The sequence below is a fragment of the Oncorhynchus nerka genome, linkage group LG26 (assembly GCF_034236695.1).
Source record: "Oncorhynchus nerka isolate Pitt River linkage group LG26, Oner_Uvic_2.0, whole genome shotgun sequence".
NCBI classification, from domain to species: Eukaryota; Metazoa; Chordata; class Actinopteri; order Salmoniformes; family Salmonidae; genus Oncorhynchus; species Oncorhynchus nerka.
Window position 1 is genome coordinate 7,635,372 of NC_088421.1, and position 144,179 is coordinate 7,779,550.

Genomic DNA, 144,179 nt, shown 5'->3' on the forward strand with positions numbered 1-144,179 from the left:
TCAGGGGTGCGTGCACAGTCCCCTCCTGTACTCCCTGTTTACTCATGACTGCACGGCCAGGCACGACTCCATGATGAGACAGCCTATAGGGAGGAGGTCAGAGACCTGACCGTGTGGTGCAAGGACAACAATCTCTCCCTCAACGTGATCAAGGCAAAGGAGGTGATTGTGGACTACCTGAAAATGAGGACCGAGCACACCCCCATTCTCATCGACAGGGATGTAGTGGAGCAGGTTGAGAGCTTCAAGTTCCTTGGCGTCCACATCACCAACAAACTAAGATGGTCCAAGCACACCAAGACAGTCTTGAAGAGGGCACGACAAAACCGATTACCCCTCAGGAGACTGAAAAGATTTGGCATGGGTCCTCAGATCCTCAAAAGGTTTTACAGCTGCACCATCGAGAGCATCCTGACGGGTTGCATCACTGCCTGGTATGGCAATTGCTCAACCTCTGACCACAAGGCACTACAGAGGGTAATGCGTACGACCCAGTACATCACCGGGGCCAAGCTTTCTGCCATCCAGGACCTCTATACCAGACAGTGTCAGAGGAAGGCTCTAAAAATTGTCAAAGACTCAAGCCACCCTAGTCATAGACTGTTCTCTCTGCTACCGCACGGCAAGCGGTACCGCAGCTCCAAATCTAGGTCCAAGAGGCTCCTAAATAGCTTCTACCCCCAAGCCATAAGACTCCTGAACAGCTAATCAAAAGGCTACCCAGACTATATGCATTGCTCTTTAATCATTTGTTATGCTTATCTCTTGCTTTTTTTAGGTAATTTCTTAAAACTGCATTGTTGGTTAAGTAAGGGCTTGTCAGAAAGCATTTCATTGTATTGTATTCGGTACATTTGACAAATACAATTTGATTTGATTTGTTCCCTCTTCACATCCCTGCTTCTTGTGAAAGCACTGCCGTCTCCAACAGGTCTTCGCAGCTCTATGACAATGTTGTGAATCTGTTCAAAATGGTCAATCAAGTCATGGACAACATTTGAAAGCAAGAAATATCTGAATCATCACTCTGAATCATCACTCTGGCTTTCCAGATTGACCAAAGTGCTTACCATAGCTGTAACAACAATGGGAGCGCTCCCTGCTTCTTCCCAGAAAACAACAAGGCATGTAAACAGTGAACAGCCTGGAAGCTTTCAATGTTTGTACATTTATGAGAGGAGTTCATAGGAAAAAATCACATTAACAGCCAACCAAAATCACATTCTAACAGCCTGGACGCTTCACATAAGTGTGTTTGCAGGAAATCCTTCCTGAGATATATATATGTATATATACATACACACACATATATATATATATATATATATATATATATATATATATATATATATATATATATATATATATATATATATATATATATATATATATATATATATATATATATATATATATATATATATATATATATATATATACATATACACATACACACACACACACTTTTTACCTTTATTTAACCGAGTACACTGTATTGCTCCAGGTAACTTCCATTCTGACGAAACAGAGACTAGAAAAGTAACACATTTCTTGTTACACATTAAAGGTTTATTACTGTTGGAGAAAAAAACACTTTAGTGCAAAATATATGTAATCAACCGATTAACGCAAATAACTGATCAACAATAGTACAATTGTAGAAAATTATTTTCCCCATAGTGTTCACTAACAAAACCTTTCTGTTAATAAGATGACATCACCATTTTAAACAAGGACATGATTGATACACACTAGACCTAAATACAGTCTAAAATCAAAATACAGTACGTTGTCACAAGTACAACATGTTCAATGTCTTACATACTTCAGCTTGAAGAGTATATTTCATCATCATTGCTAGACTAAATAAATTGATCACTTTTCTAACTTTCTAGACTTTGTTTTGTGTTAATAAAAACTAGAATATGATCTTCCTAAACAGGGGATGACACGCCTACCAGGAAATGACTCTAGGGGTGACTGTATTGACCAATAACCCTCTCGTGCCGGAGTCTGGTTCGAGCAGTAACACACATGCCTCCAAGGCGACGAGATCAAGTCGCAACTCGGCCGTTCGTCTAAAGCCCTTCCTCACTGTTTGTTCTATACATTCTTCCGACTTCCTATTGTCCTGTAAGAAAACAAACATATAATAATAAATCAAACAAGGAGATCGGAGCTCCTGGTATATAAAATATGACCTCTCTGCCAAACCACATACAGTACAAATCTCTTGACACCCACCAGGAAATGACTCTAGGAATGACAGTATCAATCAGTAAACAAACACATACAGTATAAATACATAAATACATAAAATAAATAACTGCATACACAAGCAAATGAATTCAAACACACAAACAAATAATATCCCAGTACTTCATAAATATATATATTTTAAGTATAAATAAGTATCTCAAAGACTGTCGGGGACTTGCCACTCTCTGGTAGCTATCGGTGTTGCTTTATCTCAATGAAAGTCTGAGAAAGCAATCAGAGTTGGTGATGAGTGGCAGAACGAGCTAAGAACAAAACCCTCATGGGGAGAAAGAGATGAAGAAAAGCAGGCACTCAGTCCTTGACCAGTTGCTATTGTCCCAATTGATGGGGAACAGATAGAGCAAGGCTTGAACCAGCTACCTGCAGTTATACTATGAGGTACAGACCTTGGCAGATACAGGGACGCTACACAATTGGTTATGGTGCCATCTCAGATAAATAAAGTGCTCCGCTTGCTTCATGTTTTCAAATGTCCCATTTGACCTTGATGGACAGATTAGATAGAAAGACTGAAGCAGGCTGGAACAGAAATGAAACATGTTTCAGCAAGACTACATCACTACGCAGTTGCTTTAGAAGTCCAATAGGCTTCTGGCACGGACGACCCCCCTCCGGTCCCCCATCCATGTCTGCACAGGTTTTGCTGCTGCTGTAGAGTACAGTTCAGCCCCTCTGTCCTGGCCTGGAAGTCAGGTGTTCGACGTTGCGCAGGCTGCGTTTTAGGTTCTGTGTGAAGTCACGGAGCTGCAGCAGGGTAAAGTGAGTTGCAACCTGAACCTCGTAGTCCACTGGGAGGCGTGAGGCCAGTCCCGAGGCCTCGTACTGGGCCACACTGCTCATCTGGCCAGGCTCCTGCATCTGAACAACACAAAAACATACACATCCAGAAGGTTATTAACCTAAAGGAACATCTCAAGTGTGATGATATGATTTATGATTGTAGGACCTCTATGATCTTGTGCCAGTGTGCATGCATGCGTCTACTTCTTATTACTTAGTGAGTTTGTGTGTGTGTGTGTGTCAGTCTCACCTCGTTGACCTGGGCCAGCAGGTCTCTGATGTCAGCCAGGAGTCCTGTCACCTTGTCAGTGGTCACACGCTCCTTCAGCTCACCCAGCACATCCTGATACAGCTGCAGCCCCGCAGACATACTGCTCAGATTAATCTCCTGTAGGCGGAAGCACACAGCTGGTCAGACAACTAACCAGTAGGCTAGGACACAACCCAGTCAAATCAAATCAAAGTTGATTTGTCACGTGCGCCGAATACAACAGGTATTCCTCTTCCCAAGTCGGATGGAAAGCAGTTGGATTTGAAAGAGCAACAGGAGAGAGAGAGATGGAAGAGGATGAAGATTCAGTAGTCCAGCCAAAGAAAAACAGGACTGGCAGTGGAAAGACAACCTGGTCTCAGAACCTTTTGTATTATTCTGTAAGACACTCCATTTACTTTGATATGTTAAGTTTGGTATGATTACATAAGACAGATGTTTACTTAGTAGGGTGGTTGGTCGGGGGTATAATGCAAATGTCTAGCAACCCAAAGGTTGTGAATTCGAATCTCATCATGGACAACCTTAGCATTTTAGCTAATTAGCAACTTTTCAACAATGTACTATTTTGAGCTACTTTGCAACTACTGAGCATTTTAGGTAACCCTTCCCCTTCCCCTAACCTTAACCCTTTTAGCTGACCCTTCACCTAACCCTAACCTTAACCCTTTTAGCTGACCCTTCACCTAACCCTAACCTTAACCCTTTTAGCTGACCCTTCACCTAACCCTAACCTTAACCCTTTTAGCTGACCCTTCACCTAACCCTAACCTTAACCCTTTTAGCTGACCCTTCACCTAACCATAACCTTAACCCTTTTAGCTGACCCTTCACCTAACCCTAACCTTAACCCTTTTAGCTGACCCTTCACCTAACCCTAACCTTAACCCTTTTAGCTGACCCTTCACCTAACCCTAACCTTAACCCTTTTAGCTGACCCTTCACCTAACCCTAACCTTAACCCTTTTAGCTGACCCTTCACCTAACCCTAACCTTAACCCTTTTAGCTGACCCTTCACCTAACCCTAACCTTAACCCTTTTATCTGACCCTTCACCTAACCCTAACCTTAACCCTTTTAGCTGACCCTTCACCTAACCCTAACCTTAACCATTTTAGCTAAACCTTCCCCTAACCCTAATCTTGACCCTTTATCCTACCTCCTAAACTTAACCTTAACCTTACCCCTAACCCCTAGCCTAGCTAACATTAGCAAGCTAGAATTTGTAACATATCATACATTTTGTAAATGTGTAACATACTGTGCAAATTCGTAACATATAACATGAATTGGAATTTCTAACATATCATACGAAATGGGTGATTGACATCCACAAATGTACAGTCGTAGCCAAAATTAATTTTCACAAAGTCTGCTGCCTCAGTTTGTATGATTGCAATTTGCATATACTCCAGAATGTTATGAAGAGTGATCAGATGAATTGCAATTAATTGCAAAGTCCCTCTTTGCCATGCAAATGAACTGAAGCCCCAAAAAACATTTACACTGCATTTCAACCCTGCCACAAAAGGACCAGCTGACATCAATGTCAGTGATGCTCTCGTTAACACAGGTGTGAGTGTTGACGAGGAAAAGGCTGGAGATCACTCTGTCATGCTGATTGAGTTCGAATAACAGACTGGAAGCTTCAAAAGAAGGGTGGTGCTTGGAATCATTGTTCTTCCTCTGTCAATCATGGTTACCTGCAAGGAAGCATGTACAGTCATCATTGCTTTGCACAAAAAGGGCTTCACAGGCAAGGATATTGCTGCCAGTAAGATTGCACCTACATCAACCACTTATCGGACCATCAAGAACTTCAAGGAGATGCCATTCAATTGTTGTGAAGAAGGCTTCAGGGTGCCCAAGAAAGTCCAGCAAGCGCCAGGACCGTCTCCTAAAGTTGATTCAGCTGCGGAATCGGTGCACCACCAGCACAGAGCTTGCTCAGGAATGGCAGCAGGCAGGTGTGAGTGCATCTGCATGCACAGTGAGGCGAAGACTTTTGGAGGATGGCCTGGTGTCAAGAAGGGCCGCAAAGAAGCCACTTCTCTCCAGGATAAACATCAGGGACAGACTGATATTCTGCAAAAGGTACAGGGATTGAACTGCTGAGGACTGGGGTAGTCATTTTCTATGATGAATCCCCTTTCCGATTGTTTGGGGCATCCAGAGATCGGAGACCGGAGACCTTTCCGATTGTAAAGTATCCTGAGACCATTCATGTGTGGGGTTGCTTCTCAACCAAGGGAGTGGGCTCACTCACAATTTTTGCCTAAGAACACAGCCATGAATAAAGAATGGTACCAACACATCCTTCCGAGAGCAACTTCTCCCAACTATCTAGGAACAGTTTGGTGACGAACAAGGCCTTTTCCAGCATGATGGAGCACCTTGCAATAAGGCAAAAGGGATAACTAAGTGGCAAAACATGGATATTTTGGGTCCATGGCCAGGGAACTCCCCAGACCTTAATCCCATTGAGAACTTGTGGTCAATCCGCAAGAGGCGGGTGCACAAACAAAACCCCACAAATTCTGACAAACTCCAAGCATTAATTGTGCAAGAATGGGCTGCCATCAGTCAGGATGTGGCCCAGAAGTTAATTGACAGCACGCCAGGATTGCAGAGGTCTTGAAAAAGAAGGGTCAACACAGCAAATATTGACTTTTTGCATCAACTTCATGTAATTGTCAATAAAAGCCTTTGACACTTACGAAATGCTTGTAATTATACTTCAGTATTCCATAGTAACATCTGACAAAAATATCTAAAGACACTGAAGCAGCAAACTTTGTGAAAATTAATATTTGTGTCATTCTCAAAACCTTTGGCCACGACTGTATTACATACCATACAAAACGTAACATATCATACTAAATGGAGTGTCTTGGATTTACTTACAGAATAATGTGAAATCCTCTGAGATCAGGTTGGGAAAGAAGGTAAGTTAAAATGACAACAAATACTGGTTCCTTCCTACACTGTAATATAATAATATGAATATGAATTCAATCTTAACATTTGAGTTGGCTCATTTACCCTCCTCTAATGCTCCACAATTTCAATAGGACCTATTATATCCAAGTATTTGAATGGATGTTAGTCCTGCATGGATGTCTGTCATAAAGTGAGATTTGTTTTCTTCTAGGCGACAGGAAAGTCAACTGTCAGGAAGCGCTCGGCTGAGTAGCATGGCACAAATAGGCCTACAGAAGCAGGTTAGAGATTCAAGACAGTTTTATATCCCAACTTCAATTGAATTGGGTTGCTAGACATTTGCGTTATACACCCGACCAACCACCCTACTAAGTAACCATCTGTCTTAATGGTTGTACAGTCGTCTCAAATAAAACTGTGAAGGACCTCGGCGTTACTCTGGACCCTGATCTCTCTTTTGAAGAACATATCAAGACCATTTCAAGGACAGCTTTTTTCCATCTACGTAACATTGCAAAAATCAGAAACTTAATCCATGCCTTTGTCACTTCTAGGTTAGACTACTGCAATGCTCTACTTTCCGGCTACCCGGATAAAGCACTAAATAAACTTCAGTTAGTGCTAAATACGGCTGCTAGAATCCTGACTAGAACCAACAAATTTGATCATATTACTCCAGTGCAAGCCTCTCTACACTGGCTTCCTGTCAAAGCAAGGGCTGATTTCAAGGTTTTACTGCTAACCTACAAAGCATTACATGGGCTTACTCCTACCTATCTCTCTGATTTGGTCCTGCCGTACATACCTACACGTACGCTACGGTCACAAGACGCAGGCCTCCTAATTGTCCCTAGAATTTCTAAGCAAACAGCTGGAGGCAGGGCTTTCTCCTATAGAGCTCCATTTTTATGGAACGGTCTGCCTACCCATGTCAGAGACGCAAACTCGGTCTCAACCTTTAAGTCTTTACTGAAGACTCATCTCTTCAGTGGGTCATATGATTGAGTGTAGTCTGGCCCAGGAGTGGGAAGGTGAACGGAAAGGCTCTGGAGCAACGAACCGCCCTTGCTGTCTCTGCCTGGCCGGTTCCCCTCTTTCCACTGGGATTCTCTGCCTCTAACCCTATTACAGGGGCTGAGTCACTGGCTTACTGGGGCTCTCTCATGCCGTCCCTGGAGGGGGTGCGTCACCTGAGTGGATTGATTCACTGTTGTGGTCATCCTGTCTGGGTTGGCGCCCCCCCCTTGGGTTGTGCCGTGGCGGAGATCTTTGTGGGCTATACTCAGCCTTGTCTCAGGATGGTAAGTTGGTGGTTGAAGATATCCCTCTAGTGGTGTGGGGGCTGTGCTTTGGCAAAGTGGGTGGGGTTATATCCTTCCTGTTTGGCCCTGTCCGGGGGTGTCCTCGGATGGGGCCACAGTGTCTCCTGACCCCTCCTGTCTCAGCCTCCAGTATTTATGCTGCAGTAGTTTATGTGTTGGGGGGCTAGGGTCAGTTTGTTATATCTGGAGTACTTCTCCTGTCCTATTCGGTGTCCTGTGTGAATCTAAGTGTGCGTTCTCTAATTCTCTCCTTCTCTCTTTCTTTCTCTCTCTCAGAGGACCTGAGCCCTAGGACCATGCCCCAGGACTACCTGACATGATGACTCCTTCCTGTCCCCAGTCCACCTGACTGTGCTGCTGCTCCAGTTTCAACTGTTCTGCCTTATTATTATTCGACCATGCTGGTCATTTATGAACATTTGAACATCTTGGCCATGTTCTGTTATAATCTCTACCCGGCACAGCCAGAAGAGGACTGGCCACCCCACATAGCCTGGTTCCTCTCTAGGTTTCTTCCTAGGTTTTGGCCTTTCTAGGGAGTTTTTCCTAGCCACTGTGCTTTTACACCTGCATTGCTTGCTGTTTGGGGTTTTAGGCTGGGTTTCTGTACAGCACTTTGAGATATCAACTGATGTACGAAGGGCTATATAAATAAATTTGATTTGATTTTGATTTGATCTGTCTTATGTAACCATACCAAATTTAACACATCATACTGTCAGGATTCACCTTGGGGTCATGACTTGGGGCTGTACAAATGTTTGATGTATTAGAATAATTGATTATGCTTATGTTATATTAATAGAAGGGGAAGGGTTATAAGACCACCCCCTCCTTACATTTATAGGGTCCTAGACTACAGATTAACAATAAATATTCATTAAATAGAATTGTTCCACAGTGTCACACCCTGACCTGAGAATTCTTTGTTTTCTTTATTGATTTGGTTAGGTCAGGGTGTGACATGGGTATGTTGGGTATGACATGGGTATGTGTTTTTTGTACTGTCTAGGGGTTTTGTAGGTTTTTAGGGTTGTTTAATATTGGTTCTCAATTAGAGGCTGGTGTGTATCGTTGTCTCTGATTGGGAACCATATTTAGTTAGCCATCATTTTGGGGTATTTCGTGGGTTATCGTCTATGTTTAGTTGCCTGTGTCTGCACGATCGTTTATAGCTTCACGTTCGGTTTGTTGTTTTGTATAGTTTGTTAAGTGTTCTTCGTTTCATTAAAAGGTATGTATCCATCTCACGCTGCGCCATGGTCTCCTCCATACATCGAACGTGACAGAATAACCCACCTTAAAAGGACCAAGCAGCGTGATTGAGAGGAACAGCGCGTAATGGAGAGATGGACCCGGGAAAAGGACGAATGGGTAACAACCTGGGAGGAGATTGAGAGTTGGTCGATCGATCCAGGGAGAGTGCCAGAGCCTGCATGGGATTCTTTGGAACAGTGCGAGTGTAACAGGGTTATATTGGTGATTCCCCTTGCCACTTTATTGTTAAGCCAATGGGTTTTTGGTTTGAGTTTGTCTTGCCTTCACCTACTCAACATGGCATCTTATTGGCTGGTTTGCGTAGCTTGCTTACGAGGGGGGATGTTCCAGTTAGAATCGTCCCAGTGAACAAGCACCAAACCAGCGGTAAGTTGTTGGTTGCAAAGCACTGTACATCAAAAGTGATTTTTATACTCTCAAGTGATGATTTAAATGTACAATTTATATCAAATTGTTTGTAAATGTTATTCAGCAGTTTTTGGAGAATATTTGTTGTGCATTTTGTTGTAAAGAATTCCCGCCAGCACTAGCTAGCAACTTACTGTGTCTGGTGGGGGGGTTCATATATTTTGTACAGTGCGTGAGTGCAGAGTTTTTATTTATTTTTATTTTTTTATTTTTATTAACAACAAATCAATACATAAAGCACATGAGGGAACACAAGCATACATAGATTACAAACAATGGACAATCGAGCTAGGGGGTACAATATCACATTACAATTACACAAGGACCTTAAGGGACATGCATATACTTACAATTCTACCAGCTTTTTTGTTAGTAGAGCATTTAACTGTCTTAAAATACAGTTCAATTTCTTTTTGTAGGGTACGAAAATGTGGTTTTCTGTTTGTAAATTTACATTTGTGTATATGAAATTTGGCCAAAAGAATAATGAAATTAATTACATAAAAATGATTCCGCTTATTTCTATTGTATGTAAAGAATCCAAACAGTACATCTCTCCACAATAGTGTAAAATCTTCATAAATGTGTTCAATTATAAACCTACTGATGTCTTGCCACAGTTTTCTTACATGCATACAATGCCAAAAAAGATGCACAACTGTTTCTGGGTGGTCGTTACAAAAGGAACAATTTGAGTTGATGTTTTCCTTAAACTTCTTCATATAGTGGTTGGCAGGATAATATTTATGAATAATTTTAAAGGAAACTTCCTTAATTTTGTTAACAAGTAGGTATGTTTGTGGCAACATCCAAACTTTTTTCCAACAGATATTATCAATAAATCCATTCCAATAAGGCATGACATAAGGTATAGATACAACATCCTGCTGAACAAGGATCGTATCGCTCTGTTGTTGAATGGACCAAAAGAGAAACAAATCTTTCCTACTGATGAGTCAACAGGGTCAATAGAAGGTAGGCTCTGAGGGTCAGGTCTTGACATGTTCCTGAATAACATAGCAACACCTGAGGGAATGGCATCTAAAACAATTGCAAAATCTTTAGGTGTTACAGGGACCTTGTAAAGTGATAAGAATTCTTTATAACTGAGTAAAAGACCCTCTGCATTTACCAGTTGGCTCACCAATAGGATATTATTTCTGAACCAATATTCTAAAAACAGAGAGGTATTTTTATACAATATATCCCGATTATTCCATATATAATATCTGCGTGGAGAAAAATTGTGTTTATAAATTAAGGACCATGACAAGAAAACCTGCCGATGAAAAGCAGAAAGTTTCACTGGAACTTTGTCAATATTATAATTGCAAAACAACATGAAGTTAAGGCCACCAAAAGTAGAGAAGACATGATGAGGAATAAAATTCCAGATAGAAGTGGGTCTTCTTAGGAATTGCTTTATCCAATTGATCTTGAAAGTATTATTTAAAGTAGTAAAATCCAGAAAATTCAGTCCACCATTCTCATAAGTGTTCATTACAACAGTTTTCCTAATGTAATGGGTACGGTTTCTCCAAAGAAAGTTGAAAAGCATCTGGTCTATCTCCTTGCTTATTTTACAGTCAAGATATAAAGATAGAGCACCATATGTTAGTCTAGAGATACCTTCAGCCTTGGTTATTAGGACTCTACCTTTTAAAGATAAGTCCCTCTGTAGCCATTGATTTAGTTTCTTCTGGGTTTTTTTAATAAGAGGGTTAACATTTAGTAAGCCTCTAGACTTCTGATCCTTTGTAATGGTTATGCCTAAATATGTAAGTTCTTCTTTTACTGGAATACCATAATATGAAGGTGTCACACAATCTTTGACAGCCATGAGTTCACATTTCTTAATGTTAAGATATAGACCAGACGCTTTGGAAAAGGATTGTATCACATTGATCGATATGGGAATTTGGTTAGCGTCTTTCAGAAAAAGTGTAGTATCGTCAGCCAGCTGGCTTATAATAATTTCTTTACCAGCTATGGAAATACCTTGTACAGGACTATTATTTAAAGAATTTGCAAGAAGTTGGGTGATTAATAAAAACAGGTACGGAGAGATAGGACAACCTTGCCCAATTCCTCTCTTTAACTCAAATCTAGGTGAGGTGCCATATTTCAATTTGATAGAGCTGTTACCATTTGCATAGAGAGTCTTAATAGCCTTACAGAAAAAATCCCCAAAGCCAAGTCTCTCAAGGGAGTGGAAGAGAAACTGATGCTCTACTGTGTCAAATGCTTTATAAAAATCTAAAAATAATATGAAGCTATCCTCAGTTATTAGGTCTGAGTAGTCAAGTACATCTAATACTAGTCTGACATTGTTAGAAATATGTCTGTTCCTCATGAAAGCCAGACTGTGTTTCATCAATGATTGCATCCAAAACTTCTTTAATTCTTTTTGCAAGTAGTGAGGCTAATATCTTATAGTCATTATTAAGAAGACAAATTGGACGCCAGTTATCAATGAGCAGCACTTCTTTTTTAGGCTTAGGTATCAGTGTTATTAACCCCTGACTCATTGTAGGAGGGAGAACATTGTTTTTAATACTCTCTAAAAAGACTTCAAATAGGAAGGGAGCTACTTGTTCAGAAAATAATTTGTAAAATTCTGATGTAATTCCATCAACACCTGGTGATTTATTGTTCTTTAGATGTTTGATAGACTCTATAATCTCTTCAACTTTGATGGGTTCATCACACTGTTTAGATTCTATATCACTGATAGAGTGAACATTATTCAGTGAGTTAAAAAACATATCTGTGGACTCCTGACAGTACGTAGAGCTATACAATTTTCTGTAAAAATTGCTGCAGTATTTAGCGATTAATTTTTGGTCATCTGTAATAACACCATCAATGTTTAACTTATGGATAGTGTTATTTTTAGAGTGAAATTTCTCAAGTCTAAAGAAATAGGATGAATTCTGTTCTCCCTCCTCAATCCATTTTTTCCTAGATCTAATAAAGGCTCCTTCTGCTTTTAATTTATATTTATTATCCAGTTTATTTTGTAACTCAATTAGTTCCATCTTCTCCTCCCCCAAGAGGTCAGCTGGGGACCTCTGAGAAAGGGAAGTTATCTTAATGATCACCTTTTCCTCCTCAGCTCTTCTGGTCTTAGCAAGATTACTACCATATTTTCTAAGATATTTGGACACCTCAAATTTAAAGAGCTCCCAGTTCTTGCAATAAGATTTTTCTTCACAAGCCCTTTCCCAAAAGTGTGAGAGCAGATCTTTAACCTCAAATGTAACTATATCATTATTTAATAATGAGCTATTTAGCTTCCAGTAGGATGCTCTACCAGGGTTCGTATCAGGGGTAAATATTTTGATATCAATGTAAATAGCCTTATGGTCTGTGAGGGGAGTAGTACAAATATTTGTAGTAACACACTCACTATCAATACATTTGGATATAAGCCAAAAATCTATTCTGGATTGTCTGGAGCCTGTTTTGTTACTCCAAGTGAATGATCTTTCGGCCGGAAACCTCTCTCTCCATATCTCAGTAAGATCAAACTTTTCCATAAAAAGTATTAAACCCAAATTCTGATTGGTTGGCCTACCTGGGGGCCATCTATCAGTTGAATTATCTATTGTAATGTTAAAGTCCCCTCCTATCAATAATAACGAATTGGGAAATTTAGATAGCCAATGAAGTATATGTTTCTCTATAGATTCAAGCAACTCATCATTCTCATGTTTGGTGTTGTACCCGTAGAAGTTTACAGTAATGAGTGTAATGTCATTGTAACTGATCACAAGACAAATAAAGTGACCAAAGGGGTCACATTCCGAGTGTAGAATATTACCACCAAAGGTATTTTTCATTGTAGTGACACCAGCAGAGCATTCAGATCCATGGGAAAGCCAAATATCGTTGCCCCACTGTGACCTCCAGAAGTTGGCATCAGCAGAAATTGAGTGAGACTCTTGAAAAAAGCAAAAATCTGTTCGAAATTGTTTAGCAAATAAAAATAAGGCCTTGCGCTTCACACTGTTTCGTAACCCCCTAGCATTAAGAGATAATATAGACAAAGACAAAACAACAAAGATTATATAAAAGTATAAACTGTAGTAGGATGAGTAGGAGCAGTGAACGTAAACGATAAGGAACCGAGATCTGCACCATTTAAGTCAATTTAAAGTGAAAATAGCTTATTCCATAACCTTTGAAATTCAACTCAACTGGAAATTATGTTCAAGACCAAACCAAGGGTTCTTGTGGTAAGAGAGACTAAAAACCCTCTTTAGTGTAATCAGGAACTATTCTGAGAAATAAAACAAATAATAATTAAAATAAAAGGGTACCTACTATTTTAAGTACATATGAAATCTGATCATAAAATAATTGAATAACAAAATGTTTTACATATAAACGTTCCTAAGACCTTCTGTGGAAATAAGTATTAATAACTAAATAGAACAATAACCGTGTAAAGTCAGAGCAGACCTGTATGCCATTTAAAACAGTATCTTAGTTACTGTATATATAAAACATAAATTCAGCTTTCAATCTTCTTCGTAAGTTTATAAACAAAATAGGACTTCTGGTCATACAAGAACAAACTAATGAATTGAAATACCTGAGTATTCCTTTAAAATAGTCACCTGATGCTTGATAGGTAAACCACATAAGGAAAATGAGAATAGCATGGCTGAAACCATCAACCTGTTCCTTCTGGTGAGATTTTAGGGAGGAATATGGATTTCTGAACCGTTGATGAAACCTCGTCCTCCGGCCAAGTAAGCAGCCTTCCCCTCACTTCGTGCTATCTTGATCGTTGGCCACAACTTGTTCCTTCTTTCTATGTCCTCCGGGCTGAGATGCTCGGCGAAACGCATACCATGGCTCTGAAGGAAGGCGTTCTTCCTAGCAGCTTTCCAGACAGCATCCCTGTAGAATCTGGTAGTGAATAGGATGATGATACCCCTGGGTCTTGAATCGCTTTGCTGTTGCTTCTTGCCGAGGCGATGTACAACGTCGATGGTATCACCAACTTTGTTCTTCTCTGCAGGCAAAACTTCTTGGCAGATACGGATAGCCTCTCCTCGCACATCTTCATTCTCCACCTCTGGCAAGCCGTAGAGTCTCAGGTTCCATTTTCTTGTGTATTGTTCCAGATCAGTGAGACGTCTATGGTAGACATTGTTATTCTTTTCCACCCTTTCCACATTTTTTTCAACTTTTGTCACTCTCGTTTTCACATCATTAATTTCACCACATGCAAACTCCACAGTCTTTTTCAAGCCTTCGATAACCATGGTGTTCGCGGCTACCATTTTCTCAATGGCGTCACACCTGGAGTTGATGGGTAAGGAGAGGGTAGCCACGATGTCAGAGTTCATGTTGGGTTTTTTCGGTAAAGAGGGGAATTCGTCATCTTCAGCATTCGAAAGCATGATATTATCCATAGGCCAAGTGTAGTTATGGCAGTTGTCTATAAGCACGTTTCTCTCTTGTTGATTAGCAATAGAACGGCTAACTTTTTCCTTTCTTTTTTTGTCACGACTTTGCATGGACATGCTGAAATAAATGATCCAATTATCATTCCAGTCACAGGAAAGGTCTTATATCTTGAACAAATAAAGATAATGACTAAACTTCTTTTTTTAAAAACAATTTTCACAATCTTTCTGAAGTTTGGTACGGAGCTCGGTAAAAAAGCGTCTGTTCAAGCAGCCATCTTGGCCAATTCCCCGCGTGAGTGCAGAGTTGGATGGTGAGCCGTGCATTGCATGACGTGCAATTTTGTGCAGTTCCTATCAGAATAAATCTACATGACTGGTGCTACATGTTGGAGTTCCGTGTCGATGACTGATTGTACACAACGCAAGAAGAGTACTGTTACACGAGGAGGGATTACAGGAGAATGGAGGAACGGCGAAGATATAAGGGTACACGGCTTGCTAGCCGGAAGCCCGAAAGGCAGCCCCAATAATTTTTTTGGGGGAGGCACAAGAGGAGATTGGCTAAGTCAGGTTGGGAGACCTGAGCCATCTCCTCATGTTTACCGTGGGGAGCTGTAACTGGTCAGGCACCGTGTTATGCAGAGATGCGGCACGGTGTCTCCAGTGCGCATTTCTAGCCCGGTGCGCTATATTGCAGCTCCTCGCATTGGCCGGGCTAGAATGAGCATCCAGCCAGGACGGGTTGTGTCAGCTTTACACTCCAGACCTCCAGTACGCCTCCACAGCCCAGTACGTCCTGTGCCTGCTCCCCGCACTCGCCCTGAGGTGTGTGTCCCCAGCCCGTCAGCCAGCCAGGAGCCGCCAGAGCCGTCAGCCAGCCAGGAGCCGCCAGAGCCGTCAGCCAGCCAGGAGCCGCCAGAGCCGTCAGCCAGCCAGGAGCCTCCAGAGCCGTCAGCCAGCCAGGAGCCTCCAGAGCCGTCAGCCAGCCAGGAGCCTCCAGAGCCGTCAGCCAGCCAGGAGCCGGCAGAGCCGTCAGCCAACCAGGAGCTGGCAGAGCCGTCAGCCAACCAGGAGCTGCCGATGCCGCCTGTCACGCCGGCGATGCTGGAATCTCCCTCCTGTCCGGAGCTGCCAGAGCCGCTCCTCAGTCCAGTGACGTCCTCTAAGATGATCTTCAGTCCGGGGCCCACTGCGAAGGTGGGGGAGGATTGCTGTCACGCCCTGACCTGAGTATTCTTTGTTTTCTTTATTGTTTTGGTTAGGTCAGGGTGTGACATGGGTATGTTGGGTATGACATGGGTATGTGTTTTTGTACTGTCTAGGGGTTTTGTAGGTTGTTAGGGTTGTTTACTATCTAGGTGTTTATATATGTCTATGGTTGCCTAGATTGGTTCTCAATTAGAGGCAGGTGTGTATCGTTGTCTCTGATTGGGAACCATATTTAGTTAGCCATCTTCTTTGGGTATTTTGTGGGTTATTGTCTGTTTAGTTGCCTGTGTCTGCACTATCATTTATAGCTTCACGTTCGGTTTGTTGTTTTGTATAGTTTGTTAAGCCGGCAGAGCCGTCAGCCAACCAGGAGCTGGCAGAGCCTTCGATACTGTGAACCATCAGATCCTCCTCTCCACCCTCTCCGAGTTGGGCATCTCCGGCGCGGCCCACGCTTGGATTGCGTCCTACCTGACAGGTCGCTCCTACCAGGTGGCGTGGCGAGAATCCGTCTCCTCACCACGTGCTCTCACCACTGGTGTCCCCCAGGGCTCTGTTCTAGGCCCTCTCCTATTCTCGCTATACACCAAGTCACTTGGCTCTGTCATAACCTCACATGGTCTCTCCTATCATTGCTATGCAGACGACACACAATTAATCTTCTCCTTTCCCCCTTCTGACGACCAGGTGGCGAATCGCATCTCTGCATGTCTGGCAGACATATCAGTGTGGATGACGGATCATCACCTCAAGCTGAACCTCGGCAAGACGGAGCTGCTCTTCCTCCCGGGGAAGGACTGCCCGTTCCATGATCTCGCCATCACGGTTGACAACTCCATTGTGTCCTCGTCCCAGAGCGCTAAGAACCTTGGCGTGATCCTGGACAACACCCTGTCGTTCTCAAATAACATCAAGGCGGTGGCCCGTTCCTGTAGGTTCATGCTCTACAACATCCGCAGAGTACGACCCTGCCTCACACAGGAAGCGGCGCAGGTCCTAATCCAGGCACTTGTCATCTCCCGTCTGGATTACTGCAACTCGCTGTTGGCTGGGCTCCCTGCCTGTGCCATTAAACCCCTACAACTCATCCAGAACGCCGCAGCCCGTCTGGTGTTCAACCTTCCCAAGTTCTCTCCACGTCACCCCGCTCCTCCGCTCTCTCCACTGGCTTCCAGTTGAAGCTCGCATCCGCTACAAGACCATGGTGCTTGCCTACGGAGCTGTGAGGGGAACGGCACCTCAGTACCTCCAGGCTCTGATCAGGCCCTACACCCAAACAAGGGCACTGCGTTCATCCACCTCTGGCCTGCTCGCCTCCCTACCACTGAGGAAGTACAGTTCCCGCTCAGCCCAGTCAAAACTGTTCGCTGCCCTGGCCCCCCAATGGTGGAACAAACTCCCTCACGACGCCAGGACAGCGGAGTCAATCACCACCTTCCGGAGACACCTGAAACCCCACCTCTTTAAGGAATACCTAGGATAGGATAAAGTAATCCTTCTCACCCCCCCCTTAAAAGACCTAGATGCACTATTGTAAAGTGGCTGTTCCACTGGATGTCATAAGGTGAAAGCACCAATTTGTAAGTCGCTCTGGATAAGAGCGTCTGCTAAATGACTTAAATGTAAAATGTAATGTAAATGTTAAGTGTTTTTTGTTTCATTAAAAAGTACAGTGGGGCAAAAAAGTATTTAGTCAGCCACCAATTGTGCAAGTTCTCCCACTTAAAAAGATGAGAGAGGCCTGTAAAATAATACTTATTTTCCACCATAATTTTCAAATAAATTAATTTAAAATCCTACCAATGTGATTTTCTGGATTTTTTTTTCTAATTTTGTCTGTCATAGTTGAAGTGTACCTATGATGAAATTACAGGCCTATCATCTTTTTAAGTGGGAGAACATGCACAATTGGTGGCTGACTAAATACTTTTTTGCCCCACTGTATGTATTCATCTCACGCTGCGCCTTGGTCTCCTCCATACATCGAACGTGACACACAGTTGTTGCTCTTTTTCTCTTATATGTGACTGAGACAGAACTCTGCAGGGGAGTGTAGGAGAGAAGAGACTACTCAGACATTACACAATAAATCAACTTTGGGGAGGGGGCATTTATTGCCTAGCTTTTAGATAAACACTGAAACTCTATGTTTGTATAGCTACAGATGCAGGGTTTTGGTCTCAGGAGTAAAAGGTTAATGACGTAGTCAGTGACATCACTAAGGCAGGACTTCGGTTTAATAAAACAACTTGAGACCTTTTGTTTGATGCAGAACTTATTCATAAACATGCTTGTCATGTTTCTGTTTGTCAACTTCTGTCTGCAATTGCATTAATAAAGGTTTTTGAATGATTTAATTAAAGATATTGTCATAATGCTAATTTCACCAATGAACTAATGATTGACAAGGTAGGACGTAAAGAACTAACCTAACAATACTAAATGGAGTGTCTTGGTTTTACATTATTTTACAATAATACAAAAGGTTCTGAGACCAGGTTGTCTTTCCACTGCCAGTCCTGTTTTTCTTTGGCTGGACTACTGAATCTTCATCCTCTTCCATCTCTCTCTCTCCTGTTGCTCTTTCAAATCAAACTGCTTTCCATCCGACTTGGGAAGAATGCAAAATTGTTTTTTCTATTTGCTAAAACATGTACAACCAGGACAAACCCGTTTAAACTGCACTCTGAATTTGGGAATTGCAGGTGTCATAAAGTGATAATGATAATGTCATAAATATAGTCCTACTGCACCTGATTGGCTAGGTGCTATTCTATAATGCAACCACTATAGATAGCCTATTAGCAACAGCTACAGCGTCGTGCATAAAGAACAGCCTTTAGCCGTGGTATATTGGCCATACACCACACCCCCCTGTGCCTTATTGCTTAAATAGCTTACCGATTGAGGCTATAGAGGCCTAACAGTCCTTAAAACATTTGAATGATGTTGGTAAACGGTTTGCTCCACCACGATGAGAATATATAGCTAAATATGAATGATTCATGTTTTTTTTAATCAGCTGTCTCACTGTTAAGACACAAGATGATGCCGTAAATTAATCCTGCTCTGCAATGGGCTGAGGAAGCTCGCCCCTGATTGTTTTAGCTACAAAACAGGAATTTGAGAAGAGCACTTATCCAAGTAACAACAATCCAAAGGCTACAAGCCAGTAACCATACCGCTATTGCAATATTTTAGGGCATAACAACTTATTTCCAATGCAGTCAGTCAGATTAATCTTTCATGTAGGCAACTTTTGAAATCCCTGGCCTACGTGTATTTCAAGGACTAAGCCTGTCTTTCTGTCATCCGTAAGTGATCCACTTGAAGTGTCTGTCCTTGTACGTGTCAGCTCCATGGAAGAACAGTAATGACTAATGATGACTGACGAAACGTAACAGACTTTATAACGGTATTACGTCACGCAACCTAATGTTGTGCATGACCTCATCAAGGTAGTTTTGTTCGTGAGGAGTGCGGGGGCTGGGAACAACATAAGAGCAATAATTCAAGGATGTGTTGGCTATGTTCCTTGTTATACCTTTAGGCCAACTATTAGCCTAAAGCTTCTAGAAGACACTGAGGAAATCATTTAAAAGTGAAATAGCCTCTAATCTTTAAGAACCTCTTGACTTTTGTGAACAAATTGAGTGCATAACATTAAAACAGACACTAACATTACTATACCTTTCATTTATGAAAATGATACCCCTTTCAGTGCATACAAAACAAGCCAACGTGACCCTTGAACTCTTGTTCAACACATCTGCATTTATTAACAATGACAGTAAACTATGTGAGACAAACGATGAATTTCAGGACTTTTTCCCCTCTTACTCATTGTGTTTGCAAACCACAAGGCAAGGATAAAAAAAAAAGAATACAAAAAGGAATGTAACCAGTTTCCTTCCACCTCAGAGGGCAATGCTATTACACTTACTAATGGACCATGGTCAATAACGCAAGATCCTCTAGTATGAAGCAGAGATCTAGAATTTAGAATTTCCAACAGCATTTATGCGAAGTAATGACAAAGTGTACAATGGAATGTGAAAAGACGAGACACCATACGATTAATCTGGTCTAGATCACAATATAGAGCTCCTGTTTCATGCCCTCATTGGCGTGTGGTTTATGTGTACATGTGGTTCCCCTTTCCTATTCTGAAGTACAGATATGCATTGCCCAGCATATGTACTGTATTCTAATACTGTCTCGAAGGGGTACTATCAGAACTGGAATCACAAAGATGCTAAATGTCGTGTCAAATTCAAAGATCCACTTCAGTAAACCACATCCCTTTTTCACCCAGCCATTTCATTGGTCAACTATCCCATTTCTGACACGTTTCCCATGGTCGTAACTTTACTGACAGCATACCTAGCCATGGAATGTTCATGGATGAACATATTTCATTTAGTCCCGTTTGTCGTTAAATGATACTTGTCCAGTGTCTGCCCGCCATCTGAGAGGTGAGAGAAGGAGTCCATTTTGTGATGAAGACTTTACAGGCAAGTCCGTTGGTTAGGTCCGTTTGAGAGTCATACATTAACAGACACAGTAGCAGCGTATCTGAATGTGTTCTACGCAGTTCTCTCTCTTTTGGTTAAGTAGAGGTCAACAGTTTTGATTCACAACTGTAGGCAAGGTATTCACTATGAAGATGGATTTTTAAAAAAGTAAACATATACTGCATATAGCCAAGAGGAAAGCGCAAAGTAGCAATAATACCATTGGGGACAGGGGAGAAAAAAGGTCTTGAGATGAGAGAGGCACTGCTTATCTCTAAGTTGGACCATGTGTGTTCCATACTGGCACACTCACTATGTTACCGCCAGCATCCTATACAAGCATACTGTGTGGAGTTAGTAGGCCATACAGGACAAACACAGAAAAGTCATTTTTTTTGGAACGGGTTTCCTTTTGCTTAAAAAAAAGGTCAAATTCCTCCATTTCATCTCAATATGAATTCATTTCTGGGTAACATCTAAGTACCTTACTGTGATTGTTTTCAATTCAAATCATCAAAAAGAAACAAAAATACTTTCTTAGCAAAGAGCAATTTCTCAAGCAATCATTTTTCTAGGACTGCCTGGGAGTGGTCTGAGTGGGCAGATGGAAACTGAAAACTAGCTGTTTGGAATTATATTAGCTAATTAGGGCAGGCCTAAACTCCATCCCACCAAAACAGGCAGAAATTCCCAAGCAGTCTTTTCAAACAACTCTTACACTAAAAGGGCATTATCAGAATTTTCAACATGGAAATATATAATTTTACACAGGAAATCATGTTTTGACTGCACTGGGCCTTTAAAGTTCTGTTCAATGCCACTTCTCAGCATGTGGAAGTTGTTCACACATCGACTCCAATATTACCTAATACTGCAAAATATGGTCATAAAACGTGCCAGCTTATTCCAGAGATGGCAAACCAGGAATTGTTCACGACCTGATGACCTAGTATGCCTTCTCTCAATCAAAACTCACTGAAAGTGTGACACCTCCTGGCTTAGAGCAGTACTGCAACATGACAGAGCTGTACAGTAACATTGGGCCCATGAAAACACTGTCAAATACATCTGTTTTCATAGTTAAAATAATACAAATTTGACATTAAAACAATTCAAATGATACAAGATAAAAATAATAATAGGGCCATTTTTAAGATTAAAAAATGAATACATAGTGGGGGCAAATAAGTCTGACCTGTTTGTGCTACTAGGGGACAGTGAAGTAAGTGATGACAGGAAGTTCCAAATGCCTAGTCTTAGATAAAAAAAAAGACACTGTTGACAAACATGAGCAGCAAAGAGGGAGCAAGGCAGCTGACTGGTATTATTGGAGAATCAAGTGAGAGCATCGCGTCTACAGACAAAGACCTTTTTACTGCACCTCAGTAGTCCACAGTGGCCTCTTCCGGTCTCCTTCATCTGCACTGACCTGAGATACACTGGACAGGTGACAGGAGCACCTCTGGTAGGAATCAGATCAGACACACTGCTTTGCTTTTACCTTCCCTGTGTTTTTCAGATCAGATGAAGTGAAGAAAAAGAGACAAGACAGGAAGCCACTTGAGACTATTGAGGCATGCTGGAGAATTCCCCCCCCCCCCTGCCTCCGTCAATCTCACTCTCTTTCATAAAGCTGCTATGTAACAACATTTCCCCATGGTTCTAGCTACCCCAACATTACACAAAGATTGACATCTAGTCCCCAAATTCGAAGGGCTACACCGTCTGGGGGCTAGATTTAACCCCCTTTGCTAATCTAGCAGTGATTCCAGATGCAAACGTTAGAGCGTGAGTAAGACCTTACTGGTCGGGGCGGGAAAAACCCGGATTCTGAAACTCATATAGAGTGAAGCACAAAGTCAAATAATACTGACCCTCTACATTATCAGAACCCAAGGTGAGACATACGCAAGTAAAACCACTAGTAACACATTGAACTGTTAACCGTACACATATTCACACCCTGTTTGCCATGTTGCTAATAGAAAAGGAAAATGCACCCACTTTGCGTGTCCTATATCCACTTGGAATTAGGACCATCTTCTGTATACCCAGTCTTCTCGATGCTTACGTCGATTCCATTCAACACCCTCCCACCCCCCAACCCAGCCACCAATGCTTAAGCTTTTTAAGCTATTTTAAATATATGTAAAGAATATATACAAAACAAGCATTTCATCACTGTACAAATTAACTCGAACCCAACCTGAGTCTTTCCATCATACAAGGGGAGCAGTCTAGCAAAAAGGGGAAGCGGACAGTTTCCTTTGTTCAGTTAGTAGAAATCAAGAGAGATCATGCCATACAGCAGAAGCACGGTCTATCACCAGTATATTCACCAGTATCGGAGGAGAGTCTCTGTCATCAATGCAGTTTATTCTGTCCGGTTCTGTTCCCCATATCCAGTCAGTCTAGAATAGACTAGAAGCATTAAGTCAGTAGGGGCTGTATTTCCTGGTTAGTTATTTTACAAGTGATTAGACAAAAAGAAGAGCATAGAAGACAAGCAACCTCCTTCACAGATAGATCAGTTGGGTAGTTAACTAGTTGAATGTGGTTCAATGCAACAAGGACTCCAGGTACTGAATAAGGAGCATATTGGGATTGTTGACGCGGCTCGAAGCAAATGACAGACATCAGTAAAAAAAAAAAAAAAAGTATTCAACACCCCCCCCCCCCCCCTCCCCACTTAAAACTGCTGCACCTAAAGTCTTCCTTTCTCCATTATTTTCTTCTTCTTTCGTCATTCTTACAATCCGTCAGGTGCAACGTGGATTGTAAAAGTGAGAAGGCATTGTCCCTCCTTTCCCTCTCTCTGCCAGAGGTTTAGGAGGGATCAGAGGTCTTCAGAGCATCCACCTTGGTCTCCAGGTCTGTGATCTGAGGAGAGTGAGAGAAGGGGCTTTTATTACACACAAAATGTCCAGACAGAATGATCATAACTCAGTAGCATCCTCTTGCTATGCATCTTGATTAACCAAAGCAAAATGTCTTACATAATTTTGAGAATTTCATGAAATGTTTCCATATACAGTAGAACCTAAATATACAACACCTTGTCCTGGAGGTTGTCGGCCTCTTCCTTATGAGTGGCCTCTGTCTCCTCTTGGGCTCTGCGCTGAGCCGTCTCCTTCTTCAGATACTCAATCTCCCTGAGACACAATGCGTGGTTAGTCTGAATCCTGCCCATCCATCCTCCTACAAACGCGACAATCCGATTCCTCTACCTCCTACAAACCCCAGAACCTCCCATTCCTTTTCCTCCTACAAAACCCAGAAACCCCCATTCCTCTCATCCTCCCACTAGTGCTGAGCATTAGTGCTTTTTTGAGGTTGGTTCGGTTTCAGGGGGGGGGGTTCAAACCAAAAGCAGTGAACATTCAATTGCCAAAACATTGAAAACAATTCATTGTCTCTGTCAGGTCCACATTGAGAAGACATCAATATAATTACTATGATATATCAGTTGTGTATATTATTTGGTTTTTATTTTATGACTATTATTTTTCATTCAGTCATCTCATCTCAGGCTATTAGCAGCCAGTCAGCCAAACAAACATCCAACGTTATCTCGGTGCTCCCCATACTGTACTGTCTGACGAACCTAGTGGCTGTAGCTGTCTAATAGCTGGCTAAGTACGCTGTCTGACAAAGAAAATCATTTTACTAGCTCCATTTCCGCCAGTCAACTTCGGTACAACATACAATGGGGGAGTCGCACTCTCGTAACTTCAGTTAAAGGATCTACAATCACGGCTGACAAGGCCAATGAAATGTGCGCCTCGCTGGAAGCCCTGCCTTCCATAGGTGATAAGCGTGAGGGTAGGATTCATTCTTTAAATTATTCCGCTCAGTGTGAACTGCAATGGTTCACGCTACTAAAACAAACCACCTGAAAATGAGACTGTCTTACGTTGCGCAAACTAAACTGTCCCGTAGTTGTCGAGCCGGCATCTTGTCGGGGCGGCACAGGGCGTGCGGGCGCGGCAATGTGGATTTCTACACGCGCGACGTGTCCGGTCTGGACAGAATTTGTTGCTTTATGCGTGATGTATGTTACGCCATGACACGTAACGATGTAACGTACTGAGTCGGAAGGGCCAGTTTTTGTCAAATTTTCTCCAATACTATAGACCCATTACCATGTCAATCAATGCTTGAATAGAAATGTAGTTCACACCCCAAATTTTGATGCCAACACGGTCGATACAGTCCCATTCGTTTTCTTTGCGGCCTCGTTTGAATGTCGCGGTTGCGCACATTTGTACGGAATGGGGTTAGCGTACGTTACACCCTAACGCCTGTGTCTGCCTCGGTCAAGCACGCTTGCCTCTCTTCCCAGACTTGTTGATGGAGAGTCTGGTCCCACCTCTGTTACCCAGTCGCAGAGGTGAGCTAGCTCTTACTAGCTATTCCTGCCACCCCACAGTGGAGTTGCTGGGGTAGCTCTTTTGTTTAGTATATGTAGCGTTACGTCGCTTGGTTATTCTAAAATGGATCATGCTGCGGTCAAAGAGGCTAGCTAGCCTAGCTATGCTAAAAAAAACTCCTGGCTAATGTTGGTTAGCATGCTCAACTTCCTGCGAGTGAAACTTAATATATTTTCCCCCGGCTTTATGGTGACCTCATCCCCATTTCCCTCTGGAGTTGGAGGGAGTGAAGGAAACAGTGCCAAGGCCAAAGCCATGTCAAACGGGGTGATACGTCAGCCATTGCCAGAGCCCCCTATGCCCATAAAGGGTCCGGGCTTCATGTAGGCTATACAGTCTCACGGAAGCACAACTCATGTTGGAAGCGTGTTTAATGCTGCCCCCTCTGTTACACTGCGCTCCATGGGGATCAAGAGGTATATCAATCTCCCCAGGGTAACCGTGACAAGTTGGGTCACCCCTCCCCCATAGGTGGCTCATTACTGGGAATTATTGCGGATTCCTGCTTGTAGCTCACTAGTCCCTATGAGGTGTTTAGTGATACAGGTTATGGGGTCTCTAGGCGATTAATGGGTTGTTGGTAGCAGAGTCAAGGGAACGATCAGGGGTTGACGCGATCATACTATTATCCCACATGCAGTCTCTGGTTCATATGAGCTGTCTGTCTCCAGCTCAACGCTTTTCATTCCTGGGAGTTAGATTTAAATACAAATCGCCCCCATCTGTTACAACAGAAGGGGTCTGTTTTTCAGAGCTGTCTATCCCATTCCCAGCTAGGTTACAAGGCGCTTTGGTCGCCAGACCTATGACTGGTCGGTAGGGTAACCTCTATGATAAAGTTTTCCCTGTCTATTTTTTATGCGTGCGGTCCAGCACTAGATGCCAGCCGGTTACCAGAACACATCTTACCGCCTACACTGACAGACGCTTGTTGTGACAACAGTACCTCCAAGTGTCCCGGCCAATTAACCTTGGCACATAACCGGAGCCTGTGAACCTTGGCACATGAACACCCTTTTTTTCAACCGAGTTCCAGTGTTCACTGGTGTTAAAAGTGTTGTCTCCCATATGCAAGTTCGATGAAAAGCATTCCTTAATGTTCAGACACACGGTTGTCAAGAGTGGTGGAAATGGAAGTACAACCAATCTCTCCAAGTCTACAAGATCTACTTCACGGGAGGTCTCACTGTCTGCTCCAACCAATGGTGCAGTGTCGCCCTGGATCATGCCAACAGTGACGTCAGGTTACAGGCTACAATTTGTTGTGCTACCCCCACGCTTCTGCAGCCTCATCACGTCGACTGTTCCCGAGGCCTCAGTGCTCGTTTTGAGAGAGGAAATATCCTCCCGTCTACCAATCCGAATGATTCCTGTCGAAGATCCGGGACCGCTGGTACAGCTGGTATTCCTGGTTACGAAAAGGGACAAGCGTTTGAGCTCTGGTGCCAAGATAAAGGACTTGTTTCTTTTCAGTACTCTTTGTCTCAGACGGGTCTCTAAACCCATTGCGACTACATGGGACCTGGTGTTGGTTTTGGAGGCACTATGTGCGACCCACTTTGAGCTTCTCAAGTTGGTGGACCTGAAGATCCTTTCCTACAAAACCTCCCTGCTCATGGCTTTGGCCTCAGATAAACATGTTGTGGACCTCCCTTCCTATACTCAGTTCACCCCAGGCGACCCTAAGATGACATTGTGTAAAAATGAGTCATTTCCCCCGAAAGTCATGGCCATGTCCTACAGGTCCTTAGCTTTTGAGACATTTCCCTTTTCACCAACTATTTTTGCATCTGAAGAGCAACAGAGGTTACTCTCCCACTGGATTGTGGATGCTTTCTCCCTGGCATACAGCGGCAAGTGGCAAGGGTTACCTAGCAGTGTATGTGCGCACTCAACCAGGGGTCTGGTGGATGTCACTGTTCCCGGTATAGCACACAGTGTTCTCACGGCGGGGATGGGGGGAATGTCACTAGGCAGTGTGCCATGTGCGCAATACCCAGACTGCCGCATCTGGCGGGGTCAGGGGCCGTTTAATTTAGTATCCGTTGGGGTCGGCTTGGGGTGTGATTATTCTTCCCCATAGTATGTTGTACCGAAGTTGACTGACTGAAAGGGAACGTAGTGTTACGACTATAACTACTGTTCCCTGAAAGAAGGAAACGAGGTACAACACCTGTTTGGCGCAGCACCGCCCGTTCCTGGGCTCGATGAAGAGCGGTATTAAATTGAAGGAATTAATCTGAGCCTCACGTTCATCACCTGTGGAAGGCGGGGCTTCCAGCGAGATACTGATTTCATTGGCCTCGTCAGGCATGATTGTAGATCCTTCAACCAAAGGAATTTAAGTAATTGAACCGATCTAGGTCGTTTTAATAACAAAAACCTGCAATTTCGGTGAATTGCTCAGCACTACCCCCTACAAACCCCAGAATCCTCCATTCCTCTCCCTCCTACAAACCCTCAGAATCCCCCTTATTTATCAGCCTTACTTCTGCTGATATTCCTTGATGAGGCGCTTGGCCTTGCTGTACTTGCGCTCCAGGGTCTGGTACTGGGCCTGTGTCTCCTTCAGGTGTTCGTCCACCGCTTGACACAGACTCTGGGCCTCCATCCAGTAGCCCTCCAGCTTCTCCATGCGCTCCTTGTTCTCCCGAACGCTCTGTTCCAGCTGGGCACGCTCCATGCGCCAGCGCAGCTTGTCCTGCTCTGAATGCGCCAGCTACACAAGGGAAGAAAGTGTCAAGTTTACTCCTGTGTACTTCTAGTTTACTCTTGGACTGTGTGTTTTAGTCGAGGGTTAACGGTTGTCTGTGAAACCAGTCCTATGTTTGTTGGTTAATTGATTTTGGAGCAGGTCTAACCTTTCTCTTCAGCTGTTGAATCTCAGCCTGGGTGACCGCATGCTTTATCTGTAGCTATAGAGGAAGAGCGAGGTAAAAAAAATAATAATGTAACACCGTGGTTCACTCCAGCACAATGTCTCATCTCATACGCTCGCTCAACAAGAAGTTGAATTGAACATAACTTTTTTCCATTTCGAGATGAACATTTGCCTTTGGAATCAAGCTTCCCTGCTCACCTCTTTGAACTTGTGGGCCATTTTCTCAGGGTCCATCTCCATTGGGGAGAGCATGTCCTCATTCTCCGCCAGGTCAAACACCTCTATGGCGTTGGGGAACATGGGGCTCATCTCCTCCTCCTCGTCCGTGGCATACTCACCTGTCTGGAGGACATTCAGAAGATTCAGAGTACATTCACAATATATTCAGGGAGTGCATATAGACAAATTCCTGTCATGTTTCGGTCTTGTTGTGAACCAACAATGTCACACAGTAACCATACCTCCCTATGTAACTACCATGTGAAGTAAATACATGGTTTCACCAATGGGAAACCAACGGTTTTTGGGGGGCCTCGAAGGATAGGCCTCCATTTCTATTTCTCATCGATGTTTTCCCTCTACCCTAAAATGGCCACTAGATGGTAAAGTTGAGCTTAGAGGAAAAAGACATCCAGGAGTAGAATGCTAGTGGGCCAGAATTGACACCCTAGAATTGGGCAACCACCATTTTATGTTTACCAGGGAAGCCTGTCAAAAGGCAAAGCTTGTCAGGGGACTCCGTGGCTGCAGTGACGGGAATCTTTGTTGAGAAATAGTTTATACAAATTTGTCTATAATCGTTCTGTTGATTGGCTCAATAAACCCCACTATACTGTACCATCTATATGGACCTGGTGAGGTCAATAACACAAAAACCACACACACCCCTTCACACACACACACAGAATTCCAACACACTCACTCTTAACACCTCCCAACACACAGACCGACACACAGCCATTCTAAATATTCCTTTAACAACAGCCGCCTGGGACAAGCCCCAACAAAGGCTTGTCATACCAATGAGTCACTCTCTGAGGGAATGCCCCCCCCATCAACACTGGTCTGTCTGCCCGTCTGAACCCTCCCATTTGGACCAAGCATTGAAGGCCTGAATGCGCCTGTCACAACAACACTGTCTGATGTGTCAACTCTCCAAACGTGCTGAAAATGTTTACACTGTTTGAACGTTGCATAGCTAACCAGAGTTGGGGGAGAAACAAAGCACGGAGACTGAGGGATTATAGCCGGAGTCACATAGGACAATGCCATCAAACGATGCCTACCCATAAAAACAAGACCAAATAACAACTACTATTGATTTTGAAACGTATTAGAAAGGACTTGTATGTTAACTGGTAACGCATCTTTAGCAGGAAATGACATTGACGCAGGCTCAGATCTGCTGGGAGGGGGGCATGTTCTGATGGGGAGACACAGTGTGATGGAATACCAGACCTGGGTCGTGGCATCTGGTCCATACTTGTCGGTCTTTCACACCCAAGCCCAGACATCTATTGAACATGATTGAATTTAACAAGGAGACTGATTCAATTATTCAAGCATTTCCGCTCCATGGAAGAGACTGAGGGGAGACAAGGAACTAAGACAATTGCTGGGCTGGGCTTCATGCCACAATGCTTTCCCCGACTGCCTCTGTCCTTATTCAGCCCCTTTCAAAGATCTGAGATGACTGGGCAGGTATAAAGCACTATGTGCACCTAGGTTCCGTCACATTGCTTACACCTATCCGGTCCTGTTAGATCAGTGAAGGGGTGGTGAACAAGGAGTGTTCTTTATAGAATTTCTAGTTGTATTATTCCATTGTGAAGGGAGCCTGATGGAACATCTAAGGCTTTGGGGAGGAAGTGTCAAACGCTTCATTAGCGCCATCTTGTTTTGTCATATTATTGACTGACGGAACGAGCGAATATGTTTTGGATGGACTGAAGTAATCTTTGTCATGGTGTGTGTGTGTGTGTGTGTGTGTGTGTGTGTGTGTGGGCCCTATGGTAACTGGTCAGAAGTAGTGCATCATAGAGGGAATCGGATGCCATTTGGGACACAGAACATTGTGAGCCCCTCACCTCCTCGTCCTCCTCCATGTACTGGCTGTAACGCTGCTCCATCATCTCTTTCTGCCAGCGTTCCTGCTCCAGGGTCTGCTGGATCAGCTGGGCCACCTCGCTCTGCTCACCTGGCTTCTCTCGGCCAATCATGAACCTGCATGGGCAACAACGACCAACGGGGTGAGTAAGGAAGGCATGTCGGTCAAGGAGCAGCCAATGGGAAAGGGTAGGGTTTAAGTGGGTAGTAAGGTAAAACTAGGGTAGGGTGGTTAAGTGTAGGTCTAGTGGTTGCAACTTCAGAAGATACACAGTAGAATGTAGATAAATATGATATAATCATAGAAGGACCAGACTGTAGAGTTCAAATAACTCATCAGTTACATTTTCCAAGAAAATAGCCCCCACAGAATACAAACAAGTGCAAGCCAGGGCAGCAACATTTGGTGGGGAATGACAATAACAGCTTGTGCCTGGAAGGAACATGACACTCACTGTACATGGATGGATGAGTTGACATTGTAACGAGTAGAAAATGTGACAAGATTATGCAGAGGGAGAAAGACAATTCAGTGAATAAGTGTAGCACGCCATCTGAAGACTGTGTCTGAAATGGAACCATATTCCCTATTTAGTGCACTACTTTTGCCCAGAGCGCTATATAGGGAATAGATTGCCATTTTAGAAACACCCCTTTTCTATGTATCACAGAGAATAACAATGAAATAAACAAAGCATGAGAGGACATGCATGTTTTATAGAATGAGTGACTGAAGCGTCTACAGAGTTATCCTGTTGCAGATGGGACCCTTAAGACCGCGACACCAGCTCTGGCTGTCACATGTTTGTCCAATGGAATGATCAAGCGGAAAGACCAACTTGTTGCAGATGGGACCCTTAAGACCGCGACACCAGCTCTGGCTGTCACATGTTTGTCCAATGGAATGATCGAGCGGAAAGACCTCAACTTGACGGTTGCCTGGGGATCATTTGTCACACCCAAGCCTGTGCGCAAAGCAGCCAGATGCACAGTGACACGTAAGACAAAGGAAACCATGCCGCTGTAGCTAATACCACGTTGTGCCAAAAGGGATCCTTTCAACAGAACATCATATTCCTTGATGTTGGTGCTCTAGACAATATGACGAAAACGACCATTTCTAAATCTATTCGAACGTGATATATTTTTGTACACCTAATATGGTTCACTGCAGAAAAAATGGCACTGATCATTACATCAGAAAAATCCCGTAAGTGAGATTTGAACTAACAACCCTCTGGTCACCAATCTGTATCCCTGCCTGAGACTAGACTACCACACATGCGCAATGACACCCCAGAGAGAAGTAGGTACATCATTCAACACGACTGCCAGCATCACTGTGGCATTCAGTGTGGGCGGGGGTTTGGTGATGAGTGTGTGAGGGTTAAGAACCCACTAGGGTGCCCCTTTCTTGCCTGAGGAGAAATAACTCCGTGGTGGTCAAAAGGGAGGGAAGAAACGGTGACTAGGAATCTAACCACTATGTGGAAAAGCCAAGCTGTGCACGGAGAAAGATGTCAAGCAAATACGACACCTAACCTCTCCAGCATTTTCAAAACAAACCACGCCATCTATTTGCTGCGACTATGCTGAAGCATAATTACCAGAGAGAAGGCGCTTCTAATTTTGGACCAATCAAAACATCACCACCTGTCCGTGAAACCAGTCAGCAGCCTGTGAGGGGGATCGACGGATGTGCTAAATCAATGAATATTCACAAGCTCAGAGACACGCTCCATCCAGGAAGTGGCGAAGTGGAAAACAACCAGGCCTTGTCTGGAACCATCTGTACGTGTGAATCTGCAAGTGTCCCCCTGCCACCATCTGTACAAACCCATCCTACCTTGGATGAGGTCATACATCAGCATTCTCCACAGAGAATTTTGTCTACAGACAAATCAATTTCCTGGATTTTTGATTAAACAGGGCGTACAAAACTGAACAATAGGTGGCAAATTCACTTTGAACAAAGGTGCTTCCACAAGGGGAGACAAGAGTCCGATTGGGCAGGCGATAACATTTCTGGGGCACCCCTCCCTCCCTCTCTTCCTCCCTCACTCCTTTGATTACCGTCCGTACTGTCAGACAGCAACCTGAGCTTGGTCCGAGAATCAGGTTGGACCAGGCTGTTTTATAAATAGCCTCGCCACTCCCTCGCCGACACCGGCCTCTCCGCCATCTCCCTGGGATCCAGGCTCATGTCTTAAAATCAGGCTGTCCAATCTCTGGGTGGCTTTGATGTGAAGACAATGAGAGACGTCTCTGCTCGCCTAGCTACACTACAGTCAAACTGCCCCGCCAATTAACACAAAGACCCCCACAGGTAGTTAATAATGCAGGAGAGAGGAATGAGAGCGTCAGGATGAGGGGATTAGAGGTGGGAATGGGAAGAGAGGGATTCCAATTGTGATCCAGTCTGAAGGGAGGTAGAGTTACGGTACTTGGGAGCAATAGTGTGTTTGGTTCCCCATCACCGGTCTTTATACAGTTCTGTATCTAGACCCCCTTCTCTCCAATCCCATGCTTAATTTCTCATAACAGATTTTGTCAGGGTACTGTGGCACCACATTTGACCAGAGTGCAGTAAATACACTATAGATACTGTACCAATAGCTTGATGTTGAAACAAAGTGTTTATTGACAGCTATTGAGTGAGGGTTCTTACTTGACAGTGCCGGTGGTGTTCCTGAGGACGGAGGCAGCAAAGGCCTGGGTCACGCCCACCAGACTGGTCCCATCCACCTCCACGATCAGGTCATTCACCTGGATCCTGCAGGGGAGGGAGGAAGAGAGTGATAGTGAACAATGGGAAAAGAGGACGAGGAGCAAGCAAAAAAAATCATTTTGGGATACACTGCTGAAACACAGACTGTTCAGAACCTTTCATCTCGGTGTGCAGCTCCTCCGTCAGTGACCGTCTTGACAAAGATGCCCAGTTTCTCCAGACCCATGTCCGCCCCGGCACCCATGCCAATGATGCTGATCCCCAGACCGTCCCCATCTGTGCAGAAGAGGGGATAGGAGATAGGAAATGGGGAAATAACCTCATAAATATGAGTGTCTTACCAAGACAAACTTCCAAAAAGGACTAATTCAAGGTAAGTTGGAGCACTCAACAAAAAAAGAGCAGAGACTGATTTATTTTTGCTCCCTTTAATCCATTGTTGTGTCTCAATGGGCCACTAGCTAGAAATAGGAGCTAAGTGCAGTGGTCACTGAGGAAGACGTTAGCTTGACGTCGAAACGTCATTGACCTGTTTGCAGATTAAAGTCAGCAAAAATAAATCAGTCTCTGCTCTTTTTTTGTTGAGTGCTCCCTTTGGAAGTTTGTCTTGGTAAGCCATTCTCATGATATTTGTCATGGTCGTTAAGCACCCCTCCTTTCCTTTGTTTGCTGCAGCGAGAAGGCCCAACTGAACTCTAACCTCATAAATATGTTCCCTTCCCAATGTAAGGAAATAAATGTAATAAAATGGGGACCTTGACTGGAAGATACAGTAGCTAGCTAAAGCTACTACGCCACTTTGTATAAGCGGGCATTATCCGTATTAGAACCCAATTAGCCACTGCTAATCTAGTGTAATATAAATCCAATAAGGAGATAACGGGCGACTCTGGATTCATTGGTGACCACTAAGGTGTTCGTTCGTCATGCAAATATATGTGGCTAGCAGATTTGTGAGGAAAAAGGTAAAGGTTACTTAAAGACATCAACTAGCTAGTTGAAGCAATTCAAGCTCCCGAGTGGCGCAACGTTCTAAGGCACTGCATCTCAGTGCAAGAGGAGTCACTACGGTCCCTGGTTTGAATCCAGGCTGTGTCACATCTGGCTGTGATTGTGAGTCCCATATATTATTAAAAAAAAAAAAAAAAATGGGGGGGGGTAATGGAAACTACAGACTTCACTGAAAATGTTTAGCTACTAGTTGTAACTTCAATAGTTACAGTTAATTAATTATCTCTGGCTTTCTGGTTTATGCTATTGAACTCCAAAGCGACAGTCGTGTGCATACATTTTACGTATGCAAATCCACGGCCCTTGGTGTTGCAAGCACCATGCTCTACCGACTGAACCATGCAGGACTAACAATATAGTGAGGATCAGTAGGGTTCTGTAATGCTCTAGAAGATTCCACCAGGTTTTTACCTTTCTCCAATTCCACAGGGAAGAGGTCCAGTCTCTCCACCCTCTTCTCCAGCTCGTACTCAGCCGACGCCGCCATGGGATCCACGTCATCATTACGCCGGTCGTAGTCCTCGTTGGAGTACGTGGTGAACACCTGCCGAGAGAAGACAAAAAGGTCATAGGTCAGTTCGACACTCACCAACACGCAAGGTTTACACCACAACAGGCTTCCCATAGAGGAGACATGTCCTCTAGAACAGTAGTGCATCATCAGTTTTCCTCTTGTCATGTTAAGTCATTACATACCTTAGAGAGCTATTTAGAACTTGTCTGAAATGTCCAGATCAACTAGCCCATGTCAGCTAATGTTAGTTTTTTTTGCCCATAGACGTTGTAATTTTTTTGTCACTCAAATATCACATGAACACATAGATGTGGCAAAATGTATAGAATTGCAAGAAAATTTGCTTTAAATCCGCAACATCTTCTTTGCATCCCAAGACAAAATGTGGAGAATTGCAGGAAATAAGCTTCAAACCTGCAAAATTCTCTCCACCCACAAGAGGGGTGGTGAACAGTTTGTCTTGAACAGTGCTTGTGCCCATAGAACTAGACGAGGGGTATGCGCAGGATGTTTCCTGATGCTGGAAGGGGGACCCCCCGGAGTGAAAAACTTTGGGAACCCTTGCAGTAGAAAATGATCTAAGGTCAGTTTAGCATGTTCACCACTAATGGTTGTACAAGACTACGGGAAGTGTAAGCTGATCCTAAATCTGTGCCTACAGGCCTCTACCCAGAGCTAAAAGGAGAGCCAGGCAGGCAAAGCGCTAACGGGGCGGAAGGAGACGCCTCCAACAACCAGACAGACAGGGGTGGTGTTATACGGCTCGCTGATACAAACACACACCCTCATGGCTTCTCGCTGAGCTAATGGCTTCTCATCCAACCTAATAAAGTCTATCTAGTTTCATGTGTGTGAGTGCGAGAGAGAGGAGAGAGAGCGTGTGTGTATTTAAGGCCAAATTCACTCTGGCAGCGAGGACATACTTCTGGGGGGTGATGGGGTGCCATGTTACGCTGGCAACATGTGGGTGTGGAGAGCGGTGGTGAGGGTGCTCCAGTGAGCGGCTAGGTGGGGCGTATTTTACTGGTACTCAGGTGATTTATATTTAACAGGGGGATGTATTTTTCATAACCTCCCGTCCTGCATTAGTGTATTAGAGAGGTGTCCGGGCATGTCAGGACGTTTTTTGGTACGTGTTCTGCTTTCAGTGGGATGAGGTTTAATATTTGAAATGGGGTCATGCACGTGGCTGTGGCCACACACACACACAGGTCATGGAGTTTCACGTGTATTATTCATATCATAAATTGTGAGGAATCCTTTATTCAGTTATTTGTTCTGATCCAGGGTTGCCATGATAACATTATTAATATGCATTTTGAATTCCATTGTCAAAAAACCCCACCAACTAATCAGATGAACAACAACAGCTCTAACAGAGTTATCCACAAGCCTGCTAAGAGGGTCAAGTATAAATAAGGTGGATATCCACTTGCTGAGGTTAAAGGATAAACACAACCCTCAACCTTTACGATTTTGTACTGCTAGAATTCTAACGCCAAATCCCATAGTGGCCTAGTCCAGTTCTATGTTATCTAGGCCCAGTGAGCAAAATTTGCCCAAAGACATCTTTTCAATGTCTTGTGCTCATAGGAGGGGAGTAAAGAAAGGTAGATGGGGGGGCACAGATGTGAGAAATAATTAAAAGTAGGCAACAAGGGAATTGAGTTCATCCGCTGGTCAGGGGAGAATGTAATGAGCCGTGTGGTTTTTATACAGGAACTGGAGGTTTACTGTGTAAAGAGGCAGAAGGGAGAAGAAGCCAAAAGAAAACATGACAAACAAGGTTTTGGAATTCAGCATTGGTCCAAGTCCTCGAATCTCCTCTTCAAGTTCCAGCATTCCAGAGTGACACGAACACAGTCTGCCTCATAAGCTCTTACGAAAAGAAGATTGCAAGCCACCTCCCCAACAATGCAGGATTCAATATCAAAATAGTCAAACTTTTTTCATTCAAAAAAATTAAGTATAGGAGTGTGATGCGTCTTCTTGTCAAGTGAAAGACGTCCCCTTATCAGCCGCTCTATTCGGGGCTGCTAGTAGGTGTTGTCGCGCCCCTCTGCTCCAAAAAAGGCAGAAGCTTCATAGTAACTGTGTGCAAGCCAGATCACTACCCCTAGTAAATACCAATACCTCTTAGCTTTCTTTCACACCAGAGACGGACTACTTATCACAAAGCCACACTGAACCAAGCCCGACCGTAAATCAACATGATTTTAACTGATGAGGGCTCAATTTCATCACATGATTTGCATAACACCTCCCGAATGGAATATAAGCCTAAAAACTATGCCTCTGATTTTACAGCTAATTTCAGCTGGTGAAAGCCCAGCAGCGCCATCCAGATGTTTAAAAAACGGAACCATTTCGTCCTAAGACAGCTGTGGATGAGTTACTTTACACCACACCATAGCATAAGAAAAGGAACAACCAATTCAAAGCATAATATCATATGATTGGCCCTGTGCAGCAGACAGCAAAGATTTTTTTTCTTCTCTCCAGCTATTAGATAACTACAACCAGACAGTCTATGGATGTGTCCCAAACAGTCAGTCTATGGATGTGTCCCAAATAGCAACATTAAAGCAGCCCCCCCGCACCTCTGATTCAGCGGGGTCGGGTTAAAATGCAGAAGACACATTTCGGTTGAACGCATTCAGTTGTGCGACTGACTAGGTATCCCCTTTCTCTTTCAGAAGGTATTCATACTGCTTGAGTTATTACACATTTTGTTGAGTTACAGCCTGAATTCAAAATGGATTAAATGGACATTTTTTTCTTCTTCACCCAATTACACACAATACCCCATAATGACAAAGTGAAAACGTGTGTTTAGAAATGTTTGCTAATTTATTGAATAAGAAATACAGAAATATCTCAAATCTCTGTCTGTTGGAAAGCAGGCTGACCCAGGTTTTCTACGATTTACCCTGTGCTTAGCTCTATGCGCTATTCCGTTTTTTTTTATCCTTAAAAAAACGAGCTAGTCCTTGTTGTTTACAAGCATACTCATGATGCAGCCAACACCATGCTTGAAAATATGAAGAGTGGCACTCAGTGATGTGTTGGATTTGCCCCAAACATTACACTTTGTGTTCAGGACATAAAGTTAATTTCTTTGCCACATTTTTTGCAGTTTTAGTTTTGTTGCCAACAGGGTGCATGTTTTAGAATATTTGTATTTTGTACAAGCTTCCTTCTTTTCACTCTTACATTTAGGTTACTATTGCGAAGTAACTACAAATCCTCAGTTCTCATATCATAGCCATTAATTAAACTATTTTTTTTAAGTCACCATTGGCCTCACAGTGAAGTCACTGAGCGGTTTCCTCCCTCTCCAGCAACTGAGTTAGGAAGGACACCTATAGTATCTTTGTAGTGAATGAGTGTATCGATACACCACTGAAAGTGTACTAATAACTTCACCATGCTCAAAAGGATATTCAATATCTGTTTTAGTTTGTTTTACCCATCTACCCCTAGATGGTGCCCTTCTTTGTGAGGCATTGGAAAACCTCCCTGGTCTTTGTGGTTGAACCTGTGTTTGAAATTCACTGCTCGACTGAGGGACCTTACAGACAATTGTATGTGTGAGGTATAGAGAAGAGGTAGTCATTCTAAAATCATGTTAAATCAATCAAATGTATGTATATAGCCCTTCTACATCAGCTGATATATCAAAGTGCTGTACAGAAACTCAGCCTAAAACCCCAAACAGCAATCAATGCAGATGTAGAAGCAGGTGGCTAGGAAAACCTCCCTAGAAAGGCCAAAACCTAGGAAGAAACCTAGTAACCAGGCTATGAGGGGTGGCCAGTCCTCTTCTGGCTGTGCCGGGTGGAGATTATAACAGAACATAGCCAAGATGTTCAAATGTTCATAAATGACCAGCACGGTCAAATAATAATAATTACAGTAGTTGTCGAGGGTGCAACAAGTCAACACAATTATTGCACAGTCCATGTAACTTATGTGACTTGTTAAGCACATTTTGACAGCATTTAGGCTTGAACATTTAAAGTGAGAGGGATATAGAATGATTGGGTCGGTCAGAGAAAATAAATAAAACAAGCATAAAAATCCTTAAATATCCCATAGGCCCTTTCTTTCGCAACCTTGTTTTTGACCTCTCCCTCCACACACATCGCATCAATCTCACTCTCTCTGCCTAGGGAGCATCAATATTTTATCAAATGCATTGTAATCTTGACTCTGCTTTTCAAGAATATCTCACCTGAGCTCTCTCAACGGCTTCCCCACTCTGTGTGAATACCATCACCGTGGTCACGTGATGCCCGTCGCCATAGCAACCCACAGCTTGGCAAATGTTAGTTTGACACCAGTTTCTCTCTCTTTGTCTCCTTCTCCCCAGGCGGCAGTCAGAAGGTAGTTTTTTCCCCCAGTCTCAGCATCACTTTCGGTCTAGACTTCAGGGAATTCATTTTACACACAAACATTCACCCACTTTTTAAAACGTGCACAGCACACACATTTGAAAAAACCTGTGCGTTTTCAGTGTCTCCACTATCATGGCGTATTGCCCAGTTAAATTGTGAACATCGAATTAAGCTATTTGACATTTGAAAACATAATCTACAATAACTTTGGCCAATAATCGGTCAGAGCATAAAAGATACTGCCCGCGCTCACTCGATATGAAAAAGCTGACCAGCTCAATGATCTCTCTATACTAATCTCCATCTTCCTATAGAGTCAATGATGAAATGTACTAAAACTATAATGGACAAAATCTAAGTAATGGCTTTTAGAGCTGTAATAAGAATGAGGACAGACACAGAGAGGTATGTACTGTAGCTTTTAGTAGAGCATAACGCTTGCAATGCCAGTATAGTGGGTTTGATTCCTGGGACTACTCGTAGGTAAAATGTTTGCAAGCATGACTGTAAGTCGCTTTGGATAGAAGCATCTGCTGACTGGAATATGTTACTGAAGAAAAATATAACCGCAAAGTGTTGGTCCCATGTTTCATAAGCTAAAATAAAAGATCCTATACATTTTCCATACGCACAAAAAGCTACATTTCTCAATTTGTGCACAAATTTGTTTACTTCCCTGTTAGTGAATATTTCTCCTATGCCAAGATAATCCATCCACCTGACAGGTGTGGCATATCAAGAAGCTGATTAAACAGCATGATCATTACACAGGTGCACCTTGTGCTGGGGACAAATAAAGGCCACTAAAATGTGTAGTTTTGTTACACAACGCCACAGATGTTTATCTTTTCAAGTTTTTAGGGGGCAATTGGCATGCTGACTGGAGGAATGTCCACCCGAGCTGTTGCCAGAAAATTTTATGTTAATTTCTCTACCATAAGCCACCTCCAACGTCATTTTAGAGAATTTGTCAATACGTCCAACCGGCCTCACGTGTAACCGTGACAGCCCAGGACCTCCACTTCCCAGCTTCTTCACCTGCGGGATCATCTCAGACCAGCCACTCAGACAATGATGAAACAGAGGAGTATTTCTGTCTGTCATAAAGCCCTTTTGTGGGGAAAAACTCATTCTTATTGGCTGGGCATAAGGGTATGATTTCATTTATTTCAATTGACTGATTTCCTTATATGAACTGTAAGTCAGTGACATTGTTGCATTAGATTTCTGTTCAGTATATTGGTATATAGGCCATATACACTACAAACCCCGAGGTGCCTTATTTCTATTATAAACTGGTTTGTGGTTACCAGCATGAAATACAACATGAGAATGAGGGCGGACTGAGCGAGCAGATTCCAGATGACCTCAGAGATCAGATATGACCAGTGGAAAATGAACGCAGCTGCCCAGCATGATTTCACAGCCATAAAACACCAGCCAAATGCAAACCAGTAAAAAAAAAAATGTTTTAAACTCTACAGCTGAGTGTGAAGTTATTCTAGTGAATAAGGGTGGCTGAGATAGTTACAGTAGTGAACAATTTTCAGATAATGTATCCATGTAGATGTGCAGTTAGCCTATGTGCCTGACTAGCTCTACATTCACCAATGCTATATTGTCATCTCACCAAAGACACACAGCAACATCAGGCTAGCAAGCAGGCTACTGTATAGCACACAGATGTGAATAAATCATGTTGATAGTACAGTACGACACAAAGTCTGAATTTTGGGCCCTGCTCTGGCATCATCCCTAGCTGGCAGCTTGTCATAGTTCCCTGCCTCCCTGCCTGCCCTTCCGTCCCCTGGAGCTGTGGCAGGGAGTGTCCGAATACCCATATTTGCGTTCTAAATAGGAGACATTTAGGGTATGCAAAAATATAACGTTTTATAGTTTGACATTTTAAACATTTAGTATGCTTTAAAAAGCCAGGATGTCATACTCGTTTTGGCTTTTCATCTCGTAGAATTCCACAGCACACTATTGAGGAAGATAATCGTCTTTCGAAAGATCCACTTGTTTGACAACTGATAATCACATAAAGCGACGCGCTGTACCAAAATTAACGAATGGCTGGAATCAACGCAATTGTGCATTAGATTACACATTCCCAGTAGGATGAGCCTAATATGGTGATGTGTGTTGCTTACTGCATTCGTTCTTACTAAACAGTGTGTTCTAAATAGTATGAAGTAGGATTAGCACACCGTATGTAGCTTTAGTAGGGAAGACAGACTTCTTACACTTCCATGGACTAACCCGATTCAGGGGGAGACCGAGAGAAAGAAAGGAAAAAGAGAGCGAGAGGGGCGATAAAACAGATGCTCTGGTTGTTTTCAGTTTGTGGGAGCTGTTCTTAACAACTTATACAGGATCAGCTATTATTCCATCAATCTCCCAAATGGTTGAGATGAAGAATGAGGGTAAATCTCAACCTAGATATGTTAAGGGCAACCCCTACCTTCAGATGGTTACTTAGGGAGATGGGTAGAAGGTTTTCAATCCCAAACGGTCCTATGGGCCCAGTTTAAATGTATAGGGAATAGGGTGCAATTTGGGACGCACACAGAGACAGTGAGGAATGTGGCTGGGCTGACCACTGTGTTTACCCATCTCCTGGTTCCTGCCTCTCAGCCATTCCACAGGATTTAGCTGGCATGTGGCTGGCACTACACTAGCACGTTGCTAATGCTAACAGCATAGCAATAACAACCCTAGCATAGCCTGTTACTTCTCTCTCTGCCCAGCTAGCTGTATGTACACTTCAGTGGGGTGGAGGGGTTATGATGGCTGGCTGGGGTGGGAGTGGTGGAGGGAGAGTGAGACATGAGGTAACATTCAGAAGGCGAACACAATGGACAAATGTATGTAGAAGCTCTGGCACAGTCAGCAGTTTAGACTCCAGTGACGCAGGGCAGAGTTTGTGCGTAGGTTGTATTTCACTAGCAGTTTTTCCTTTAAAAAAAAAATAAGCATATGGTTTCATGCGCCTTGAAAATTGGGCATGCGGGCCCATGTTTGACACTGTTGGCCTGGTTACCATGGAACACACACACACACAGCATAGCTCTCAGCCAGGCCTGTGTACACAGGGAATGTGACTAGAGTATTTTCAGTATCCCTCACAGAGGAACCATATAAATGCAATCAGTTTGGGCAATAGGCTCATGCATGTGATTAAAGCATGAGGCAACCCGCAGAGAGAGAGAGAGAGAATCCCAGAGAAGGCCAGCATCCCGGAGTCGCCTCTTCACTGTTGACGTTGAGACTGGTGTTTTGCGGGTACTATTTAATGAAGCTGCCAGTTGAGGACTTGTGAGGCGTCTGGTTCTCAAATTAGATACTCTAATGCACTTGTCCTCTTGCTCAGTTGTGCACCGGGGCCTCCCACTCCTCTTTCTATTCTGGTTAGAGACAGTTTGTGCTTTTCTGTGAAGGGAGTAGTACACAACATTGTACGAGATCTTCAGTTTCTTGGCAATTTCTCGCATGGAATAGCCTTCATTTCTCAGAACAAGAATAGACTGACGAGTTTCAGAAGAAAGTTATTTGTTTCTGGACAATTTGAGCCTGTAATCAAACCCACAAATGCTGATGCTCCAGATACTCAACTAGTCTAAAGAAGGCCAGTGTTATTGCTTCTTTAATCAGAACAATAGTTTGAGGACGGCGCCCCACATCAAAATGTTTTTCCACCGGCACAGGTTTCATACATTCACAAATAACGATTAAATATTCACTTACTTTTTGAAAATCTTCCTCTGATTTGTCATCCAAAGGGTCCCAGCTATAACATGTAGTGTCGTTTTAGTGTCGTTGATAGATTTAAAAAAAATCTTTGTATGCCAAAAGGTCTGTTTAGTTGGTGCCATTGATTTGAGTAATAATTTCTACAAACTTCAGTGTTTGTGTGTGTTTTCTTTCCAATGGTACCAATTATATGCACATCCTGGCTTCAGGGCCTGAGCTACAGGCAGTTTACTTTGGGCACGTCATTCAGACAGGAAGTGGAGAAAAAAAGGGGCCTAGCCCTAAGTTAACAATCAGCAGCTACAATTTCCAGCTACAATGGTCATTTACAACATTAACAATGTCTACACTATATTTCTGATCAATTTGATGTTATTTTAAATGGACAAAAAAATGTGCGTATCTTTCAAAAACAAGGACATTTATAAGTGACCCCAAACTTTTGAACGGTAGTGTACATTTAGAGTATCTGATTGATTTAGCTTAGCAACCAAATAGTTCCTTTTGGAAACAGTTAAAAAATGATTCATAATTGAGATTCATATTTTTTTTTAAATACATTGCTCAAGGTGAAAACTGCAGCCTTTAATTCAAAGCCCGAATCCCACATTATAACACCAACTTTGTCCCAGCCACTATTTTACATTGCTGCCTTAGGCCTAAAAATGTTAGCATAGCGTGCGAACAGCTACCACAGCAGGGGCAGGAGGATGCAGGGGAGGGTGTTTGCCTAGCTAAATAATCCACTTGGTGATCTGATAATGAACCTAAGGAGACATGCTGGTTTTAACAGTGGAGGGGAAAGGGACCACACTGCTGGGGTTTAGAGAGGGAGGAAGGGAGGGAGGGGGCAGGGAATCATTTGTTGAAGATGTTTTCCTGTCTAGATGTGCAGGTTTAGAGAAAGAGGGGAGAGAGAGAGAGCTAGGTGGTTTTGAGGGTTGGTTGATTTCCTTGTTGACTTGATGTGACGATGTGCTGGGGATGCAGTCTGACAGTGCCCGCACACATGCGCACACCCGCGCACCATTAGTCTCAATCTGTCTGTATGTCTCTAGGGGGTTCATGTGTCACTACATCTGACAGCTAAGGGTGCTGGGTAAAAAAAAATATATATATATTTGTCGCTAAGGAGTTGCTATGGTGTCTGCCACGTTGTGGCGCAATCGCTGTATCATAGGGCTATATTCAGCAGAATACGCTCAAGACCGACTCTGCGACAGTGTCAGACACTACTGGGGAATGACAGGAAGCACAACATGGTGACAGGAAGTGGTAGATACAGATCGAGCTTGTGTTCCACCTCCCCTGTGACAGGCCTGTGTGTGTGTGCGCGTCGGTGTGTGTTTCCACTGTCAGATTTGGGGGGGGGGGGGGGGTATTCTCTTCCTGTGGGTGTGTGTGTGTGTGTGTGTGTTTTTCAAACGTATCTTCAATAGAGCTTTTGGGTGTTTTCCTGAAAATATAAGCCACAAATAAAGCAAAAGCATATAGCCAGTGCCCAGTCGTATGACTCAACCCAAAGAAATCTGCAGGAACCCACCATTTGGGAAACACTGGTCTGAATCACTGTACATTGTAGCCTGTATAGTAGGCCTAAGCCTACAGATAAACAGTGCACTATTCTAGTCAATGAAACCATTCAGAAGCTGCACAGACAACAGTTGGTGTTTGAAACGACCGTTCACAGTTGAAACACAATACATGCTTCGTATGCCCTTCTGCAAATGCCTTGGGTTGTACAGCAGATATGTTATTATGGCATCTTACCATAGCCAGAGGGAGGGACTGGCCAGTCTATTGTGTAAGGATGATGTGCCAGTAATGACATGGAGACTAAATCAAACCATTCACTAGATGCATTCTCAAAAGACGGCTTCAAAAACCATAAGATATACATACTGTATACAGAGATCCCCCTGGAAGTAGAAACACAACCCTGCAGGATACTTTATAGCCTACAGTATACGCCTCTGCATGTCAGTCCGATCTATGCCCATTAAAACGTAGCAACTAGCTATATAGCTAGCCATCACTGAGATGGCACATTACTGTAGCTAGCATGGCTATCCTTGGCTATCAATAGCACTGACACTAGCACAGACTATTCATTAGCGCCGTTACCATCAGATGGCATTGTAAAGTGTTAGATTAGCAGTAGGACATGTAGTCGTGGTAGAACACTGCAGGCACCACAGCAGTTTCCTAAGTAACAGCGGGGATATGTGTCAGAAGATATGCATGAGGCCATAGTGTGTTAAAGCCTGGCAGGGTAGCAGCTACGAGCCATTAAATCGTGTGTTGTTAACACTAGGTCAACGCTCAGCAAGCGAAACCATTCAATAGATCCATTTCTATCGTACAGCATGTCAATTGGTTAGATTAACAGGAAGCGTACGAAATACAACATATTAAAAATATATAATAGCAGTTTTTTTTTTTAAACGACGGAGAGAGACAGCTTTGATCTCCTAAAAGGGATGGAATCCACGTGCAGACGAGAAAGTCTCACGTTCCCTTTCTCCCCGCTCTGCCCACTTCCCTGGCCCCAGGCTCATTAGCATGGATAACCGAGGAAGTAGTGAAGAGAGGGATAGACGCTCCTCTTTCTGTGAATGGAGGAGCAGAGGAGGAGGAAGGGGAGAGGGAGAAGACTAGCTGCAGGGCTTCTGGCTGTCATCGTCATCAACACATTGAGCTAGCCAGGGCAGGGTACCAGGTTTGAGACCAGACCAGGGTTGAAGACGAAATCAGACTTTGGGCAAGATTCAAACCAAAAACAACAACGTGGCTCGTGTGCAGAACGTAAACATCATTTCTTTTCTGAGCTGAAGGAAAACATTCATATAAATAATGTGTTGAGTTAATTACCGTATATGATTTTGGCTGACTTGAATATCGACTCATACCAGGCCTCAAACCAGATAAACGCATGACACATAGTAGCTAAACCGCAGTAGCTAAGGACTCTTTGTCTGAGGCCATCGAGCTGAAGCGACGTTCAATTTCCTGTTCAATTAACCTTCTTTGTTTTTTTTGTTTTACATTACACAAAAGGTCATTTGTCACAGAGTGCTTAGCCCCCCCCAAAAAAAGCCTGGAGGCCTCAAACGACAACAGATCTCCCAATGTTCCAAACACCATTTGAGGTTAAAAGATCAAAGCTTAAATAAATGTTATTGATCCCATGATGTATGGCTGCATTTAGTGGTCGCCAATCAATACAGCAATCACATTTCATTACGGTGTACACCCCAGCTGTAGACAACTCAGTGGCCTTGTGTTTAGAGTGTCCGCCCTGAAAGAGTCATAACAAAGACTGTAAAAATGGGACCCAATTTGCTTGGCACTCAGCATTAAGGAGATAGATTGGGGGCAAAGCCCTGTGATAGACTAGCATCCTGTCTGGGGGGGGTGTACTGGTACATCAAGCTGCCTCACGCTACAGAAACAGGAGATGGGCTCCTGCTCCTACGAGGAATACTTACTTACAACCCAGCTGTATGAGACGGAAGGGGTGGGAGCTATCCCCTCATCACGTCCCTGTAACTTCACTGTGTCCCGGTTGACAGAGAACCACTCTGTTGATGGATAAGGTGATGCAGCCGAATATGAGACTCGGTATCGCGAGTCATGTGGCAACACAATCACAGTCGTGTGAAAATTGTCAAGCCCGTCACAAAACAACTATCACACTAGTCAGCATACCGGCAAGCACAGTCATCTCTGTCACATAATCAATGCATGTCCAATCAACATTCAATATGATACATATCCAATATAACAGTGTTCAATTGTGGATTTGGGGCTTTGCACTGTTAGCACACTGCACTCTCTCATCTCTGCAGGGAGAGACACACTGGAGATTGACAAGCGAATCCTCTGTGTTCTGTCCGTTTAACCCTTCCAGGGCACACAGATGGACAGACGACGACTAGAAATGATTGAACCGATACAAAACGTGCCGAGGGAGGGAGGGAGAGAGGAGGAGAGGAAAGACAGGGGTGGGGGGTGCTGAGGGAGGGAGGGAGGAGGAGAGGAGAGAGAGGAAGAGGAGAGGAAAGACAGGGGTGGGGGTGCTGAGGGAGGGAGGGAGGAGGAGAGGAGAGAGAGGAGGAGGAGAGGAAAGACAGGGGTGGGGGGTGCTGAGGGAGGGAGAGAGAGGAGGAGGAAAGACAGGGGTGGGGGGTGCTGAGGGAGGGAGAGAGAGGAGGAGGAGAGGAAAGACAGGGGTGGGGGTGCTGAGGGGAAAGACAGGGGTGGTGGGTGCTGAGGAAGGGAGAGAGGAGGAGAGGAAAGACAGGGGTGGGGGTGCTGAGGGAGGGAGAGAGGAGGAGAGGAAAGACAGGGGTGGGGGGGAGAGAGCTGAGGGAGGGAGAGAGGAGGAGAGGAAAGACAGGGGTGGGGGTGCTGAGGGAGGGAGAGAGAGGAGGAGGAGAGGAAAGACAGGGGTGGGGGTGCTGAGGGGAAAGACAGGGGTGGTGGGTGCTGAGGAAGGGAGAGAGGAGGAGGAGGAAAGACAGGGGTGGGGGTGCTGAGGAAGGGAGAGAGGAGGAGAGGAAAGACAGGGGTGGGGGTGCTGAGGGAGGGAGAGAGAGGAGAGGGAAAGACAGGGGTGGGGGTGCTGAGGAGGGAGGGAGGAGGAGAGGAAAGACAGGGGTGGGGATGCTGAGGGGAAAGACAGGGGTGGTGGGTGCTGAGGGAGGGAGAGAGGAGGAGAGGAAAGACAGGGGTGGGGGTGCTGAGGGAGGGAGAGAGGAGGAGGAGAGGAAAGACAGGGGTGGGGGTGCTGAGGAAGGGAGAGAGAGGAGGAGGGGAAAGACAGGGGTGGGGGTGCTGAGGAAGGGAGAGAGAGGAGGAGGAGAGGAAAGACAGGGGTGGGGGTGCTGAGGAAGGGAGAGAGAGGAGGAGGAGGAGGGAAAGACAGGGGTGGGGGTGCTGAGGAAGGGAGAGAGAGGAGGAGGGGAAAGACAGGGGTGGGGGGTGCTGAGGAAGGGAGAGAGAGGAGGAGGAGAGGGGAAAGACAGGGGTGGGGGTGCTGAGGAAGGGAGAGAGAGGAGGAGGAGAGGAAAGACAGGGGTGGGGGTGCTGAGGGAAGGGAGAGAGAGGAGGAGGAGGGAAAGACAGGGGGTGGGGGTGCTGAGGAAGGGAGGGAGAGGAGGAGGAGAGGAAAGACAGGGGTGGGGGTGCTGAGGGAGGGAGAGAGAGGAGAGGAAAGACAGGGGTGGGGGGTGCTGAGGGAGGGAGGGAGGAGGAGAGGAAAGACAGGGGTAGGGATGCTGAGGGAGGGAGAGAGGAGGAGAGGAAAGACAGGGGTGGGGGTGCTGAGGGAGGGAGAGAGGAGGAGGAGAGAAAGACAGGGGTGGGGGGTGCTGAGGGAGGGAGAGAGGAGGGAGGAGAGGAAAGACAGGGGTGGGGGGTGCTGAGGGAGGGAGAGAGGAGGAGAGGAAAGACAGGGGTGGGGGTGCTGAGGGAGGGAGAGAGAGGAGGGAGAGGAAAGACAGGGGTGGGGGTGCTGAGGGAGAGGAGGGAGGGAGGGAGGAAAGACAGGGTGGGGATGCTGAGGGAAGGACAAAAGGAGTGAGAGGAAAGACAGGGCTGGGGGGTGCTGAGGAAGGGAGAGAGAGGAGGAGGAGGGAAAGACAGGGGTGGGGTTGCTGAGGAAGGGAGAGAGAGGGGGAGAGGAAAGACAGGGGTGGGGGTGCTGAGGGAGGGAGAGAGGAGGAGAGGAAAGACAGGGGTGGGGGGTGCTGAGGGAGGGAGGGAGGGAGGGAGGGAGGGAGGAAAGACAGGGGTGGGGATGCTGAGGGAAGGACAAAAGGAGTGAGAGGAAAGACAGGGCTGGGGGGGTGCTGAGGAAGGGAGAGAGAGAGAGAGGAGGGGAAAGACAGGGGTGGGGGTGCTGAGGAAGGGAGAGAGAGAGAGAGGAGGAGAGGAGAGGAAAGACAGGGGTGGGGGTGCTGAGGAAGGGAGAGAGAGAGAGGAGGAGGAGGAGAGGAAAGACAGGGGTGGGGGTGCTGAGGAAGGGAGAGAGAGAGAGGAGGAGGAGAGGAAAGACAGGGCTGGGGGTGCTGAGGAAGGGAGAGAGAGGAGGAGGAGGAAAGACAGGGGTGGGGGTGCTGAGGAAGGGAGAGAGAGGGGGAGAGGAAAGACAGGGGTGGGGTGCTGAGGAAGGGAGGGAGAGAGAGGAGGAGGAGGAGGAAAGACAGGGGTGGGGGTGCTGAGGAAGGGAGAGAGAGAGGAGGAGGAGAGGAAAGACAGGGGTGGGGGGTGCTGAGGAAGGAAGAGAGATGAGGAGGGGAAAGACAGGGGTGGGGGTGCTGAGGAAGGGAGAGAGAGGAGGAGAGGAAAGACAGGGGTGGGGGTGCTGAGGAAGGGAGAGAGAGGAAAGACAGGGGTGGGGGTGCTGAGGAAGGGAGAGAGAGAGGAGGAGGGGAAAGACAGGGGTGGGGGTGCTGAGGAAGGGAGGGAGAGAGGGGAAAGACAGGGGTGGTGGGTGCTGAGGAAGGGAGAGAGAGGAGGAGGAGAGGAAAGACAGGGGTGGGGGTGCTGAGGAAGGGAGAGAGAGAGGGAGGGAGGGAGGAGGAGGAGGAAAGACAGGGTGGGGATGCTGAGGGAAGGACAAAAGGAGTGAGAGGAAAGACGGGGTGGGGATGCTGAGGGAGGGAGAGAGAGGAGGAGGGGAAAGACAGGGGTGGGGGTGCTGAGGAAGGAGAGAGAGGAGGAGGGGAAAGACAGGGGTGGGGGTGCTGAGGAAGGGAGAGAGAGGAGGAGGGGGAAAGACAGGGGTGGGGGTGCTGAGGAAGGGAGAGAGAGGAGGAGGGGAAAGACAGGGGTGGGGGGTGCTGAGGAAGGGAGAGAGAGGAGGAGGGGAAAGACAGGGGTGGGGGTGCTGAGGAAGGGAGAGAGGAGGGAGGAGGGAAAGACAGGGGTGGGGGGTGCTGAGGAAGGGAGAGAGAGGAGGAGGGGAAAGACAGGGGTGGGGGTGCTGAGGAAGGGAGAGAGAGGAGGAGGGGAAAGACAGGGGTGGGGGGTGCTGAGGAAGGGAGAGAGAGAGAGGAGGGGAAAGACAGGGGTGGGGGTGCTGAGGAAGGGAGAGAGAGGAGGAGGGAAAGACAGGGGTGGGGGGTGCTGAGGAAGGGAGAGAGAGGAGGAGGGAAAAGACAGGGGTGGGGGTGCTGAGGAAGGGAGAGAGAGGAGGAGGGGAAAGACAGGGGTGGGGGTGCTGAGGAAGGGAGGGAGAGAGAGGGGAAAGACAGGGGTGGGGTGCTGAGGAAGGGAGAGAGTGCAGCATTCCCTCTGTTCTAATAACCCCCCACCTCTCCCCAGAAGGAGTGAGGGAGAAAATGAAGGATCTTCATTTCTGTTAATGGACCTGTACATAATGAGAAACAGAGCGAGCCGTAAGAGAGAGCGAGCGAGCCGTAAGAGAGAGCGAGCGAGCGAGCCGTAAGAGAGAGCGAGCGAGCGAGCCGTAAGAGAGAGCGAGCGAGCCGTAAGAGAGAGCGAGCGGAACATAAGAGAGACAGCGAGCGAGAACTAGAATGTGGATAGGGAGAAAGAGAGCAATACAACGAGAGAGAACTAGGTAGTGGATAGGAAGAAAGAGAGAACTACAACGAGAGAGCATATCTGGCTGTAAACAGCATGGTACTTGAGGTGTTTGTTCCTGGTCCCTCCACCATGATGAATGAGGACAGTACTGCAGGTCAGAGCGATCCACCATCGATTTTACAAATAATAAATGACAAGTCAACACGCAGAGTTGAACACTCTCCCTTTAGAGTTTAAAAAACAATTAAGTGTTTTACTGGCAGGCCCGGTTATCCATCTTTCTAACGGTGTGAGCCTTGCTAACACCTTAACGTTTCCCACATTCTATCTTTGATGGCATCTTTTGAAATGACAAGCCTTGCCCACCAAGAATCCAACGTTGCAGAAGCCACAATAGTCAAATGCCTCCCCAAAATTGCCCCCACGCCTTCTGCACAACCGCCATTGAAAATAGCAGGCCCTCGACGCACTACTACCAGCAGTAGTGTCACTGCAGAGAGAGAGACAGAGACAGAGAGACAGAGAGAGTATATGAATGTCTCCTCTCTTCTCTCCATCTTTCCTCCTCCAACCTGGCAAGAAAAAAAAAACATCCGTCCTTGTATTGGAGGGGTTCTGAATGCTGCAGTGTCCCCTCCCTCCTGCTCCTCCATCACCCCCCCTCTTTCTCTCCTCCCAAACCCCCCCCCCCATTGGGACAGCCCCCGCCACTGGAGCAGCTGGACCAATCACAGCACTGCTACCACAGAGCACACTGGCTGTCAGAGACCGTCCAATCAGCTTAGAGAGAATGGAGGAGGGCTTACACACACGCTCACCAACTACACGCACGCGTGCATAAAGATACGAACACTCTCTCCTACATACCGGCCAGATGGCCACAGATAAACATTAAGAATGCACAAATGGTCTCCCCCTTTCTCTCTCTCACACACACACACACACACACACACAGCTATGTCTGACGAAGAAGCAGGGGCATGTCTCTCTCGCTCTTTTAGAGGTCATGTCCTTCTCAGCCTGCATCCTTTTAATGATGAACACCCAGAAATACCCCTGCTGCTGGTGTACTGTATCGCTGGTAGGGGACTACTACTGCACATTATGTCACAGGGAAACACTAGCTGTAGAACTGTCCACACATTGGGCTACTACAATGTATGTGTGTTTCCATACAGTATACACTTCCATCTCAGCCTGAGCAGCTGTAGAAACCTGATTATGCCCTTTTGATCCTCACAGATCCTTTATTTCTCTCTGGCCACTGGGCCGAGGCCGATAACGGGCGCATTACACTGGCCAAAATGGCTGTCCTTTGGCCACACAAAAGAGGCTCAGTAGGGTGGAGGGAAAAGGGTCAGGGGTCAAAAGGCATGACGCCCAGCCTACCACCCGCCTAGGGCACTGCCTCCGTCTCAGCCCCTCTGTCCCATTGACTGAGACTGGCTACTGCCTCAGAGGTCACGGCTGCTAGTAGCTACTACTGTTGTGTTAACTGTAAACTCTGCACAGTTACAATTATGTTAGTGAGACAACTGCCAGTGCTTCTAGCCTACCGCTACTAGCAACAATACAGCTACTTTAACCGAACTACCAAATGCCAGACGGAGAGAAAGACCCACCCCAAAGCTTCTACCAGTTACAACAAACAAACCAATCATGATATCTCTCCCCAAACCACTGCATCTCTACTTCCCCATCCCTCCTTCCTTCCTCTCTCCCTCCTTCCTCTCCACAACCACCCAGCCGGTTGCTAAATGTGTGGCTCCAGGAATCCCATTTAGAAAACAGCTAACCTAGCACACACAAACAGACAGACAGACAGACAGACACACTTAGTGGCAAAATGATCCCCCCCCCCCCCAAAAAAAAAACAGGACCCACCAGGCACACACAGCGGAGGGACAATAACAAAACAACGCATACATAATGCAGGAGCAGTGAGTAGGCTTTCTGGGCTGGATGAGTTTGACACCCAGAGGCAGGGTGGCAGCTTTTACAATGAGACCATTTCTTTAAATGGCTGCTTTGAGCGGATACGCAGTGAGGTGGATGCAGGAGGGGTGGAGAAAAAGACAGAGAGATCAAGCGAGAGGAGGACAGCGTAAAAGGAGGAGGGTCGAGGGGTGAGAGAGGGGTGACAGAAAGCGAGAGGGGAGACAGTGGCACTAACTGACAAGAGAGCTCGGGAGGTGGACAGAGAGACGGCAGACAGAGAAAGATGGAATGAGAGGAAGAAAAGAGAGAGGCAGTGGGAGAGAGTGGCAGGGAGAGGCACAGATCTCATGAGCAAAAGAGGGAAGGAGACAAGAGAGTGAAAGAGAACAAAGATGGCAGTGTGCTCTCTCTCTCTCGCACACACTCTCTCTCTCTAACCAGTGGAAGACTATCAAAGGGACGTGAACAGAAAAGCGAGAGAGCGAAAGACAGAAAAGCTCTCTCTCTCTCTCTCACATTTTTCTGTCTCTTTCCACTTCAGCCTGACCCGTTGTGGCCCTCTTCACAACCAACCCCCTGTGTTTCCAGCCAAAGACAGGCGCCATTTTTCTCCCAGGCGGAGGAGGAGAAGGAGAGGCAAATAGCCTTTGTGTCAGCAGCCTTAGCACTTCCTCTCCGAGACCAAAACAACCCTCTGGGACCATCCTGCAGTAAAACAAGAACAATAACAAGACAACCAGAAGAACCGCAAAAAGTCTATTCAAAGTCTGCCCGTCACGTGAAGAGATGCACCTCGCGTAAATAATTAGCATAACACAGGGGGAAAAAACTAAAAACGGCAAAGATTGGCTGTCATCGGAGAAGAGATACTTAGTGGAAGTTACGAGTGTGAAAGGTAGGAAAACAACAGGACACTCACACGGTGAAAGCTTGTCTTAAAAAGGTCCTCTTCACCATCCCCTCTCCTCCTCTCGGTCTTTTAGCCACGACACGTGAGAGCAAAAACAGCCCTGGAGGCCACTGAGCCAGAGTGACATTCCTCGCTGACGACAGCCATTTTGGGGCCAAACAATCACAATGTCGTCCAGAAAAGCCGCTGTCTTAAAAAAGTGTTGCACAGAAACTAAATGACAGAGAAATAGGTCTGTCTACCAGTGCTAATGGGGGTCATTGCTATGGAACAGACTTTACATGTCACAATGGAGTGTGTGTGGCGCACACGCACACACACACACACACTATATCTGCTACTCAGTATAATTTATTTTTTTTAAAGACACTGACAGTAATGTCAAAAGAATGAGGCGAAAGTCAGCTATGCCCCCTAACACAATTCACTTTTAGGGTAACACATTTGTAGAACAAAGTAGGCATTACAACTGCCAAACAATTCAGGAAGTAAGAACAAAGCACCAAACATGATTTCAGATCATATCTACATTGTTTGAAGAAGAGACCGTGTTGGGTGACAACAGGGCACTGAGGGCGACAGTATCACTTTCCATACAAACCTCTTCTATAGAATAAACTGTATATACATTTTTTTTTAAATAGACCAGATAGACACATTGGTCTTTTTTTTGTTTGTAATTGTAGATCTATCAGTCAATTTCTACTTGGAAGCAATTACCACACTTTGGTTGCGGTAATACCCGAGCTATTACTTATACATCTATGTTTGGCGCTGCCTGTAGCGAAAGCCGAAACACCTTGGTTTCAGTGCACTTCCTCCTCCTCCCGGGGCCTCTTGTAGCCCAGCTAGCTAAGTGACAGTAAAATCTGTGCGTCACTAGCGCAACATGAACACAGCCCTCTCTCCCTTCAGCTCTAACTGCGGTTTCCTGCCTGCCCTCGGGCTCTCGTAAACAACTTTATATCGCTAAGTCTTTCATGACCTCGGCCCTCACAAGGCGTGATTAGACCTTGAAGTCAGCAGGTTCCTGTTGGATCGCCTTTTGAAATGGCCGTCGTGTTGTCACAATCTGTAACATGGTGATAATGGTAACAAACGGTTCAAGTAACCGCCCAGGGAAAAATCACACTTCTAAAAGTTCATAACAAACACTTCACTGTTTGTTGACAGTTTCCACACTGGCCCATAGGGCTCTGGCCAAAAGTGGTGCACTACACAGGGAATAGGGTGCCATTTTGGGACTTTGACATTGTCACATTATGTACTGTGATTCCAATGGATGTCACATCTAGCGGGCCGTCTTCCAGAGAACATTCTTGTTGGAAATAGTCTTCCTCGTTGCTGTGAAACTGGAAGGAAACTGCGGAACCATAAAAGCAACAGAGATGCCAGGGCAGTGGGAGGACGGATGGGAGGACGCAGCATGTTTTTATAGACATGATTACTTATGCAGGAGCATTTTCTTCACGTCTTAGTTACATTTAGTGCACATAGGCTTTTTTTCCTCCCTTTTTTTTTCTTTGAAACTAGACATGCAGAACTGAGACGTGCAACGATAGGTTTGATATACGGTGATACGGTGGCCATATTCAGTGTTCATCGACAAGGTGATCACTAAGCAGGGACAGCCTGCTATAAGCCATGACGACAGCCATCCATTGTAAGGATCACAAACACACACACACGTGTCACATACTGTATGCCCCCCCCAACCCCAAACAAAATGTCTTACACAAGAGTCCAAATATAAGTACAAGGAAGCTGATTTAATAGGGTTGTCTAAGAACGAGAGCCAGCCACACCAGAGAGCCACACTAGATCGTCAGACATTTGAGATGTTACTGTGAGCTCACGGACCAAACCAACAACTCTCCTCAAGTTTTGTTTGCATACCACCACAGGTGTTGGGAACACTTTAAAGGAAAGTTTCAATTCAAAAATAAAAAGCATAATAATTACTGTTCACTTTAAACTTCAAACACAACAAATGTTTGAGACTTCAACAGAAGCTCTGGCAGCGACAAATACAACCAAGGTTTGTCTGTAGTATACTAAGGCACGTTTCACTGAGGGCACGTCGAATAAGGCAAAAATATGTCAACAACTACAAGAAGAGGGGTGCAACAGGTATGGAATTTACTCTAGTTTAGAAATGAAAGGCCTTGCCTCGAAATACCAGGTTGAGACAGACGTCGAAAACCAAAGAAGTCTACGTTTGCTCCTATTCAAGGGATGCACTGTGGCCCTAAGCGTTGCGGGATTGCATACGCAATAAAGCGAGCATAAACTGACCCAGCAGCGGTACCAGCTGACGCGTAGCTACGGCGTCACGGAGAGAGCAGAGGAGTTGTAGTGACAGGCGGTGGAGACAGCTTGAGGACAAGTGGAGAATATAATAAGCGCTTTCTGAAAAACGGAGGATGTGGGAGTTCCAGGCCGCCACACCACAACCTCACCATCAGAGTCGGTCTATGGAGGGGAAGTGGGCTGAGAGAAGCTGGAAAGGGGAATGGGGGTGAGTGTGGATGTTTCGGGTGGGGGTGGGGTGCACTTCATTAGACTCTGCAGTCTGGGAGGGACATCCTGAATCAACCCCCCTCTCTTTCTCTCCTTTTCCCTCCTTCCATTCCACCAAACTCACCCTGGCACATATCACCTCTATATACAAATCACCTCATATATATATATATATATATATATATAGACCTCCCAACGACTTCTCCTCCTCGCCTTTCCCCCTTTATCACGGCGGGCGCGGTTCACACTCCCCCGTGCCCTCGTAGGCGTCTCTCCCAATCACCAGGAAAACGGGTCGGAGAGAAAACACAATAACACTAACAGCAGACTCTAGCCTAGCTTCTTTGTGTGTCTGAGAAAGTCATTAACTAAGCCTGTATCCAAAAGGGCTAAAAGTCTCCATGTGCCGTCCACAAAAAATACAAACCCCCCACAATGCACTGTAACTGTAACATTGGAGTGTTGACTGCATGGTATCTTTCAGGGCTGGGCTCAATTCCATTTCAATTCAGTCGATTCGTGGCACATTTCTTATTTTTGTGACTTTTGAATTGACTCAAGAGGGAAGAGTAAGAAAGAAAGACACACAGAGAGACAGACAACACGATACAGAAAGAGAGAAAGCAGTCAGTCAGAGCCAGGTAAAGAGCTAGAAAGAGAGGACAAAAAAAAGAAACGGAGCAAAAATAAAGAGAGCTTTAGAGAAAGGAAAAATGAATGAAAGCAGCAGGATTGAGTCATGGCTCAGGAGCATGTTGAGACAGAGACCAGGCTGTGAGTCATAACTAGTGAGAGGGTTGCCAGTTGTTCCCCTACTGTGACCTTCCTTGGACAGCCTCTATAAGAACTAGGCTAAATCAAACCCAAGCGCTTTACAAATGGTGGATTGAAAGGTTCAGTACTGGCAACCCTGCTCCTTGCTTTGAGGAAGGAAGAAAAAAAGAGTGAGACATAAGCAAGTCCTGCTTTAGATGGCATTGGTGTTGACATCTTGGTAAAGAGGCAGCTTAAGCATGGGGGTATTGTGCAGGAATGCATTGACAGACAGGTGAATATGGTGTCAGAGAGAAGGTGTGTGTGTACAGGGGAGAGGAAGAAGATGGCTCCACCGCAGACAGCAATTCTAAATATAAATGTGTGAGTCGGAAAACGGCTGCCACGGTTTAGACTAACAGGCAGAAGCCATTCTCCAGGAGAGAGAGAGAGAGAGAGAGAGAGAGAGAGAGAGAGAGAGAGAGAGCGAGACGAGGACGAGAACAAGACAATTATTCACATTCAGTGTAGAATGTCCTTGAAGTCGATTCATTTGCAGGGGATTGTTCTGCTTGTTAGCTCATAATGGTCATGGCCTTTGGTAGAAATCTGATCCTGAAACAGATGTCAGAGGCTGAAAGTAAGAAGGGCAGCAGCGATTGGAGTTGCCTGGGCAACAATCACATCGACAACCATTAGAAGGTCAACGCCTTCTCTGAGTGCGATGGCTTGAGTCACTGTGTTCACATGATCATCAAACTACAATGGAAACCCATGCTGGTGTAATGCTATGAACCCAGACTTCATGGTTCACAATTAGGTTACTTAAACAGTCGCATTAACGCAGAGGGGAGACAGAAGAGCCACATGCAAACCGAGGTTCCACTGTAACCAACACGCAAATACAGAATGGAAACAATGACTAGCGTTGATCAGGTCACGACAGGGCTAATAGGTTGTTTATTGAAAAGACCACCATAACAACGTTTGGTTACTGATCAGCTACGCTTGAATCAAAGTGCACCATCTTGTTGATCTTGGTTCACAGTGCATTTCTGAATCTCGGATTCCAACATGGCCACCCTTCCCTGTATACACTGGTAAGTGTCGCTGTTATCGAACAGAGACATAGCAGTAATCCTATTATGACGGTTACCATGTGGCTAGCGTCGCGTCGCACCGCACCGGGTTCAGGTTGAATGGGTTACACGAGGGCTAGTCATTAACCAACATACGTAGCTCACTGCAGAGGTGTTCTATAAGGCTAGGTGCTTTCATGGGTCACTTGGAGTGAATGTAAGCCAATCACATTGTCATACTTCCTTGACCAGTTACATTTTACTCAAATGTGAGAAAATTGCTCGATTTTGATGTTTGAGGGCTAGCTATTTTAAGGAGAAAATAAGAAAAAAACTTTACAGGGAATAACTATTTTTCGCTACAATGAGAGACAATAGGCGCTGGGTAGTCTATTAATCATTATTACACAATCGTTTCATTGTAACCTTATGATGACAGGGATGTAAATGGTGACTAACTTACATCCCAGCTCAATTCAGACCCCCGCAACGCACAATATGGCACTCTTAAATCGATGTGGCACAAACAATCCATTCTCACCATTCTCCGTCTCTACATGTCAGACTCCGCTGACTGGGAGAAAACACTGAGAAGAGATCACTGTGGAGGTTACACACAAGATACAACAAGTCATGGCTAAGACACTGCCTATACCTGGGGCTATAAAATAAACACTGCCTTGGATTGAAAGTCCACCGTCATATGGTTAAATGCTGTTCTCATCTCACCCTGACGGCAAGGCACACACACACACACACACACTTTTAAAGCACAGGATCAGCACACCTGGATGGAGAGCATATTAAGAGACTTGCTCAAGGGGCCTAACGGTAGGGGCAATGTCTTTTAGGATGTGTTGAACCCATCAATTCCCACATTTTTGCAGTGCCCAGCCCAGGGTTCAATCCGGCCACCTTTCGGCTACAGGTCCAAGTCCTTAGCAGCTGGGCTACCTACTGCCCATGATACATGTACAACAGCTGTGTGTGCTTTACAATGTTTACCTGTGACCTGGCTTTGTGTCAGGCTTCTGACTGTGACAGCACCTGAAAGTAGATTTGTTTTGTGGGGAACATACTGAGGTAGAAGAGATTGGAGTAGGCCTATGTAGCACTGCAGAACTCCCTGTTTTGGGTTGTGATTTAACCAAGTCAATATGCCAGGTCGCAGTTGTAAATGAGAACTTGTCCTCAACCGGCCTACCTGGTTAAATGAAAAAATATTTCATAACACCATATTCAATAACCGCTGCTTTAAATCAGATGAGTTACTGCACCATTAGAGTCAGCAGCGGAATGAATCCTGGGAGTAGTAGAATGTTAATCTCATTGATGGCTGAAGCACAGCCAAGACCAGTTCATACGGCCGCACACACTGACTGGGGGTACAGTACACGCTATCGCTGAAGTTAACCTCACAAACAATCTATGTCATGTACAGTAAGAATGCCTCTACTTCCATAAATGGGGCATGTCACATCGGCCTACATCACTACCAAGATGGCCGCCTCACGGCCATTCTAAGCATGTTTCAGTTCATGGGCATCTACAGAGGATTAGGCGCTCTCTAACACGAGGGCACAAGACAAAGACGATATAGTAACAATGGACGAGGAGCGTCATAAACTTGTGATTTTCCAGTTGGCAGAAACAAACACTGGGGTCGAATTACATTGGCTTTTACTGGTAATGTTGAAGTCATGCTATATCCTCATTTGTTCCAAAGCTTCAACAGACACACACCCCCCCCCGATTCTGTAATGGGGGATTGCAACAGCAGGCAATTCCGAAGGCATCGGAGGGATGGAATGAGGTTCGGAGATAATTAGGATCATTAGGAGCTTTCGTTCACACAGGCAGAACACTGTTAGCAGACTGGAGAGAGACTCCCAAGGTTAGGCTAATGAACCAGAACAAATACAATAGCATGGTAATGACCCTTGGTAATACAGTAACTGTTCTGTATCAGTAAAATGGTCTAGAAGTGGCATAGAAAGAGTTCAAGACAAACCAGCCTGGATGGTGGAGAAAAAATATTGCAGAGGCAAACCAATTGAAATAAATGGAACATGCGCTCTGTCCGATTCCTGTTCTTAGAGGTTCTACTCGGAACTCCGAAGCAGTCTTCAAAGATTCTGCTAACGAGTCCTGCCCTTTGGATGCAAACCGCCGTCGGAAAAAGAGCAAACATGCCAGATGGCAACACAAAATGTCTGTTGAGGCAAAATCTGGGGAAATGATAATAGGTAATGTGAGGTTGTTTTCAAAACCGAAAAAAAACCACAGTGTGGAATCAAAGACTTAAAAGCTACGTTGAAATTCAGAGGTGTATTGGGTGCGAACTGGCACAATGAGGCTCACGGCATAGCCTATTTCCTGTTGAGGATTTGGGAGAAAGAAAGAAAGGGAGAGACAGGTTTTTTATTAATCCTTCTCTCCAGGGAGAGGGGAATGGCAGACTGAGGCGAGGGAGGGAAAGAGAGGGAGGTCTGCTGTGCTGCTCACGCATAACATTGGTATTGTTCTCCTTCCTCTCTTTAATATGATACACCCAGTTTCTCCAAACTCACGGACACAAAATGCACACAGATCGCCATTCCAACTCCATCACACAGTCCAGCCATAGCCATATAAACAATAGATTTAGACCACAAGTGTCAAACTCAAGGCCCGCGGGCCGGACCTGGCCAGTGACACATTACTATCTGGCCCCCGAATGATTTAGGTTGTCCATTTATTTTTGGCCCGCGTTGCACTGCACTACAAGCACTGTCAACGTGCTGCACACCAAACAGCAGTGCATTGCCACACACACACACACACACACACACACACGAGCCAGCCAGTGCACTGTATTATATCATCACTGACCGAATCTTCTTCCAGACCGAAATGTTTAAAGGTGTTGTGGCTAAATGTCCATGCCAAGTTATGGTTCCAACGGGTCATTGCCATAGCCTACAGAAGATGTAATCTTGGTTGTCAGAAACATATTGATACAACAGTAGCTAAGATGGCGAGAAGTCTGTCCACAATAAAGTGCTGCTCTACCTTCTTAACAGCACTGTCAACAAGGCAGGTCCTACAGGCCCTAGTTTTGTCGCACCTGGGCTACTGCTCAGTCGTGTGGTCAGGAGCCACAATAAAGGTACTTAGGAAAATTGCAATTGGCGCAGAACAGGGCAGCACAGCTGGCACTTGGATGTACACAGAGAGCTAATATTAATAATATGCATTTCAATCTCTCCTGGAACAAAGTGGAGGAGAGATTGACTTCATCACTACTGGTAGTTAGGAGAGGTATTGACATGATGAATGCACCGAGCTGTCGGTTTGAACTACTGGCGCACATCCATGCATACCCCACAATACATGCCATAAGATGGCGCCGAAGAAGAAGGCAGACGTTTTACATGCCCCCAGCCGATTGTGTTTTTTTCTTTGTTTATAACTTATTCTTTTTTAAAACTTTTTTTGTACATAATGTTGCCGCTACCCTTTCTTATGACCGAAAATACCTTCTAGACATCAGGACTGCGATTACTCACCATGGACTAGCAGAATCACTTTTTTCCTATCATGACTCTGATGAGCCCGACGCGAAGGATATACTGCTTCCTTGGGAAAAGGCCCCGATCCCGGTGATCTGTTTGAAGAGGCGGTGGAGAAAAAGGGGCTGAAGGTCAGGGGCTGCCTTCTGAGAATTTGTAGGCGATCGAATAAACCCCCACTTCCCTCCATTCTGCTTGCAAATGTACAATCTTTGGACAATAAAATCGAGGAGTTATGTGGAAGATTAAACTACCAACAGGACATTAAAAACTGTAACATCTTATGCTTCACGGAGTCGTGGCAGAATGACGACAATATCAACATACAGCTGGCTGGTTAAACGATGTACCGGCAGGATAGAACAGCGGTATCTGGTAAGACAAGGGGCAGTGGTCTATGTATTTTTGTAAACAACAGCTGGTGCACGATATCTCAGGAAGTCTCAAGTTATTGCTCGCCTGAGGTATAGTATCTCATGATAAGCTGTAGACCACACTACCTACCGAGGGAGTTTTCATCTGTATTCTTTGTATTCTGTTTACATACCATCACAGTCAGAGGATGGCACTAAGCCAGCATTGAATGAGCTGTATTCCGCCATAAGCAAACAAGAAAACGCTAACCCAGAGGTGGCGGGCCTAGAAGCCGGCTGACATTAATGCAGGGAATCTTAAATCCGTTTTACCAAATTTCTATCAGCATGTTAAAATGTGCAGAAAAATAACTCTGGACCACCTATACACTGAACAACTGGAAAGTGTCTTCACTGACATTTCCAACCTCTCCCTGTCTGGATCTGTAATACCAACATGTTTTAAGCAGACCACCATAGTCCCTGTGCCCAAGAACACTAAGGTAACCTGCCTAAATGACTACCAACCCATAGCACTCATGTCTGTAGCCATAAAGTGCTTGAAAGGGTGGTCGCGGCTCACATCAACACCATCATCCCAGAAACCCTAGACCCACTTCAATTTGCATACCGCCCCAACAGATCCACAGACGATGCAATCTCTATTGCACTCCACACTGCCCTTTCCCACCTGAACAAAATGAGCACCTATGTGAGAATACTATTCATTGACTACAGCTCAGCATTCAACACTTTAGTGCCCTCAAAGCTCATCAATAAGCTAAGGACCCTGGGACTGAACACCTCCCTCTGCAACTAGATCCTGGACTTCCTGGCAGGCGACCCCCAGGTGGCAATGGTAAGTAACAACACATCACCACGCTGATCCTCAACACAGGGACCCATCAGGGGTGCGTGCTCAGTCCCCTCCGGGACTCCCTGTTCACTCATGAATGCACGGTCAGGCACGACTCCAACACCAACATTACATTTGCAGATGACAACAGTGGTCGGACTGATCACCGACAACGACGGGACAGCCTATAGGGAGGTGGTCAAAGACCTGGCCGTGTGGTGCCAGGACAACAACCTTGTTCTCTCAACATGATCAAGCCCCCATACTCATCAACGGGACTGTAGCAGAGCAGGTTGAAAGTTTCAAGTTCCTTGGTGTTCACATCAGTAACATGGTCCAAGTCGGGAAGAGGACATGACAAAACCTATGCCCCCTCAGGAAACTGAAAAGATTTTGCATGGGTCCTCAGATCCTCAAAATGTTCTACATCTGCACCATTGAGAGCATCCTGACTGATTGCATCACTGCCTGGTATGGCAACTGCTCGGTCTCCGACCGCAATGCACTTATAGGGGGTACTGCGAACGGCCCTCCTGCCATCCTGGACCTCTATACCAGGCGGTGTCAGAGGAAGGCTCTAAAAATGGTCAAAGACTCCAGCCCACCTAGTCATAGACTGTTATCTCTGCTACTGCATGGCAAGCGGTACCGGAGCCCCAAGTCTAGGTCCAAGAGGCTTCTAGTCAAATGGCTACCCCCCCCCCCTTACCCCCCTGTATATAGTCTCGCTATTGTTATTTTCCTGCTGCTCTTTAATTACTTGTTACTTTTATCTCTTATTCTTATCTGTATTTTTTTGAAACTGCATTGTTGGTTAGGGGCTCGTAAGTAAACATTTCACTGTAAGATCTACACCTGTTGTATTCGGCTATGTGACTAATAAAATTTGATTTGATTTGAAGAGGTCTCTTCACAGTCCCCAAGTCCAGAACAGACTATGGGAGGCTCACAGTACTACATAGAGCCATGACTATATGGAAAAACTAGATTTAAAAAACATTAAAAACACATTATGGAACAGCGGGGACTGTGAAGTAACACAAACACATGCATACACACTACACACACACACACACAGACATGGATTTTGTACTGTAGATATGTGGTAGTGGTGGAGTATGGGCCTGAGGGCACACAGTGTGTTGTGAAATCTGTGAATGTATTGTAATGCTCTTTTAAATTGTATAAACTGCCTTAATTTTGCTGGACCCCAGCAAGGCAGCAGCTAATGTGGATCCATAATAAATACCAATAAGATAAAGGATTCACACGTGGGTATACATTACTACTAAAGTACAATAGGACACAAGCAAGTATAAATGAGTCATCTACTTTATGAAATAACAGCCTGATGAGGAGCTGGCATCTGTGAATTCAAAGTCAATTGCGTGTCCTGTTTACCTTGCGCACAGTGGAGGGAAAGTGTACAGACACAGTCAGAGCTAGGGTACTAAAATGTTGCAGTCTGGCTTCAGTTTTTAAAGCTTGACAATGAATAATCCCCCCAAAAACACCATGCAAAGGAGAAACATGTAAGCCTATTACAGCAACATATGAGCAGTAGCCTAGGCTGGCTACTTACGGTTGCAAAGGGTCGGAAACTTTCCGGTAAATTTACGGAATGTTTCCAGGTAATTTTCCATGGGAAGTTAAGCCAGGGAGTTTTGCTTAAATTCTTCACAAAAGTTAGCTTATAACAGTGAACCTTTTCTTTGTGGGATACACAAGGCAATTCTAGGTATTGTGGCATATTTTGGTTAAACCAGCCCCAATTCAATGGAATTGCAACCCTCTACATGCACAGTGAATTCTTTCATCACACTCTTCCATCACATGTACAGCTGATTCACAAGATCTTGTACACTAATAAGGTGCTATTGAGCCCACGCTACTACACTGTCTGAGCCAAGGACAACATGCTTTCTGCTAAGTTTTGATTACAATACTGGGTGGGGTGATTATATTTTATAGGACATACATTATTTTTTTGTTAACTAGTAAATAGTAGCCTACAGCAAAGTGTGTTTAAATCCTTTCTAACTGGTTAACAATTTCTGCTAGTTAGTTTTTGCAACCATGTGGGTTTTAGCTTAAAACTTATTGGGGATCGGTGTCCAGTCCACGGGACGGTTGAGCTAACATATGCTAATTGCATTAGCCTGAGGTTGCAAGTAACAAGAAAATTTCCCAGGACATATTGGACATTGGCAGAAAGCTTAAATTCTTGTTAATCTCACTGCATTTCCAATTTACAGTAGCTATTACAGTGAAAGAATACCATGCTATTGTTTGAGGAGAGTGCACAGTTTTGAACATGAAATGTTATTAATAAACAAATTAGGCACATTTGGGCAGTCTTGATACAAAATGTTGAACAGAAATTCAACGGTTCATTGGATCAATATAAAACTTTGCACATACACTGCTGCCATTTAGTGGCCAAAATCTAAATTGCAGCTTGGCTGGAATAATACATTATGGCCTTTCTCTTGCATTTCAAAGATGGTGCAAAAAAATACAAAAGAACGGTCGTTTTTTTCTCTGTATTATCTTTTACCAGATCTATTGTGTTATATAGGTTGGAAATATTATTTCTCTCAAAGTTTGTTTTAATATGTAAAAATGCTAAATACAAGCATCCTGACAGTAGCCTAGGCTATGAGTGGATTTGGAACTTTGAATAGCCACACATGTCACAAACACAGAACTTCAGGTCCTGTCTGGTGAGTGGTTTTATAGGCTACTAACTAGCTTACCCCAAACAATGAGTCATGAGAGTGTCACCCTTTTGACATTCGTATACAAATGACATGATCAGTGTCATTATCAGGTGGTGACGAGGGGACAGGAACTGGAGACGTTAAAACTTCCTGTCTACTGACATTATTGACCTGCCCCCCCCTCCTAAGCCTTAGGCAACATTGTAGCCAAGGCTGCCCGTTTAAGACTATAAAAAAGCACTTTGATAACAATCGAAACGTGAACAGAAAGGCTGCTGACTGCAGAGCAGTCTGTATCGGAAAGATAAGGGCCTCTGCATAACGGGGAGAGAAACAGAAGAAAAGATCCACGGTATGGCGGCGTTACTCTCTCGTCTATGGTACAGTGCGTCTACCTAACCTAAATGGCTTCCAGATCTGCCCCCCCCGCAGCGCCACCCTAGCATTCTGACACAGGGAGATGTCTTTAAATAACCCCGCACGCAGGTACAGAGGCTCTAAGAACCAAGCAGTGGATTATGGGAACGTTCAGAGCAGTAGACTTCTATTTATAACCACTAGGGCATTCCGCTAATCTGTTTCAATACTTAGACTGTGGCACTGTACAAGGCCTGGGCAAGACAATGGACCAGGTTATGGTACTATATACTGCTTATACCCCGATGCTATGGATAGATGTTGTATGAGAAGGTCATTTGTTCAAATAAGTAATTTCCTTTGGAATGCTAGATCTACCCACCGGGGCGACTTAAGATGATGCATCAAAAACAGTACTGTTTACTAACGCAATCACATGGTAGCTGGTGGTTAGTTGGACACATATAATCTACCAGATGCATTGAAGGATGTCAGCTTGTAATACTACGGATGGCAGGCAGTTGTTATTCAATGTGAACAAGGTGAAACTAACCGCTAATGGACAAGACAGTGTCTGCCGGTTCAGATCCCTGGTCAGAGACACAAGCCCAGCTGGCTCTGGTGATGGCAGACTCATCAAGGCGCTACCCCAGAAATGAGCCAGGTGTCCACACACTGAAATGTGATCTCTCTCTCCCAACTTCCTCTTGAAATTGGGCTATATCCTTCTCTGAGACATTCCCCCACCTAGGGCTGTTACGGTGACCGGATTACCACCACACCGGCGGTCACGAGTCATTATGGCAGTCAAATTCCACGTGACCGTTTAGTCACGGTAACTAGGCTTCTCCAAGCTCTGATGCTGCTGAGGGTCATTAGTAGCCTACAAAACTCACTAACTGCCTGGTACTCAGCACTCTATTGTCCCTCTGACATCAATGAAAATGTAATGGAAAATCTAATCAAACACTTCATGAGAGCCCATGAGCCCATGTTGCGCAACATTTCTTCAGGCTATGCAATTGTGTGAGAAAACAGAGTGATGGCCTCTGGTTGTATCACAACTAAAGTGGCCAAATAACTTCATCAAATTAAGTACATTAAATCAGCATTACAATGGGTTTAGAGCCTAACTGGCATACATAAATCAGCATGTTAATCAAATTTGGGGAAGATAATTTTCACCATAAAAACGCACCTTTACAATGAAAGCATTACATGCATAATCACATTTGTGGTCACGTTTGAGAATGCCGTTTTCCCGCCAATGTTAAATTTGCGCCTATAGCCTACTGCCATGTGGGCATTGCTGCGCTTATAATGTGAAGAAATAGCCTAATAGTTTCTCAAAATTGTAAGCTAAACGTTCTGATCTGTTATGTCAGTCTCATTGCTTACAGTTTTTTTGATGCTAGTGGTTGTATTAAATTTGGGATCTATCCAAGACTATGTTTGGAATACTTCTTTCTCGCACAGAATAGGTCAACTTTTGTACTATGAGGGACAGTAGATTGACATAGGCTAGTGCTTTTGCTGTTCATTAGGCCTACTCATCTTGTTGGCTGACAAAAAGTACATGTCGACAGTTCTTCCAATATCCACCTCGGAATTGGATAAGGACACGTGCAGTTGGGTCCCTAATGTGTCGGTCTTCACTTGTAGCCTGTGAGAAATACCTCATCATCATGACGGAGAGCCATGTAAGTGAGGGGTGCTATGGAGCATGCAGCAGGGAATTATAATTATAATTATTATTCAGCCCAAAGGCAAAATGGCCACTGGCCACAAAAGGCCTGGATTTGTTTTAGGGATCATTACGGCCACACTAAGGGGATGCCACCCGGAGATTTGAGGCATTATTAAGTGCTTGTCAAATTGTGAATGATAAGACTGATGAAGTGTGAGCAGCCTGTGCAAAAAACTAAGCAGAGTTCATGCATTTCATGCAACTTTTTAAAAAATCATTAGAGTCGCATCATGCAGCCTTAGAATGTATTAAGGATCAAACCATATATAGCCCAGCGTTTTTTATCACAACTAAAGTTACATAAATAACTCTAAATGAAGCATATAGGAGTACCTGTTTCTTTATTAACTGCTCAACACAGAATAGCTGCTTTGCACTATTTATTCAGCTATGTTCAATTGTATTTTCATACTATGAAATAATATCACGGAATTCCAAGCAAATCTTGTCTGCTGAATGAACTAGTGTAGCCCACAGCCATATGGCACAGCCAGATCAGGGACTAATATAAGGACAACTCAGACTATGCTATTCTGTTCTGTTCTGTTCATCTGAAATAGATTACATTTTCTACATATTATGTTCTAGACCTGTCTACAATAAATCATGGATTTATTGTGAGGGTGTAGGCTACATTACATGGATGTATTAGACTTTTTCAAATGTGATGTTCCAAAGGACTGCATCAGTGGCTTATAGGCTCTGCATGGAACGCAGGAGATGCTAAATGTGTTCATGTTAATTAACCGTCAATTACTGTGAGAGTGGCAATTATTTGCTTGACAATCACTGGCTGATTCAATTTCATGATCACCACAGCTCTAGCCCCACCCAGCCCTACTTCCCCCTAAACTGCCCCCACACCCCCAGCCCTCCTTCCCTCTCTACTGCTTCCTCCCTTTGAGAGGATAAGAGGGGCCGCCCAAGTATGTCTGGGATCAGGAAAAAAACTTAACGGGGTCACAGACCCACTGGCTCCAGGTCATCTACAAGTACATGCTAGGTAAAGCTCAGTCTTATCTCAGTTCACTGGTCACGATGGCAACACCCATCACAGCACGCGCTCCTGCAGGTGTATCTCACTGATCATCCCTAAAGCCAACCCCTCATTTGGCCGCCTTTCCTTCCAGTTCTCTGCTGCCTGTGACTGGAACGAATTACAAAAATCGCTGAAGTTGGAGACTTTCATCTCCCTCACCAACTTTAAACATCTGCTATCTGAGCAGCTATCGCTGCAGCTGTACATAGTCCATCGGTAAATAGCCCACCCAATTTACCTACCTCATCCCCATATTGTTTTTATTTATTTACTTTTCTGCTCTTTTGCACACCAGTATCTCTACCTGCACATGACCATCTGATCATTTATCACTCCAGTGTTAATCTGCTAAATTGTAATTATTCGCCTACCTCCTCATGCCTTTTGCACACAATCTATAGACTCTTTTTTTCATTTTTTCAACTGTGTTATTGACTTGTTTATTGTTTACTCCATGTGTAACTCTGTGTTGTGGTCTGTTCACACTGCTATGCTTTATCTTGGCCAGGTCGCAGTTGTAAATGAGAACTTGTTCTCAACTAGCCTACCTGGTTAAATAAAGGTGAAATAAAATAAATAAATGAAAAACTCTCACAATCACACAAGGATGGACAGATACAAACTCTCATCACATACAAATACTCAACCACACTTGAGTAGGCATACACACAACGAACATGTGTGGGAATATAAACACACAGTTGGGACCATCTCACAGAGCTGTCAGCAAATTATTTTACAAGGTAAGTTGACTGAGAACACATTTTAATTTACAGCAAGACCTGGGGAATAGTTACAGGGGAGAGGGGGGTGAATGAGCCCATTTGAAGCTGGGGATGATTAGGTGGCCCTGATGGTATGATGGTCAGATTGGGAATTTAGCCAGGACACAGGTGTTAACACCCCTACTCTTAGGATAAGTGCCATATGATCTTTAGTGAGCACAGAGTGTCAAGACACCGTTTATAACGTCCCCTTCGAAAGAAGGCACCCTTCACAGGGTGCCAATAACTGCCCTGGGGCCTTGGAATATTTATTTGGCCCTACGGAAAGAGTGCCTCCTACTGGCCCTCCAACAGCAGCATCTGTCTCTCATCCACTGACTGACCAGGACCAACCCTGCTGAGCTTCAGAGGCAAGCCAGCAGTGGGAAGCAGGGTAGTATGACATAGGGGACTGAAGGAATGTGCTACCAGTCAGCTGACACAGACAGACAGAGACAGAGAGAGACAAAGAAAGAAAGAAAGGTGCAGGGTCTAGCTTGCACTAAATGTAGAGAGACGGTGTTTATTCTCAGCTCTCCACCATGGAAAGTAAAACACTTGTCTGATAAGAGTGACAGCATGCCTGCTTAGAAGAAAGAGATGGAGAACATATGACGTTTTCATGTCATATCACTGTGCTTTCACTGTCATTGAGGTATGAATGCCATATTAGTCTGAAGAAATCTAATGAATCAATCACTGAGAAGAAAAAGCAAAGGCAGGGTTGAACAGGTTAATGGCTTTGAGTGTAACAAAGGAAGCACTACAGTTTCCCTTGGAGATTTCAGGGACTGAAAAGCCCATTCCAGTCATTGGAGCACAACAGCAGAGCTGAACTGGTTTGACATGTCCTTCTCTGGAAACCCTAAAGCACTAAGCCTTTGGTCTGCCATATCACCAGCTGATAGTAGCTACCCCTTTTTCACAAGGCTCCTGTCCTTAAACTGTCACATCTTATCCATGTGTCTTCATATAACGATAGAAAAGTACCTTTTCACAGAGGACTTAAAGTAGCAAATCCTGTAATACCTGACCTGAACAAAATATGATTCAGAATAGCAGGTCACTGACATGGAATGTGTAAGTTAGTGTAAAAAAAACGTGAAGGCAGACTCAAGACTCATAACCTATAATCCTTACAAATAGCCCCCAAAATGCCTTATGACCTTCAGCTCGACAACTTCACACTGTATAGCACAAACATGGACTCTTCCACTACATACTACCCTATGGTTTGCACAATGCCACACATATAATTAGAGGCCTATCAGGGCTCCCTCTCTCTCTTTAGACATAAAGGTCCTCCTACACCAGGCATTCATCCACCAGATTCAAATAATCTTGGCCTTACTTGAAGTCATTGCAGCACATCCCTTTCCCTGTTGTACTGTTATTATTATTATAATTATGAAAAGCTGGTGAATTACAGCAGGCCTCCACAATAACTTATATATATGTGCAGGTTTTATATAGATATATATATATTATTGTGTGTGTGTGTGTGTGTGTATATATATAAAACACACACACACAAGTCAAATAGTGATGCTCCAGATACTCAACTAGCCTAAAGGCCAGTTTTTATTGCTTCTTTAAAATCAGTACAACAGTTTTCAGCTGTGCTAACATAATTGCAAAAGGGTTTTCTAATGAACATTTAGCCTTTTAAAATGATAGACTTGGATTAGTTAACACAAAGTGCCATTGGAACACAGGGGTGATGGTTGCTGGTAATGGGCCTCTGTACGCCTATGTAGATATTCCATTAAAAATCAGCCGTTTCCAGCTACAATAGTCATTTAAAATATTAACAATGTCTACACTGCTTTCCTGATCAATTTGATGTCATTTTAAATGGACAAAATGTTTTGCTTTTCTTTCAAAAACAAGGACATTTCTAAGTGACCCCAAACTTTTGAACGGTGGTGTGTGTGATACACACACGGTAAGCACAAATAAAATCACATATCACCCAGAAAACCAGGTACATTCCTCAACAAATAAGTTCCCAATCAATGCCCGAATTGCACCAGAACATCAAGATGAAATGTCATTTTGATGTATTCTATACGTCAACAGCAAAGTTAGGTAAGAAGGAAGTTGATGAATTAGGGCCTTGTAAACGAAAAGGGAGTCATATACAGGTCTTTAGGGAAGTCCAGCCAACCTTTTGATACAGGATGTGGTGACGAGTCTCAAAACTGCCGCCTGTAACATAATGAAGGCCACTATGGTAGATGGCATCCAGAGGTTTAAGAGTAGTGGCAGCTGTACTCTGATAAATACTATCACCATAATCAAGAACAGATAAAAAGGTTGACTGAATATTCAGCTTCCTGCTGCTTAGAGAAAGGCACAATCGGATTCTGTCGAAAAAAATACAACTTTAAGTCTTAGCTCCTTAACCGGCTCATCTATATGTTTTAATTGCTTTAAACGTCAAATCCATTATTAATCCAAACGCGGGAACACGTTCGATTGGAGAACCATCTAATGAGTGAACATGTATTTCATCTGAAACATTTTTTTTACGAGAGTTTAAAAACAACATGTATTTCGTTTTTCCCGTATTAAGCACAGGTTTTAAAAATCAGCAAGGGATTCCTGCATAGCTACAACATCTGACTGTAGTTTTGAAAATGCCAGATGAACAGTCTGGTCAATAGCATACAGAGTAGTATCATCCGCATACAGATGAAGTTACCATTTCATACACCTTCATGTACTTCAAGAAATTCAGACTAAACCCCATCAAATCACGATAGCCTGAGTTCTGTGTCACTAAGATAATCGTCAAACCAGGAACAGGTGTCAGAGCTCAGGCCTATAGAGGACAACTTATTCAATGAAATAGCCTTCTTTAGTCTTCTCACCCCCCCCCCCCCCCCTTAAAAGATTTAGATGCACTATTGTAAAGTGGCTGTTCCACTGGATGTCTTAAGGTGAACGCACCAATTTGTAAGTCGCTCTGGATAAGAGCGTCTGCTAAATGACTGTAAATGTAAATGTAGCCTGATCAACAGGATCAACGTCTTTTGACAGGTCCACAAACAAAGCGGCTCATTTCATTTCAATGTCTAAAGCATTGACAAGATCATTAACAACTCAAATGCTTGCTGTAATAGGGCTGTGCCCAGGCCTAAACCTTGATTGGTATACATTCGCAAATACATTTCTCAGATGAAAAAAAAAAGAAGAGCAAAGCTGTACATTTACCAAGGATTCAATAATCTTAGCTAGATCAGGAAACCTTGAAATGGGGCAATAATGATTAAGATCACTACTATGCCAATCCTTATGGAGTGGCAGCACAAGAACTGATTTACATACTTTTAGAATATTTCCTGATAACAATTTTAAATAAAAAAATGTGGGTTTGAACCAACAATGATGGGTGCTGCACACTTAAGCAGACCAGGATCCAATTGGTCGGCCCCTGTGGATGTCTTGTTGTCCAACGCTAGCAAAGCATCCAGGACTTCATTTTCAGTAAATAACCTAAAAGAAAAGCTTTGAATATGATTTCTCTGATCATTCTGCAAGATTCTCCAATCAGCATCCAGCCCAACACCATTGTGAATAGGCTTGGAATAAGTTCTTTCAAAGAGATACCCTGCTGAAGTCAAATGGCGATTAAATGTATCAATGATGAGATTTGTTTCCGTAATGAGGCCAATGTCTGAATTTAATTTGCTACAATGCACTACTTTTGACCAGGTCCGTGCACTATCTAGGGAATATGGTGCAATTTGGGACGCAACCCTCCTGTGACCCAGGCACTCTGGAGCTGACCGAGTGGACAATGTACCTGCCTGTTCTGTCCTCATCTCTGCAAAGAGGACAACACGGGTGATTCACCAAGTCATCCCCATGGCCTGCTGAATGCCTAACTGACATTTATTCTCTTCACCGAGTGCCATCACCTTGGCTAAGAGAGGGAGTCAGTCAGTCACGGTACGGGAATATGCGTAAGTATCAGGCACTACTGCAGACAAAACAAGACACTCATATACAGCACAGTGGATCAACAATGGAAGCTGACCGCAGAATGAACTCCCAGGTGCAGTGAATGTATCATGGTTAAGCCACACCCTTGGTTGAGTTAAAGCCATGACATTATAACAAGTGTCGATAGGTCAGAAAGGTCAAATAAGACGCTGAACTCATCTCCAGCTCTTGAAAAGGTCAGATCAAGCCAGTGCAACAGCAATGGCTATGCAGAGATAGGTCTAGTAGATTTAACAGCTTCAAACCTTCCACTCTACACCATAATGGACTAGCCTAAATGCTAGCTTCTATCCTCCGCCACTGAGGAATAAAGGGACATTGCTTGCTGTGACAGCAAAGTCCTGGCATGCCACTACACGTGTCACAAGTGGCTGCGCTTAAGGGTGGCCCACTGCGAAGCAGTCAATGCTTTACGAGGATTACAAGGCTATGCAGCAAATCTATTGGGCCCCATCACAATCATGAAATCTCAGACACTCACTGACTGAGAAGAGGTGAGGATATATTGTATAGGCAAAAATTGCTACTGAAAATCCATCTCACATAGTTACAGTGAAAGGGTGGCTGTCCCGTTGGTTAGCATGCTGTGCATGGTGGGGAGACGAAATCCTTGCTGGTGGCATTTAATGGCAAGTCACCAAGGGACAGGAGAGAAAGGCCACTGGCATATTCATCTGACATTTCATAATGACAATATACAGAAGCGTAGAGCTAATATCTACCTACCTACATCATTTCACATTTGATGTAAACTATGTGCTTGTGGTTCAGGCTGAAGCCCCTGAGAACACCTAACCTATACCTGGCTGCAAAATATATATCATTGGAGCAGGAGACAGCATTAGGAATTTAATTCTTCGCCCCAGCTTTTTGAGGTCCCTTGATACAGCATACAGATCTTAGAGGAACTAAGCTGTTGAGGGGGATTTCTATATTGGATTTCACCACAATAATTATTGCTGGTGCAAGCTGAAACGATTAATCTGACTGGCGTCAAGGCAGGTGGAACAAGTATCTTGCTGTCAGGACTACTGAGTAGGCCCTCAGTGTCAAGCAAACGAATGAATGCTGACCACGCCAAAAAGAGATTTCACACGTTGTCAGTCACTTAGTCATACATAGAGCAGCTCACACAGTAGTGCTAAATGTGTTCTGCAGTAAACACACGCTGAAGCTGCTGTGTTGAAACAGCTAAACCAATAAGTGGGCCTGATATCCAGAAGTCAAAACCTAGCTATTAGCTTCTATCTCTGAAGCACTCCGTAGAAGAGTTGGGAAGTATCCAGATTTTCATACCGTTTCTGTACCATACCGGGGTTTATGGTTATACCGGCAGTGCACACAATTGAATGATAAAAAAATATAAAAAAATACCTGGCAAATTCACATAACGAACACTAGCTAAATGCTAACAAGCGCATGAGAACTTCAAACTAATTGCAAGGACAAAGACACCACAGGTCATGAAGTTGTACAATTATCTCAAAAAGGTTGCACACACAAAACAAATACTAGACAGCAGGGATCTTGATCCAGGGGATTGATTGTCTCTGCTGTAACAGAGAAGCTTGATCTCGCAACCTATCTAGAAAGTTAGCAAACCAAATGCATAGCTGGAGCCCTGAGCTGGAGAGAATGTATTTGGCACATCTTAGATAGGTAAACCTACAATTATAAGATACTTACCTGGCAAACACTAGTAGAGAGTTTCAAATGTAACTTGATCACCTCTTAAAAGGTTAATTAAATAGTTAACCAAATAGTTACCCAGACTATCTGCATTAACTATTTAGACTCATCACATACACTGCTGCTACTGTTTATTATATGTTACTTTATTCCTAGTTATATGTACATATCTACCTCAATTACCTCGTACCCCTGCACATCCACTCGGTACTGGTACCCCTTGTATATAGCCAATTTATGGTTGATCATTGTGTATGTATTATTACATGTTTTACTTTTCGATTATTTCTCTATTTTCTTTCTCTCTGCATTGTTGGAAAGGGCCCCTAAGTAACCATTTCACTGTCAGTACACACCTGTTGTTTGCAAAGCATGTGACTAATAACATTTGATTTGAAGGTGGAAGGAAGTCTGTGGATGCTGATCTTTGCACAGGCTTTCACAAGATGTTTTCACCAATACAGGAAATGCAAAGTCATTCAAATGTGTAAAACGTGTAGAGGCGTGGGCCAATGTAAACTGTGTGGCAGCGTCAACAAACTACTATTATAACTTCTACACAAATGAGTCATAGAGCTTCGTCTTCTGAATACTACTGTAAAACAAATAATAAAAAAGAAGTACTATGCCTAAGGGTAAAAATAATAGTCTACCACTAGATAGCTTCTGATCTCCACTTCAGACCAGTCTCTTCCCTTATCTCCTGACAAACTGTTCCTCATTTCTGCCCACCTGAACCAGAGACTCACCTTTATCGGTCCAGTGCTAAAGCAGATCTTCCTGTTCTCCGGCGGTGCTTCCTCCTCAGCAGGCAGTCCCGGGATCTCAGAGCAGCTCGACTCTGGCTCGTAGGGCTCATCTTCCTCCTCCTCATCCAGCTGGCTGCCGCCGGAGTCCTCTCCGATGCCGCTGTATGCGCTGATGTCCACCAGGTCGCCCTCCGAGTAATCATCCTTACGAGACTCCTCCTCCAGGCCATCCTCTTCCTGTCCCTCACATTGGGGCCCCTCCCCTGGCTCCTCCCTGTGGCCCCTCTCTCCCTCCTGCCGCCCTACCATGTCACTGGGGGCCCCAGAGGCCTCTCCATTTTCCAGTGAGGCGTGGATCTCGGCCTGCACCAGCCGGCTTCCTGCCTCGGGTGCGGAGGAGTCCTCTTGGTCCCTGGGTATTGGTTCCCTGCCAGGCTCGCCTCCGGTACTTGAGCCCCTGGCTTCCTTCCCTCTCTCCCTCTCAGGCTTGGCTTCGGTAGAAGCAGAAGAGGTCCTGTCCCCTGTTTGTGGACTTCCTGAGGAGCAGTTGTCGTTTTGGGGAGCTACTCTGTTCCTGGGGCTTCTGGGGGAACCCTCCTGGTCCAAGGGTTGGCTGCTCCCATCCTCCTGACTTCCTGGGGGCAAGACTTGCACCTTCCTGGCGATGATTTTGGAGTTGAGGCATTCCGCTGTTTTCACCGGAGTGGGGCTTTCTTCTCGGGAGGGCAATGGGGACGTGGAGGAGGACCGGTTCAGGTTGTTCCTCAGGTCACCCTTCTCGAAGACAGCGCTTAGCTGGCTAACGGTGGGCGACACTGCCTCACCGGCTCCCCCTACCATATCCAGGCAGTCCAGAGACTCAGTGCTGCCATTGAAGCGCACTACCACATCCAGCCGACTGTCCTGGACAGCGGATGAAACCGGACGCTCCTTCTTGAGCAGGATGCGGTTGGTGGCCGACTGCTTCTCCTGCAGCTGGCGCTGCTCGAAGATCTTCCTCGTCTCCTGCAGCTTGGAGTACCCCGCTGAGGCCCCTCGGGACCCGCCGACTTCGCCGCCCTTGGGGTCGAAGCGGTTGACGCGCTCGGAGACAGTGGCGCCCAGCTTGAGCAGGGCGCTGTGGTTCACGTCCTCATTGAGGCTGCTGGCCCTGGGCAGGGACAGCCGCACCGCCTGGTCATTGGCCTTGGACGGGTCATCCTCATCGCCAGGCGACTGCATCTGCATGAACATGTTCTTGATGCGGTGGACATTGGAGCCGTACTGGCGGCGGCCCCTGCCGGTAGGCCGTGGTGGCTTTCCATCCTTGGCAGCATCGTCCCCATTGGCGGCATTATTCAGGGCGTCGTGGGCCTGCTTCAGAGCCTGGATGCCCGCCTCATAGGCGTTCCTGTGGGGGGACGGGCTCCGGAGGGTGGAGCTGGCACTGCCCGCCGATGGGGGTTCAGTCTTCATCATGGTTAATCAAACTGAGCCACTGAGACTTGGAAGTAACAGCATAGCTCCTCTGTCTTCCTCCCCCTGGATGAGAAAAACAAACAAAACCACTCAATTTCACCTGAGGGAGTCTGCCTGCCACATAAGGTAGACAGACACAAATGCAATAACCGCATTGAGCGATAGTGGGGAAGAGAGAGTGGGTTAGTGAAAATGAAAGGAAGATAGATAAGAGATCTTGCACACAAGAAAGGAAGGGAAGGATGGATAGAAGCTTGAAAAGGAGCAAGTTAGAGAAATCCAAGAGAGAGAAAAAATAGAAAGCTACACACGTGGGTGTGAGGGAAGTTTGTGCTGATGTAAATAGGAGATTTGCAGCGCCCCAGGCTGTAACCTACCTATTCACCTCCACTTAGAAAGGAGAACTGCAGTGAATGATATGAGATAAATATGATAGGATTAGTCTAGGGTTTACAACAATAACACACAGATAGCAAATTGGAGTAGGCCTGGCAGAAGTTCAACTTGTGACGGATTGCTTGTGCTGTATCCCTTAGTCATTATATATCATTTTGATCGCTAGGATTTCTCTCAGCTGCCTCAAGATTTCTGGTCTCACCACCGACAGCAAAAACTGCTGCAAAGTAGAAAGACACCACAGGGTCTTAAAGCTAACTGTATAACAATAATGCTCATTCATGTAATCAGAGCCGTGAGTCTGTTTGAGAGAGGACTACAAATCCAATGTCTTTACGGTCACTCAAATACAGTATATAACCAACAGTATGTAGACACCTGCTCGTCGTTTGCCGATAAAACACTCTTCTGTGAAGGCTTTCCACTAGATGTTGGAACTTTGCTGTGGGCACTTGCTTCCATTCAGCCACAAGAGCATTAGTGAGGTCGGGCACTGACGTTGGGCGATTAGGCTTGTCTCACAGTCGGCGTTCCAATTCATCCCAAATGTGTTATATGGAGTTGAGGTCAGGGCTCTGTGCAGGCCAGTCAAGTTTTTACACAGCGATCCTGACAAACCATTTCTCTACGGATCTCACTTTGTGCACAGGGGCATTGTCATGCTGCAATTGGAAAGGGCCTCTTCCCCAAACTGTTGCCATAAAGTTGGAAACACACAATTGTTTAGAATGTAAATTGTGTGTCGTAGCGTTAAGATTTTTTTGCGTTGCTTCCAGTGGCAGTTTGAAACTCGGTAGTGAGTGTTGCAACAAAGGACAGGCGATTTTTAGACGTTATGCGCTTTAGCACTCTGCAGTCCTGTTCTGTGAGCTTGTGTGGCCTACCACTTTACGGCTGAGCCAATGTTGCTCCTAGACACTTCACAATAACAGGACCTACAGTTGACCGGGGACAGCTCTAGCAGGGCAGAAATTTGACCAACTGACTTGTTGTAAAGGTGGCATCCTATCACAGTGCCATGTTGAAAGTCACTGAGCTCTTCAGTAAGGCCTTTTATCTGCCAATGGCTGTGTGCTCAATTTTATACACATTTCACCAACAGGTGTCGCTGAAATAGCCAAATCCACTCATTTGAAAGGATGTCCAGATACTTTTGTATATATTTGTATTTATTTAGGCAAGTCAGTTAAGAACAAATTCTTATTTTCAATGATGGTCTAGGAACAGTGGGTTAACTGCCTTGTTCAGGGGCAGAACGACAGGTTTTTACCTTGTCAGCTCAGGGATTCAATCTTGCAAACTTTTGGTTACTAGTTCAACGCTCTAACCACTAGTCTACCCTGCCGCACTCAGACCATGTAAGACTAAATATGCCTAAATGCTGTTTAAAATCACATACAACATACCAGGCTGGACCATAATTATGCAAATACCTGGCACAATGCCTTTATTCTTCAAATCAGCAGCACTGTATTGATCCAGTTTCCTGTTATCGTATATTACCATGGCGACCCCTTATCCCATGAACGTTCTAATTGTATTTACAAAGAAAGCACAGTATCCTGCTACCACTACGCATAGGCCTATTGTATGTAAACGGATGTAGTCTACATGTCATGTATGATGTCAGTTGGATTTAAATATCATATACCTAATGCCTTTGATGAGAATCTATCAAACATTGGGCCTAATTGAAATCGGACAGAGAATCCATATATCCGCATTTGATCAGTGCCATTTCAATGAATGGAATAAGCTATTGCAACAGCCTATGCATTGACAGCACAAAGGACATCCTCTACAAAACACGAACACAATCTACCCTAAATTCTTTAGTCATGGAGCACGCTATTCTGTCAGTGACTCATCTTCTCAGCGTATAGACCATTCGGCAATTTTTGACACAAAATAGACATTTTCTCAGCTACAGTCCAACAATCGTACGATACATTGTATCAGGAAACGACACGTTTCAAATAGGTAGTCTGTAAAATGTAGCAAAGTGTGTCTGATGCGCAACGGAGCATCTAAAATAAACACATGTCATGTTATGATAGGTTTTTGTTGTGACTAATAGACTACCAGGCAGACAGTCAGTTAGGATTACGGAGCGCTATAGTTTAGTCTGTTCGCTATAAACGCTAGCACTGCTCAACAAACTATGTATATACAGGACATTTATTGTGGAATACACTTTCATTAAACATCCCCGACAATACCCTATGTGCGTCCGTAAAAACGCCGTGTTGTCAAAAACATTAGGACCCTGCGGAAATTAAGGGCCTCGAACACCTCGCTTGCATGATGGCTGTACATCGCTTCCTGCATCTTCTGCAGTTGGAATAGCAGTTATTTTCTCTACAAGAGCAAGATAAAAGCAAAAACATGTAATGTCGTTACATCTTTACTAGGTTTGGTTACCGTACCTTGCTCACAGTGTTTCGTTCAAGTTACAATCCGTCTATTATAGAATCCATTGTGTCCACGTTCTGTTTTCGCTTCTGATTGATTCCCTTGCGAACGTAGCGAACTGATGCCTTTTCTCTCTCTCTCTCGCGCTCTCCCTCTCCCTCTCTCTCTCTCGCTCTCCAACCTCCCCCTCCTCACCACCAACAGCATATGGCGTCACAGGCAACTTTAACCCTTGATGTAGAGCAAAACAAAATAGACTTGAAGATTCCCCCCTAATTTATCTTGCAAAAGACATGCCTCTCGTAGGGCTATTGGCTACAATACATTCGGGCCAATAATCGAACAGGCCTATAGATTATTTATTATCCCACTGAACCGGGTGCTAGACCTATGGGTTTATAACCGATTAAACGTCAAATAAAATTAAGTTTTTATACAAATTACTCATTTCAGCACCCAAATAATTACAAATGACATTGTATTTGCGTGTATAGCCCCTTATAGCCCAAAACCATTAGACCGACTGGTGACCAAACGCCAAAAGCTGTTACACTTTCATATAGCTCGATCTGAAATAAATTAAGTCAAAGTATAGCCCAATGAAATGTTACTCACACCATTAAAAATGTAATATAATGAACAGTAAAATATATATATCCAAGTGGTAGTGGTTGTTACATTGTTAGGCTGTTCCTTGGAATGGAACAAAAATGTGAGAGTCGGCAGCGACCTCGTGAGTTAAATCTGTGAAGACACAAGAAGAACAATGGTTAATGCTCACGATTCAAAAGCAATCACAACATCTTCCAAAAACACGATTAACTATTTTGACCGGGTGGTATGCTAGGCCTGTTTTACAATTTGTCTGTGTGTACAGTGCACAGCAGTGTAACCACCGCCAGTGTAACCTCCAAATGACACCACTTTCCTTTTGACACTTCATCATAGGATTATCCAAACCCAATGAGGTTTTGTTAGATCGTTTATCGCGATGGTGATAAGTGTGACGAGTTTCTGTTCTTGGTTTGTGGTAAAAATTGAAACAATCCTTTGCAGAATGTCCCACTTCCATGCAAACACCATTTGCCACGGGCAGTTGCTCTTTAAATGCAGGGACAAATAGGATTTCTCTTGAGCCTAATACAGTTATTCATAGATTACAACAACAAAAAATCTCTTTATCGTTTATGGGTTTAGGGGGTTTAAGAAGGCCTAATCTAGATGAGATCCTTGTCGAGTTTATCTGATAGGCTAGAGGCGTTATAGTGCCTTTTCATTACATTAAACAGATGTTGTCTAAAAGTGTTTACATTTCCTTTATCGATGTATACTGAACAAAAATATGAATGCAACATCCAACAATTTCAACGATTTTAATCAGTCAACTGAAATAATTTAATTAAGCCCTAATCTATGGATTTCTCATGACTGGGCAGGAGCGCAGCCATGGGTGGGCCTGGGAAGGCATAGGCCCACCCACTGGGGAGCTAGGCCCAGACAATCAGAATTAGTTTTTTTCCACACAAAAGTGCTTTATTTACAGACAGAAATACTCCTCAGTTTCATCCGCTGTCCGTGTGGCTAGTCTCAGACGATCCCGCATGTAAAGAAGCCAGATATGGAGGTCCTGGGCTGGCTTGGTTACATGTCATCTGCGGTTGTGAGGACGGTTGGACATACTGCCAAATTGTCAATAATTATGTAGTAGGCGGCTTTTGATAGAGAAATGAACCTTAAATTATCTAGCAACAGCTCTGGTGGACATTCAGCATGCCAATTGCACGCTCTCTCAAAACTTGATACATCTGTGGCATTTTGTTGTGTGAAAAAACTGCACATTCTAGAGTGGCCTTTTATTGTCCCCAGCACAAGGTGCACCTGCATAATGATCATACCTGTCAGGTGGATGGATTATCTTGGCAAAGGATAAATGCTCACTAACAGGGACGTAAACAAATTTGTGCACAACATCTTAGAGAAATAAGCTTTTTTGTACAAACAGAAACATTTCTGGGATCTTTTATTTCAGCTCATGAAACATGGAACCAACACTTTACGTGTTGCGTTTATATTTTTGTTCAGTTTGTATTTTTGTTCACTTGTTCGACAAACAAATGACCTCTTGACATAAAGACGTCTTATAGTAGCCTATACCACTGACCACATCAGGGTGCAGGACGTTGTTAATTACCAGCACTTTTTGCTTCAAGGTAGAACTCTTTTGGGTCCCATGTAGAATCCTCTGGGGAAACCCTTTTGGGTTCTAGATAGCGTATTTTATCCAAAGTGTGTAGGCTACTACTAGGCTAGTTGCACATATGGACTGGAAAGCTGAATATACATGGTAGAAATTTATATAAATGAAGGTCTCTCTTGGAAAAAAATAGATGTTTATATCAATGAGACTAACCTGGTAAAAATGAATGACAAATAGGGAATAAACCAAGCCATCTCTTAAAATGCAGGCCTATCCCACTGAACATGACAATAACATGACAATAACATGCAGGATTAGAGGGAAACGTGTATTGTATGAGGGATGCCGTTGTTTTATGTTTTGTAAATTGATAGAGTCATCATTTTTGCACTTAGAAACACTTTGCCACCATTCTCTGGGCACCGCAGGTGGAAAGTGGCATGTTAAAGATATTTTTTTAAGATATTAAATTATAGGCATCTTTTTATAGGCTCATACATATGTGATTTGCTCACTCGCCCTCTATAGAAAGAATACCATAGGCTCTATACTGAATTATAAAGGCATTGCAAAAGTGTAATTATTTTGTATTCCTTTTGTGTTGTTTATTTAAAGAACAAACACCGTCTTCATGTTCAGTCTTTCCCTAGCCTCTTATACGTGTTGCCTTTCTTTCTTTACTGTTAAGGTTAGGTGGTTCCTCCTGTCAGTGTCACCACAATGGTCCTTGGGCATGTAAAACACTCCAATAACAGACCTGATGGGCAAAGAGGACATGGTGAGAAAACCATTTTTACCTTACATTTTATAGTGGGATTCCATCTGTCTTGTCTCCACGGAGAGAAATCATTTCCCTCTACCACCAGGTTCTAATGTGCAGTGGCAGAATGATCATCCTTTGGGGTTAACCATGGGTCAACACAGCAGAGGAAAGTCTCAAATGGCACCCTATTCCCGACATAGCACACTACTTTTGAACATGGCCCATAGGGCTCTGGCAAAAGAAGTGCACTATTTAGGGGATAGTGTGACATTTGGGATGCAGCCCCAGCTGTCTAAACCAATGACTCAACACTGCAGACTTACTGCAGAGAGAAGAGGCGGGATGGTAAGAGATGTTGCCTTGACAGAACCCTATATATCCCTACATATCAGCACATTCACTATATACCATGAACATATTAAAGATGACTTGTATCATTCCTACCTATTGATAATAGGACTAGTGGTAACAGTAAATACAGGTAGTGGAAATATTGTTATCTTCAACCTACTCAAATGTAAAGATGTATTTCTACTGACCATATGTAGCCACCAGATGGCAGAGCAACAAACCACACATCCCTACTCTTCTCCAGCTTGGATAACAAAAGAGAACTGTGTTCCTACAGTGTGAGTCTGTGAGAAAATGCACATTATTATTAATATTGATGGGCTTAAATTATTTATATGTAACATCCTCGAATATCCACATCCACATTGTATAATAAAATGAGTATTAGCTGCAAAGCAAGTTGTTTTATCAAACATATTCTGTATATGTGGCCCCATTCAAGATTCAAAGCCACACCTCTGGTGGTGTTACAAGCAGCATGCTGCAGCCAAGTGCCACCAGAACCAAGTGATGTAGGGTCCAGACCACTGTACCTGCAGCAGGTTGGCTCACAGCAGGCACCAGTTCTCAGGGAGATTAATTGCAGCTGAGGCCTTGAATGTCTCAACTCGAGGGCACACACACACACACACACACACACACACAACTGTGGTGGAGTCTCCATGGCAACGCCTCCCCTGCCTGTGGTCATGTGGCTGCACAGACACACACACCGCAGTAATGACCCACATTTGTGCTGCCTGTTGTCTCTCTCTGTCTGGAGACTCACTGTGGTGAACGACTGGAGCCTCCCCAGGCAACATGTGATGCATGTGACAGACAGCCAAAAGGACTCAATAGTGACTGCGGGCGGTGGTGGTGCACATTTTGTCAGGCATCACGCCAAAATACTGTAATGACCCTGGGTTTATACGCGCAGATATCGACTCTGCCACTTGAGCATGCTTTTTGGGGCACAGTCGATAGCGCGCTGGACTTCGGATTTAGTAGGTCGAGAGTTCGAGGCTCCCTGCCTGTTTCATTTCAATACGTTTAATCTCACGGCTGTGATCCACAAGCAGCGATGCTTTGCCAAGCCACGCTAGCATTGTCCAGCGTGGCTCGTCAAGTGGTGCCCGGTAGTGCTAGGTATCAACAGCCTATCCAGTAGGGTCTGGAAGTTATATTGGTAAATTGCGCTGCGATATCGCAGAGACTTTTGCATGAAGTTAATCTTTCCCCAATTCAAGTCCCTCCCAAGACTAGAAGTCTCCATTCTTTCTATTCCTTTAGCTTTGCTTTCTATTGCCTCTGGGCAGTGGTTCCCAAACTTTTCATAGTCCCATACCCCTTCAAACATTCAACGTCCAGCTACGTAACCCCTCTAGCACCAGGGTCAGCGCACTCTCAAATGTTGTTTTTGCCATCATTGTAAGCCTGCCACTACGATATATTTACATTTACATTACATTTAAGTCATTTAGCAGACGCTCTTATCCAGAGTGACTTACAAATTGGTGCATTCACCTTATGACATCCAGTGGAGCAGCCACTTTACAATAGTGCATCTAAATTTTTTAAGGGGGGGGTGAGAAGGATTACTTTATCCTATCCTAGGTATTCCTTAAAGAGGTGGGGTTTCAGGTGTCTCCGGAAGGTGGTGATTGACTCCGCTGTCCTGGCGTCGTGAGGGAGTTTGTTCCACCATTGGGGGGCCAGAGCAGCGAACAGTTTTGACTGGGCTGAGCGGGAACTGTACTTCCTCAGTGGTAGGGAGGCGAGCAGGCCAGAGGTGGATGAACGCAGTGCCCTTGTTTGGGTGTAGGGCCTGATCAGAGCCTGGAGGTACTGAGGTGCCGTTCCCCTCACAGCTCCATAGGCAAGCACCATGGTCTTGTAGCGGATGCGAGCTTCAACTGGAAGCCAGTGGAGAGAGCGGAGGAGCGGGGTGACGTGAGAGAACTTGGGAAGGTTGAACACCAGACAGGCTGCGGTGTTCTGGATGAGTTGTAGGGGTTTAATGGCACAGGCAGGGAGCCCAGCCAACAGCGAGTTGCAGTAATCCAGACGGGAGATGACAAGTGCCTGGATTAGGACCTGCGCCGCTTCCTGTGTGAGGCAGGGTCGTACTCTGCGGATTTCTTCAACATAAGAATGAGTGTGAGTTTTTGTCACAACCCGGTTTGTGGGAGGTGACAAAGAGCTCTTATAGGACCAGGGCACAAATAATAATATTATAATAATACATTATTTAGCTCTTTATTTAACCATCTTACATATAAAACATGATTTGTTAATTGAAAATTGTGAATAACTCACCACAGGTTAACGAGAAGGGTGTGCTTGAAAGGAAGCACATAACTCAGCAATATTGGGTTGTATTGGAGAGCGTCTCAGTCTTAAGTAATTTTCCACACACAGTCTGTGCCTGTATTTAGTTTTCATGCTAGTGAGGGCCGAGAATCTACTCTCACATAGGTACGTGGTTGCAAAGGGCATCAGTGTCTTAACAGCGCGATTTGACAAGGCAGGATACTCTGCAATTCACAGAACCGGCTTGTTGCAATTTCGATGAGGCTCTCTTGTTCAAATATCGGTAAGTGGACTGGAGGCAGGGCATGAAAGGGAAAACGAATCCAGGTGTTTGTGTCATCCGTTTCAGTGATGTACCTGCTTAATGGTGCACCCAACTCACTCAGGTGCTTCGCTAGATCACATTTGACATTGTCCGTAGGCTTGAGTTCATTTGCACACAAAAAATCATACAATGATGGAAATACCTGTGTGTTCCTTGTTAATGCAGACAGAGAAGAGCTCCAATTTCTTTATCATAGCCTCAATTTTGTCCCGCACATTGAATATAGTTGTGGAGAGTCCCTGTAATCCTAGACTCAGAATCATTCAGTCAAGAAAAAACATCCCCCAGAGGCCAGTCGTATGAGAAACTCGTCATCAAACAAGCGGTCAGACGTGAAAATTATGGTCAGTAATAGTGATGGGCATTCCAGCTCTTTTCACTGAGCCGGCTCGTTCGGCTCAGCTCACCAAAAAGAGCTGGCTCTTTTGGCTCCCAAACAGCTCTTTAAATTTTTTTAGTTTTTGTATTTTTTCAAGTCAAACCGTTTGCTATAGTTTGACTATGATTGGTGTTAAAACAATTCTAATTAAATTATTAAATGAAATCATATTCTCCCTTAACAAACTAATCCATTTTTAAATACATTTGGTTATGAAAAAGAATGCTATTAAACATTTGCATTGAAAGTATAACTTTTTAATGTACCTAAACAAACTGCATATAAATCTAACATTACAAAACGAATACAATCTTTACAACATAATAATAGAATATTGCACCATAGCAAAGAAAAATAAATAACAATGTGCAAAAGTGCAGCATCCCACTTAAAACATTAATCTGTTCCCTATTTTCTCTCCTTTATTGCCTTGTTATAACCAGCAGCACACAGCAATGCTGACCACATTTAGCTTTTATGAGAGATTTGCATTCAGAAATGCAAGCTGCCTCACTTTCGAGGGGCTGATGCGTTTTCTTCTCTCAGTAATTATTTGTCCCGTTTTCGAGAATACCCTTTCAGAGGGAACAGATGTGGCCACTATGCACTATGAGTATCTCTGTCATGACTTTAGTAAGCCGTGGGTAGACAGAGGTCTTGTTCTTCCACAAGCTCAGAGGATCTGCAGATAATGCAGGAGGCATCCATTATGGCATCTGCTGAGAGATTCCTTCGTGCTGCATCCCCAGTTACTCTCTCTTCAAACAGCATCCAAACAGCAGACGTTTGTGGCACTAATGCTGGTGCTTCTGCTCCATCTGATCCCTCTTCTTCCTGTTGCCCTGGTGCCTGAGCCAGCTGACTGCTGGGGCTGTCCCTCCCTACTGCTGAGGTTATTATTTGAAGAGCCTCATCAACCACTCTGGCATCACTGAAGGCTAACTTCTTAAACCTGGGGTCAAGTGCAGCGGTTTCTGATAGCACGTGATTATATTCCATTCTGTGGAACTTTCTGTCCATTGATGAACATAGGGTGTCCATCAACTCTGTCACATGTCCTGTGGTTACATTTGCTTCTCTCTGGCGGCTGGCTGTGATTGGCAGCAGACCCTTACACAGGAGTATCATTTTTGAGGCTGTCACGTAGCTGAAAAGAGAGAACAGTAACTTATTAGTTCAGGTAAATGTTTTGTCTACTGATACTACATTCTCATCTACTGCTCATATACATATATCATGTATATAGCTGCATTGTCGCTAATACAACAGACCACTTTTCCATCTACTTGCTCAAAAGCAGTCCAGAACTCAAAGCAGTCCAGAAGACAGCTAGACATCGAAAAATCTTCAATGAAGTGACATGTAACCGACATGTAAGAAGTGGTTACCCTTGATGTCCAGCAGTCAGTGGTAAGGTAAACTGCAGTAGCTTTTTGGACTCTTTCCCGCGCTGAAGCCTGTGTGCTCTCATACAGTTGTGAAATAAGTGATTTTGAAAGGGTTTTCCTGCTTGGAACTGTGTACATTGGATTTAGACTATTGCTATAATTTCTAAAACCTCTGTCCTCCACGATCGAAAATGGCTGGAAATCAGTGGCAATCATTTAAGCCAATGCAATATCAATTTGGCCTTGTTTTGCTACAGACACGAACTTTGGTATAAACGGGTCTATGCTGTGGGTCGCGGAGTAGGCCTACTTTCTCGAAGCTGCACAGTTCGCATATGCCGGTGTAGGTTGTGCATAGAACCGGCTTCATATGAGATTTTGTTTTGGCAAATTCTACACTGTGCTCTAACATTGTCTACATTGTTAAAATGCATCCAAATGCTACTGTGCTTCCAACTCATTTTACAGCTGTTGTTTTCACAACTGTCCTTCCTCTCTCTCCTCGGCTGCTAAGTGTGTGACTTTGAGTGAGTTGGCTCGGCCCTCCCTCACACATCTTTGGTTCATTGGTTGACACTGCGTGCCTGATTGACAGGAACAACAGGTGAGGCTGTTAGTCTGAGCAGACAGTCAGAACGAATGTGTGTGTGCTTGAGCATTTAGGCCTATATTATTTACATTTACATTTAAGTCATTTAGCAGACGCTCTTATCCAGAGCGACTTACAAATTGGTGCTTTCACCTTATGACATCCAGTGGAACAGTAGTGCATCTATACAATACATTACAATACAATACATTACAATACAATACATTACATTACAATACATTACAATACATTACAATACATTACATTACAATACATTACAATACATTACAATACAATACAATACATTACAATACAATGCATTACAATACATTACAATACAATACAATACATTACAATACAATGCATTACAATACATTACAATACAATACAATACAATACAATACAATACATTACAATACATTACAATACAATACATTACAATACATTTACATTTAAGTCATTTAGCAGACGCTCTTATCCAGAGCGACTTACAAATTGGTGCGTTCACCTTAAGACATCCAGTGGAACAGCCACTTTACAATAGTGCATCTAAATCTTTTAAGGGGGGGTGAGAAGGATTACTTTATCCTATCCTAGGTATTCCTGAAAGAGGTGGGGTTTCAGGTGTCTCCGGAAGGTGGTGATTGACTCCGCTGTCCTGGCGTCGTGAGGGAGTTTGTTCCAGCATTGGGGGGCCAGAGCAGCGAACAGTTTTGACTGGGCTGCGCGGGAACTGTACTTCCTCAGTGGTAGGGAGGCGAGCAGGCCAGAGGTGGATGAACGCAGTGCCCTTGTTTGGGTGTAGGGCCTGATCAGAGCCTGGAGGTACTGAGGTGCCGTTCCCCTCACAGCTCCGTAGGCAAGCACCATGGTCATTAAATTAAATTAATTACATTAAATATATTATTTAATTTCTTTTTTCGTTCTTTGAATTAGTTAATTCTATTCATTTAAATATTTTGATTATTCATATCTTATTTTTTTTTAACATATTTTTATAAATAGATTTGGCTCTTCTGATATGCGAGCCGGGTTCACGAACAACCCAGCACTTCTGTATATTCTAAAGCATCACATGGTCGCTGCCCATATAATTGCACAGTGCAGAAAATACAGGAGAGTTCAGGGGCCTTGCTTTAACAAAGTTAAACCATTTTCACTGTAGTGCCCAAAACGTCTTTCAAGCTGTCAGGCATTCCCTTGGCTGCAAGAGCCTCTCGGTGGATGCTGCAGTGTACCCAAGTGGTGTCAGGAGCAACTGCTTGCACACGTTACCACTCCACTACGTCTCCCTGTCTTTGCTTTTGCGCCATCAGTACAGATACCAACTTTAGCAGCAGCTACAGTTTGTCTACATACGGACCGTTAGTGGAATTCCAACGAGAGAGTAACGGTTCATGTGATTGGATGTTCATTATTTGACTAGGCTACCTGTGTTTGGCATTGTGTTGTTATTTCGCTGAACGCTAGATGGTTTAATTTTTTTTCGGGCAGTGAAACGAGAAACGAGGCTACTCAGGTGAGAGAAGAAAAACCTTGCCCAAGTGTACAGTATAGCCCAATTGGAAAATATAAATGGACTGTTTGAAAATATGAAGATTTGTATTTTTTATTTGTTTTTATGTGAATCACATTTCTATTTAGCACACCCCCGACGGCATCGCGTCGGGGTACGCAACGCCATTCTCAGTTTGGGAATACCTGCCTCAGGGGATATATACATCTACTGTTTTTAGAGTGCCGCGAGGCCTAGTCTATATGACCCGAGCCACCTGGTTCCACATGATGGCAGTATTTCCTCTGTTGACATTATTAAAAAAACTGCGCTCTACAAACAAACGGCACAAAAACAATATGCCCACCGTGAATCAAAGAGTTGGTCACTAACAAAAATGGAAAAAATAGAGCAAATGCAAATTCATGCAATGCAAATAGTTGATCTACTTCATTTCTATGGCCAATATACAGTATCTGGGCCTGGTGCATGACATGTAATGAAAGCAACACCACTAACTAAAACAAGCATGGTTTGTGATAAAACAAGACAGTAATAATCTCATCAATTCCAATGACTGGAATTTTACATACAGAATGTGGCTTTAACGATCTGTGTGTGTGTGTTTGTGCGTGTGCATGTGCGCGTGTGTGTTTTACTATCCTTATGGGGACCAGAAATCCCCAGTCTCCCCATGGAAAAGGCTATTTTAGGCTTACGGGTTAGATTTAGGGTTAGGGTTAGGTGTAGGGTTAGATGTTATAGTTAGGGTTAGGGTTATGGTTAGGTGTAGGGGTTTGGGTTACAGTTAGGGGTTAGAAAAAATAGGATTTTTAAATGGGAATCAATTATTTGGTAGTAAAACAAACGTGTGTGTTGCTATGTGTGTGCTTGTGCCTGCGTACCTGCATTGTTGTCACACTTTTCTTGACATGAAGTCCAGATTGAGACAGGGTATAGATAATATCAACAACATAGGAGAAAAATAACCTAATGATCTTTTATTGAACAATGATTATAACATTGTTATAAAGATCCTTCTAGAGCGAAATTACAAGGGCATTCATTTACGGAATGAATTATCCAATTTCACAATATTCCTTCATGAATCTTCACCCGCTCTCAAAATCTTTACGTACCCCATCCCCAGGCCACCACTCCGTCTACAAAATTGAGTACAAGCAGGAAAACCTAAACAGACTAGCCTACCCAAACTATATTATTTAGTCAAAAAAGCAGTTATTTGTGTTTAGTATTGATGTTGCATATCCGAGAAACGTGAGTCCAAAAGTTGGAATTTACTGACTAAATAAAACCCTTATAGTCCTCCGGAATTTGGGGGTAGCCGCCTACTATGCTGCTGCCTGCTGACACAACAGGGTGGACAATCGGTCCCTTTGTAAGCCAACTCAGGGCTAACTGGTAGAGTAGAGCCCAGATGAATGGTGTGCCTCTGAAAGGCAGAGATGGTTAGACTATGGTGCTGGGTCTCCACAACTGAATGCTCATCAGAGAGAATGTCTTACGGATGGTTATCCTCTTGTATTTAAAAAAATTATATTTCAGATCAACTATGCTTGAATCAAATTGGATTTCAATTGTGACGCGGTTTTTGCTTTTGCCGACGGATGCGTAAACATCAATGCGTAAACTGTGACCACTGCATACAGAGGTGTTGTCTCCAAGGGAGCGCCAATGTGGATGGTTATCACGGGTGGATATACTTGACAGAACAGAATGGAACATCTATTTCAATGAACCCCGTCGAAAGGAGACGAACTGCGTGGGGGACTGAGGTCAAATATCTTGGATATTCATCTTCAAACTGGATTTTGCCCTGAGCGGATTTAAGTTCGAAAAAAGGATTACACCATTTAGCCTAAGTTGTAAAGGTAGAGTATTGAAGTATCCATCTTCTGTGCTGTGTTTGTACTATTGAACCGTCTTTAACACTAACAATGGCCACCACGTGTTTTTACTTTAGCCTAATTGTTGACTTGGACACGGTTCCACCTTAAAATGTTACCTGGTTCTGAGGAGCATATCATTTTCAGAGGGAAACATTTCTGAGATTTTCTTTAATCTTCCTTTCAGTCAAAACAACTGTAACAGGTGCAAGCTGTGCCTCATTCAAGTCCATTGGGCAGTCAGGGAATAGTCAAGATCATGTCTGACAAACATAAGGTAGACCACTTAACATGCTTTATTTCAGCATCCAAAATAATTAAAAACATCTCAAATTTTTATACATATACAAAATAGGTACAGATCCTCTTGTTTTAATCCCCCAACGGTGTGTCTGCTTCGCTCATAATTTGATATTTCCATTTTTTCGGTGTTCAATTTTTTCCAAAACCCTTCGCATAAAATAAGAAAACAAAACAAAAAAACTAAAAACAATGGGGGGTGAAAGAGGGGTACTGCTAGAAGCACTTGGACAACAAAAGGGGGGATTTCAAAACGAAACAAACAACAACCAAAAAGTGTCAAAAGATGTTAAAAACAAAAGACAACAAATCCACCTGCTCATTCTACACTAGACAGGACTGTGTGCATCCTAACTACAGTATACCTCTTGCTATGCCTCTGTTGCAGAGATCTTAGCCAAGACTTGAAACACATCTGTTATGACTGACATCAAGATAATCTGCTAATTTAGCACCTAAGGTCCTGCAAGCAAGAATAACAACATAGTAGCACAATTTTGATCACCCTCCATTGTCAGGACCTCTTGAAGAATAGCACCTTTTGCAGTTGTTGCTTTCAACCATACTTCTGCCGTGTAAAAATCGAACCTGGGCTTCACTAACACTGGGTAACGTGGATTTCTTTTTTGAGGTAGCCATAAGATTAAAAAAGAAGTTGAACCCATGTCTCTAATGCTGCTTTCGTGTGACTTCAGAAGGAACAACTGCTTCTCCAGGTGGGTACAACAACAAGACACTTCACTGTCATTTTTAAGATTTATTTGACATCACCTGAAAGTGGTACAAAGCATTTGGTTTTCTTTTTCATTGTCCTTCCGCAGTGGTCAAAAAAGTCACCTGTATCTGGGATGTTTTTTTTCTGTCAAACTCCAGGGGGGATTTTACACTTTACAAGTATATATTATTTTCTTTTTGCCAGTGAAACCATTGAGTCTTCTAAAGTATCCTCGGTGTTGATGGTGGTGGTAATAGTGGTCTCAAAAAAGCTTGATGACACACAACCACTGTCTTCAGAAGTGCAGTTTTAAAGCAAGTGGACCATTTTTGAACGGCCAAATGAAACTCTAGGTTTTAAAAAAAAAAATGCATAGAATAGGGTTGAGAGGGATGACTGCTAGAAAAAAAACATACACACACACACAAACAATTTCAAGTCCAGATTTCTTTTTTACAAGAAGCAGACTGGGCCAACTTCAATGCCAAATTCCTGATTGGGTGCACCAACGTCCATAGGAGCGATGTCAATAATAGGCAGACGGGATGTTTTCGTTGTCTTGTAGTCGATGACTGTCTTGCCCCATGCACCGGTGTGCGACTGTGATGAGAAAGAAGATGAAAAAGGCACAATCAGAATCCATAGTTGCATTTCCCAATCCATTTAAAATCATTCCCTCCCTTCCCCCTTTCAAAAGACGGCTCCTGGAAAAAAGCCCTTTATACCAAGTAATGGAAGAATATCATCCCAGATCACAAAGCCCCTCACATCAAACCCTCATCTGCTTCCAACCAGTGACCCTTGTCCTACATTAACACCACAATCCCAAAAGCCCTTTCCAAGACGACTGCTGCTCATGCCCACGGTCTTACACCAACTACCTCTTTTAGAGGCGATATTTCTCTCTCCAACCATCCCTGAGAGGAAGGATTATTTTGAGAGAAGTTCCTGAGCGGACACAGCCTAAGATGCAGCAGAGAGTAGGTAACAGGCGGAAGGAGGACTCACCGTGCAGCCGTCCTCGGTGACGCTGTATGTGAAGCGGCTGTTGCCCTCGGCTCTGATCTCGATCTCGTTGGAGCCCTGGAGAAGCAGGGACTTCTTCAGGTTGCCGGACTGCTGGTCCATGTAGGCGATGCTGTTCTTGCAGTGGTATGTGATGTTCTGGCTGGCCTCGGTGGCCATAAGGCGCAGGAAGGTCAGCTGGATGTTAACATCCTTAGCGTTGGAGCCCTCACTGCCATACTCGAACTGTGAGGGAAAGGAGAACGAGATAAGAGTTAGCATCAAGGACTCGTCATCCGAGAGAATGGTGCAATTAGGGTCCTCTTTTCCCAACAGCCCAGGTTGTCATGCCGAGGTTCTCACCTGGAAGCCATCGGTCATTGCCTCGCCGAACCAGACGTGCTTCTTCTCCTTGATGTTCTTGCTGGTGTACCAGCTCTTCTTGGGGATATCAGCCTCGGTGGGGTAGACGCAGGTCTCGCCGGTCTCCATGTTGCAGTAAACCTTGATGGCGTCCTGGGTGCAGCCCTGGTCGGGGTCGATCCAGTACTCGCCTGCATGGAGAAGAGAGTGGATCGCGTCAAGAACTGTGATTGTGGTCGTTTTGAGACTCCACAGACAGCAGGACTCAACAGAAACTAAAAGAGCTTGTGTCTACTGAAGATGTCTTTACACACTACGCCAAAACTTGTCCGAACCAATACAGCTCCATGCTTTCCTCAAAGCCCAAGCAATTTCTTGACTAATGAGAAGCGAGCAACCATAGTCTAGTGAGGGGTTATGACTCTCCAACTCACCGCTCTTCCAGTCGGGGTGGCACATCTTCAGGTCTCTGCAGGTGCGGGCGGGGTTCTTCTTGGTGCCCTCGGGAGAGCGGATGTTCTCAATCTGCTGGCTCAGGCTCTTGAGGGTGGTGTCTACCTCCAGGTCGCGGTCGCGCATCACGTTGGCGTCGTCGGCGCGGAAGTGACGGAAGGGATCGGGGGCCTTCTCCTGAGAGGGCTGAGCAATGAAGCCCATGTCGAATCCACCGCCGGGAGGTCCGGGGGGGCCAGGGGGACCGGGAGGGCCAGGGGGTCCCTATATGTGGAGGAAGCAAAGGCCAACCAAGTTAGGATGTGATGAAGAATAAGAGGAGTACAAGGAGCAAAATATTTTGATTTTGAAGTGGTTGAAGTGACTTACGGAGGGTCCCATCTCTCCAGAGCGACCACGGGGTCCGGGAGGTCCGATGGGGCCGGGCAGACCGCTCATACCATCCTTACCGGCGGCACCAGCTGATCCAGAAGGTCCCTAGTGTAGGGAGAGCCATAGCTTAATACGACAGTGTGGACTATCCACATCATGTTGTCACCAGAGAAGTGATCCACAGTCATAACGTTGCTGTGCTGATAGTTGTGTGACTTGTCATAGTGTGGGTCATACTCACTCTAGGTCCAGCGGGGCCAGATGTTCCAGCAGGTCCTGACTCTCCAGATTGTCCCTATGGGCAGAAACAACAGATTTAGGTGCCTGTTGCATCAAACAACAATATTACAGGGAGAAGGTTGATTTTTCCCACTTGCTAGGTTTTGTGTTATCTCTTCCTTGTGTGTAGCGACCCATTTCCCTTGATTCTGCTGGAGTCACTTGTGTGTCGTTATTATTGTTGATTTGTAATCAGTAGGGGTACTCACAGAGGGGCCAGGGGGTCCCTGCATGCCAGTGAATCCTCTGTGTCCCTTCATGCCTCGCTCTCCAGCCTCGCCAGACTCTCCCTTGTCTCCACGAGCTCCAGCGGGTCCCTGGGTGGGAATAGGACAGGTGTGTTCAGTATACCCTTTCCTCAGACTCAGAGTGGAGGAGCAAACATTGTATTCATCGCGATGGTTTTATGAATCTGTGATGGAGCATATACGTACAGATGGGCCACGGGGACCAGCAGGGCCAGCAATACCAGCGGGGCCAGCAGGACCCTGAAGAAGAGAGAAAGGGAAAGAGAGAGAAAGAGATTATGACAATCAATTCAGTTGATAAACCCAACTCGATGGCATGTCATAAAGACTATGTAGCTCAACTACTAGGAGCTCCAGTATATGCTGTATTCTAACAGGACTACAAACTAAGACATCAACCCCTTCTAGAGCCTTAAAACTAGTTACTGTGCGACGGGCGGCCATTTTGAGGCAACAACCGCTTTCGACATACAGTAAGGTCTCTGAACATCATCAAGTCTGAATTGCTCCCAGTTATGTGTTCCTCGCCAGTCTAAGGGAGTAATGGCTGAGGGTCTGGACACTTACAGACTCTCCACGGTCACCGGACTTTCCAGCAGGGCCGACGGATCCAGGGGCACCAGGGGGCCCGGGGGCACCGGAAGCACCGGCAACACCAGACTCACCACGCTCTCCCTATAGGCAAGACAGAGGGGAACAGAGACGGGCCAAGAGAAGATCAAACTCCTGACATAATCCCAATACTTTACAGTATGTGATGCCTATTTCAGCCATGCAAGTAGTCGTGTAATGGTGCCCAGTGTAGATTGTCTTACAGTATGCCAACAGGCTGGTTCCCAAAGTGAAGGGATTGACTCTGTCTTGAGGACATGTGTACGAGCATAGCTCTCACCTTTGGTCCAGCAGAACCATCGCGACCAGAAGATCCCTCGTTACCAGGAGTTCCCTCACGACCAGGCTCACCAGGTGCTCCAGCCAGTCCAGGGGGCCCCATGGGTCCGGGGGGTCCACGCTCACCAGAGGGGCCACCAGGTCCCTGTTTGCCAGGCTCTCCCTAAAGCAGGAAACAAGAGAACAGGGTTAGACCTCAACCATAACACCGGAGTACCACTACTGAAGTAGCGCAATGACAACGGCACTCTATGAATAAGCTACTGCAAGAGCGTTGCACTTGTCGGCTGCCATCTTGGCAGAGAGAGCACAGAGGGCCTTCAGCATCATCGCGACAGGCTTATACACCACCTAGCCACTCTGCCTTATTGAAAACGAGGGATATCCAGCGTGAACGCTGCCTCCTCTGCAAAAGCCTAACGCCCTTTAACGCGAAGTTCTAGCATTATAGCACTCTTGAGGCACTGACCAGTTGTCCGGCGAGGCCGGGGAAACCGCGCTCGCCTCTCTGTCCGGGCAGACCAACAATACCACGCTGTCCACCGATACCCTGAGGTCCGGGAGTTCCAGAGGGTCCCTGTAGGAGAGAAAGAGAGAATGGGTCATTGAGGTGTCCCTTTTCTAAAGCGTCAGATCTCAACTCCAGCGGCGTGTGTTACAGGTGCACTCCAAACGGAGTATTTGTATTGTTCTCTCTTGTCAGTTTAGGGGTCAGAGTGTTACTTTGTTAGGGTGACAGTGACAGCCCCAAAAAAAAGGGTACTTACATTGGGACCATCTCCACCAGGCTGTCCCTTCTCTCCCTGGGCACCAGGGGGTCCGGCAGCTCCAAGCTCACCAGGACGACCGGCGGGGCCAGTCTCACCACGGTTACCCTTCTGTCCTTCCTTTCCACCAGGGCCTGAGGGTCCGGGGGGTCCGTTGTTGCCCTGAAAGAAAGAGGAGAGGATGGTTGAGTGTGAGACGAGGCTGAAGTTGACCGAATAAACCTGTATCAATGGCTGTTATCGATGACAGTATTGGGATCAACCAAATGCTGAGCTAACGCCTAGCTAGATGCTTGTTTGGGCATCGGGCAATGCCGTTGTGTCTTGGGTTGGTTGCACAATAACATGTTGTATTGATAGTTGTGCCGTTGTGTTGTGGGATTGCTGTCTTAAGCTATAATCGAGCTGCTTGCTTGCTTAGTGTTAGCCTATGGTTAAATCTGGAACCTAATGGCCAGATCCGGGGTTTTGACTGGTTTATTGATGGAGGATGGACATGGTTCAGTTCGAATGGAATGGTGGTAGAGAAAGAAGTACTTACCGATGGGCCGGGAGGTCCAACTCTACCAGCGGCACCGGGGAAACCAGTGGCACCCTAAGGAGAGAAAAGAGAGGCACTGGTCAACCTAGCGTATCAGAGTGGGAAGCATGATTCTACTTTGCAAATGCTACCTTGTACAGTCAGACAGATGAGAGATGTTGGGAGGATAAGATACAAAGCTACTTACAGGGGGACCAGCAGCACCACGGGCGCCCTTAGCTCCGGTGTTCCCAGCGGGACCCTGTGTGGATACAGCAGTGCTTCAGTCAGTAAGCAAGAGCAATACAAACACCTCTGTGATACTGTGGTCTTACCGGGTAGACCAATATAACAGCCCTCCAGCTGAAGTCACTGAGAGCACCGCTGTAGGGCTGTGATAGTGGAATTCATTTGAATGACTTTAATGCGTATCAATAAAGAACTACGTAATAATATATGACATTTAGCAGATGCTTTTATCTAAAGTGACTGACAGTCACGCGTGCATACATTTTACATGTGGGTGGTCCCGGGAATCAAACCCACTATCCTGGCGTTGCAACTGCCGTGCTCTACCAACTGAGCTACAGAGAACCATTTAAGATGGGTCAGGGTGGGTAGCCAGTGGTCAGTCCCACGTGTTATACCTGAGGTCCAGGGGCTCCAGTAGGTCCAGCGGGTCCTTGGGCACCGCCGTCACCCTTGGCACCGTTATCTCCAGCCTCTCCCTTAGCACCAGGCTGACCATCACCACCCTGAAGGAGGCGAGAGAAGAAGAATTGAGTGAATGTAGAGCAGATTAGTGTGGAGGTCCCGTCTAGACTGGATGCTATGATAAGATAAGCCTGTCTCGTTTAATGCCAGCGAATTTAGATTTGTCATAGTGTGCAAGGTGTTACGAGCCATCATCTTGATTGACAACCGATGTCTGTTTGAACTGGCAACGGATTTCTGAGTGAATTGACAAATGTTTTCTGTGTGGATTGAGAAGTGATTTCTGTGTGGATTGAGAAGTGTTTTCTGTGTGGATTGAGAAGTGTTTTCTGTGTGGATTGAGAAGTGATATCTGTGTGGATTGAGAAGTGTTTTCTGTGTGGATTGAGAAGTGATTTCGGTGTGAAATGAGGACAGGTAAAAGAGGTGTGTGTACTTACAGGAGGCCCAGCGAATCCGGCGGGTCCGGGGGCACCAGACTCACCGCGCTCACCCTGGGAGAGAAGGTTAGGGTTAGTCAGGTCAGGAGTGTGTTACAGTTCAGGGACTAGCATCACATGAGTGTGGGTAAGTTCATTCTTCTATACGCCTTTATTTCTACTTCGGTTTCATTCTTTATTGCTCGCTTTGGTGCTCGGTACATTCCGGCACCGTTTTCTACTTTGCTTCGTGCATTGTGGCAACGTGGTCCCTATTCGAAACTTCAAGGCTAACTCCCATAGAGCGATGCCCGTGGTAGGGATGCATGTGGAGCTATGTTTTTAGGTCTTTGTGTCATGTCTGTGGTGAGATGGTGACAGGGTGGGCCTGAGGTACTCACAGGTGCACCACGGGCACCAGAAGGTCCAACAGCTCCAGGAGCGCCAGTCTCTCCCTTATCACCAGGAGAGCCAGCAGGGCCGTTGGGTCCGATGGGGCCAGTCATACCACGGACGCCATCCTTACCACCGGCGCCATCAACACCCTTGACTCCTTGGTCACCCTGTCAAACACAAGAGTAGCTGAGTTAGTATTGTAAGCTGTGGGTTATGCAGATACAGAGACGAATGGACTCAGTCAAGTCCACTGTAATGCAAGTGGAACTTTGGATGGATGGAGGGTATGCCACCGAGTGCCACAGAAGTATGAAGTCAAGGCCTACTGATGAACATGAATTTAGGCATGGCGGATGACAAGTGAAGGGCAGCACCGGTACTCACTCTGTCTCCCTTCAGGCCTGGCAGACCACCAGCACCACGCTCTCCGGGCATTCCTTGCAGGCCAGGGGGTCCCTGGCCACCGGGGGCTCCTGCGGCACCAGCCTCTCCCTTAGCACCATCGTTACCAGCAGAGCCAGGAGAGCCACGGGCACCAGAGGGTCCAGATGGGCCGGGGGCACCACGCTCACCGGGGAAGCCTCTGTCACCCTGGGGTATGGAGAGAAGAGAGGGCATCAGCTTTGGTTCCGGTACATCACATCACATGTATATAAGATGAAGGAGGTTATCGATGTCAATGCTAATGTCTTTAGCCTGGGTCGGCTGGGTGCTAGTCTGTTGCTGCTTTAGCTGTTAGCCGTTGTCTTGTTTGGCTAGGCCGCTAGGCTACAGTGTAGCTGTAGCAGTCTACCACCCAGGAAGTGATGTCATTATTATTCTGGGATACTCACTCTAGATCCAGCGGAACCAGGGGCACCACCCTCACCGGGCAGACCCTAGATAGGAGAGAGAGAGAGAGAGAGAGAGAGAGAGGAGAGAGGATATTAGAGATCACAATTAGAGATTTGAGATTAGCATTGTCAAGTCACAAATCTTGTCAGAAAGTCAAGTGTCATGTAGTGATGAGTACCAAGGACAAGGCATGGGGAAGTGAGTGTACTCCTGTAGTATTCTTACCTGCTCTCCGGGCTTGCCAGTCTCACCAATAGCACCTTGGGGTCCTGAAAGTCCCTGTTATACAAAGAGACAAGTGAGAGACAGGTGAGGCCAGGGCCAGAGGTCCTGAAGTAGGTGGAGATCTGTGATTGGTCAGATGCTGATAATTTCCCATAGTTCAGTGCTGTACCTGGAATCCAGGGGGGCCACCGGCTCCCTGCTCGCCTCGCTCTCCAGAAGGTCCCTATGAGGAGGAGAAGAAGGAGGAGGAGAGTCAGTTAGGAAAATCAGTGTGACCGGCTTAATGGTGGGTGCTACACCTTGGTAGTGGATGGAGTTACCCCCATAGAATGTAAGCAAAAACAAACTGAGTGGTTTTGCAGTCTCCTAGGAGATTCCCTGCTGGCTTGTATTAGTGATGGTGTGTTTGCTTGTGTGCAAGTGTGACACAGTGCAGGCAATGCTGAAGAATGAAGCACTGTGTGTGAAGCAATGTGGGATGCTGGAAGTGAACTTACGGCAACACCGGGGGCACCAGGAGCACCAACATCACCATCTTTGCCGGGAGCGCCAACAGCGCCACCGGGTCCCATGACTCCTCTCTCACCAGGCTTGCCACCCTCACCCTACAGGACAAAAACAAATACCCATTAGCTCATTTCCCATCAGAGAGCAATACTGTATACTGAAACCTAGGTTTTAGGCTATGGACAACTAAATCATACATTGCAGTGGCGGCTGCTGAGGTGAGAACGGCTCATAGTAATGGCTGGAATGGAGTTAATGGAATGGTATCAATCACATGGAATCCATATGTTTGATACCATTCCATTGACTCAATTCCACCCATTGTTACGAGCCTTCCTCCCCCTCAGCAGCCTCCACTGATACATTGTTTCCTAGCAATTTCAGATCTAATTTCTCGAATTAGCCCGTAAAATATTGCGCCCGAGTGAGAGCAGCGCGAGAGAGGGTTACTCACAGCGGCTCCCTTAGGTCCGGGGAATCCCATGACTCCGGGCTGGCCTCTGGCTCCAACGGGGCCGGGAGGTCCGGGGCGACCATCTTGACCACCGGCACCCTGTCACAGGAGAGGGTAGAGAGTCAGTGACCAGAGTGATATCGGGCTACCTAAGTAGCCATAGGTCTTTGTCTTTATCAGTGTCTTTCAGTGTCGTTGAATTGGTGTCGTGAGGGTCAGGTGAATCTGTAGCTGAGGAACTTACAGAGGGGCCAGTCTTGCCATCGGGACCAGGGCTGCCAGGGCTACCAGTCATACCCTAGAGATGGGGGGGCAAAGGTGAGAGGGCAAAGGTCAGGTACATAACATATCTTGATATGCCATATTAACATGAATATATGAGTTTCATTCATCTAGTATCTATTAGTTGTTGAGTATAACAAAGGTCCTGTGATCTGAGACCGATCCCCTGTCTAACTCACCTTGGATCCAGGCATACCAGGCTCGCCGTTGCGGCCAGGCTCACCAGTGTTACCCTTAGCTCCAGCAACTCCGGCACCACCACGCTCACCAGGGCCACCCTGTGATGGAGGGAGAGAGAGAGATGGAGAGATGAGTTTGCTGTACTTAGCTAGTGACCATAGCATGTAGCAACATTTGGTGGTGCACTGTAGTATATACATTTGAACAAGTGGGTGGGTGTTGCAGGTGTGGATGTGTGTCTGTTCCAGGTGTGTGTGTGTGTAGTCACCTTGGGGCCAGCAGCTCCATCAGAACCAGGGAAACCGCGGCTGCCAGGGCCACCCTGTAGGGGGCGACAAACACAACACAGGTCAATACCTCAACACCGTCACTCAGTCAGTACCAGAACATTACTGCTACCTCAGCACCATAACACAACCATTCAGTAACACTACATTACTGCTCAGCAGTCACAGCCCTCTGGTGGCCAAATGAGATGAAACATCAGGGAGAGGGCGACAGTTACATTTAGCTGACTGGGAACCAGAGAGGTTGTTAGCTAGATATTGGTTCCAACGAGCTAAGCATTCATAAGTCAAAATGTGATTATTTATGTGATGGAATAGTCATGGAGATATCATCATTGTGAATGCGTGTGCCAACACTAGCTGTACTGTGAGGAAGTAAGCAATGTATGAAAAGACTAAACAGTTTATTGAGGCAGGGGGAGGGTAATCTAAAACTAAAAGATTGGAGGACATGTGGTGTAAGAGGACAGTGAAACTGGCTGTCCTAACAGTAAGGGGTAAGAGGACAGTGAAACTGGCTGTCCTAAGAGTAAGGGGTAAGAGGACAGTGAAACTGGCTGTCCTAAGAGTAAGGGGTAAGAGGACAGTGAAACTGGCTGTCCTAAGAGTAAGGGGTAAGAGGACAGTGGAACTGGCTGTCCTAAGAGTAAGGGGTAAGAGGACAGTGAAACTGGCTGTCCTAACAGTAAGGGGTAAGAGGACAGTGAAACTGGCTGTCCTAAGTGTAAGGGGTAAGAGGACAGTGAAACTGGCTGTCCTAAGTGTAAGGGGTAAGAGGACAGTGAAACTGGCTGTCCTAAGAGTAAGGGGTAAGAGGACAGTGAAACTGGCTGTCCTAAGAGTAAGGGGTAAGAGGACAGTGGAACTGGCTGTCCTAAGAGTAAGGGGTAAGAGGACAGTGAAACTGGCTGTCCTAACAGTAAGGGGTAAGAGGACAGTGGAACTGGCTGTCCTAAGTGTAAGAGAAGGGGGGGATTCCTACATGTAAAGAACAGGAGAACAGCATGATGAAGAGGGGACAGTGTGTGTGACCATCTGGGTTACTTACGCGCTCGCCGGGGGCTCCACGGGCACCAGCAGCACCGGGCTCACCACGGGATCCTCTCTTGCCTTCCTCACCAGCAGGGCCGGCGGGTCCCTGGACTCCAGCGGGGCCCTGGGTAATGGAGAAACAAGATGGAGGTCAGAGAAATTGAGGGTGGCAAGGCATTGTGCTGAGATGTGGATCAGACACATATAGGCTGCTGACAGAGTATGTGTGTACAGTGTACATGGTATGGGTGACTTGGTGGATCATATTTGAGTAAGTCAAAAGGTGTACTTACAGACTCTCCCTTAGCACCAGCCTCTCCCTTGGCTCCATTAGCACCAACCTCACCCTAGGTTGAAGAAATAACAAACATCATTATCATTATTATTATCGTCGTTATAGAAACACTCAATGGTCTATGTATTCTGACCAAGTTATAACAGCAACTTTAGATAAGATATCATTATATATATTTACAATATTTAGTGATAGAAGTCAGAGAGAGCTGGACTTACAGTGTTACCCTTGGGTCCGGGAGCTCCACCAGCTCCCTGGGGTCCGGGGGGTCCACGGGGTCCAGGGAAGCCAGGAGCGCCAGCAATACCAGCAGAACCCTAAAGGAGGCAGCAGAGAGACAATCAATATACTTCCTGGATTCATCATCACTGAGAGACCAGTCAGTGACAACAATCTTGGTTATTTCTAACAAATACCAAGACAAACCAATGGCAAGTAAAATGGCTAGTTCACCGAGGAGGTGAGGTGTCTACTTACAGGGGCTCCCTTGGTACCGGGGTTTCCGTCAGCACCGTTGTTTCCCTACAAGAGACACAAACCAACGGGTTAGAGGGGAACGTCTCTCACAAGGATAACAAATGTAACTTCAAGTCTCCCACACAGTCCAGAGGTGTATTTCACTAGAGGTTTCTGAGGGTGAAACTCACAGCAAGGCCAGCAGCGCCAGCGGGTCCTGGGTTACCAGCCTCTCCACGGGATCCCTGGGGTCCCTCGCCACCACGAGCTCCCTGAGCACCAACCTCTCCCTGTTGGGGTGAAGATAGATATGGTCAGGGCAAGAACAGAAAGAACATGGAACTAGTATTGTACTAGTACTACCCTGCACAAGTACTACTCAAGTAGTACTAGTGCTACCAAGTCAAGTACTAGTGTACTATACTACCCTACTCCCTAGTACTTCCCTATGGTAGTTCTGTACTAATACTCGACTATGCTGCCATTCAATAGAATCATATCCACATATAAATCAATGTGACCTCTGAAAGTCACAAGGTCACATGGCATGGCACAATCACAATAGTGAAGCTGGATATACTTTCAACTGGCAGCCAACTACACACGGTTTCATGCGTTGTGCAAATGGATACCACTATCTTGGAAACCCAGCGATATGTAGATTACTATTGCCATTGTTGTTTTTTTGTTTTCTTTTGTGCTAGAATGGATGTACTGTATGTTTTATCTCATCTACCTCTCCAAATACGCCCCCCTGGGAAAGAACTAGAGGGTAGAGGGTGGAGGATAGAGGACAGAAGGTAGAAGGTATACAGGTGTGTGAACACGGATTAGGTGCAAGTTGACATCTTACCTTGGCTCCGGGGCCACCGGGGAAACCGGGGGCACCAGCGGGGCCAGTGGGGCCCTAAAATACAAGAAAACAAGAGAGAGAGAGGATTGAGTTACAGTCTAAATCATGAATATGGCATAAGTGTGCTTGTGTACCAATATGTTTCTGTTGATGGTTGTGTATGTGCGAATAGAGAGCTGGCGTCAGTACTTACAGGAGGACCAGCAGCACCAGCAGCACCATCGTTACCACGAGCACCCTGCAGGAGAGAGAGAGAGAGAGGCACAACTGGGTCAGATGCAACCAGCTACCACCCTTCAGGGTCAAATTCCAATATGGCTGAACTGTAAATATCAATTGTAAACAAACAAAATGGCTGACCCTTCAATGTCAGAATCCAACATGACACTGTAAAACGAATGAACTGACATACTGAATTTTTTAGAACATATAAAATATGGCTTCCTACTGAGGCCAGTATGTAAGGCTGTACAAGGCGTATGTTCAACAATATAGGACATTCAGGTAAATCAGTTTGTGAGGCATTTTGTAGATTGAGAGTAAGAATGGTTGTTTCCAACAAGTTAGCCCTGGACTGACATACAAAATGACTTGGGAAATGTGATGACCTTTGAGCTACGGGAACAGGGTCTCTGTCAATAGGTGTTGTGATGATGATATTGCACCCCTTGTTTATTGTTACAGGGGGTGGTGTAAAGTACTTAAGTAAAAATACTTTAAAGTACTACTATTTAGGTATTTTTACTTTCCCTCCAGTATGACAATTGGATACTTTTTCCACAACTGGTTACAGGGGGTTGACTTACAGCAGCTCCGTTGGGACCAGCACGGCCTCTCTCGCCAGGCAGACCACGGGGTCCCTAAAAGAGAGGGAGAGATATTGGCACGGTAAGTAATCATGGCTGCCATTCACATTGCTACTGCTGCAGAATGCTAAAAATGCTAGTGATCCTCTCTCTACACTCATATTATTTTGTAGGTCTGCTGACAAAATGGAGGATGGGACTCACCATGGCTCCAGCGGCTCCGTTCTCACCAGATGCACCACCCTCTCCCTGAGGAAGGACAAACAGACACAGACAGGTCAGTGAATGGGGGACGAGAGAGGGGAAAGGGGGGTGGTGTGTGATTTCAACATCCGTAGGAGAGATGGAGGAGAAGGAGTCTCACCTTGGGTCCAGCAGGGCCAGACTCTCCCTTAGCTCCATCAAGACCGCTGAATCCCTAGAGAAGGAAGTAGAGAGGGAGAGAGAGGGAGGGAAAGAGGACAAGATTAGAGGAGAGGAAAATAGGGCAGATTGTATTGCTGCTATTTGGGAAGTATAGGCTGATGTTGCCACCAGACACTGATCCAAGATCTGTTTAAAGTGTATCCCCTTCATGATTAAGTTTAGACATGGCGACGTTTAGCTGATCCTGGATCTGTTCTGGAGAGCAACTACTACCAGGACAGTTTGGGGGTGCGGTGACTCACTCTGTGTCCCTTGATGCCGGGAAGGCCGGGGGTTCCGGGGAATCCACGAGCTCCCTGGAGGGAAAGAAAGAGAGAGAAAAAAAGAAAGTGTGTTATGATGGTTTAACATCCCTTCAAGTATATGAGATGTCTCATGGTGTCTGACCATTAGGTGCTATTGCTCTTGAGACTAACGTTCTAGAGTGAGTGTATGGATGGAGTATGGAATGACATAAGGTGACATTAGAATGACATTGCGACTCACCTGTGGGCCGGAAGCGCCACGCTCACCGGGGCGACCAGGCTTGCCAGACTCACCCTGGATTGGAAGAGGGTAGGAAGGAGGGAAGGAAGGAGAGAGGGATGGAGAGGAGGAGACAAGGTGAGGAATAAATTATGCTCCAAATCCATCCCCCTTATGAATATCTTACCCAGAAATTGTCCTGGGACATAGATGTTTAATGGTCGATTTTAATGATGGATATCTTGGTGACTTACATCATCTCCGTTCTTGCCAGGGGGACCAGCAGGACCACGGGGACCCATGGGACCCTGTAAGAAATAAACCACTGGGTGAGAAGGCTGTGTGTGTCTGTGCGTTTGTGTGTGTGTGAGATATCTTGATATGAGAAATATCATTACAATTTGTCAGTAATGGAAATAATCTAGGATCATTTGTCATTAATCTAGAAACTATAATTAATAGGTAGGACAGACAAAATACTATTGGAAGATGGTGATGTGTGTGCGTGTGCATCTGTGTTGTGTGTGTGTGTGTGTGTGTGTGGAGGGGGGGCTACATTAACAAACATTGGCGACCCTGTGACCTTAGTGGAGTCCATTCCAAGCATCAGGCTAGGGCGAGGCCTATGCAGCAGGTAATGGGTGGCTTAGTATTCTGGAGATTGTTTTGAAGTTTTTTTTTTTTAGGTGTAGCTATTGTATATTGATTTATTTTTTGTATTGCCCTGCAGAATATGGTGTAGAATTTAGCTCAAAGTGCGTGTTTGTGAGGGATTCAGATACTGAGGTGATATTGAGATGGTGGTGTATCATTTTGTGGAAGATTCCGGAACGAGATACTCACAGAAGAACCAGCCTCACCAGGCTCACCAGGGGGGCCAGTGAAACCCTGAGGTCCCTGTAGGGGGAGACAAAGAGACAATGTCAGACTATGACGTTCATCCATCCAAAAAACAACATTGTTTAGTTCTGTTGTCAATGGGCTATGAGCATATGGGAGAATGTGTCCTGTGGGTAAAACATTCCCACAATCATTATAGTTATCGAAGACTGAAACTGAATGTAACAACAAAAAAACTGAACAAAAAAGCAATACAAATAAGTCTAAAAGTAAAGCCAATGACAGACACTAAAACTGAAATCAAATGACAAGAACTAAACAGATACTAAATAGAAATGGTCAGGAACCTATCAAATTAAACTAAGTTTACATACAGCCATATATGCATTAAAAAACACACCTACAATTAAACAACTCGAGAGTGACTTCCACTCCCATCATGCAATTCAGCTAGGGTCATAAACTGACCTCTTTTTGACCGTTGACCCGAGGTCTCTTCCCCTACATGACAAATGTCACTTAAAAAGCTAGAACACAAAGGGAAGGGATACTTACACTTGAGCCAGGAGGTCCTGGGGGACCACGGGGACCCATGGGGCCCTGTCAATCAAAAGGAAGAGAAACAATCAGTCAATTATTGACCAATCACATCAGTCTTCCTATTAGAATACATCTTTGAGAAGGAGCCAACTGACCAAAGGATCAACCAAAGGGTGGGTGGGCGAGGGTTAAAGTCCTCCCAAAGTATACATTCTAATGCCCAAAAGTCATACCAGGAAGAGTGATATTTGAATAGTGGTATCAGTAACTTTTCAAGGCATCTAAACAGTGGTAACAGGGATATTATGAGTCAAAGATTATGCAGATATCTCAAACATGTACATTAGCTGTTTATGGAATATGGAGGTACATAAGACATGAAAATATCTTATTTTTTAAGGGATAGTATTTGCTGTGACCTGTGGACACAGAGATCAATTTGTGGGACTTCTGCTGAGCAAAAGTGTCTCATGGCCATAGTTTTTGGTAGTGCCTATACATCAAACAGATTCCATGAGTGAGTGATACTACTGGGCCAACAGGCTCTGTGTAGTTGTATATCCGTACCATGGGGCCGGGCACGGACATGCCACCACCGCTCTTCTCATCAAAACCACCAGACATCTGAGGGGAGAAGTTCTGTAGGGGAGACACAAGGGAGAGATGTGTTACAGTCAGTCAGTATTGGAAATCAGGAGAACAGTGCTGTGATCTCGACATACAGTATATGGATGGGCCTAACACGGCTAGAGAATGCAAGGCACTAGGCCTGTCCATATCAATGAGAGATCTGTTCATATCTACAGGGTGACTACCTCTCTGGCGTTCCCTATGTTATCTACAGTGCTGTGTTAGGCATGACCTCCCTGTCCACTCCTGGCTGGGCGCTGTCCACCTGCCCTGGTGCTGAAATACAGACTGCACTGCACTCTAACCAGGATAGCTTAACATTACACCTCCCGTGCTCTTGCCTGTACTCTTTCTGGAGGTTTATCATTCTGAATAGACAATAGTTTCTGTTGTATTTACTGCGCTAACTGTATTTGGAGCCTGTCCAGACTACATGGAGATCAGTGAAGTTAAGATAAGTGACATCATAAGAGGGTGTTGCTGTGTTCTCCTACCAGCTGTCAGACTTAGCCACTTTCTCCCATTTCTTTAAATCTAAGTTACTAACCCCAAACAGAAGCTGCCCCTAATCTCTGATCTAGGATCAGTTTCCTCTGTCTAACGCATAACCTTTTAACCTTTCCACCTGGGTCAAAAAGCTGACACCGGGTCATTACTAAGTGGGCTAAATGTCCATCTTGGCCTGAGCTACTTACTCCGCCGAGGCCAGGGGGTCCAGGGGGGCCTGGGGGTCCAGGAAGGCCGGGCTGGCCGGGAATACCATCGTTACCGGGGAAACCAGCAGGTCCCTGAGGTAGAGACGAGAGAGAGAAGCTGGTTAGTGATGAACTATCACAGAGACATAGTAGTAGTCATTGAACATGGAAAAGGGCTTGGTCGTTAACTATGGGGGATAAGGCATCAGTGAAGAGTGACAAGGGGAAAAGCTAACATAGGCTTGGGTTTGGGGTGAACTCAAGGCATAAGGGCCCCTACTATATTAGGAGCAAATTGATGGGTCAAATCTGTGATACCTTCAGATTACTTGTACATTAGTCTAGCTATCTATCTGTCCTTCCATACATCAATCTCTCTCTTTGTTCATCCAACTCTATAAGTATCTATCAGTCTGTCCATCCATCCATCCATCCATCCAACTGTCTCAGTTATAAGACAATCCCAAGTGACTTGAGTCACAGAAAGATTGTAACACTACACTGTACCCACTTAAAAGTATTCGGTTAGGGCCAATCGGTCATATTGTGAGAACTACATTATTCTTCAAATGAATTTGAAATGGAGTATAACTATTCAAGTTAAGAAATGGTAGTTCTATTTCAATAAATGTGCAATATATCTGCATATGCTGCAAATCCGCACATATCTCAAAATGCTAGTCACCAAATGGGTTGGGTTTTGGAGTAAGTATAGCATCTATACCAATTGAAGAATATGAATTGAGATTTAAATAATTAGCTCCACCAGTAAACTCCAAAGACTCTGGATGTACATGTCTATCCATTGCCTTCGATAATAATCTGACCTCATGTCAGACATTACCAATATAAAAGCAAAATCTACTAATGGCTAATATCTTATAGGCCAAAACTCTGCTATGAATATTACGAGATAACACAACAGTCATTATGAGTGATATGTGCAAGATGCTAGGCCTGTCGTTGAAAACGGAGACAAAAGGCACCACAAGTACAAAAATACACCAGAACACAATGGTCAAATCCTAACTTGGGATACAGGTGCAAACTTTAAAACGTCCACACACCTCTGTCAAAGGAGGATTGGTGAAAGACTGTGACTTGAAGTTTTGCATGCATCTCATGTTTGTTAGGTTTTGGCCCCCCAGGAAGTGAATACAAAGCATGATAGGAATAAGGAAGTGGAACGTACTGGCTCTCCCTTGGCTCCACGATCACCCTGGGGTCCCTATTTGACGGGAAAATAGTAGCATTAGGTTATGATTGTAAATGAGGATGTGGTTCTTATTGTCCTATGGCCTTACTAGTTTTGCAGTCAAGATCAAATAGTTTTGTTGCAATGATGTGTTTATAATGAATCAACAATAAAGAATACATGTAAAGTACACTTTAAACGTTAACAATAATATCAAATCTAATTATAAGTTTTATCTAATAGATAATAACAATAAGGATAATATCATATTTACCTCAACCTTTGGCTCCTGGAAGCCTATGGTAGCAACAAACAAAAAAACAATTAGATTCAAATGTGAAATATCTGAAATAGTCTGAACAGTAAACAACTGAAATATTTGTAGGGAGTATTCAAATTGTACATAAGGCCTATGCTATTAGATTTAGAACTAATAGGGGCCTACAATCTCTGAACTAGGGCTAATGAAAATGTACACAAAATGCCCAATTTAAGACTAGTTCAAAGTTGAAAGGAAGGCCAAAGGTAGTTAGGAGGTGGCAGTGGCACCAGACTGGTCATGCGCATAATATGTGCCTGGAGCACTGAATAGTATCCCATCACATTTCGGAGGAAAAGGGAAAAAAGTGACTGGTGTGTTTGGAATAAAGGTAAATCCAAGTTTATTCCTCGTTGGCCATCCATAAAATGCTGTCCAACCCCTTAAAAGTAAAAGCACATAGTCCCCCTCTGAGGCCTCGAAAAACTTTTCAAAACTGACTCTGGAAGCGCCTGCGCCTGTTAACGTAAACTCCGTGAACGTTGCGTCGGGAGGAAATCGGCGTACCATCATCGGGGCAGATGGGGCAGCATTCGTCGTGGGGGATCACTGGATTGGGGCAGTCGGATGTGTCCTCGCAGATAACTTCGTCGCACATGACCGTGCCGCTGTCGCACACGCAGATCTGGCATGGCTCGGGTTTCCAGACATCTCTGTCGTTGTAGTATTGACCGTCCAACGTACAGCTGCCGGCGGTGCCTGAGAAAGATGCAGAGAGGAAATAGGTCAGAACGCTGCCTTCAATGTCGACTTGGAAGGCACGGATTCCCATGTGATGACGCCTTGACCAGGTGATGTACACGAAAATGTATGCACTCACCAAGTCGCTCTGGATAAGTGTCTGCTAAATCAACTCCAGTCCTCGAGTACCCCCACAGTACACATTTTCTTCTAGCCCCAGACAAACTGACCTGATTCAACTTGTCAACTAGCATTAATCCCCAACAAGTTCATTCAGGTGAGTTTGTCAGGGGCAACAACAAAGATGTGTGCTGTTGGGGGTACTCAAGGACTTGGGTTAAGAAACACTGTGCTAAAGGACAAATGTATTTGTAATGCCTTGATTGGAATGAACAACAGGACAGGAGGCCTGGAAAACGACTCAAGTAAGGCCTATGTCCTACATTTATGTTAACAAATATTATTGAAATGTAAAATAGCAAACCCTGAGGGGTATACTACAAAGTAGGCTCAATTAGTTACCCGGATAACTTGCCTAAATCTGAAACAATTTATTTTCTTAATGAACCAGAAAATGAATAACGTTAAGTTAAGTTTACAATTGGCTCATTAATCCCCCTCCTCTCCCCTGTGACTATTCCCCAGGTCGTTGCTGCAAATGAGAACATGTTCTCAGTCAACTTACCTGGTAAAATAACGGATAAATTAAAAAAAATTAAAAAGTATTTCAGTTTATTTTATTCAAATTAGCTGGCTAACTAATTGATCCTGCTTTGTATTATACTCAGCAGGATTGACTACCTCAACGTTCGATTTGAGCTTGTTTATTTATTGTTAGATATCCAACCAGACATTGCATTTCCAAAGTAAACCCAGCTAGCGCTCGAACTAGGCCTAAATAGCCTATATTATATATTGTATTGATGGCTAATTTGTGGTCTTCGTTTAGCCGTGGGCCCGCCTACCTGTGACCAAACCAACAATGTTGGTCCACTGGAGTTACTACAATTTGACTGTAGAGGGCGAAACAGTCAGTGGAAAAGGTCCACGTCGTCAATGCTGTCCTCCCAAACGCCGCTTAAATAATTGAAAACTATCGGCTTGGCAAGAACAAGCGTTTATCCCTCAGTGGAAAGTTTCCGAAGTCTCAATGTGTTTTCAATTATCATAAAAAAAAGGAAAGGGGATGGTAGGTGGCGCGTCTAAAGCGTTCCATTGTTGGAGTTGCATGTCAGAACCACATGGTGGCGCTGCTGGGCCGTAGAGCGAATTTGCACATCTGTCCGCCCCAGATGCAACTAGAAACCCTATACTCAACCAGTCTAGACAAGTTGACACCATAATCCAATACATTAAAACGGATTATGTAGTTTGTCTATAGGTAATGCATTCGGTTCTTATCCTTTATCTCTATTATAATAAACGTTTTGTAAGTGGCTACCTAGGCCAAATAACTGAGCTTGAAACTCTTCAAGGGAATTTGCGCATGATGATGCTTTGTCCTCTCCTTCAATGTTTAGGTCAATGTATTCTTTCCTCAAAAATGAAAATATATTGCCTACGTGTGATGAATGGCTGTATCCTAGGCCATATGCCATTTAGAAAAACCCGAGGTTCAAAATTTCCATCGTTCAGGAATGACCCTGTTCTTTTTCTACTTGGCTGACATTTAGCCTCAGGCTACAAATGATTGTTTAATAACCAACTGAACACCTGTATCCTTTATTTCCAGACTGTTGAGCCATACAGGCCTATTCAATTCCACTCAATCCAATGGGCAGAGAGTTGGCATGCCTTGTGGCTTTCCCCTCTATCTCTTACGTGCATTCCAATATTTCCCGCTGTTAAAATGTACCTCCAGGGTATCAAATAAGGAGTGGAAGGGAAAGCCTTGGAACCTGTACCAACTCGTTCCAAAAGCACGTGCCAAAGCGTGCGAAGGCCAACGAGCAATGACGCGCAAACACTCTGCTCAGGTTGCAAGAGGTAGGCTATCCTTATTAATGCCACACAACAACAACAACAACAACAAAAACAGGGAACCAATAAACACTTACCACAGATAAAGAATAGAAATGTATCCCAATATGCATATGTATCGTACTGGCTCAGTCATCAGCAAACCTTGTCCCTATGAAAACCACTTTTCTCCATCAACCCACTGTCTTTCCATATCGATTTCGTTAAGACAACACATACCAGAGGCAAGGATAGACTTAAAAGTGACACTTACGATCGTCCTCGCCTTGTCCTCTTGCCAAAAGCACTGTTGCGCTGAGCAACAGCGCTAACCGAATATCCACAAAGCTGAACATGGCTAAATATTAGACATGTAGACTCTTTGAGGCGAGAGGGAAGTTTTTTTCTCCGTTAGACTCCAATCATACAAGTAGGGTCCGGTCCTCTTTATTTCCAATCCAGACCCCGCAGAAAACTCCCTACTGCCTACAGAAACTTTTTGCCCTGCCTTTTATATTCCAAACTTTTGGGGAGGTGCTGGCTTCACCAGAAAGCTCTAGCATGGTCATGTTCATTAAAAAAAGTCCCTCCTTCCATCAGTGCAAAGGGGGTGTCTTATGCACTTTTTTTCACCTTAAAGTCTCAGGAAACTTGATATTTCTTGAAAAGGTGGAGGCTTTGTTAAAAACCATCTCATCCTGGCTCAGACAGGCGACAGGCCATGACATCTCCAAACGTCGATTGGCGAGGAGGGCCCGGATACCTAGCTCACTTTCGGTAGATTCTTCAGGGTTGCAATTAAATAGAAACGAGCTGTGCACAGGGAATGGACTTAAATTATGTTCCTTAAAACTCGCTTCTGTGTTTCCAGGCATATGTTATTTTGTTGTCAATAATGCTTTGCAGTTGTAGCACAGTGTTACTTTTACGAGTAAAAGTGCCACATCAACGGGCACTAAATTGGGCATGCACTGTAAGCTCAGGAGCTGTGGTTTCGTTGCCATGTATTATTCTGTGGGGATGGATTGGCTGTTGCTTAGCAGGCGTATACATCTGTGTCCAGGCCAATAATATTTCTGATCGAGATGTATCTATCGGAAACGTTTGCCTACATTTTTGTGTACGGTGAAATTGCTCATCTATTGAATCCAGATGTGGGGCACTATCGAATGTATTTCTACGATTATTTTCGCGTTTGTAGTAAATGTGGTTTGAAGGTCTATGACCGATCATATTGGGAGAGGTGTGCAGGCTTTCGATAACCTATTGCATGTAGCCCATCATCATATCGATAAGGATCTTGATTTCTGAAAGGATGGCTGCTAGGCCTTACTGAGCTACAGTTTGGGGGAGGACTGTCGTTATGTGGCACAATGGAACGCCACAGTTAGGCTATAGTATTATTTTGGCTGTAATTCTACGTTTTTGTTTTAAATTTGTTCATAGTATAGTTCATGCGATATGGGCTCGGCTTCGGAAGGTACGTGGAATGAGAGGTCGGAAAATTGAATGCCTGTGGATTGCCAGCTCATCTTTCATCTTGGCATCAACCCCAAGACAGGTCGCCTGAGGAGAATACCGTCAATTAACTCCCGGTTATAGCCTGTTTGAAGAATATATACCTGATTCTCTCTGTGAATGGAAACCGTCAATTATTCTACTTCTACTGGTCATATGTATGCTGCAGAACCTCTGTACACGGCCATAAACACGCAAAAAATGTTAGCATGACAGAAACAGATGTGGAATTTTAGCGGACTTTCCAAAATGGAAACGAATTATTCAGAACGAAAAATAATGTGTTTATTTAGGACCTTTGTCTCTCTCGTGTTTGTTAAAAATCAAAACAAAAAGCATCCCAACTCCCCAGATGAAGGAATCATACCGTATCCATGCACATATAGCAAACCAATACAACGAGATATCAGTGAATAAAGTGTAATTGTAGGTCGTCGGAGGCACTGCTCCGTAACACCCCAACTGTAATTATTACGCGCAGAACGACAGCTCTCCTTATGAAAAAAAAAAATGTTGGCATCAATCGTCTTTTCTCTGCACTGCAGACACGTTGCAGCTTTGAGCAGAACTACCCAATCCCACCCCTGCTCTTTCCCCTTCACTTCTGAGCCTCTCTCACATGCCTTCACATTATCAAGAAATGCGTATGTCTTTGTTTTACGAGGATGACGATGGAATGCTTTCTCTGAGATGGAAAGCGCCACCTCATCATTTCGAGTTCTGAATCAGGTGTAGTTGGGACTAAATTACAGGTGCATTGTACCATTATAAACACATAACGGGGCACGATTGGCTTCTCATAATGATGGAAAGTCAGTGAGAAAAGGAAGCTTGCTTTGCGTGAATGCACCCTCCATTTGGATAGGTAGCATTTAGGATGGACTGCTGTACAGTCCAATGGCAGTCTACAGGACCAATGGCGAGCCACCCGGCAATTGTGTGAATGAGATAGATTGCGGTTACGACCAAATCATCCGTCCTAAAGATAATTTCACTCAGATCAGCCGCATGTTTGATCGGCTGTATATCTACAATGATCAATGCAATTCATCGTCGTTTTGTGATTTTTTTTACGAGGGTAAAATACTCTACCTTTTGTAAATGTAAGCCTTGCTTTATTTTTGATGATGCAATTTTAAGCGTCACTTGTCGATCAGCAGATTAAAATAGAAACGTCATTTGATGGAAGACTGTATATTTATGTTGAATGTTTCACAACAATGACTGAACTGCAACTTCGCATTCGTTACTGCAATTACCTATTGGGCACTTTTTCCTAGATTGGCTTGTATAGGCCTAGACTACTAATTTAAAAAACACTTTGACAGACCGCAGGGTCGTGTAAATGTAATGTCCGTCATAAATTGAGGTTATGCGGAAAGGCGTTCCCCAAACTCTCCAGATCGAATCGTCCCTAAAATGTCAAATTGACCGTGCAGTAAGAATGTCAAGTGAAACAGCAAAAGCCACAGTGTTGTCTGCTGTGATGGACACCAATGTCTCCAGAGGGAAATGCATACAATTTTTTTTGCCTACATTTAAAAAAATACATAAACATGGTCACGCTGAATGGTTTGCTAAAGAAGGAGTTGTGTGTATAACTTTAGTCCGTCCCCTCGCCGGGCTCGAACCAGGGACCCTCTGCACACATCAACAACAGTCACCCACGAAGCATAGTTTACCCATCGCTCCACAAAAGCCAGGGGCCTGGCAAAGCAAGGGGAGGTCTCAAAGTGAGTGACGTCACCAATTGAAACACTATTAGCGCGCACCACCGCTAACTAGCTAGCCATTTCATATCCGTTACACTCACTCCCATTTTGACCTCCTTTTCCACAGCAACCAGTGATCCGGGTCAACAGCATCAATGTAACAGTATAGACTTTACTTCCATCCCTTCACCCCGACCTGGCCCGCGAACCAGGGACGCTCTGCACACATCAACAACAGTCACCCTCGAAGCATCGTTACCCATCTCTCCACCTTCTATAAGTAGAGCATTAAATCCTGGCTTCCAATGCCATTAGTGTAACAGTATAACTTTAGACCGTCCCCTCGCCCATACCCGGGCGCGAACCAGGGACCCTCTGCACACATCAACAACAGTCACCCTCGAAGCATCGTTACCCATCACTCCACAAAATCCGCAGCCCTTGCAGAGTAAGGGGAAGCACTACTTCAAGGTCTCAAAGCCAGTGATGTCACCGATTGAAACGCTATTAGCGCGCACCACCGCTAACTAGCTAGCCATTTCACATCCATTACATGTGCAGGGCTACTTTTGACAAGCAAAAGTGACAGATATCTCAAATTAAAAAGTCAAACTACAAGCCTGTAATTCAAGACCCTGTCCTTGGCTTAGTTCTTAGTATATCAAATCAAATTTGATATGTTACATGCATCAAATACAACAAGTGTAGACCTTACCAGGAAATGCTTAGTTACAAGCCCTTAACTATCAATGCAGTTCAAGAAATAGAGTTAAGAAAATATTTACTAAATAAACTAAAGTAATAAAAAAATAACACAATAAAATAACAACAATGAGGCTATATACAGGTGGTACCAGTACAGGTTAGTCAAGGTAATTTGTACATGTAGTTTGGCGTAAAGTGACTATGCATAGATAATAAACAGCAAGTAGCAGCAGTGGAAAAACAAAGGGTGTGTGTATGTCAATGTAAATAGTCTGGGTGGCCATTTGATTAATTGTTCAGCAGTCTTATGGCTTGCGGGTAGAAGCTGTTAAGTAGCCTTTTGGTCCTAGGCTTGGCGCTCTGGTACCACTTACCGTGCAGTAGCAGAGAGAACAGTCTATGACTTGGTGACTAGAGTCATTGACCATTTTGTTGGCCCTTGCTCTGACACCGCCTAGTATATAGGTCCTGGATAGCAGGAAGCTTGGCCCCAGTGATATACTGGGCCGTACGCACTACCATCTGTAGCACCTTACGGTCAGATGCTGAGCAGTTGCCATACCAGGCGGTGATGCAACCTGTCAGGATGCTCTCGATGGTGCAGCAGTAGAACTTTTTGAGGATCTGAGGACCTACGACAAATCTTTTCAGTCTCCTGAGGCAGGAAAGGTGTTGTCGTGCTCTCTTCCCATCATTCTTGGTGTGTTTTCGACCATGATAGTTTGTTGGTGATGTGGACACCAAGGAACTTGAAACTCTCAACCCGCTCCACTACATCCCCGTCAATGTTAATGGGGGCATGCTCGGTCCGCCTTTTCCTGTAGTCCACAATCATCTCCTTTGTCTTGATCACGTTGAGGGAGAGGTTGTTGTCCTTGCACCACACAGTCAGGTTTCTGACCTCCTTATAGGCTGTCTCATCGTTGTCGGTGATCAGTCCTTCCACTGTTGTGTCATCAGCAAACCTAATGATGGTGTTGGAGTCGTGCCTGGCCATGCAGTCGTGCGTGAACAGGGAGTATAGGAGGGGACCGAGCACATACCCTTGAGGGGCCCCAGTGTTGAGGATCAGCATGGCAGATGTGTTGTTGCCTACCCTTACCAACTGGGTGCGGCCCGTCAGGAAGTCCACAATCCAGTTGCAGAGGGAGGTGTTTCATTCCAGGGTCCTTAGCTTAGTGATGAGCTTTGTGAGCAGTTTGGTGTTGAAAGCTGAGCTGTAGTCAATCAACAGAATTCTCACATAGATGTTCCTTTTGTCCAGGTGGGAAAGCGCAATGTGGAGTGCGATTGATATTGCATAATCTGTGGATCTGTTGGGGCAGTATGCGAATTGGAGTGGATCTATGGTTTCCGGGTTGATGGTGTTGATGTGAGCCATGACCAGCCTTTCAAAGCAGTTCATAGCTACCGACGTGAGTGCTACTGGGCGGTAATCATTTAGGCAGGTTAATTTCGCTTTCTTGGGCACAGGGACAATGGTGGTCTGCTTGAAACATGTAGGTATTACAGACTTGGTCAGGGAGAGGTTTAAAACGGCAGTGAAGACACTTGCCACTTGGTCCACGCATGGTTTGAGTACACGTCCTGTTAATCTGTCTTGCCCTGTGGCTTTTGAATGTTGATCATTTTAAAGGTCTTGCTCACATCGGTTACGTAGAACGCGATCACACAGTCGTCCGGAACAGCTGGTGCTCTCATGCATGCTTTAGGCATTTAGTTCGTCTGGTAGGCAGGTGTCACTGGGCAGCTCGCGGCTGGGTTTCCCTTTGTAGTCCGTAATAGTTTGCAAGCTCTGCCACATCCGACGAGCGTCAGAGCCGGTATAGTAGTAGTCAATCTTAGTCCTGTATTGAAGCGTTGCCTGTTTGATGGTTCATCTGGGGGTGTAGCAGGATTTCTTATAAGAGTTCGGATTAGAGACCCGCTCCTTGAATGCCTTTTTCTCGGTGCGGATGTTGCCTATATTCCATGGTTTCTGGTTGGGGTATGCACGTAGGGTCACTGTGGGGACGACATCATCAATGCACTTATTGATGAAGCCGGTGATTGAGGTGGTATACTCCTTAATGCCATTGGATGAATCATGGAACATATTCAAGTCTGTGCTCGCAAAACAGTCCTGTAGCGTAGCATCTTCGTCATCTGACCGCTTCCGTATTGAGTCACTGGTACTTTCTGCTTTAGTTTTTACTTGTAAAGATGAATCAGGAAGATAGAATTATGGTCAGATTTGCCAAATGGAGAGTGAGGAAGCGCTTTGTATGCGTCTCTGTGTGTGGAGAAAAGGAGGTCTAGAGTTATTTTTTTTTTAAATCTCTGTTGCACATGTGACATGCTGGTAGAAATGAGATAACAGATTTAAGTTTGCCTGCATTAAAGTCCCTGGCGACTAGGAGTGCTGCTTCTGGATGAGCATTTTATTGTTTGCTTATGGCCTTGTACATCTCATTGGGTGCAGTCTTAGTGCCAGCATCAGTTTGTGGTGGTAAATAGATGGCTACGAATAATATATATAGTGTGGTCTACAGCTTATCATGAGGTACTCTACCTCAGGCGAGCAATACCTCAAGACGTCTTTAATATTAGACATCACGCAGCAGCTGTTATTGACAAATAGACACACACCCTTTACCCTCAGAAGTGGGGCAACATTGCCATATGATCCTAACGATATATGAATGTGTAAAAGCAGTGTGATGGAAATCTCCGCTGCTATAGCTGGTGGCTGCAGCAGCCATATTGCTCTGACCTCAGGAAGGAAGGGATAAAGAAAACTAGGAAGCAAAGGCATTTAGGCCTATGAGTGTTTGGACATGGACTGTTGATGGTAGAAAGACCGCATGAAGAGAGATGGGAAGCTGCAACGAAAAAGACTGTAGTTTTGATCATTCAGTCGGAGTGCGAGATCGAGGCCGAGAGAACATAGAGACTTCAATGATCTCGCCATCGTCTAGAACCAGCATTGAGAAAGGATCTTCATCTCTTTGCCAACCAAAACACCTCACATGTGGCTTATTAAGAGCTGCAGAGCTTCACTTAGATATGTAATGCCAGTGATAGAAATGAGATGCCATTGACCCCATGCCTACATGATAATGTCAAAAACCACAGTGGAGCACATTAGGTAAAAATGGTATGTTAATGGAGTAAAGTAATTGAGTAGAAGGAGTTTACACATGCATGACAGTTTACATATAGGCAATTCCACTGTGCAGATGCAAAGTTTGGTAACAGAATGATAGTTTGTGCTGTTTGTGTCATCATTCTGTTTCCAAACTTTGCATCTGCACTGCTCTTCAAGTAAATGTGTTTTTGTACAAAAGAATCTGTAGAAATTGATACAAATGATCTGTGTGTGTGTATAGAGTTGGTTTGTTTAACTTTGCAACCATTGGTTTTAGTTTGACATATAGTACATTTTAAAGTTAAAAATCTGAGTCTCAGCATCACTCTGTTACCATGGAATTACCCATTACCCAATTACCCAACCTTTCAAGGTAGAGCTCCCATCTACAAATAAACTAATGATCAGCTTCCTATGAGTGTCATTCTTTGCTGTGTTATGCCAAGTGGCCCTCTGAAGCTGGGTTTACACAGGCAGCCCAATTCTGGTACTCTTTTTTCACTAAGTGGTCTTTTGACCAATCAGGTCAGCTCTGAAAGATATCTGATGTGAAAAGATCTGTTGTGATTGGTCAAAAAGCAGTTAGTGGAACAACTATCCGAATTGGGCTGCCTATGTAAACGCAGCACATGACAAGCCTTGAGCTCTGACCAATGATGCATAGCCACGTACCCTCTCATTAATCTGTTTTAGAGAGTTGCCTAATTAATCTAATCAACGACTACTGGCACTGCTTGTTGAAGGAAAATACAAGGAGACTGGTTGATGGGTGGGTGTCAGTCTTGTGCAAACAGGTGTTGGGACCCTCCTTGCCCTTTCTGAGGGGATGCCTCTGAAAACACCAGCTTCACGCAGGTTGGTGTTTCACCGCAGCTGTTCCCTCTTGGAAAGGGTCCCATCCTCTTTGTGGTTCCCTGCAACATCATACAGAAAATGAGTAGGAATCTCTGCAAACCTGGAAAGAAGGAGAGGAATGCATGATGGACGCAATGGCACTGCAAGACTTCAATTATCGTCAGTAAATCATGGAAAGAAAAGCGTACGCTGCTCATTCATAAAAAAAAATACATGGTTCTATTCTGTCTATAGTAATAGTAGCTTTATTTTGCAGAAACTTATCTTAATCACTTTCTGTTCTAGACTCTAGAGAAATGTGCATTTGGAAAGTACACCTATTCTGTGTGAGCATAGTTCAAACACAACATCATATGGACATCTATGGACACACTGGATGCAGTACATAGGTCCTCAAACAGCCTCCACCCACACACACACTGTACAAACAAAACTCATCTCTCTACAAAGGACTTGAGAAAAATAGAAATGACTGACTAATAGTTCTCAGGAATGAGCCAATCAAAGGCCTCAAACTGTGACTCGATTGGCTCGTGGAAAACCATTGGCTCATTTTGAGAGGAAGTTTTTTGCTCACTAAATATTTGGGTCCTCTCGTTTCATTCCAAGTCACTGAAATTGTAGCACTCAACGTGATTTCTGACAACAAAGGCCAAACCACCACGTCTGAAATGGAACAAAAGACAAACTGACTTAATCTGAGAGGTACAAATATTTAGTCATGGGTTTTTAACTATCTGGACTACAAATAGGAAGACATTTGAGGTTCCATCACACCCATACTACATACCACTACTGTCTATTTATCTACGGTTGAAGATAAGTAACATATATTATGAACTCGATGAAGCCTGGACATACAACATGCGAGACTTCAGATCTGTCTCATCGTGTTACTATGCTGTAACTCTTGACAATACCATTATCATATTGACTTTGCTGCATGCTCCAACCAACTGTATGCAAATGAGATGGATTCTTGGTGTCAGATTGGGTAAGATGGAGATCTATCGTTCCATTCCCCACCACCACACCCTTTTGTTACACTGTGACCAGGTGAGGGTTTATGATGATGTCGTTACCATTTCAGTAGGCTTGCTAGGGGAAGAATGCAACCCAATATCACTTACTATGACTCATCGCCTCATACTGTATTTTTATTGTCTGCACTGCAGTGAAACTGTATTTTATTATTAACAAAGAATATAATGAAATCGGGAATTAAGAAATTTGATCACTTTTGTTGCTGAGAATTAAAAAGGCTTTTGAAGTTTGCCATTTCAGACTTGATTTGCCCTTACGAAAAATGTATCAACCCCTACAAACATTTCCATGAAATTAATTATAATCCACATAATAATTCACATTTCCTGTTGCCGGAGGATTATTCCTGCTGTAGCAAACTGGCTCAAATTAAGATCATGTATATTTTAGCAGAGGAGTCAAATAGATGTATTGTACATTCATAGTATTCCGGCCCCTCAACTTTCTTTCACATTTTGTTACATTACAGCCTTATTCTAAAATGTATTAAATTGCCCACCCCCCCAACCAATCTACACACATTATCTCATAATGACACAGCAAAAACAGGTTTTTGAAATGTTTGCAAATGTATTAAAATTACAGCCTCAAGTCTTCTTGGGTATGACGCTACAAGCTTGGCACACTGTATTTGGTGTGTTTCTCCCATTCTTCTCTGCAGATCCTCTCAAGCTTTGTCAGGTTGGATGAGGAGCGTCACTGCACAGCTATTTTCAGGTTTCTTCAGAGATGTTTGAACAGGCTCAAGTCCGGGCTCTGGCTGGGCCACCCAAGGACAGTCAGAAACTTGTCCCGAAGCCACTCCTGCGATGTCTTGGCTGTGTGCTTAGGGCCGTTGTCCTGTTGGAAGGTGAACTTTCGCCCGAGCCTGAGGTCCTGCGCACTCTGGAGCAGGTTTTCATTAAGGCTCTCTCTGTACTTTGCTCCATTCGTCTCTCCCTCGATCCTGACGAGTCTCCCAGTCCCTGCCGCTGAAAAACATCCCACAGCATGATGCTGCCACCATCATGCTTCACCGTAGGGATGGGGCCAGGTTCCCTCAGACTCAAAGCTTGTCATTCAGGCTAATGAGTTCAATCTTGGTTTCATCAGACCAGAAAATCTTGTTTGTCATGGTCGCGTGAGGTCATGTGCCCTTTACTGAGGAGTTGTTCCGTCTGGCCAATCTACGATAAAGGCCTGATTGGTGGAGTGCTGCAGAGATGGTTGTCCTTCTAGAAGGTTCTCCCATCTCCACAGAGGAACTGTGGAGCTCTGTCAGAGTTACCATCGGGTTCTTGGTTACCTCCCTGACCAATGTCCTTCTCCCCCGATTTCTAAGTTTGGCCGGGTGGGCAGATCTAGGAAGAGATTTAGTGGTTCCAAACTTCTTCCATTTTAGAATGATGGAGGCCACTGTGTTCTTGGGGACCTTTAACGCTGCAGACATTTTTTGTTACCCTTCCCCCAGATCTGTGCCTCGACACAATCCTGTCTCGGAGCTCCACGGACAATTCCTTCGACCTCATGGCTTGGTTTTTGCTCTGACATGCACTGTCAACTGTGGGACCATATATAGACAGATGAGTCCCTTTCCAAATCATGTCCAATCTATTGAATTTACCACAGGTGGCTCCAAGTTGTAGAAACATCTCAAGGATGATCATTGGAAACATGATGCAAAATATTTTTGCCTTGTCATTGATGTATTGTGTGTAGATTGATGAGATTTTATATTTAATCCATTTTAGAATAAAGCTGTAACGTAACAAAATGTGGAAAAAGTCAAGGGGTCTGAATTCTTTCAGAATGCACTGTATGTGAGTGTTGATCAATGTGCTGGTTGAAGCCAGACGGAGTAGAGAAACTTTCTCTTGTTGAGCGTGGCCCTTCCAGCAGACCGACCGGGAGCTTTCCTGGAATGGAAACACAGGATCAGGGAGGAATTGAAGTTCTGAAGAAAGGAGGAGACACTGTAGAACCAGTTGAACTTTTCTGTCCTATATATGATTGTTGTCTTTGTTGCTTTTCATTTCAATGGCTTCATTACTCTCAAGGAGCCTGTGGAATTCAAAGGGTTGTACTGCATTTCTCACTCAAATTTGTCATTTCTAACACATTCATTCTTTTGTGAGTTTATGTAAAGTGCAGTGAAGGCAACAAGTGGTCAAGTACCTTTATGTTTCACTTAAAATGGCTGAAAGTAGGTCAATATGCAAAATGCCATATATGCTAAATGGATTACAAACTAAATGTATTACTGCAGTACCACAAAGTCACGCACCAGTTAGTCACCTACTCTTACCCATCTCCATTTGTTAGAGGTTCAGCTGAGAGCACCGCTGGTGCCTTGCATTGGCCAAAGAGCAAACGGCGTCTGAAATAGAAACATTAATTTACTGGTCTGGCTAGCCTGACAGGACTCTTTGTAATCTACTATTCTGCGGTCAGTGTCTTGTACAATTCAAACTGGTGGTTAAGAAGGGTGGAGTCCCACTGGGTCGGCTCAGACTCTTAGAGAGATGGAAAGAGGGAGAGGATGAACTGTCGCGGTGTACATTTCTTCTGCAGACCGCAGCGCAGAAAGGTTACTACTCCTCTCGCAGTTGACACGAGACAATAGCCCCCCATAGCGATAGCAGACGTCAGGCTCTTGAGTTAAGTTGGACACAAGATAATGGAAAAGTTCTGAGACTGGATGCAGTTGAGTGCCAGGGAAGCACATAAGATTAGCATTAGTCTTAAATATTATTATTGTTTTTACAACAGAAAGAACCAAAGGGCAATGGGATGTTTGATTTACACACATTGTTAACCTTTTACTGCAGTGGGCTAAACAGGTGTTTCTTGGCGTCGTTCTTGGTAGTCTTTTTGATAATGTTTATTAATTTAAATGAAAATATGAAAAATATGAACATTCCACCAATGAGGTCACTAGGTAATTTCACTGTAGGAAAGGGTTTTAAAGAAGGACAGATTATTACATTTGGGTCCTCTAAGGACAAACCATAAGAGCAGGGTTGGTTATGCCAAGCTACTAGTAACATTTAGGGGTTTAGTTTGCCAACTGCCATATGTGCGCACAGACAGACAGACACAGACAGACAGACACACACACACACACACACACACACACACACACACACCACAGACACACACACACACACACCCTTCTATAGCTTGCCATTTACCCCAAAGTTGAAGACGCATGTTTGTTCAGACCTAGGTGGTCGACTCCTTTATATTGCTCAGACTTATTCTTGGTCAGCACAAGGTTTTAGAGCCAAATTCATCTAAATATAATTTTTAAGTACATGTATATAGTACAATAGAAAGATGATCAAGTGCACAGTAGAAAGATGATCAAGTGCCTCCTTTAATTGTAGTACTTTTGTCTTACTCATGAAAGACTTGACTGAGTAAGTATGTAAGCGAACACATTTCAATGAAGCAATAATGCCTAGAGGCTACAGGTATATCAAGAATATTAGCATGGCTGGGGCTAGAGTTTAGGCACAAGGTTTATCTTTACTTATCGGGAGTTGACTGCACTGTGTAAGTGTACAGCAGCTCCTTGCTACCATAAAACACACCAATGTAGCTTGATGTTCCGTTTGGTCTACCTTGCACTTCAGAGCAGCTTGAGGTAAAGAAAGTGATTCCATGGTTATTATTTATTATGTACCATTTTTCACTAGGGAGACCAAAGACTTGCAGAACAGAGCAAGCCAGCACAGCAAGTGATGAAAAGATGACTGTTGCTTTTTCATTACCTCCATAAGAGGCCTTTAATGAATACACCGATGCAGCTTTTCCCTCACGACCCTCAACCCTAAAGGTGCCTCTCTCTTTAAAGCATGTCGTTTTTAATGAACGGAAGCCTTGCCGTTTGATGTTTTGCAGGAGCCATGTGTTTGCCAAAAGCAGCGAGTGGATGTCAGTGGGGAGGAGGTGGGTGGAAAAAAAAACGCATTACTGAGGGGCTAATAATCATATATTTAAACACACAACATGTGGTTTACGAACATCTGCAAGACAGGAACCAGGGCACCAGTAAATTGGGCATTCTGTGTCTGTTTGAGGAGCGCGGTTACCTAAGATTTATTTTCTTTGCGTCTGCAGAGGGGTTCAAGCTCCACGTCAACATGGACGTTTCTACTGACTGTCTCATGTTTAAAAATGAAACACACCTGTACAGTAATGTGAACCTGGAATTACCCAATGAGGAAAAGTTGCTCATCTCAGAAGATGGGAAGTAACCACATGAAAGGTGTCATCAGAACAGTGGCGGCCTCTGATTGGCTGAATATCCGGGTTGTGGGGTGGTTGGAGTTCTCAACAAAGCAGCACGACAGGAATATCATACCAAGTGTTCGAACTACCAAGGGTTTCTTTGAGAAGATAAAGTGATTTGTGCAATTTACAACAGCATAAATACAGTTGGAAGTTTACATACACTTAGGTTGGAGTCATTAAAACTAGTTTTTCAACCACTCCACTAATTTCTTGTTAACAAACTATACTTTTGGCAAGTCGGTTAGGACAGCTACTTTGTGCATGACACAAGTCATTTTTCCAACAATTGTTTACAGACAGATTATTTCACTTGTAATTCACTGTGTCACAATTCCAGTGGGTCAGAACTTTACATACACTAAGTTGACTGTGCCTTTTAAACAGCTTGGAAAATTCCAGAAAATTATGTCATGGCTTTAGAAGCTTCTGATAGGATAATTGCCATATTTTGAGTCAATTGGAGGTGTACCTGTGGATGTATTTCAAGGCCTACCTTCAAACTTGGTGTCTCTTTGCTTAACATAATGGGAAAATCTAAAGAAATCAGCCAAGACCTCAGAAAATAAATGGTAGACCTCCACAAGTCTGGTTCATCCTTGGGAGTAATTTCCAAACGCCTGAAGGTACCGCGTTCATCTGTAAAACAATAGTACGCAAGTATAAACACCATGGGACCACGCAGCCGTCATACCGCTCAGGGAGGAGACACGTTCTGTCTCCTAGAGATGAACGTACTTTTGTGCGAAAAGTGCAAATCAATCCCAGAACAACAGCACAGGACCTTGTGAAGATGCTGGAGGAAATGGGTACAAAGGTATTTATATCCACAGTAAAACGAGTCCTATATCGACATAACCTGAATGGCCACTCATCAAGGAAGAAGCCACTGCTCCAAAACTGCCATAAAAAAAGCCAGACTACATTTTGCAACTGCACATGGGGACAGAGATTGTGCTTTTTAGAGAAATGTCCTCTGTTCTGATGAAACAAAAATAGAACTGTTTGGCCATAATGACCATCGTTATGTTTGGAGGAAAAAGGGGGAGGCTTGCAAGCCGAAGGACACCATCCCAACCGTGAAGCACGGGGATGGCAGCATCATGTTGTGGGGGTGCTTTGCTGCAGGAGGGACTGGTGCACTTCACAAAATAGATGGCATCATGAGGTAGGAAAAGTATGTGGATATATTGAAGCAACATCTCAAGACATCAGTCAGGAAGTTAAAGCTTGGTCGCAAATGGGTCTTCCAAATGGACAATGATCCCAAGCATACATCCAAAGTTGTGGCAAAATGGCTTAAGGACCACAAAGTCAAGGTATTGGAGTGGCCATCAATCACATAGCCCTGACCTCAATCCTATAGAAAATTTGTGGGCAGAACTGAAAAAGCATGAGCGAGCAAGGAGGCCTACAAACCTGACTCAGTTACACCAGCTCTGTCAGGAGGAATGGGCCAAAATTCACCCAACTTATTGTGGGAAGCTTGTGGAAGGCTACCCGAAATGTTTGACCCAAGTTAAACAATTTAAAGGCAATGCTACCAAATACTAATTGAGTGAATGTAAACTTCTGACACCCTGGGAATGTGATGAAAGAAATAAAAGCTGAAATAAATGATTCTCTCCACTATTATTCTTACATTTCACATTCTTAAAATAAAATAATGATCCTAACTGACCTAAGACAGGGAGTTTTTACTTGGATTAAATGTCAGGAATAGTGAAAAACTGAGTTTAAATGTACTTTGCTAAGGTGTATGTAAACTTCCGACTTCAACTGTATTTCACTTTTGCATGTCAAAAACTGAATGAATGCTGCACAAAATGCCACTTGCTAAAAAAAGATTAGACTATTGGTGCGGCTGGCTTCCGGGTTAAGTGGGCATTGTGTCAAGAAGCAGTGCGGCTTGGTTGGGTTATGTTTCTGAGGACGCACAGCTCTTGACCTTTGCCTCTCCCGAATCCGTATGGGAGTTGCAGCGATGAGGCAAGACTAACTACCAATCTGGATATCACAAAATTAGGGGAGAAAAAGGGGTGATAGAAAAATAAAATGTTATCTAAAAAAGATTAGACTATACTAATTAGAACAAGCAGCCAGCTCACGAACGAACGAGCGCACCAGGGAGAACGCAACAAGCATTTTGATGCAATAAGTAAAAACACATTATCCCTAACTGCAAACATCATGTTAAAAAGCATGATGCGCTAGCCAGTTAACTTTCACTTTGACATACCTTCATATTTTCGAGTTAATCAGATATTAGTTTAGAAAGACTTCAAATTGGCATGGTAGTTAAAGCAGCTAGCAAGTTACCAGCTAGCTGCTTATCAAAGGTAGATAACTGGTTCATTTGACTCCAAAGACTTGACAAATGTTTCTCAAAATGACTCTAGCAGGCTAATTGATTTGATCATGCTTTGTGATCGACCCGGTTGTATTTATTTTTTAATTTAGCGTAATCTGTACCTGATAGAGCAGATCTCGTCTCAAAATCGGAAGTAAGTCTTTTGGCTCGAGAGACTCATTTGGGAGGGAGAGAAGACCCAGAAGTTCTGACGGGACTCACATTTGAGGCCCCCATGACGATCCATTTACTTTGTGCTGTTATTATTTACTACGAAATCCTGTGATTTCATTGGGGCAGTTCCCCCTCATAGCAAATAGCTGGAAAAACAATCCAAACATTTTTTTTTGCGCGGCCTATGCGCCTGCAGAGCTGCTGCTGCTGGCAGTCACTGAGGGGCAGAGTAGTAAGTAACTGAACAGCTTGTTGTGAACATGTATGAGTATTTAAAGCAATCTATTAAGTGTGTGTGTGTATGTATGTATGTGTATATATATGTACTATATATATATATATGTATATATATGTGTATGTTTGTTTGTTTTTGCATAGCCTCACTCATGCTACTCATAATGGTTTTCGTACCAGGAAGTGGTGTCCTGTACATTGGAGCATTTTTCTGAAGGTTTTGGATACAAAGCACAATGTTGAAATAGGCACCCATTTCAACTGATACAGTACATGTTTCTTCATAGATTAGAGTCTATTTATACAACAAAATATCTGCAAGGTTTGATAGATATCCTGTCATTTAGCCTTGTTAGCATCCTCCCTAAATACTAATTGTATACAGTACATTCCTCCTCATTAAGTTGTCCCTACATTAGCAGAAATCCCAGCTGCTCAAAAAGAACACCCTCTTCAAGTGTCACTTGTTGCAGCTTTTTAGCAGATATTTGAACCTGAATTACTTCCTTTACTCAGCCCTGTAAGGAAAGTGTGGATTTAGAACAGGCACTGTGCAGCCACCTCATCACATTGGGGGCCTGAATAGTTACAGTTAGCGTGTGGCATCACTTAGAGCTTCCTTCGTACCACAGTAATGACCCTGCATCGTTAGTCCAGCGCAGGCTCTTATGTTCTTTGCTCATGCCCTTTGTAATTGAGTTATGTTGCCTCTCATGAGCCCTCGTCTAGATTGAGAACAGAATCCATAGAAGGGGAAATGTACAGCATTGGTTGGCAGGATCCCTGTTATTTCCAAGGTGAAATAAAACTAGTTGAAAGGTAGCAATCAGGCCTTTTATACCTATAGAGTGTTCATGCCGATTCATCACAAGTAATGATTTCCCATCTTCGCCTTTTCAGTGCCCGTCTGCCCATAGATATGGGTGTGTTTTATAGGAACCATTACTGAAATGCTTAGCAACCTCACAAGAGGCAAAACATCTGAAACTGTCAGCAGGTTTCTGGTTTGAATGTCTCAATCGCCATTTCCCTTCTTGGTGTCGGAAGTGGGATATTTGACCAAGGTGACGCCATCAGAAGTGTGCCCAGAGAAATAAGTGAGGGACTTGTGAAAGTGATGCACCGGGGTATGACTTGCAGAGGTTAATGTTCAAACGTCCATTTAGCCGATGCTTAGCCATCTCACAAGTCTGAACGTCATGGCGCAATGGCTTCATGCGATAGTTTACCAATGTATCGTTTCACTGGCGGCAATTCATGTTTTGTGTGAATGTTCTCGTTTCTGAGTCTGCATGCGTGCATAAGTGTGTGTTTTTTCCATGAGTATTTGATTATATGCTTAGGTGTGTGAGTGTGTGCGCGCACCTCCGGGGCAAGGAAGGCAGCAGATACTAGCTGTGAGACACACTTCACGAGCCTCTGTTAAGAGGTAAGGGGCAGGAGAGGCGCAGTCATTCGGCGCCTGCTTCCAACGAGGGCTTCTGTTTCACAGCAGGTGTTCTGGCTGCGATTAGGCTACTACCAGACGCCACTTTTTTACTGTGTCAGGACTCTACGCTACTCCACAAAGCACAGTGAACCACTACCGGGCTGTAAGGTACAAGTCCTACATTTGGAGTAGGACTCCTACACATGCTAGACACAGGATTTTTCAAATCGGTATCCAAGGCATAAAGTTGTCTCCTACAGCCTAATTTCGGCTGACTATTTTCAACTTGTCCAGGTAGATTTTGGTTTTACACCCCAATGTAGCCAATACGATTCTATGGAAAGCTCCCCGTCTCGGCACTGACCATTTTCTGCCACATATGGCCTCCTGGGCCGCGAGCACTGAATCGAATCAAATCCCTTGTTCCGTCAGTAGCTGACGTGGATGGTCGGGTGAGGTAGAGGTAGAGCAGAGCCCCCCCCCCCCCCAGCCAGCTGCTGAGAATTCAGTCCATGGCTGTTTTGTGTGCAGGTCTAAACTCGCAGGCAGGCACCCCGCTAGACAGGCATACTATTCCATAAGGTTCACTGATACTACTGGAAAGATGGCGCAGGAGGGACCGCTGCTGTATTGTCTATATTTAACTTGTCATGTATAGCTAGGTGATGGGAAGCCTTACCTAGTAATAATCATCCCTTTCAGACTACACAGATGTGCTAGTGAGCTACTGTATATTTAGAGGCGTGGGTGGATGATATCTAAGGGCACAGAATTGTGCAGAGAGACACTTGCTTGGGGCTATGGAGACTGAGGCGACAGTATGTGTTTTTGAGCTATGGGCTGTTTATATATGTAGTGACAGGGGTGTTATGAGGAGACCTACTGGTAGTATAGATGAGCAGGGAGGCCAGAGCGAGACACCGGAGACTTGGCTAATATGACAACACACAAGCCTAGAATTCTATTTCTGTGCTCATGGGGTTACAATGTAATCAAGTGTTTGTTGAAGTGACATGGCGACAACTTTGAGGAAACCAGGTCGTGCCCCAGTGGGATGAGATGAGACAGAAGGGTTTGTTAATGTGGAGATGATACCCTCTCTCCTCTTTTCCTAAAAATCCCCGCCAGGCGCAGCGGCGGTAGTGGATCCTCTTTGATAGGCCCTCGCGTTCCAGACAAATTATAGGCTGGGGGGAGAACGGGGCCAACATGGCACCCTTTTCAAGCCACTTCAATTTGGGAGACTGTAAAACATGTCATTTAACACGGAGTTAAAAATAATCTGCTCCAATTACAGGTAACCTGCCACTGTCTTTCCCAATGTTGCAGACACAATAGGACCGGGATGAAGGAGAGAGAGAAAGGGTGAAAGGGTGTCTTGAGTCTTAATTTGTTCAATGACGTCATTATGTTGACAAACAAAATGTCCAGAAAGGATTCTTGCATTGGTTGCCATGGTAAATGGAACTGGATGACCTGAATGGGACATAAGGTCATGTACAACATCTTTACAGCTTCCTTACCCTGTCATTAACCTCGGGCTTGTCCTATTGCAACTCCGAGTTGACTCGGCTTCACTCAGTTACCAAATTAATTTACAACTTTGACCCGGCCAAGATAAAGCCAAGCAGTGCGACACAAACAACACAGAGTTACACATGGGATAAACAAACATACAATCGATAACACAATAGAAAAGTCTATGTACAGTGTGTGCAAATGTAGTAAGATTAGGGAGGTAAGGCAAAGAATAGGCCATAGAGGTGAAAAAATGACAATTTAGCAATTGAACATTGGAGTGACAAATGTGCAGAAGATGAATGTGCAAGTAGAGATACTGGGGTACAAAGGAGCAAAAAATAAATAACAATATGTGGATGAGGTAGTTGGCTGAACTGATGGTCAACTACGTATATCCTTGCTCATTACCGAAAGTATTCCCCGTTGCTTAGTTTTACAAAAGACACCTCAGGTTGGCTCTAACACAGCTAAGGCAGCTCAACTCAGACATTAGGGTTCTATGTAAGGCTATATTCAGGAGACATGAAAAGCACCAAAATAAATAATGGACACAACAACAAAAACACATAGAAAATGTCATAGTCCTAACAGAGAGAATTGCGTTAAGATGATTTGAAGAAAAATGTATAACTACAGGTATAGATGTGCTTAGACCAAACACTGAGGGGGAAAAAGCAACACAAGTAGAGCATTAAATCCTGGTGTAACAGTATAACTTTAGACCGTCCCCTCGCCCATACCCGGGCGCGAACCAGGGACCCTCTGCACACATCAACAACAGTCACCCTCGAAGCATCGTTACCCATCGCTCCACAAAAGAACTACTACTTCAAGGTCTCAGAGCAAGTGCCGTCGCTAACTAAGCTAGCTGTTTCACATCCGTTACATTAGCAGGCAGGTCTGTAACTATGGGCAGCAGTGTCTACACATGGCTGAGGTGTGAACAACCATATCACCAGCACCATTCACACCCCAGCACTAGGTGCTCATTGACCTCTGTGAGCTCTTGCTCTCTCTCTGATGCAAGGTTGTGGGTGTGAGTCCTGCTTGAGCCAACCACCAAGTTAACTGCATTTCCTGAAAACATTGGATATGTTTTACCATGGTACAGTGATTTGTAAGCAGGTAAGCAGGGAACTGTAGAACTCTCATGGTTTACTGTTGAAAGTAAGGTAAGCCTTAGCTCTGTAGCTTACGAACTACTTTTGTCCCCACACAGTGGGTTTTCAACATTCCCAAACTGAATCATTTCTGTGTGTACTTTTCTGCCTTTGTTTTTGTTGGTCAGGGAAGACACTGGAGCAGCACGGAGAGGGAGAATATGAAGCCAAAACCAGGGATAGCCACATCGACATGGAGCAATTTGATGACGTGTATGTAGATGCTAGAGTTGTTCGTTTCAGGGTTGGAGTCAATTCCATGTTGATTCAGTCAATCCAGGAACTAGATTTGAAATGTTGTTTCATGAATAAAAAAGTGACATTTGACAGTAGCTTTTTTTAAATATATTTTTTTAATGTATGTTTTTTTATTTAATGTCAGTTTACTTCTCTGTTCCCTCCAGAGAGAAACCCCAGGGATAGAGTGTGGTTGGCCACACTAAGCTTCCATTGAGAAATGTTAAAGTGATGATCATCTGGTCTCAGATCTATTATAAGCGTCTTAACCTAATTGGCATGGCTCTTAATCCTCTGACCTCAGATGAGTGTGAGTAAACATCACTCGCCCTACAAACACTTGACAGTGTGTAGCACACCTGCCGCATCCAGCCAGTGCCACACACCCAGACAGGCTGTTTCTCTCAAACCCAACATAAACACAGACAGGGCCTGAGGACTGGTGTCTGGCACCAGGCTGTGTGTGTGTGTGTGTGTGTGTGTATGTGTGTGTGTGTGTGTGTGAGAGACCACAGGTATAGTAGGCCATGCCAAAGAGGGAATGGGCGAGAGAGAGAGAGCCCACTGGGCACAGACGTCAGTTCAACATCTTGTTTTGATTTACATTTGCTTGATTTGTCAACTAACCTGAATTCAATGTGGAATCAACAACACATGTCACCATGTCATTGGATTTAGGTTCAAAGTTGGGTGAATGAAATGACAAAATGTGCAAACATGAAGTACTTTTTTTCAAATCCAATCAGTTTTCCTCTCTCTCATTTAGTAAAAACATAGATTTTTGTTGTTGTTGATATTACGTGGAAACAACGTTGATTCAACCAGTTTTTGCCCAGTGGGAAGGGCAAATACACCAAAGAAGAGGGAGATAGAGAGCACCAAAAGCAGTGTTTTTACTAAATGAGAGCGAGGACGAACCCGAGCATGGGAGGGGTTCAATTACAGGGTGGAATTACATCATTGGCAGCTACAGTATAGCAACGTGGAGCGGAGTCGGCATAGACACCAATTTTACCTATCATCTGTATGCCATCTGTAAGACTCTCACATTAGCATAGGCAGGCTGCCCATTGAAACCTAGGGAAGGCTCTTTCCTTCTTTCTTTTGTTCTTTTCTATGACTTTTTCAGATCCACGGTCTGAATACCGGTATCTGCGTTATAAATAGTAGGCATTTTGGGTATGAGAAAAAATTAAGTTTTATATTACGTGACATTTTGAAAAAAACGGTGTATGCATGCTATTAATGCCAGGATATCGTACTCATTCGGCTTTTCATCTAGTACAATTCGCTGCACACTATGGAAGAAGAGAATTCAAGACTCACGAGTGTTTGACAACAGCTGATAATCAGCCGAGGGGACGCAGCTGTACCAAAATGAACGAATGGCTGGAATCAACATAATTCTCAGTAGGAGGAGCCTAGTATGCTGATATTTGTTGCTTACCGCGTTTGTTTTTACTGAACAGTACATTCTAAACAGTATGTCGTACGATTAGTACACAGTATGCAGTTGAAGTAAGTAGTAGGCAAGACAGATTTCTGTCACATAATATAACACTTTATTTTTTATATATACATGACTCTTTCACTTCTAAAGCACTGATATCGCTTTGCAGTTGGAAGATGCCAACATGGGTTTCTGAGTCCAAGCGCCCAAAGAAGTGTATATTTTTCTACTATCTGATTATGCTTTTTAGATCCAAGCACTACCCTTTACTTGACTCTAATTCAAGAACAGGGTGCTTCATGGGATTGCTATGAGTGTGCTCCCGCAGTAGATTCTGCCTCCAGGGTGGCTAGTCACGGCTGACGTGGACCCCCACGGATGAAAAACAGAAATAGTGCTAGGTTTTCATACTGGGCCAGATGCGGTGACCTCACCATTGCTTCCTGCCTGTGTAAGCTTCCCACTTTGATCATCTGTGAACCCACATCACTGTGGCAGCCATTTTGGTTCAGACCAGAAGGAAACACCCTACAGGAAACGTACTTCGATCTGGATTAAAGAGAGTGGTCCACTCATAAAATGAAGAATGAGAATCTCTATGGGTCCACAGCCTTTTCAAGACATAACAATACATGCTATATAGATTCCTTAGGGGTAAATACTTTGGCATTTTCTTAGTGGTAAATACTCTGGTAAGTACTCTGACCTGAGGGGGAGACATTGCAATCTCTATTCAATATTCAATCCTTTCCTTTCCACTCTTACTGATGCCACAGAGGCAAAATATATAGTGGTATTTTCTCACTAGTAGAAAAATCTGAAATTTCAGTGGCGCCATTGTTCTTCCCACATGCTCTATGTCAGACAGTCCAGAACTTGGTTAGACCATTGCACATTGTTCAATGGGGGTCGGCCAAAGAGAGGGGTGTGTAATGGAACATTCCTGGCTGAATAACAAAAGTGAAAACAGATGATGAAATTGACAATGTGGAGGTATATTTCCAAATTGAATTCATGTGTTTTCCTGGTCTTGAGAAAGCCATACTCACTGTACAGTATTCACTGAAAATAACTACCTTTTTAAAACTCTGCAATGTTGTTCAATATTCTATAGTTTAATATTTAGAGTAATATTTACTTTCACAATATAATTACACTAGTTAATTCAACTCCTATGGAGACTATTTTGGGGTTTATATGGTCTCATTTGAGGTGGAAGTGTAAAGTCTAATTTACATAATGTGTCATTTAAAAGGGAGGATGTCCAGCAATTTTACATCCACAATGTACATTCAGAATGCATGTCAGAGTAAGGAGGAGGGTACCATCATGTGAGACTATGTACATCATGGGGCGGCAAGGTAGCCTAGTGGTAACGTTGGACTAGTAACCGGAAGGTTGCAAATTCAAATCCCGAGCTGTCGTTCTGCCCCTGAACAGGCAGTTAACCCACTGTTCCTAGGCCGTCATTGAAAATAAGAATTTGTTCAAAAAAAAAAAAAAAAATGTAACCTGGAACAGCCTTCTCAGTAATGGATGCAATAAATCCAACCATTTACAGATGAGATTAGTTTTGGAAAATGTATGTTACATATAATTGTGTAGTACAAGATCAAAATTAATCAATGTACATATTAAAACAAACAATTTAAAAAATCAACCTTCAACAGTGCATGCTGGGAATTAGGAGACATTTGTGGTTACTCCATAGTTTTAACTCCCTGTCTCTGGTTGCTCTTAATGGAGTTAAAAGTACTCAGTCTCAAATCAACTCCAGTTATCAACACTAACTCCGGGAGCGTATAACTCTGTCGAGGGTTAAGATAACTCCAGTAGAGTAAATTTAGTTTGTTTTACTCTGTGATTTCAACTCTCCTTGATTTACTGTGTAGCTAACTATAACGGACACCAACAAATCAAATCAAATCAAATGTATTTATATAGCCCTTCGTACATCAGCTGATATCTCAAAGTGCTGTACAGAAACCCAGCCTAAAACCCCAAACAGCAAGCAATGCAGGTGTAGAAGCACGGTGGCTAGGAAAAACTCCCTAGAAAGGCCAAAACCTAGGAAGAAACCTAGAGAGGAACCAGGCTATGTGGGGTGGCCAGTCCTCTTCTGGCTGTGCCGGGTGGAGATTATAACAGAACATGGCCAAGATTTTCAAATGTTCATAAATGACCAGCATGGTCGAATAATAATAAGGCAGAACAGTTGAAACTGGAGCAGCAGCACAGTCAGGTGGACTGGGGACAGCAAGGAGTCATCATGTCAGGTAGTCCTGGGGCATGGTCCTAGGGCTCAGGTCCTCCGAGAGAGAGAAAGAAAGAGAGAATTAGAGAGAACATATGTGGGGTGGCCAGTCCTCTTCTGGCTGTGCCGGGTGGAGATTATAACAGAACATGGCCAAGATGTTCAAATGTTCATAAATGACCAGCATGGTCGAATAATAGTAAGGCAGAACAGTTGAAACTGGAGCAGCAGCATGGCCAGGTGGACTGGGGACAGCAAGGAGTCATCATGTCAGGTAGTCCTGGGGCATGGTCCTAGGGCTCAGGTCAGTTGAAACTGGAACAGCAGCATGGCCAGGTGGACTGGGGACAGCAAGGAGTCATCATGTCAGGTAGTCCTGGGGCATGGTCCTAGGACTGGGGAATACCAACACAATTGCATATATATCACACCTGGAATTTCTGAAGACACACTGACATTGGGACGACTGGTAAACACTTAAACGGTAAGCCACCGACAGAAACCACCTAGCAAACCTACAGTAGCCTAGCATTCTTTGAAAAATGTTGATATTTGAATAAATGTCCCATAAATATTCCCCAAATTTTTCCAAATTATATTGCTAATTTTGGTGTCTTTTCAGCATTAAAGGGCAAAGTATGTTTTGTGACCTCAGACTGTGATTGTCTGAACTAGGAGTTGATTTAATTACCTTTTAATTAAACTAGAATGGGCCTAAGGGGAAATCCATGGTTTAGCAACAGACTATGACTGCACACACACTGAATGTTAATGCACCTATAGCATGCATCACGGCGTGTTCACTAGAAAATAATTCATTGGGAAACCAGCTGTTAGAGAATTATTCTAGCCTTATTTTATCTAAATGGATTCTTGGTTGAATATCACTGCAGTCAGTCTAGAGGCCTTTTTCTCCAGCTTGGCTGGAAATACTGTCCAGACCTGCGCAGCCTCGGAAAAACAGCTCTTGGAGCAGCGATTAGGTTTACCCTTCCCCCCGTCGTACAGCGTTCCAGTATGGTAAAATTAGTCAGAGAGTGAGCTCAGCTGCCTGTCTGGAGACGACATTAACTCCCTGTCTTCTATCTGGGTCTCTGGTCCTCTGGTTCAGTTCTGCACAGACACCGGGAGGAACTGAGGAAAGAGAACGGGTGAAAGAAAGAGAAAAGGAGAGAGTGAAAGAGAAGTGGATCAAAGAGGATATATTTAGAGAGGGAGTACAGGGAAAGGAGAGGAACAGAATATGTTGGAGAGATTGCTACAGCGGTTATAGAGAAAAAACCCTGATTGTTTTTAAGGAATATTAAATATAGAATTTATCATTCTCTTTAAGGTTGTAGATATATCAAGATGTGTGTACCTTGTGTACAACACTTAAATACAACTTGTGTGAAGAGCTACAGGCTTTTAATGGAACTAAAGCAACAACAAAAAAAGCCCAGGAATTGTCTCCTGTAGATGATGAGGCCTACGTGATGTAGTGGGGAAAGAATGCTCTCAGTAGTGCAGCCTGCCTGTTGAGAGCTGGAACTTACAATCCTCTCTCCATTAGAAGGCAGCGACAGGGCAGTACAGCACCTACCAAGCAGCGCTGTGTAAACAATCAGTATTTCCCCTTACATCACACACTCGGCACCCACGGTCCAATTAACTGCTGCAAAGGATCATGGGTAGAGGTCGGACCTATAGCCATGTCACTTCCTCTTCTATGCTTTCGTTGTGTTATGGTAAAGAAAAATGGATTAGTAAAACCAGTCATGGCCAACATTTGGTGTAATGTCTATCATTTGTTCTAAAATAAAGAATTAGAACATGTCCCTGTTGGGCAAGCTGCATGTCTGGAGTTTTTACTTTACTTGGTGTGTGTCTGTGTGTGAAAACTCTCAAGGTTAACGAATGCCGTTAACGACGTCACAGTTTTTCTTTTTCACCATTCACTAGAGGTCCTGCTGCTCAGTATCCTGGACATCATGAAACACAACGTCGGCGGAGGTATTAGTAGTCAGGACTGTAAGGTGAGGTTAGAGAAGGCCTGTGAAGGAGAGTAACAGGTGCACTGCTTCTTTGAAAATGCCTTTGGGGAAAGGTCATCAGAAAGAGGCCTCAAAGCTGAAATCCACAGTTGGTGAAACGGCCACGTCCATTTTGCGATATTACAACAACCAAGGAGCTATTTCAAACACCAAACAGTTTTTTTCCCTTGGACTTCATTGCACGATGGAACAGCAGAATTTGTACTGAAACTTTTTGTTTTACCACGATTCTGGATCAACAAAACATAAACAAAACATAAACAATGACCAAGTCGCTTGGGGTGAACAGTGGCGCTGTTTCACCATTAACCAGAAGGGGAAAATATGCACCCAATATACATATACATATTTTCTTCTTTTTTTCGCTCTTACTGTTCGTTAGCAATTTTTCCAAAAATATTCCAAAAGGTTTCACCATGGCGCATTTGATTTTATATAACGCGCCAAAGGGTTTTTAAAGGGTTTTTACACACTTGTCTCTCGTCTGCCATTTTTCTCTCTTGTCTTCTCCCTGCCTCTAGTGACCACAAATGATACCTTGGCATGTGGAGTTAAGTCTCACCTTCCCAACCTCATCCCCGTGTTGACGGTAAATGAATCTCCCAAACCACTGAGTGAGTTAGCAGTTCTAGCGGGTTCAGTTGTATAATGATGCCACAGTAGAAGCGTTTGAACTGAACTTTTACTCAGACAAACTGGCACGGAACACATTTGCAGCACGTTGCTGAAAAGTAGTAGAGACAATAGGCCTATTTCGATGTAAGGAGAAATACTTTTACATATCATTCACAAAAATGTTTGCCTGCCAATTCAAATCCCATCACAGCATGCAGGTATGTTACCAAGGGTGACACAGCTACCACATCAATCATAAAATGATTTATTTGAGCTCAAATCAACAGGGAACTGTTTTTTTTTTGGAGAGAGAGAGAGATTTCGGGATGTCATTTGAGAAATCTGGTTTCTTGTGTTCGACAGATTGTCCTCAAACAACACTGTGACCCTGCCCAACCTCTCACAGCACTGTCCAGCAGGGAGCTAGGAAATGAAGGGCGACTGGGTTGATGTTTCAAACAAATACTGTATCTGGAGCTCGAGTCAAGTCAAGGGTCAGATTTCTACATATAAAGGGGAACCATTCAAGGTTCATGCAGATGACAACAAAGGGTCTTTTAAACACTGAAATATAACATTTAACATACTGGATCATATTTAAGCGTAATGTGCACAGATGAACACAGAGCTTTAACGTATGCTTTACCTGTGTCACCGTTTTGAGGGAATGGGTAAGTCTACCTCTGGTCTGTGTGTAGGTGTATCGTATTCCCCCATGGGCTGATTTCCAAGGCAGGAAAGAACGGTCGGGGTAGTCAAATGTTACCAAGTTAAGTAAAAGAGAGATTAAGAGAGGGAGGGAATTGGGAGAAGGAAGGATTCCTACAGCTGACTAGAAATGACCATGGTGGTCCCAGTTTGATCATGGTAAAGCATACTGAACCCAATCCTTCGAGATCATTGTAGTCAAAGCTGGACTTTAGGGACAACTTCTCATGACCACTGCTGTGCTGTTTATTTAAATGATAAATGTTCCTCTATGAAAATATAATGATTCCTCTTGAATGATTAATCCATCTTCCTCCCTACTCATTCATGTCCTGCCATTGTCTATTGTCAACGCTGGAAAGTAGCGTAAAAGCCAGCACCATCCTCTTTCTGAATCCTCAATTTAAATGACACCCTATTGGGGGACAAGTTCTCAATTAACTTGCTAGCTTGAAGAATAGTTAACATGCAGTGTTTCCTCTTAATAACGTGTCACAAAGGGAAGAGAAATCCCAGCAAAATCCTAGAAATCGCAATGTGTCGAGGGGTTAACCACCTTTTGATCCAGCGTATCCTGTACAAGACGGGCCTGTGGGTCAGTGGGACGGGGCTAGCGCCAGACTCTTGGCAGTATGTCCTAACTCCTAATCCCTTCGATGGGCTTCTCAGACAGACCGCCCCCATCCCGTCCTTGTTCTTCATCACGCCCTCTGGCATGTGCTGAGTAGGAGGCTCTCTGGGATCAGCTTGCTCCCTGCAGCTACGTTTAGGTTGGCAGCTAGCCAGGAGACAACAGAACGTTTAATTTGAAATGCCATTGCTAGCACCCTCACTGAGCGGTTGTGGGAATGAGAGAAATACCTGTCATGCTGTGTCTCATATCAAACCTTGATTGGCAACATCAGATACATTGCTGTTACAAGGCATGGCATTATTATGCTAATAGAGTGCAAACGATATGCTAATATACACTGAACAAAAATAGCCATGCAACAAGTTCAAAGATTTTACTGAGTTACAGTTCATATAAGGAAATCAGTCAATGGAAATAAATGAATTAGGCCACAATCTATGGATTTCACATGGGTGGACCTGGGATGGGTGGACGTGGGAGGGCATAGGCCTACCCACTTGGGAGCCAGGCCCAGCTAATCAGAATATATATTTTCCCCACAAAAGGGCTTTACTACACACAGAAATACGATCCAACAGGTGAAGAAGCCAGATGTGGAGGTCCTGGGGTGGAGTGGTTACACGTGGTCTGCACTTGTAAGGCCGGTTGGATGCACCGCCAAATTCTCTAAAATGACGTTGGAGTCCGCTTATGTTAGAGAAATTAACATTACATTCTCTGGCAACAGCTCTGGTGGACATTCCTGCTGTCAGCATACCAATTACACGCTCCCTCAAAACTTGAGACATCTGTGGCGTTGTGTGACAAAACTACACATTTTAGAGTGGCTTTTTATTGTCCCCAGCACAAGGTGCACCTCTGTAACGCTCATGCTGTTTAATCAGTTTCTTGATATGCTACACCTGTTAGGTGGATGGATTGTCTTGGCAAAGGATAAATACTCACTAACAGGGATGTAAACACATTTGTGCACAACATTTTAGATAAATAATATTTTGGTGTGCATGGAACATTTCAGGGATCTTTTATTTCAGTTCGTGAAACATGGGACCAACACTTTACATACTGTGTTTATATTTTTGTTCCATATAGAAAGGGTGGTAAGTCATAGCCAAATCTCTCTCATTCTGCATTTGACGGTAACGCCTATAGATAGGCATGTATCACAGACAGAACATTGTAGTAGGTAGTTCATGAAAAGGTTTGTTAAATTTACACTTCCTCCCTTGGTTGTCCCAAAGCTCTGTGCTTAGAACTTATCCCCTGTACACACCATATTAGCAAAACAACACAACAAGAACCACATTTGACCGACATCTGGTAACGTTTAGTGCCAGGTTTCCATGGGGACTCCTCCAAGCTGCGAAACGGTGTAAATCTCTCTCCTCCTCAGCTTTACATGTGAACACTGCCTGAATGGTGTCTGGGTTTAATGGACCTGCAAACTCAAAGATAGGGAGGGTAACCTATGGGGATGACTGCCATCCCTATGAAAGGTCAACGTTCAGGTTATGGGTGCAGTTGTCCACACCAGCTTCAGAGGATTGGTCCCTGGAGGCCATCTGACGTGTCTGCTTCTGTAGACATGGCCCAAGTTCTAAAATGGCCAACTTTCAGTAATACTCCATTTTACGGGGTCCTTATTACGTAATTACACCCACAAGTATTGTAATTCATTGTAATAATTCATAGTTACACTGTAATAACATGTAAATGCGGTCTGCAATTGCAGAGGTCTAACAATGCCACATTTCAGCCTGAACAAACCACATAAGTGTTAGCCAATTGAAAACCGACCACCTCATTGACACAACTCTGCAATAAAGATCTGGCGTCTGATGCCCATACCCAATGGCAAAAAAGGGTTCACAAAGGGTTCACATAAAAAATATACTTTCAATTGTTAAATCATTTAACAGAACATCTGGCCATGAGTCAATTACTTTAAACATAAAAAAACATTAAATAAACAGCTATGCTTAAAAGTGTGAATCATTCGTGCTTGCCAAATTGTAAACCTAATAATGGTTTATAAATGCACTTAAAGTGGTCATTATAACTCTTAACTCCATCGTGTAACCTTGCAAGGGTTTCACTGTTGAGGAACATTCTCACTTTTGGAAGGGATGCATTGGTGAAATTATTTATTTATCCCATAATGTCAAGATCTGCCCATCTGGGCAACACGTTCAAAATAACGACAAACTCGAACGTGCCCACGTGTTGACACTGACATCATGTAACAGGGCAAAGACCGGGTCGAGAAGGTCAGTGGGCAAAATTCTGACATCAATGAATGCCGTGAAATAAACCGTGTTGTAAGTCAGAAACGTCAACACAGGACAGAGAGTACTTTTCTATGCAATTTGTTTGAGCTTTTTTGGATACATGCATTCTGCTGGATGAGTTAGCCAGCTAGCTAACTGTTAATGTTAATGTTAACTGGAGCTAACTGGAGTAAATGTTAGCTAGCGCTTTTGTGGGGGATACCAACTAGGCTAGCGAACTACATTAGTTACTATCTGCAGCAGTTGTCACCAACCTATTCTGACTCAAGATCACATTCACAGTCAAAAAGCAAGCCAAGATCTACCAACAAATAAATAAAGGATGACTTCAAAAAATGTATCATTAACCTAATAAAAACAGTTCTGTAGGAATAAGGTTTGTGCAGTAGGCCTAATACAGTATCACAGCATATTGGCTATATGCCTGGCAATATTGCTCTTCTCAAATCTAAACAAATTAATTACATCTATATTTAAAATTGAGCTTTGATAGCAAAATAGATTCGTTGGTGGAGCACTTGCGAGGCTCAGCTGAGCATAAATTGAAATAGTTTGCAAAAAATTAGCTTTTTTATTTTACTGGACTGATGGTACTTGCATCTGTCATGGTGCTTTCAAGACAACTGGGTAATCGGGGACGAATAAAATGAGGTCAAATCATGACGTCAGTGATTTTCAGGTCGGAAAGTCAGAGTTCTAGAATGCCCAATTTCCGACATGGAATTCCGAGTTGGAGTTCCCAGTTGTCGTGAACGCACTGAAGTCAGAAGTCTGAGATTTCCGAGTTCCCTGTTGTTTTGAGCATTACTCTCAGTGGGGGAGGGGGGGAGAGTGCAACAGAGGGTCCACCTCTCACGGTCCCATCTCTCTCCATCCTTTCCTCCGGTGAGGCTGACCAGAGAGAGGGGACACCTTGTTCCACCTGATGGCGAAAATCGAGTCTCACCACATCTGCCTCATACATTAATTAATGTTGTTCCTACTACCAGAGAAAGTGAAATATTCCTTGATATTAAAATGGACACGACAAGCTGCGAATAATAATAATAATAATAATAATAAAACGCAGGATTATCTATACACTTGGCTACTCATTCATTGTAGCTGCAACACATGTGGAAGTAGCGAGAAGTGTTTTTTGTTTTGTAAAAGTGTTGAATAAAAACAGTGCTGAATAAAGCAAGCATGAACTCACTCATAAAAACAGCAGCTCTTTGCTGTATTCTATGACAGTCTCTTTCTGGTCATCGTTTGAAAAGTTCTGTAATCTCATGTAGACTAGTATAAAACTTTGCTGTGGCCGGGGTCATGGAAGCTGTAGGCACGGTGATTTAAGCTGATTGGCCAGCGCAGTAGGCACACTCAATTTAGCCACAGATCTCCCAGTTGGCCGGGTAGACGGAGTTTGTCTTTTCAGACAAATGAAATGGTTCAAAATGGGAACACTTGGCCTACCCGGTGCGCAGAGCTTCTGAATCAAGTGCACCTACCGGCAACCGCACAACAGAAATTTAAAAAAAGAGCCCAAGCCTTTATAATTGGCTTTTCTACAGAAATGTTTGATGATACACTAGGAATATCTGTCGGTGACCACTGATCTACAGAATAGACGTTCCATGTAATCTGTTTCTTTTCCATTTTGATTAGCTAGCATGCTAGCTAGTTTTCTAGC

At 44.3% G+C, this 144,179-nt stretch overlaps 2 protein-coding genes across 2 annotated transcripts; both read right to left on the reverse strand.

Annotated features, from left to right (window-relative positions):
- Positions 1-19,665: 19,665 nt before the first annotated feature.
- LOC115110153 (neurabin-2-like) lies at positions 19,666-79,269 on the reverse strand. The gene is made up of 11 exons (XM_029635556.2): positions 79,113-79,269; positions 74,833-76,353; positions 33,993-34,125; positions 32,726-32,846; positions 32,511-32,615; positions 29,824-29,959; positions 27,935-28,078; positions 27,717-27,770; positions 27,345-27,574; positions 23,481-23,577; positions 19,666-23,305 (listed from the first exon to the last, which is right to left on the reverse strand). Exons 2-11 carry the CDS (start codon positions 76,288-76,290, stop codon positions 23,252-23,254), a joined length of 2,532 nt encoding a protein of 843 aa, XP_029491416.1. The 5' UTR covers positions 76,291-76,353; positions 79,113-79,269; the 3' UTR covers positions 19,666-23,251.
- Positions 79,270-91,057: 11,788 nt separating this feature from the next.
- On the reverse strand, positions 91,058-112,676 carry LOC115110151 (collagen alpha-1(I) chain-like). Its single transcript, XM_029635555.2, has 47 exons — positions 112,462-112,676; positions 110,055-110,246; positions 109,503-109,525; positions 109,226-109,261; positions 108,034-108,126; positions 107,276-107,347; positions 106,724-106,768; positions 106,172-106,225; positions 105,583-105,636; positions 105,350-105,403; positions 105,106-105,159; positions 104,802-104,855; positions 104,642-104,686; positions 104,438-104,491; positions 103,825-103,869; positions 103,632-103,685; positions 102,970-103,068; positions 102,800-102,844; positions 102,541-102,639; positions 102,321-102,374; positions 102,044-102,151; positions 100,977-101,030; positions 100,708-100,806; positions 100,491-100,544; positions 100,247-100,345; positions 99,783-99,890; positions 99,455-99,508; positions 99,286-99,339; positions 99,060-99,104; positions 98,611-98,817; positions 98,232-98,393; positions 97,852-97,905; positions 97,345-97,452; positions 96,906-96,959; positions 96,719-96,772; positions 96,178-96,339; positions 95,880-95,987; positions 95,412-95,573; positions 95,087-95,194; positions 94,706-94,759; positions 94,481-94,588; positions 94,234-94,287; positions 93,990-94,097; positions 93,602-93,884; positions 93,168-93,358; positions 92,808-93,050; positions 91,058-92,399 (listed from the first exon to the last, which is right to left on the reverse strand). The coding sequence occupies exons 1-47, from the start codon at positions 112,541-112,543 to the stop codon at positions 92,253-92,255; spliced, it is 4,350 nt and encodes a 1,449-aa protein (XP_029491415.2). The 5' UTR covers positions 112,544-112,676; the 3' UTR covers positions 91,058-92,252.
- Positions 112,677-144,179: the final 31,503 nt, after the last annotated feature.

Excerpts from the sequence above, each read along its gene's own strand:
- LOC115110153 (XM_029635556.2), bottom strand. The coding sequence starts at position 76,290 with ATGATGAAGACTGAACCCCCATCGGCGGGCAGTGCCAGCTCCACCCTC. Across the intron at positions 34,126-74,832 it reads TTAGCACTGGACCGATAAAG|GTGTTCACCACGTACTCCAA; the intron begins GTGAGTCTCTGG and ends TTCTCTCGGCAG. Across the intron at positions 29,960-32,510 it reads AACACCACCGGCACTGTCAA|GTTCATGATTGGCCGAGAGA; the intron begins GTAAGAACCCTC and ends TTGCCCATGCAG.
- LOC115110151 (XM_029635555.2), bottom strand. The coding sequence starts at position 112,543 with ATGTTCAGCTTTGTGGATATTCGGTTAGCGCTGTTGCTCAGCGCAACA. Across the intron at positions 100,346-100,490 it reads ATGGCAAGACTGGCCCCTCT|GGTGCCGGTGGTCAAGATGG; the intron begins GTAAGTTCCTCA and ends CTCCTGTGACAG. Across the intron at positions 94,589-94,705 it reads CTGGTCCCCGTGGCCCATCT|GGACCCGCTGGAGCTCGTGG; the intron begins GTACGTATATGC and ends ATTCCCACCCAG.